The sequence below is a fragment of the Saccopteryx bilineata genome, chromosome 5 (assembly GCF_036850765.1).
Source record: "Saccopteryx bilineata isolate mSacBil1 chromosome 5, mSacBil1_pri_phased_curated, whole genome shotgun sequence".
In the NCBI taxonomy this organism is placed as follows: domain Eukaryota; kingdom Metazoa; phylum Chordata; class Mammalia; order Chiroptera; family Emballonuridae; genus Saccopteryx; species Saccopteryx bilineata.
In genome coordinates, this window is record NC_089494.1 from 139,661,218 (window position 1) to 139,805,396 (window position 144,179).

General features: G+C 40.2%; 1 protein-coding gene across 1 annotated transcript; it reads left to right on the forward strand.

The window, feature by feature from the left end:
* Positions 1-868: 868 nt before the first annotated feature.
* On the forward strand, positions 869-117,273 carry PRTFDC1 (phosphoribosyl transferase domain containing 1). Its single transcript, XM_066232410.1, has 9 exons — positions 869-1,266; positions 9,379-9,485; positions 14,895-15,078; positions 98,485-98,550; positions 109,323-109,340; positions 110,992-111,074; positions 111,544-111,590; positions 114,586-114,662; positions 116,023-117,273. Exons 1-9 carry the CDS (start codon positions 1,219-1,221, stop codon positions 116,068-116,070), a joined length of 678 nt encoding a protein of 225 aa, XP_066088507.1. The 5' UTR covers positions 869-1,218; the 3' UTR covers positions 116,071-117,273.
* The last annotated feature ends 26,906 nt before the right edge of the window (positions 117,274-144,179 follow it).

The window sequence follows — 144,179 nt, forward strand, 5'->3', positions numbered from 1 at the left end:
CTCAGCCCGACTTCTGAAGGGCCCCGGAGACCCCAATTTTATACTTTTTTTAATGACACCAAGTTTGGTTTCATATGTGCAATTTTAACATTAATAGTACATAATATTCTTTATATATTTAAAAACATGGTTAACACGTATTTTTATTTTTCCTGTCTCTTTTTTTTCTTAAGGGGCCCAATATTTTCTTCTGCGCCTGTGGGCCTGAGTCGGAGAGCTGTAGTCAGCTCCGGGCCTCAAACCCAGAGCAGGGCTCTGAAAGATGGGGCAGAAGAGCAGAGACTAGATCTGTATACGAACACAGATACAACAGGGAAAGCAGGGCCTTCCAGGTATGGACAAAGTCCCGGGACTTTCGGGGTCGGGAAGGCTGGAATTAGGTGTTGATTTAACAAGATTCATAAGTGGATATCTTAATTGAAGGGAGTGATTGCTTTAAACTGCAACCAGAACCAATCAAAATCTAACCGTATGTTCTTACAAAAAGTGCTAAAGCAGATAATTTGTAAAAATCTCTCCCTCTCCTTTTCAGCCTAGCTGAAGGATGTTTAGGAAAGACCTTATTTCGGAGTCCAGATCCTTCACCGCGATACGGTCCAGGGTTTTTCCAAGCAATCGTGTGGCTCTTCCAAACTCCTGGCTGAGCGGCTGGAAGATGTAAAACACTAATCGGGAGAGCCTGATACACGGCCCTACTTCGAAACGTCCCGGACCGCAAGCTCCTCAGCGCATTTGTTTGGTGTAAAGAGAGCAAATGAGCAAGGGCATTGTTAGCCCGAAGCTGGGACGACAGACTTAGGGGGGCAGCGGCAAGGGAACACTTTCCCTTCCTGTAAAAATCGAGCCGCAGGCAGCCTGGTCTCCTGAGTCTCCGAGGAGCGCGGACCAGGCGGGTCCCCGGCTCGCAGAAGCGAGGCGGCGGCGGCGGCGGCGAGGGACGCGCCCCAGGCCTGCGCTCAGGTGGAGCGGGCGCTGCTCCGCAGTCGCTCCCGGCGCTCCGGGTCCCGCGTCGCCCCCGCCCCCTGCGGCCCGGCCGGAGGTGGAGACGTGGGAGGGGGCGCGGTGGCAGAGACGCTGGAGCCCCGCCAGCGAGGGGTCCTGTGCGCGCCCCTTTCCGCCCGCTGGCCCGTGGAGGGGCGGAGCAGTGCAGCCCCCACCCCGTCCCCCTCCCGGATCCTTCCCGCGCCCTTCTTCCCGTCCCGCTTTCCCGGGAGAAACATGGCCGGGAGCAGTGAGGAGGCGCCAGGCTACGGGCGAGGCATAGTGGTAAATGCAACTCCCGATTGATTTCGGGGCTGCGTCGTACGCTCCCCGCGCCCTCCCCTCTCTCCCTTCCTGGCATTCTCCCTTTGGATTCAGTGCTTGAAGCGCCTGCGGGTGAGCGCGGGCCACTGCTTTGTTCTTCCCTCCTGGCGGGGACCCTTCCATCCTCAGACCCGGCGCTCCCAGCTCCCCGCGCTCCGCTCCCCGCTTGCAGTCTGACCAAACACTGAACCTCCCTTCGCCGGATGTTCTCAGTGTCTCCCCTCTATCCTTCTCCCCTCACTCCCGGCCCGGAACCGCTACTCCAGCATTAAGCCTGTATTGAGTCGGGTCCCCAACTCCTGGCAGCTGCCAGGATTCACCCTTGGGAGGGCGGTGGGTTGGTGAAGACTCCTTGGGCCACCCCTGGAGGCCTCCTTCCCTTTGTGCTTCCCCCTGAATTCTCCAGCACAGGGCTTCTCGTTGTTTTCCTAAAGGATAACAACGAGATTTTCTCGATTTTCTCGAGGGCACCTAGGAAATAAAGTAGCGCAAACGGATGGAGTTTGAGCTTTGATACCTGCGCTGGGAGCCTGGCTGCGGGGTCTCTGCCCAAGCTCTAGGTAAACTAGGGCCTCTGGGGCGTCAGTTTCGTTGTCTGCAAGAGGAACGGAGCGTGAGAAGCCGGTTGAGTGGTCTGGAAAATTTATAAGGAAACCCCCAAGGTGGGAAAGTGGAATGATGGGTTCCCAGACCAGACCCTCTGTGTCCCTGACAATCCCTCCATTAGTCAATGAGAAGGAGCCCCTCTTCCAGTGTTCTGGAATCAAGTTAGGCCTGTGACCACCAGTGTCTACCTGTGGCTCCCATCAAGAATGATTTCTGTGGAAGGTGGTAGTTATATTACTGTGTCAGGTTTAATGTAAAAGCGTGGTGAGCCTGACTGGGCCGTGGCGCAGTGGATAGAGCGTCAGACTAGGATGTGGAAGACCCAGGTTCGAGACCCTGAGGTGGCCAGCTTGAGCACGGGCTCATCTGGTTTGAGCAAAAAGCTCACCAGCATGAGCCCAAGGTCGCTGGCTCGAACAAGGGGTTACTCAGTTTGCTGAAGGCCCGCAATCAAGGCACATATGAGAAAGCAATCAATGAACAATTAAGGTGTTGCAATGCGCAACGAAAAACTAATGATTGATGCTTCTCATCTCTCTGTTCCTGTCTGTCTATCCCTCTCTCTGACTCTCTCTCTGTCTCTGTAAAAAAAACAAACAAAACAACAACAACAAAAAAAAAACAGTGGTGAGGCTGGCCAGTAGGGTTAATTTAATATATCTTTTTTCAGAGATCACCCTATAATTCACAGATAATCTGTGCTTATGAGTGGTCTGCATGATTAAGTGGGTTGGGGAAGGAAACACTTCACCTGGAACAGGACTGTTCTGGTTGATATATGATATATGTTGCTCAGTTCTTAATTTAACAGCAAAGCCTTTGTTCCTGAAGGAGTTGAAGTTCCCTTATTGATTCATTCCACACCTGCTGACTGTCCTGCTGGGCCCTCCACAGTGTTGTAGGATGAGGCTGCAGCAGAGAACAAGACACCGCCCTAGCTTCTTGGAGTTTACATTCTAGAGAAGAGTCTGAGCAGGCAGTGTGAAAGCAAACACATGGAGGAGGCAATTTCAATGGTGACATGTACAGTGAGGAGGAAAGAGAGTGGCTGGAAGAAGGCTTGGGAGCACTTCTGCTGAGGTGGTCAAGGCGGTCAGGATGGTGGCTTTTCCATGAGGTGTGAGCCACTATATGAAGGGTGAGCGGGAGTAGCCATGGGCAGACTCTGAAGTTGAGTGCTCAAGAGAGAACATACCGAGTACTAAGCAATCGTCACATCCTGAGAAGAAATGATTACTCCAAATTTATGCTTTTTAAAAAGTCACTTCATGGAAGGAGATTTCTTGGGGTGGTGTGAACACACAATGCAATATACAGTATACAGGTGATGTATTGTAGAATTGTGCACCTAACACCTGTATAATTTTATTAATAAATGTCACCCCAATAAATTCAATAAAAAAGTTAATTTTAAGAAAACATCACTCCAATTGCCTTGAAGAGGATGGTCATGCCTGGGGTTGGGATGCGAGGGATGAAAATATAAAAGGGAAGAAAGTTCAGCTCTGCACAGATCAAGTCTGTAGTGACCGTAGGGCCTACACATCAGGGTGCATTATGGGCAATTTGAAATTGAGGAGAGTGATTGACTATATTTGGAAATCATCAGCAAGTAGAAAACTATCTGATGCTTGGGAGTGGATAGGGATGCCCAATGAAAATGGAAAAAGATTAAAAACTGTTAGGAGTAGAAACCTGGAAGGTCCCAAATATAAGAGACTGAATGTCCAGGAGAAGCCAGGTAAAGTGACCAAGAATGAGGAGCAAGGAAGGGTGGTAAGTGTCCAGGGAACAGAATTTTGTGAAGGGGTAAAGGGGAAAGGAGGTCATGAAGAGTGCAGATGCTGCATAACGCTAGTAGGGACTAAATGGAAAAGTGGCCATTGTTTTCATAATCACAAAGCCACTAGTGGGGAAAAAAAAGCGTCCATCAGTAGAATGGTTAAAATATAGCACTGCTATTTGATAGGAGATACTCTTAAAAGGGAATGAGGTAAATCCGTATGACTAATAGGAAAGGTAGATTGTTAAACCTAAAAAAGCAAATAATGGAACCGTGTAAACAGCCTAATCTGTGTCAAAAGAAGCCGTCTGAAAAGTGAGGTGTGTTTGTGGAAGATGCAGGGAGGCAGAGAGAGAGCCCACCTTTTTTGGAAATGCCCAGTGCACGGTATAATAAAAAGAGTTTCTGCATTTATGTTACTTTTTTTCCAGTAGAATTTAGGATAATCAGATTAGCTTCAAGTTGGGTACAGGCAGGCAAGGCAAACCCAGAGTAAGTTCAAGGTGCTGAAGCTCATTTAGGAGTCTTGAAAACAGCTGAGAGCTGAGACTCCCTTCTTCTTTGACGGTGGAGGGGCAGCCCTGAACCTAGAGCTAGCAGTAGCCATGGTCATGCCTGAAGGAGAATGGGCCCAATGCAAGGGACTTCGCAGTGGAGAAGAGAAGAGATTTACTTTTTATATGTGTTTCCAAACTGTTTTTCTCCTTGGGAGAAACCACTTGGAAAATAGTGCAAGAAATAGTCTAAGCAAAAAAAATGTTTTAATGACTTAGGAAGAAGGTTTTCAATATATGTTCAAATGAGAAAAAGAGCGTTGGAATGAGTTCTGGGATTTGATGTTGTATAAAACGGCACAGCTGATGTGCTTGTCACTTCCTTAGCTTGGCCGCGTTTTGCACTTTGAACAGAGAAAGTATTGTTCTGAATAAACTTAGAGCATATTATCTGTGATACCGAAACTATTTTAAAGGCTTCTTGTTTTGGTTTTTTTAAAAGCAGAATAATAACATAATTATCTACAGTACACAGCAGTTTCCATTCCCTTAGGTTTGGGACTTATTTACCACACAATTTGCATCCAACCTTAAGGATAACAAAGTTTAAACCAAGTCGTTCCTTTATCTCTAGTTGTCTTTTAGCTCAACAACAAAATTTCACTATTCCAGACTCATTGGAAATAACGCCACTTTGGATGATAGAATAGTTTTTAGAGAAATACATTTTTCTGCTTTTACATTTACAACTTTAACTAAAGTAACGAGACTTGGGCAACTAAGTTTGAGGCATTTCTTTAAATTAATTAAAACATGTCATTTGTAAGTAAAGCACTGATGTTTTTGGCACATCTAAATGGTTAATACTTATTACATAAGTGCTGCAGACTAACTATGAATGAGTTTGTATCCATTACTTAGCCTGTTGACCCCTCCAGTGACCAAAGAAGACAGGCATGGCCTTCACTTTGTAGATGAATACACTGGGACGCAGAGCACTTAAAATGTTCAAGGTCTCATAGTTAGTAAACTTGCCTCCAGGTGTGTTGGACCTGTAAGTCTGTGCTTTTATCCATTACTCCTTTTGCTTCTGACCTGTAGATTACCATTATAGGTGTTTTAATTTGTTGTTTTCTTATTCTTTTTTGGGGAGAGGGGTCATCATTTCTAAGCACTTACTATAAATCAGGAAATTACAAAGAACTACATATATTATCTGTTCTATGCCTAATCCTCACAACTACCCTGTCTATAGACTGTATGTGTCTTATTTAAAGGAAGGGGAACTGATCCTCAGAGAAGGTAATTTTCCTAATGTCACAGCTTGTAAGTGTCAGAGCTAAGCTCAAGAACATGGATAGAGAGCTCTGAGGTTTAGCCAGAGCAGAGGACAGTAGAGAATTGGCATGGTAAGGGAATGGGTTCAGCTGCCCCTGCCTGGAAGGGCCCCGGAAGTAGAGTGGTCAGTGTGTGTGGTCTGGAAGAGGATCCACAAAGGGCTGTGCACTTGGAGGATCTCCCTGGCTTTGGTCAGGGTTCCTGGCTGGTCAGGATTCCTTACCTTGGCTTGCCAGTGGATCTCCTGGAAGCTGCTCATGTGCAGCTGATGGCCCAGACTCTGACCAGCCACTGTGGTATTGGTGATTACAGCAGGCCTAAGCAGTTCTCAGGGGTGAAAGCCAGAGCTTCTCCATGCAAACTCACCTGTTGCACCCAGCTAGTTTGCTGGTAGAGGCCACACGTATGTGATGTTCTTCAAATATGCAGATGACCATTTGCTATGAGTCTGAATATGGTAGATAGGAGTGATCCGAGTCTTGAACAGTGGTGCTCTTTATCACAGGGCAACACTGAGGGTTAGGCTGGAGTTCAGATAGCATTGGATAATCCATCAGTGGAGGCTGTGTCATTCACTTACTCCTTTAACATTTTTGAACACCTACCATATTCTAGGTCAATGTCCTGGGCATTGGGGATTCAATTATGAATAAGGGAAAGTCTTTGCCAGAAGGAGCTGATTTCCAGTGGGACGAGAGAAGACAAAATGGGTGCATGCACACATACAACATGTCACTGTGAGAATACATGCTATGAAGGAAAGTCAAGCCGGGTAGGAGGCAGACAAGGATGAGTGCTTAGGAGGTAGGTCCTCTTTCATAGGTGGTTAGGGAAGGCCTCTCTATGGAGGTGACATTTGAATGGAGTCTAGAAGGAAGTGAAGAGTAAGCCATGTGGATATCTTGGGGAAGAATATTGTAGGTAAAACAAAGGCAAGTGCAACACTCAAAGCGCAAGCATGTTTGACACATTCAAAGATCAGCAAGGCAGACAGTGGCTGAAGCAGAGTGAGTGGGGAGGAGAGGGCTTGCAGACAAGTCATAGAGGGAAGCTATGCTGAGGACTCGGGTGTACTCACAGTGAAATGGGAAGCCCTTGAAAAAATGTCAACAGAAGACTGCTACAATACAATGTACATTCTATTTATTTATTTATCTATTTATTTATTTATTTTTGGTGAGAGAGAGAGAAAGACAGATAGGGACAGACAGATAGGAAGGGAAAGAGATGAGAAGTATTAATTCTTTGTTGTGGCTCCTTAGTGTCCTTAGTTTCATTGATTGCTTTCTCATATGTGCCTTGACTGAGGGTTTACAGCTGTGCAAGTGACCCCTTGCTCAAGCCCGTGACCTTGGGCTTAAGCCAGTGACCATGGGGTCATGTCTGCGATCCCACGCTCAATCCAATGACCTTGTGTTCAAACTGTTAAGCCTACACTCAAGCTGGATGAGCCCACGCTCAAGCCAGCAACCTCAGGGTTTTGAACCTGGTCCTTTGTGTCCCAATCTGATGCTCTATCCACTGTGCCATCACCTGTTCAGGCACTATGTACATTTTTAAAGGAGCTCTTTTGCTGCCATGTAGGCGGGCGTTTGTGTGTCCAGGTGGAAGCAGAGAGGGGGTTTGGCAGCTAGGACAATAGTCCCAGGAGACATAATGGTAGCCCAGACAGGGGAGACAAATGGAGGTGCTGAGGGGTGGTCCAGGTTACGTTTTGAAGGAATTCATGATAGGGTTTGCTAATGGGTCCCGTGAAGGGGATGAAGGGATGGAATTGACAACTCTGAGATTTTGATATGAGCAACTGGAAAAATTAGTTGTCCTTTCTTGAGAGAGAAGGATAAAATTAGGGAGAACTATTACAAGTTTGGCTGGCATTCCTGAACCTAAGACGAACATGAGAGCAGATAGGGGCTGGGCAGTAAGTTGTCTTTCTAAAACCTGAGGTAAAGAGAACTGGTTTTAAGTCCTGAGTGAGGAGGAGAATGGAAGGCAGAATGGCCTAGTGTTAAATGAAGTTCAAATGAATTCTCAAACAACAAAAACCAAACCAGACAGAGTGAACCAGAGGCTGGAAGGGACAGGCATTTTCTCAAGGAGCCTGGATGGAAGCCTCTATGAGAACAGATAGCTGTGAGGTGCACTGAAGGTCAGAGGACAGAAGGAGGCAGCAAAGCCTCCAGAAAGAAGGGGAGGCTGACCTGAGCTTCCGCAGAAGGAGCTGAGCTAAGAACATAGCAACAGAAAGGTGTAGATGCAAGACAGGCAGATGAACAGGACACAGAGCTGGGAAGAAAAATTACTTGACTGAGGACCAATCTGAGGACAGCAAGGAGATAGTTTAGGAATTGGACTGTAAAATTAGGATAGGTCAACATTATGAAAGGTCTGGAAAGCTTAAAGCTGGACAGAGGCATCTAATGGCAGTGGGTAGGAGTGGTTAAAGAACCAGAACCAGCAATGCAGCCATTGTAGTGTTTGAGTGTGTTAAAACTTGACTGTTGCATCCTTTCTTGAAGATCCAAAAGTAAAAGTAACACTTTCACCTTCATTTTCTCTCTTACCTCTTTACTATTATAACCTTAAACTTGCACACCCCTTCTAAGCTAGAGGAATACTTGCTAGCAGGTTTCCCAGTACCTGAATAGGTCAGTTTTCTGGAGCAACAGTTTCCCAAATAGACTGACTTCACTTTCCACCATAATACAGCCTATAGAGATCTTTACTAGGCCTGGCCTTTGGTGGCACAGTGGATCAAGCATCGGTCTGGAATGCTGAGGTCACCAGTTCAAAACCCTGGGTTGTCTAGTCAAGGCACATATGGGAGTTGATGCTTCTTGCTCCCCTCTTCTCTCTCTCTTTTTCTCTATCTTCTCCAAAATGAATAAATAAATAAAAATAATTTTTAAAAAATTTTAAAGAAAAAAAATTTTTACTAGAAGGACTAGAGCCTGACCAGGCTGTGGCACAGTGGATAGAGTGTCAGACTGGGATGCAGAGGACCCCGGTATGAAACCCCGAGGTCGCCAGCTTGAGTGTGGGCTCACTGGCTTGAACGTGGAATCATAGACATAACCCCATGGTCACTGGCTTGAAGCCCAAGGTCGCTGGCTTGAGCAAGGGGTCACTCGCTCTGCTATAAGCCCCCAGTCAAAGCACATATGAGAAAGCAATCAATGAACAGCTAAGGGGCTACAACATAGAATTGATGCTTCTCATCTCTCTCCCTTCCTGTCTGTTTGTCCCTATATGCCTCTCTCTCTGACTCGCTGTCAAAAAAAAAGGAAAAAAAGAAAGAAAGAGAAGACTAGAAGTTTGGGTCTACACTAATCCCTGGAAACCTGTATTTTTTAATAGGTTATCTTTCCTAGGCAGATGAAGCATATCCAATGCATAGAAATGTAGTAATATATAAAAAATGTAGTAATCTGTGGTATAGTGTACATATTAATATGATTACAAATATAATGTTATATACTCATGTTATATTTATGGTAACATTTATAATTTATGTATAGATTGTATTTTTATACATATGTGCTTATTTTAAAGAATACTATCAGGCTAGTGCAAGACATTGAGTTTATACTTTTATTGTATGATGTCAAGGGTTAAAAATAGAGCATGTGCTCTGTTCATTTCAGTACGAGCGTCCTTTATCAGGCTGAATGAAGCATTACCTGTCCCACTGAACTTTTCATGGGTTGACAGAATGTAATTTAATGCCATATTGATCATAGGACCAACTCTCTGTTTTCAGTATTATTCTGTTTTCCAAAGAACATTTTTTTGTTTGTTTTAAAAACAAATTTCCAATGAAAAATACCATAACCAAAATAATGTGATTTGCAGATTACGGATGATTGGCCAGGGTATGACTTGAATTTATTCACATACCCACAGCACTATTATGGAGATTTGGAATGTGTCCTCATACCTCATGGCATCATTGTGGACAGGTAAGTGTTACTTCCTGTGTTGGGCTTGGCCCTGTGCTGGGCTGGCTGTCTCTTGTGTGAATCATGCAGTATACTTTAGAACCCTGTTCCTGGTTCATTTTTATGCAGTGGTGGACAACATTTTTTAGGACAGAGAATTTAAAATAAAAAGAATCTGTGCTTTAACTGAACTGTTTACCTGGACATTTGTTCAGGGGGAATAGTAAGAAGGTTATACATACATAGAGTGTTATATTAGAAATAGTAACCTCAAGATAACAAGGTTCTGGACAAACTATAAAATGGCAGATGGGAAAGCATTGCTTCTCATCCAAGGACCTTTGTCTCACCTTTGTTTTAGACTCTTGAGTTAAGCAAGAAGTGTTAAGAGGTGACCTTTGCCTTCATAGGACACACCCTAAAAGCCCAGGCTCTTTCTGCAACTTACATCATAGACTGGTGCATAATGTGCACTGGTCAGTGCACAATTTTATTTTCCAGACAGTGGTAAAGTTTTGGGAAAAATGGTATTTGCAGCTCAAAAAGATCTGCACTGAACTCTTTCTGGAATACTATTTCTAGTTCTTTCTGATCTGTCTACACAGGTACCCTCTGACTCCTTCATAGTTGATTAGCTTTCCTGAAGCCAATATTTGCTCTCCTATTTAATCCCTACATCATCCTTGATTGTCCCTGCTTTTCAGAGAGCTCCCTGCAGCTCAGCCCACAAGTGCTAGGATCTATAGGTCATACCCTTTCACAAAATAGTCTTCATGCTCAGACTAATGTTTCCGCATACCTTTAATTTCTGTACAAAGGTCAAATACTTAAACCTTCACATTATATAGAAAGCAAGGTTCATGGATTTCACAGTGCATTCCCAGGAATCATAGAGATTCTTCAGAGACCAAGAAAGCGAGGTGGGGGGACACTGGGGATGAGGAGCAAAGGGAGGGTTTGGGCTCCCACTCTACCCTTTCCTTAAACCATAAACATAAACTTCCGCTCCTACTGTTTTTTATCTATTAGCTTCTTCTGAGTTAAACTTTAACTTTATGAAATATGTCCTCAGCCAAAAGAAAGTTTGAAATAGACTAAGTGGTTATTATTCCCAAGATATTATCTTTCTATCAATTTCTTTGTGTAAGCAAAAGAAAACGTCATTCATTGACCCACCTTCTAAAATTTTCCATTGGATCAGATTTGAAAATTGTGTGTTCCCTCTCAAACTACAGTATGTTATTAACATGAAGTCTACTTTGGGTTTCCCATGGCCTAAGATGGCTTTCTATGGAATACAAGCTCTGATCTTCAGAGGGGAAAATAGGTTTCAAGATCAAATAAACTTGGAAAATTTTCTATCTCCCAAATCGCTAAATCTCCCTATTGACAATTGATATTTAAATATATGGGAATTATGCAAATAATGGGGGTGGGGAGAAGAAACCTGCTTGACTTTAACAATTAAACCAATTTTTGTTGTACTCAGTTCACCTCATAATAGCCCTCAGGAGTTTCCACCTTAATATCAGTTTGGAAATCCCATGGTTTAAACAAATTCCTACTTTTCTCACCTGAATTTTATGTCTTAACTTAATTGCATCCTGATCTAGTAGTGTATGATTGAGTCCTGAGAAGGTTATCTGAAGCCTGGTCCCTTACAGGACAATCACCTAGTGAGCTTGTTAAAATGCATATTCTTAAGCTTCATGTCCAGAAATTCTGATTTCCAAGGTTTGGGGTAGGGCTCAGGATTGTCATCCCACCTTTTAAATGAATTAATTAAGATATAATTTATATACTACAGAATTTGCCCACTGTAGGTAAATAATTTAATGATTTTTAAAGTAAGTTTTTATGGTAGGACAACCATCACTTCTATCATTTTGCAATATTTCTATCATTTCAGAAAGTTTGTTTCCTAAGTCTCTGTTCCTGCCTCAGCATTAGATGGTCGCTAATTTGATTTCTTTGTCTATAAATTTGTCCTTTGTGGAGATTTCTTATAAATTAAAGTATACAATATTTAATTATTGATTCACCAGTTGATAGACATTTGGATTCTGAGTTTTTGGCTATTGTGAATAATACTTCTGTGAATGTTCTTTGGTGGATATAGCTTTTCATTTCTCTTGGATGGATTTCCTGGAGTGGAATTCTGAGTTTTATGCTAAGTTTGAGAAACTGCCAATTACATTTTACATTTCCACCAGCAGTGTAAGAGGTTTCCATTTCTCCACACACTTGCCACCATTTAGTATTGTCAGTCTGTCTAATTACGGCCATTCTAGTGGGTCTATAAGGGTACCTCATTGTGGTTTTAATTTGCATTTTCATGGTGATTAATGTGCTTGTTAGCTATGATATGTCTTTTTTGGAGAGATGTCTGTTTAGGTCTTTTGCCATTTTTTAAATTGGGTTGTTTGTCATCTTATTGAGTTCTTTGTAAGAGTTCTTTATATTTTCTGGATGCAAGTCCTTTATCAGCTGTATGATTTGTAAGTATTTTCCCCCAGTTTGTGCTTTGTCTTTTCATTTTCTTGTTGAAATCTTTTGAGAAGAAAGTTAGATGAAATATTCTATAAATGTCAATTAGATCCAGTTGGTTTATGATATTGTTCAGTTCAACTCTTTCCTTACCGGTTTTCTGCCTGCTGGATTGTCTATTGCTGAGAGAGGGGTTTTGAAGTCTCAAACTGCAGTAGTGGGTTCATCTATTTCTCCTTGTAGTTCTGTCAGTGTTTTGACCCTCTGTTGGTAGGATTGTTATATCTTGTTGGAGAATTGATTTATGTATTATGCAATGCTCCTCTTTATTCCTGATAATTTCCTTGTTCTGAAGTCTGCTTTGTCTGCAAGTAATATAGCAACTCCAGTTTCCTTTTGGTTAACATTAGTGTGGCATGTCTTTCTCTATCCTTCGACTTTTAGTCCATATGTGTATTTATGTTTAAAGTGTGTTTCCTTTAGATGACATATACAGGGTGGGGCAAAAGTAGGTTTACAGTTGTGTATGTGAAAGTTTATTCTTGTATTATTATTTATTAATTATTGTATTATTTTTAACACGAACCACTGTAGACCTATTTTACTCTACCTAGTATTACTTTTTGTTTGTCTACTCTGACAGTCTCTGCCTGTTAATTGTTGTATTAGGATCATTCACATTTAAAGTGATTATTGTTCTAGTTGTTTTCATATCTACCCTATAGGTAACTATTTCCTATTCATTGCCCTTCTTTGTTTTTTGTTTTTGGGTTTTGTGGGGTTTTTTTGTCTTCTACTCTGTAAAATATCTTTCCCGCACAGTGTGTTGCTTTTGATGACGTGGAGTTTATTTTTCTTGTTTTTAATTTTAAGCCTCACTTACAATGGTTGACCCCTGTGTCTGAAGAGCCTGGTCTTCAGCCTTAGTATGGTTAGAAATTGTACTCAACACCTCGAACCAGGAAAGCTTCCACTCACTGCTGATGAGAGCGTTGGGAGAGTCAGCAGATACATTTTGATTACCAGCCTTTTTCAAGTCTTCCTTGGCTTTTACATTCCACTGGGCTTCCCTGGTCTCCTCTGCACACGCGTCCAGTCTCCATCGTCCCGGGATGTGTGGGTAGCTTAGGCCCACTCTGGACTCTGCTCTGCATACACATAGCTCGGTCAATCTGGGATATGCAAAGAGTTTATTGTGTAGACTGTACTATGACTCTAACCTCCTGGAATTCCCTATCAAATCCAGGACTGGTCTAACCAGTTAGTTGCTCAAACAGGGATGCAAATACTGGAAAATGAAGCCACTGCCCTCTCTGTTCACATGCTCCCAAAATAGCCATTTCAGGTGCTAATGTTCCCAGTTAGATGCGCCCTCTGGCACTGCCCGCCTGCTTGAACTGCCTGGTTGAACAACACAGTTGGTGGGGAGAGGGGGTTTGAGGGGTCTAATGGGGACATTCTTGGGTGAGCATCCATAGACTTGCTCTGTTTCTACCCAGTGTTCAATATTTTCATAAATAAATGATTCTCAGTTTGTTTTATGCCTTTGGTTGATTTCCAGTGAGCTGAAAAGGTTATTTTTGTTTTTGCCAGTTTTGTCCAGCTTTATAGTTGCTGTTTATGGAGAGGATGTGTTGACCTCTTCACTCCATCATGCTGAAACAAATGTCCATTTTTATAGAATATCTGGCATGCTGATATACATTTTTTGATGATTATATTTGAGCCTGAAACCATGGTTGCCATTTTATAAGTGTATGTGCATGTGTGTAGACATATACTTATATAAAACATCTATAATGGAGTAGAAAAGGTGAAGGGGTCGAGTAGTAAAAATTGCCAATTATAAAGACAGTCATGAGATGTAACATACAACTTGAGAATATAGTCAGTAGTATTATAATAACTATGTATGGTGTCAGATGGTACTAGTCTTATCAGGGTTATTACCTCATAAGGTTTATAAATGTCTAATCACTATGTTGTATAACTAAAACTAATATAATATTGTATGTAAACTATAATTGAAAAATATTTTTAATTTTTAATGTTTTTAAATAAAAGAGATAACAAAAATATATGTAAAATATATTATATAATTATCTTTATGTAGATTATATGTAATATAATGTTTTACATTATATATATATAAATATATTGAGATCATTCAGTTTATTTATTTTAAATTTGATTCTATTTGAGACACCAGTAGGAATTTTTTTTAAGTATGTGCCCTAGGTTCTGCCTTTATTCAAGGTTTTAATGTTATATGGATGCATGGGCAGTGGACTTCTAGACATGAAACAATTAGAAAAAAAATATGAGCGTTCTAAATTAGGTATTGGGTGCCAATGTAAGGTTGCATCATCATATAACTCCAGGAGGCATAATTCACATCGCACTCAACGGAAATGGTGCCACTGGGATTATACCCAGGGCATCTTTCACATAGGTAGTGTGCTGTCTTTGTGAAATGTAAGGCAAATGTTATTCTTTTCATAGTACTAAGCGCTTGACTTTTACTTCAGTCTCCTTTAATGTTGAAAGATGGTGAGTCATTCTCCATATCCCTTTTGTCTGCTATAAAGTGAGCAGACTATCAGCAAATACCATCATAGCATTAAGGTCAATAGCCAAGCTCTGTGGTGATAAAATAACAGTATTCATGATTTTTGACTTTATGTTTTACACCTCAATCATTTTTGTGACACAGAAGAGCAACAATGTGCTATTAATGATGTGACTATCAGAAATATGTTTTGAACACTCTCTCTTTGTCCAACATGAACAAAGCTTCTCTATCTGTAGGCTTTGTTCTTCCAAGCTCCTCTCCACAATCTTTTGCATAATCTAATATGTGTAGTACATCATGCATTTTTCTAAAAGGAACAAAAACACTCAGAAGTGGTATGTTTTAATACAACGTTTAATCCCTTCTTTCAGAATTGAGCGGCTGGCTAAGGATATTATGAAAGACATAGGATACTGTGACATTATGGTCCTGTGTGTGCTTAAAGGAGGTTACAAGTTCTGTGCTGATCTTGTAGAACACCTCAAGAACATCAGTCGAAATTCAGATAGATTTGTCTCTATGAAGGTTGATTTCATCAGACTAAAAAGTTATAGGGTAAGTCATTTGTTCCATTTTTATTTTATGACCTTTAGAATGAACAAGTTAATAGAATAAAATAACTAGTAATATTATCAAAATGAAGATTGTAATTTTTTAAAATTTGAAACATACTGCAGCCTGTAATTTAAATAGAATTCTTTGGGCTAGGATGGGCTGGGGGAGAGTACTACTATCTATATATTTACACATATATGGAAAGATGCTTCAGGAATAATTCATGCTTGCTTTTGTGGTTATTTCTTGGTGCCCAGCTTCACAAGTGAGTGTGTTAAGAATGAGTGTTAAGAAAGTTCAGTGAACATTGACATATCTCTGCTTGTTACTGTTGGCCTGGAGACCTGAGTGAGGATGCCCTACCCAGAAAGGAGAATGTTAATACCTGGGTGGCTGACTTCAGGTAGAGAAAGGAAGTCTGTGGGGACAGGAAGTTATCACACGCGATGAGACAAGACCAGGGAACCTCCAACAGCAGGCCCCGCCACCCGACTATGCCATGCTCCTCTTGGCCACTAGTGACCAGAATTGAGAGAGATTGTTCTCCAAACATTGCATCGCCTTAGCCTTCTCCTCCTCTCTCTATGTTACCTTTTGTGAGGCTTTTTGATTCAAGATATGGTAAGTCATTAAAACTGGCTTACTATTGGGTGGGAGCTTTTGGAGGTCAAAATCATGAAAATGTTCACATTGATTAAACTAAGTTGCACACTTTCATTCACTTTTTGAATTGGTTTTCCGCTGCAACATGACAAAATTACCATGAACGTAGTGACTTAAACCAACACACTTTTACCACTTTATAGTTTCTCTAGGTCAGAAGTCAGGGCATGGGTTGTCTGCTCAGTCTTCCCAGACTGAAATCAAGGTGTTAGCTGGGGCTGTGATCTCATGTGAGGTTTGGGGTCCTTTTCCAAGATCACTGGTTTTTAGCAGAATTCAGTTCCTGTTTCTCTGCTGACTCTAGGCTGAAGACTTCTCAGGTCTTTCCCTCATAGACTCCTTGATAGGCAGCTCAGAAAACTTTAGCAGACCCTCTTTTTAAAGGCTAATCTAATTAAAATAGGTTCACCTAAGATAAACTCCCTTTCGATGAACTCAGAGTCAATTGACTACTTGCCTAATCATGGGAGTGAATTCCCATGATACTTATAAGTCTCACCCAAATTCAAGTGGAGCAAATTATACAGGGCATGTATACCAGAGGATGGAAATGGGGAGGGGGCATTTTAGAACTCTGCCTGCCTCTCTCTGTGACTCAATTGCTTCAGCTATGGAGCAGTTGGAAAATTATTTCTATTTCTTGAGATACTCTGTCTTTTCCAGATACCTTAACCTAATTTATGAATATCATCATCTCTGAAAACATTTCCTCTCTTTCCTTTCCTTTCATCATGGATTAAGTAGCTGTGCTTTCTTCTCATAAGATATTTTTTTCTCATTTATCAATACTTGGCTCTGGTCCTTATTATATATGTTTTTCCATGCAAATAGCTTTCTGAATATCTTTAAAAATATTTTTAAAGTTGAAGTTGGGTTTACTGAGGTGTAATTTACATGCGGGAGAATTCATCTTTTAATTTATAGTTCTGAGTTTTGACAATAGCATGCTGTTCATGTAAATCACTACAATCAACATACAGAACAGTATCTTACCACGGAAAAACACCTTTGTGTTCTTCGAAGTCAACCCCTTCCCTAATTCTCAGGCCCTGGCAACCACTGATACATTTTCTGTCTTGAGTTTTGCTTTTTCCAGAATGTCATATAGTGTAATCATGTGCCATATAACCTTAGTAAGTCTAAATCTTAGCATAATTCATTTGAGATACATGTATTGTTAGGTGTACCAGTAGTTCATTTCTTCTTATTGTCAAGTAGGATTTCATTACATGGATATACCACAGTTTTTAAATCCATTCATCAGCTAAAAGATATTCAGTTTGTTTCCTTTTCAGGGTCATTATGAATAAAGCTGCTATATATATATCCGCACACAGGTTTTTGTGCATAATGATGTCTTAGATTCTCTTCAGATTGCTCAGTCATATGGTGACTGTATAAATTGCCTAACTCTTCTCCAGAGATTGAATAATTTTACATTCCTATCTACAGTATGAGATTTCCAGTTCTTCCACATTTTTAGCAGCACTTTGTATTGCCAATTTTTCTTTACTCTTTATTTTGCCCATTCCAATAGGTGATGGTATCTCATAGTGGTTTTAATTTTTATTTCCTCATTGAATAATGATATTGAGTACAATTTCATTTGCCTATTTGTTCCTTTGATGATGTGTTTATTTAAATATCTAGCTTATTTTTAAAATTGGATTGTTTGTCTTCTTATTGTTGAGTTTTGAGAATTCTTTATAGATTTTTTGCCACAGATTCTTTATTAGATAAAAGAATATATTTTTGGCCTTACCAGGCAGTGATGCAATAGATAGAGTGACAGCCTGGGACCCTGAGCACCCAGGTTCAAAAGCCCGAGATCACTGGCTTGAGTGTGGGCTCACAAGCTTGAGCAGGGTCGCCAGTTTGAGCATGGGATCATAGACATGACCCCATGGTCTCTGGCTTGAGCAAAAAGATTGTTGGCTTGAAGCCCAAGGTTGCTGCCTTGAACCCAAGGTCGCTGGCTTGAAGCCCAAGGTTGCTGGCTTAAGCCCAAGGTTTCTAACTTGAGCAAGGGGTCACTGGCTTGGCTTGAGCTCCCAATCAAGGCACATATAAGAAAACAATCAATAAACAACAAAGGTGCCGCAGCTATGAGTTAATGCTTCTCATCTCTCTCCTCTCTGTTTGTCTATCCCTGTCTGTCTTTTTCTCACTAAAAAATATCAATTAATTAATTAATTTTAAAAAATACATATTTTAATGCATTTTGAATACATTTCCAAGTAGTGGGTTGTTATGTTCCTATTTTGTAACAGTGACTCTTATTCAAAGAGCATGCTTTAAATTTTTTTTTTTTTGCATTTTTCTGAAGCTGGAAACAGGGAGAGACAGTCAGACAGACTCCCGCATGCGCCCGACCGAGATCCACCCGGCACGCCCACCAGGGGCGACGCTCTGCCCACCAGGGGGCGATGCTCTGCCCATCCTGGGCGTCGCCATGTTGTGACCAGAGCCACTCTAGCGCCTGAGGCAGAGGCCACAGAGCCATCCCCAGCGCCCGGGCCATCTTTGCTCCAATGGAGCCTTGGCTGCGGGAGGGGAAGAGAGAGACAGAGAGGAAAGCGCAGCGGAGGGGTGGAGAAGCAAATGGGCACTTCTCCTGTGTGCCCTGGCCGGGAATCGAACCCGGGTCCTCCGCACGCTAGGCTTTAAAATTTTTTATCAACTCCAGTTATCAATTTTTTCTTTTATGGATCATGCTTTTTGTGTATCTATCTAAGTAACCTTTGCCAAATTCAAGGTCACAAAAATCTGTTTTTTTGAGTTTTATCGTTTTAGATTTAAAACTAGGTCTATGGTCCACATTGTGTTAATTAGTACAGTACAGGTCAGGGTCTTTTTTTTTTTTTTGGCAAATGAATGTTCGATTATTCCAGAATCATTTGACAGTCAATTGACTATATCTGTGTGGATCTATTTCTGAACATCATATCCAGTTCTGTTCATGTATGTGCTTATCCTTTTGTCAATACCCCACTCTATAGATTACTGTAGCTATATAATACATCTGGAAATTAGGTAGTATATGTCCTTCCAACCTTGTTCTTTTTCATAAACTCTCTTAGTTATTCTACTTACTTGCTTTTCCATATAAACTTTAAAATCATGTTGTTGCCCTGGTTGGTTGATTCAGGGGTAGAGCACCGGCCCGGCGTGTGGAAGTCCCAGGTTTGATTCCTGGTCAGGGCACACAGGAGAAGCACCCATCTGCTTCTCCCCCCACTCCCCTCTCTTTGCCTCCCACAGCCATGGCTCAATTGTTTCAAGCACATCAGCCCAGGCACTGAGGATGACTCCATGGAGCCTCTGCCTCAGGTGCTAAAAATACTTCGATTGTGAGCATAGCCCACAGCATTGTCCCCAGACAAGGAATGACGGGGGAATCCTGGTTAGGGTGCATATGGAAATCTATCTTTCTATCTCCCCTCCTCTAATTTGAAAAAGAAGAAAAACAATTAAAATCACATTGTTGATTTCTACAAAATAACCTATTAAAATTTTTGTTGTTTTGAATCTGCAGATCAATTTAAAGAGAATTAAAATCTTAACACTGTTTAGTATTCAAATCCATGGACAGGGTATATTTTTCAACTTATTTAGGTCTTTTTTAATGTCAGCTCTTTTCAGGTTTGCCAGAGTCAGATCTTAGACATACTTCTTAGGGTTATACCCAAACATTTAATGTTTTTGGTCTTATTATATTGTAGTTGTAAATTTTCCTTTGAATTTTAATTTTCAATTGTTTATTACAAGTATATAGAAATACTGTTGATTTTGTATATTTAAAACTCTTATTAGTTCTTTGTAGACTTTTTTTGATTTTTTTATGAAGATAATTTCTTCTGTAAATAAAGGTGGTTTTACTTCTTCCTTTGTAGTTTATATAGTTTAAGTTTCTTTTTATTGCTTTATTGCACTGGCTAGTATTTCCTATACAATTAAGTTAATCTTGCTGAAACTAACAGCATTGTAATCCATATAAGCTTAACAATACTGCTGATGATGCAGGTGAAAATGGGCTCTTCCATGGAGTCATAAGGAAAGCATTTCAGAGACTCATGTAGGAGGGGATGAGGCTTTGTGGTCAGATTTATTCAAGGTTGAAATGGAAGGCTGTCCCCACATTGCCCATGTCTCATCATCCTCTCTTTCACCGTTGAAAAAGTCCAGCCTAGTCTTCCCTAGACCCAATACAAAAACCAGTGTCCAGATATTCTGTGCCACAGTTCAAATCATATCAAAGCTTAGTTCAGTCCAGTCTTTGTCTTTGTCCTTCAGCACAGTCTGTGTTCTTGGCTATGCTCTTGTTGGTGCTATGTCCAGGCCCTGTTTGGAGTCCATGCTGCTGTTGGCAGGCAGCCAGCCTGCGAGGTTCCTAGAGCCTCATGGCTGCTTGGAGAATGTGGATGACTAGAACAAGTGTGTTTCCCGTGAAAGAAAAGAAGAGAGAACTTCTGTGTTAGGCTTAGGTTATATTGCCTTGGACTTTGGGAAAGTCTAGGGCTTCTTTAAACTAATAAATCAACTTCCTAATCTTTGGTGTTCTTCTTATGGTTCTTTCCCCTAACCAATCTGATCCTTCTTCCAGGCTAGACTGACAAGTCTCTGTGGCCACCATATTGGCTTCTATTGCACATGCCTCAAAGTAGAAGCACCCACCCCCCTAGTCTGGGGATGGACATGTTGGGGGAGGAAGGAGTGTTAATTCCTTTCGTGGGACTAGACTGCAATGTACTGGTGTATCTCAAACTGTAATTTCCTAGTGAAGCAAGCAGGTTTTTTTCATTTCTGGTTCCCTTTTCTCTCTTCTCTTATTAATATCTAGCTACCTATACTGACTTTATCATCTTTCACTCTTCATTTCTCTAAATATCCTCTCTATTTTATCAGTGTTTTAACTAGAGGCACACATTGTAACACTTATTAACAGTCATTAACACTTATTAATTAGTATACATAACTCGTGTTTATGTGATACTAGTTCAGAACAAATAGTTGCATTCTAAAACTCCAGTAACATTGTAATCATTATTGCTGCATCTAGGCTGATATTTTCAAATAGACATATTTTTCCTGGGGGTAAGGGTGTAGGGGCCCCTACCCAGGGTTCTGATGAAGGAGGAAGGCAATTCTAGATTTTAAATCTTTCCCAGTTACATCCATTCTCCACACTGTATATTTTAGCTTTTGTCCTACCCTTAAGTCCTGTAGAACCCAAGCATGATGTGGTATCTCTTCTCTTCTAACTGAATGTTTTCCTCTTGTTTGTCTCCAAAGTGACACACATCAGTGGTGGATTCAAATAATTTAACAACCAGTTCTCTGCCCTAATGACCGTTTTAAATATAAAAAAAAAATACAAAAAGGGTAGTTTATTATATCATGCATTTAATACTTAAATAAGAACAATAGAAGAGGTACACAAAACTATATTATGAGAAAGTTTTAATATATTAATAGAAAATATTAAATAATACCTGACAAAAAAACAATAAAGCTGTTAAGATATTTCCATATTGCTTCTTGACTGGTGTCCTCACTTATAATTTTTTTCACCTGTGGACAGAATGAACATTACTATGGGTGCTCAGAATACTCTGTTGTGCAGATGAACATTAAAAAAGTGTAAGGAATATAAATTTGTGATTTCCACATTGGACAGCTGCCCAGGCACCCACCTTAGAGAGAACCCTAATTACAAGGGCCATTTTAACAACCAGATCACCAGACTCAACAAAAAATTAGGCATTGGTTCTGCCAAACCCATGCGAACCTGCTGAGTCCCGCCATTGACACACATCTTCTCCTAAGAAATTACCTGATGTAGAGGCCTACTTGCTACTCAGAGAAAGCTTTTCGGCTAATTAAATTTGCTGAGAAGCCATGGGAAACCATATTTATAGTCCAGGCACAATGAGAACAGCTTTCTGCTCACAGCACATAAACTGTCCTCATCCAGAGATGAATTAATTTCTCTGTCTGGTTAGGCTTGAGCTGACCTTCCTTTACATACTTGAGCCATTTCAACATTCCTGAGGGCAGAGAGACCTATTAAAAAACCAAGCTAATAAACATCACCAAATAAGGGGAACAGGACTAGGTCATTTTCCTCCGAGGGTGTCTGGTGCTCCTGTATGCCTCCAGACCTATTCATAGGGAGCAGACATCTCGAAAACATTTCAGCAGAAACAAGGGCCACTAGAGTGCTCTTTTTGTTCCTTTAGAAATTTCTGGAGGGGAATCAGGACTCTGTGTACTGTTACCAGGTTGAGATCAAAAGCACTGTGTAGTTTTACTCTCTCTTACTCTTCTACTCTGTGACTCATTCTAAATTCCTTGAGGAAAGAGGATGAAAGTTCAATGTACTGTAGTAACCATGAGCATTAGGAGCTCTTTTCCTGGAGGATCTCATTGTTTGATGCCCTTCATAGTTTACTCACGATTGGTGAGGGTGGGGGCTCCAAACATCTCCTCAGGGCTTTAGGTAATTATACTTGTCATTTTGTTAAAGGTACCATAAGACATGAAATAAATTTACATGAATGATAGCAATCTAGATAAAGATTATTTAGAAATTAGCATTAGGCTAATTCACTGGAGAACTGGCCAATTTACTCTTGTTCTTTAATGAAATGAGGGACAGTGGCAACCTGAATTCTTAACACTTCAAGTTTTTCTCTCCCTTCTTCCTTTTTCCTGCTATCTTTCCACTAATGTTTATTCGGCTCTTGCTAGATGAATTTCGTATCTCATTTAATCCTGACTGCAAACCTTGCCAAGGTATGTTTCATTCATTTCCTCTGTTATTGATGAAGGAAAGGAGACACAGAGGGATAGTTGGCTCCCCTAATGTCACACAGCAATGAGTAGTCCAGATGGCAATGGAACCACACCCATCCGTCTCTCAGCCCATAGCACTTTGTAGTACATCTACATTTCCAACACAATTTTCTAAGGTTTTCCACAAAACTTTACTACTCGTGTTTACCAACATTTATACAGGAACTGGTTATATTTGCTCCTAAAAATATATGTCAGAAAAATTTTAAGTACCTACATACAATTATTATTCTCATTTTGTCATACTTTTCCTTTATAAAACGGTGACCTTAGTGGAGAGAATCTGGTAGTTCTGTGAGAGAATTTATTACATGTATGACCTCTCATCCGCACACAAGAGGCTGCACTTTGCAGCTGGTCTCATAAGATCAACAAAATTTAGTGAAAGTATTCAGTGTTCATATTTTTTAATAAAAAAATTAAATATCATTTTTCATAAGAATGTATTCAGCTATGGGGCCTAATTTCTCAGCTGCTCTTATTCAAAGATACCCTGCATCGTATGGGCACCTTATTTTTTTTATATTTGTGTTATCACTACATTACACATTTAAAAAAATATTTTCTTTTTATCAAAGTAATATATTTATGCAGATTAACAGACAAAAAATGGAGTATTTGACTGTCAATGTTATGGAAGAGACAGCTTGAAAACGCTATTGCTACCAAAATGCCATGTGTAATATGATTTAAAAGTATTTTAAATGCTTTGTGGAGCTCACAAGAAGGTAGGAAATACCTATGAGCTGGTAGCTCCCAGGAGTAGGCTTAGAGAGAAAGAATGTCAGTCTCAGTAGTCTGGTTTTCACAAATGTGCAGAGACAGCTAACAGAGCCCTGGACACATATAAAATAGGAAGTTCATTGAGACCCTTGGGTAACACTCAGGCCTTCAAAGATGTATACGCTTGGTGAAGAAATTCATCCATTGGTAATGGGAGATCCAAAGAAACTAGCTTGTCTTTCTTGGTGTGGGCTGTACTGGGAAAGTAAAATATCCCTTATGAATTTTTAAGCACAAGACTATATCACATGTGAATTTGATGTTTTTAATTTACTGTACCTGCATAGTCTGGGAAACCCCAGCCAGAGAATTTAATATTAAAATTGTTCTTAGACTACAACACCCACATGTGATTGTTAGAAGCGAGTTGAAAACCTCTCTAGAGAGAGCACCTCAACTTAAGAGGGATTCCTACAGATAAGCTTCACTTATTCTGAACTCACAGACCCAAAGCAAAAAGGGCAAGTGGAAGCAACCCACACGGGCAAGATCAGCTGGCAGAAGCAGGTAAACAAACTGTCTGAAAGAGAATATAAACTAATTCTATTTAACATGACCAAAGATATAAATGTCAGTATTTTTTAAAAAAAGATAGAACATAAGAAGAAAAAAACAAAATAACTTTTAGGAGTGAAATAATAGAATGTCTAGCAGTGAAAAAGGTAGTAATTGAATGGTTAAGATAGTAACTCAAACAATAGGATATGCAGAAGATTGGATGTTATAAATATGAATTTTGAAATGGAAGATAAATCTGAAAAAGTTATTCAGATATAATAAAGAAAAAAATTATTCATGAATATAAGACAGAGAAGATAGGAGATATGAAAGATTGAATGAAAAGACCCAAAATATGTCACATAGGCATTCTATATGAAAATACTGGAGAACTGAAGAGAGACAATTTGTATAAGCTAAGACCTAATCATAGTCTAGAGTTGATGAAAGACATGACTACTCAGATTCAGGAAGTACAGTGAGACCACAACTAGGTGTGACATAGTCAAACTGAAAAACAAAACACCAGAGTTAATTGCCAAGGCAACTGGGGAGAAGGGAAAGGTTGCCTTTATAAGAATTTCCATTATCATATCAATGGTCTCCTCAAAGGCAATAACAGAAATCAGAAGACATGGAGTAGTATCATCAATATACTAAGAGAAAATAACTGCTAACACAAGTGTAAGCGCCAGCCAAAGACATCAGTAGTCTCATTCTGAAAGAGTTCCCTAATAACAGATGCTGGCTGAGAGTACCTCCTAGGAGTATATTTTAGTAAGAGGGAGATTGAATCCAAAAGAATAAATGTGATGCAAAGAAATAGAAAAACATGTAGGTAAACCAAAAAAGTTTCGATTGGTTTAAATCATAATTGATGAAAATAATACCAATTATGACACACTTTGGTGGTAAAACAAACAAGACAGAATTGAAATACCAAGTCACGCTCACTTGCCATGGTCAGAGCAAAAACATGCTACTGTCCTGTTACTGTTTAGGAGAAGCATAGAGATGTTGATGACTTTCAAACTTTAATTTAGGCATACCTTTAAAAATTTTAGGGTAACCAATGAAAGAATAGGAATATTGTATATGTTATGTTTAACTTCCAGGTACTATGTATAGAGAAACCTAAAACTTGATTGATTTTTTTTTTTTTAATGTGAGAGGCGGGGAGGCAGAGACAGACTCAGACATGTGCCCGAACTGGGGTCCACCAGGCAAGCCCGCTAGGTGGAGATGCTCTGCCCACCTGGGGCCGTTGCTCTGTTGCTCACAACGGAGCCATTTTAGTGCGTGAGGTGGAGGCCATGGAGCCATCCTCAGCACCCACGGCCATCTTGCTCAAGCTGCTTGAGCCATAGCTATGGGAGAAGAAGAGAGAGAGGGGAAAGGGGAGAACAGATGGTCACCTCCCTTGTGTACCCGAACCAGGAATTGAACCCAGGACTTTCACATACTGGGCCACTGCTCTACTGCTGAACCAACCAGCCAGGGCTTGATTTTTCCATAGTAGACAGAAGATGAGAAACAATTAGGTATTTTATTATACCCATTCTACAACTAAAGAAACTGAGACATGAATGTTAAGTAACATGTCCAAATCAAAAGGTTTATAAAAGGAGTATATAGTATCAAACCCAAGTTCAACTCCAGAGCCCAAGGCTGAGACCACTAAAACATTCTGTCTCTATAGAGAGGTGTTGTGTTGAGATGTATTAGACTAAAAGAATGAAAATTTCACCAAATGAATCAACATTAGTTTTTTCTTGAGCTTAATTTTGATATTTACTGAACTCATTTAAGACAGCTCCCATAATTTCTGGAAAAATGGCAATATCTGTAAATAGATAATTAACTGCTCATTTTTCTGAAATGTTTTATGTATTAGTAAACTATCAAGAATTACCTACCAAGAAAATAAATAATAAATAGTAATACTTGATGTTCTGGTAAGTTGTGGGAAACTAGTACTTGTCATCTTCCCCTCCCCGTAGAGGTCTGCCATGGTGTCTCTCTGGCTGCACTTCAAGCTGTGGCCCTTGGCAGCCACATCCGGCAGAACCACACAGGAGCCTGGAGATCAAGCTCCTCCCAGCTCCTGAAGGTCCAGAAACCTGAACCAGAGAGAAACAGCTTTAATTCAGCTGCTCCTTGAGCTACCCAGCTGAGTTTGTTCTGAGGAAGTTCTGTCAGAGAAGGGGTGGGAGGCCTCTTGAAATATTTATTCTAAGTGTCTCAGGAGTAGAAAGCTGTGAGGATTTGAAAAGCTGGTGGAGAGTAGGGCCCAGCAGGTGACTCCTCAGCCAACTTTTTGTATGTGGATGTATTATTTGCCAGCTTTCCCCTTTTATCCTTCTGAAACGTTACCTTGAATTAAAGGTTTATTACATACAATCCAACGTGAGGATAAAGTGCATTACTCAGATTTCGTCTTCCACCAGTTTTGCTGTGAGCAAAGTAAAATCTTCATCAAATTCTCGAGGCTTTAAAAACTGAAGAGAAATTTTATATTAAGTGGACTGTAGTTGCGCTAGATCCTCCCCCATGCTGTTTGAACATGCACTGCTTTGTACTAATTAATACTTCCTGTGTGTTGGCAGCAGCCAGAGAATGCTCTCTGGTGATAACATACAATCCAAAGCGTGGCTGCAGTAAGACTGAGATTTGCCATGCTGGGGACGTGGGCCCCTGAGGAAGCTGGCATCTTCATTAAAGCGGCTCATTAGAGCTAATGGTTGGCCACAAACCTAATCCCTTGAGGGAAGATAAAAGCTAAAAAACGTTTCTTCTTTCTCATTCCCACAGTAGAACAAAGGGTCCAAGTCAATCCTTGATGATCCACGCTAGTGAGGAGTGGGAACAGGATAGATAAGCTGGACCCAGCATCCTTTGCTGTAGTGAGTAGTTTTCACTTGGCCTCACAACAGGCTTGTCACTGAACCTCTTCCATGTAGTAAGGGGCCTTGAGTTGAACGCCCCCTATTCTTTTTGAGACAAGAAGTCCACCTGTCCCAGAGTCCCATCTTGGGCATAGGATGAAGATAAGGACTCTAATTTAATTCTTTGGAGATGGGCAGGTGGGAAAAAGAGGTCCCCATTCTTTGGGGTGCTGGATGGGTTCAAGATGGATGTATATTCATATCATTTGTATGTATTATGTGTGTGTAAGAGAGGAAGGAAAACTAAAGGCATAGGAAAAGGAAAATGAGAGACAAAAGAAATTCTAAAATTTGCCACATTTCATTAAATCTAATATGTCATAGATTTTTCAAGTATACCATTATTTTATGTACCACTAAAAAAGAAAAACTGCTATAAATTAAGCCATGATCTGACATGGATTATAAGATGCATTCTGATTTGGGATATATTAAAGTGTGAAAAAAAAATGTACCACTTGGATTGAATGGATTGGTAATTCCCTTTTTTTCTTTTTGTAATATCATTTGCAAGTGTTCAAATAGCTGAAATATAAAGAAAACATTGTCTTCAAATTTTAGTTATTCTTAAATCTTAGGTCCTGTAATATTATTCCAATGCCCTTTACAAATGGTGGGGTATTCCTTTGAGGCAGCAGATTTTTTCCCACTTAGTATCTGAAATATTTTTAACTTCTTTAAAATACTTTTGCAGATTTTGAAGGGAGAGTTATATACTAAAGAATAAATCAGAGAGAGGCCTGGGTGGTTTGAATCAACTCACATCCATCTTTAAAATTAATTAAAAGGCATTTATGAAACCAGAACATAATTTCTGTGTCACTTCTGGATAGATATATTAACTCATCTGTCATGTTCATATGTTTACTGAAAAAAGGAGTATTGATATTATCTGTTTTGTCTTTGACCTTTAGTTCTTAAGATATATTTACTATTAGCTTTCAGCATGACTGAATGAAAAAACTTGGCAGGAGGTAAATATTTATATCTTTTTGAACTTAAAAGAGATCACCTAGATTTTCCTAGCTTACTAGGAAAGTTTACTTTGAGATATATTTAATTCTAGCAAGTAAAAGATTTTATTTATTTATTTTTGTGTGGTGACACAGACAGAAAGAGAGACAGATATGGACAGACAGACAGGAAGGGAGAGAGATAAGAAGCATCAATTCTTCATTGAGGCTCCTTAGTTGTTCATTGATTGCTTTCTCATATGTGCCTTGACGGGGTTGGGGGTGGGGGCTACAGCACAGCAAGTGACCCCTTTCTCAAGCCAGAGACCTTGGACGTAAGCCAGTGACCTTGAGCTTCGAGCCAGTGACCATGGGCCACATCTATGATCCCACATTCAAGCCAGTGACCCCTCGCTCAAGCTGGTGACCCTGAGCTCAAGCTGGATGAGCCCGCACTCAAGCTGGCAACCTCAGGATTTTGAACCTGGGTCCTCCGCATCCCAGTCCCACTCTCTATCTACTGTGCCACCGCCTGGTCAGGCAAAGATTATTTTTAAAGTAAAACCAAAGCCTTTTTTTATATATTTATTTATTTATTATAAATTTATTTTTCAATTACAGTTTACATTCAACATTATTTCGTATTAGTTTAAGTTTACAGCATTGCAATCAGACAATCACATACCAAGCTTGTTTTTATAATAAAGTTAATGGTAGGGTTTATAAGCACATTTTAATTTATCGTTCCTAACAGTTTTTTATTTAGTAATATCTATGCATTTTATTAATGTACATTCTTCATAATAAAATTAAGTTAACTATAAAGATGCTCATTAAAATAAAGGATTGGTCTTTCTTTATAAAAAGCAAACACTGAGATGGCAAGTAAAGGAATAATGCAGAAATAATTATTAAATTATAGAGGCCAACAAAGTTTCAAAGACCACTGTGGAGCTAGGGCTGTGCTTAACTCAGTAACTCTCTCAGACTGGGGTTGAATCCTAGCTGAGGAACGTGACCCAGCCCAGAGTAGGACATTCTGGGGAATGCGCTCTGCTGCCAGTGCAAGTTGAAGTGCAGGGCGAAAGGTGTAACACATAGCTGAGAGATGGGGTAAGAGACCACAGCCTTTAGAGCTCCAGAAACGAGGCTGGAAGGATGAGCAAGCTTGTATTCTACTACTGGTTCAACTATTAACAAAATCTAATATTCACTGAGTACTTCTATATTATGGCCAGCTGATGGTTTAAGTGCTTTATATGTATTCATTCATTGTACCCTCACAAGCCCCTATGAAGCTGGTGTGACTAATACCTCTTTTCACAGGTGAGGACATAGAGACCACAGAGGTTAGTCAGAGCTCCAGGAATACATGCTGGGAAGTAGAGGTTGGTCAGATTCCCAGACTAAGGCCTTTAAGCACAACACCACAGCTGCTTGTGGGAGCTATGGGTGAGAAAAAGAACTCAACGCCTAGGAAGTAGACAAACAGGAGAACAGAGCTGCCTGATTCTTTAGGAATGCTGACTGAGTTTCCAGGAAAAGACCTGGGTGTAAAAGACAGGACAAGGCATGAACCCAGTACAAACAGAGGGCTCTGGGTCTTGGGAACAAGGCAGGGTGCCAAAACCAGCAGGAGAGACAAATACTGAGTCAAGGGGCATTAGGCTCCACTGCCTGCCCAACAGCTCCAGCGTTCCAATCTCACCTAACTTAGGGGTTTTTCATAGAAATTCGCCCAGGTTGAGCCAGTAGATGAGGTGGGGGCCAGGTTCAAGTGACTTTGTTATTAGGAGGGAAGGCTGCAGAACTATGCAAGACCTGGCCCACCGGACAGTGTGTGTAGGGGAGAACTGATTCCATCAAATGCCTCAGGGTTCTAACTATAGCTCATGTCTCTGAGTTGCCCTTTAATCTTTCCTGTGTATGTGCTGGACCTTGGAACTTAAGCATGCTGCATATGTATAGTAATAATGCTGTTATCATTTTCTTTTATTTGTGTCTCCTTTTCCAAAAAGGATACAATGTGGTGTTTTATTCATTGTGTCCATATAATTTCTAATTTTCAGCACAAAAATAATTGCAGGCAGCAAAATTCTTTGCCCTTTATGTTAGGATATTTTAATCAACATTTTGTAACTGATACAGAATATAAAGCCTAGTATCAAAAGTCTTTATGAAATTATAGATTCTATATGTATTTTATAAAACACATGGACTTGATATGCTAAGAGAGTTACCAGGAAATCATTTGGATTTGGAGGGAAAAAATAAATAGTTCATATGATCAAATGATTTGGGGAAAGTATTTGTGGAAATTAACATCTTTAAAATCTTTTATGCTGATCATTGTGCTATAGAACAGTTTGAACTTAATGTTTTTATTCTCATTTTAGATTATACTATGGGTTATTTTATGTCATGGGTTTTCCATTATTAAATATAATGCTAACAAATTAGGTGATGTAATAATATATATTAAAATGTTTGAGACTCATAGCTTTCAAGGACAAGAATTATTTAAATTTCTTTTTATTGATTGGCATTATATGGAGGAAGTTTAAAAAAAACTTTTTTAATTTGCCTGGCATTATTTTCTAATCAAGAACAGAAATGGTATCCAAACAGCCATTGAAAAATTAGAGAATAATACCATCAAAACAAGATGATTCTTGGTGAGAAAAATGACACAATAATACATTAAGGGCCCTAAAGCTCACACCGTGAGCGAAATGACCGAGCAGAAATGCATCAGGAAAAGGCTGAGCAGTCTTGGTAGACCAGTGGTCTGATGATCAGCAATGCCTTAGCTAAAAAGATTAATCTAATATAGTAGTGGGAAGCACTAGTAGGCACATGACATGTGGAAGCCTGTAATCACTTTTTCTTCCCTCCTAAGCCACTACTGAAAGAACTAATATGGACTTTGAAGTCCTACTAACCTCTGCATGTTGTTTTCATTGTAGACCATCTTCAAATTAGGAAAGGCGACAAAAGGGACACTCAGAGCTGCTCCAACTTGAATTCTGGTATGGGTGCACTTCTGAAGTCCATCATGCTTATAGTTAACAGATCTAAGAAGTGAAAAAGTGTAATGTTATCTCTCCTTCTCCTAGTAAGATAATTTCTTAAGACGGAAGACAATTTGACTTTGGGTGAGGGGTATACAACATAATCAAATGTCAAAATAATCTGGAGATGTTTTCTCTGAATATATGTACCCTGATTTATCAATGTCACCCCATTAAAATTAATTTTAAAAAAAGATTACAGAATTAAAAAAAAAAAGATGGAAATAGGGTTTTCCCTAATTCCACTGCTTTCTGAGCCCGAGTCACTCAGGAAGATACCAATTATGCCTCTGTTATTCAATTCTTTAAATTATTTTAACTGTTGTTGAATTGTAGGAAGGAAAATACTTCACTGTGAAAGAAACACATCCTAGATTTATTTCTTTATTTTAAGCAAAATCCACTCACTTTTAATGAAGATCAATTTGTACCAGTAATCAAGGATAAAATTTCAGATGTTTTTAGGCATTATTCTTGTAAGAATTAGAATTATCAGTGATTTTAGATGGTGAATGAGTATATTTTCATTTGAAAACCATTATGCAATTCAGTTTTTTTTTTTTGTTTTTTTTTCTGAAGCTGAAAACAGGGAAAGACAGTCAGACAGACTCCCGCGCCCGACCGGGATCCACCCGGCACGCCCACCAGGGGCGCCGCTCTGCCCACCAGGGGGCGATGCTCTGCCCCTCTGGGGCGTCGCTCTGCTGCGACCAGAGCCACTCTAGCGCCTGGGGCAGAGGCCAAAGAGCCATCCCCAGCGCCTGGGCCATCTTTGCTCCAATGGAGCCTTGGCTGCGGGAGGGGAAGAGAGAGACAGAGAGGAAGGAGGGGGGCAGGGTGGAGAAGCAAATGGGCGCTTCTCCTATGTGCCCTGGCCGGGAATCGAACCCAGGTCCCCCGCACTCCAGGCCGACGCTCTACCGCTGAGCCAACCGGCCAGGGCTATGCAATTCAGTTTTTTATTAGATAAATTTAAACACATTTCAAGTGGATTGATTCAGACTCTTCCAAAGATGATTTTTCTGTCAGCATCACTGTTAGACTAATATCTATGTACAGAACACATATACTAGAATAAATTATTCCTAATATTGCTTGTTCAAATTCTTAAATTAAGCTCTCTTTCTACTATAATAGTACTCTGCATGTTTTTTTAAGTTAAGTTAGATTTATTTATATAATATGATTGACATATCCAAGTAATATAATAATATTTATTCATCAACTACTGTGTGAAAATGCTTCTTAAATGCTGTGCAAATATTAATGTCAACCACAACCTGGTGAGTTAGGTAACAACTATTATTATTCCCATTTAACCTATGAAAATGTGAGACAGAGAGTTTTAAAAAACTGTTCAAAAATCACAGAACAGGTTGATACTGAGGCTGACTTGAGAGCATGAGGGCCAGACGATGTCTCCACAGTGCCTCCCAGAAGAAGGACCCTGTTAGTGCAGTTCATTTGGGCAAGGAACACATTTTTCTGGGCTTTCCTTTTTTCTTTTGTAAAATGATTAGGTTAGCCCTGGCTGGAGAGCTTAGTTGGTTGGAGCATTATCCCAGAGCACAGAAGTTGTACATATAGGAGCAGCCCAGTGTTCCTGACTATCTCTCAAAAAAAAAAAAAAAGGTCAGTTTTCAAAATCAGTAGTGTCCCTGACAGATTTGAATTTATATAACCTTTAAAATAATGGAGTATGTGTATAAAAATGACAGCTTGACCACACACATTTTGATTGCATTCTCCACTAAAATGACATTTAAATTTATATATATACATATATATATATAAATTGGAGGTTATATATATATATATATGCACATATATAATATTTCAATATATAAAACCTCAAATGACAAACTGAATAGAAGAGGAGATAACACTGCCAGAGATACAGGGACCCAATGGCATGGGGGTACATGGGGTCCGGTGCCCGTAGTGTGAGGGCGCCATAGAGCAAGTTGAGCAGGGCCTTGAGGGACTCAGCATGCCAGAGAGGTTGGGTAGAGCAGACAGCGGGCTGATGTCGGACAGACCACTTAAACTTCTGTTCCCCTACTCTACCTCCATTGTTTGCAATCAGGTGACTGCATTTCTCCCATTGCAACTAGCCCTCATTTGCTTCTTCCACTGTTGCAGGAAACTGAAGATTCATTTTTCAGAAAAATTGAACCAAAGAGGTGCCACATGTGTGGACACCAAATAACCAGAGGTCTGGGAGAACTGAGCTAAACTTTCTATAGAAGACTCTGAGAGCGTCTCCTCCTTCCTTAGCAGTACGCGTGTATGTCCACCCCCCACCCGTAAGGTTTGAGAATAAATGTCCTCAAAAAAAAGAATGACTTCAACACTTTGAGCCTAAGCAAAAGTAAGAACTGAGTTGGCGTTTTCTAAAATTAGAAAGAGTGCAAAAAGAGGAAGCTTGGAAAGGGAAACCAATGTGTATATTTAACTTTATAAGAAACTTTGTAAGTTTAGGTTTGCACTATCTTTCCTCTTGAAAATTTAAGATGGGCAAGCAGTGTGTGTACCAATCTGGAGTTCAGGGAAGAGGCTGAAAATGAAGATATTACAGCAGGTCCTCAAATAACATTATTTTATTATGAAGTTGATAAGAGAAAAAAGAATCTTTTCTAGCCAGGGTCACTGTCTATATGTAGTTTCTAAATTCTCCTCATGTCTGCATGAGTTTTCTGTGGGCTCTCGGTTTCCTTCCGCATCCTAGGGATGTGAATTTAGGTGAATCGTGGTATCTAAATTGTCCCAGTCCAAGTGAGCATGGATGTGTGTGAGTGTGCCCTGCGATGGAAGGGTGGGGGTCCCACCTTGCACCCTGAGCTACTGGGGTAGACTTAGCCACCCATGACCTGAACTGGGATAAAAGGATTGGAAAATAATTAGCTTGCTTTTTTTTGTTTTTGTTATAAGATTTTATTTATTGATTTTAGAGACAAGAGAGAGAGAGAGAAGGAGGGGAAAAGCAGGAAGAATCAGCTCATAGTTGCCTCTCATATGTGCCTTGACCAGGCAAGCTCGGGGTTTCAAACTAGCGACCTCACATTGCAAGTCATGCTTTACCCCCTGTGCCACCACAGGCCAGGCTTAGTTTACTTGTTTTTATTAATCTCTCTTATATATATTAGCACCCATATTTATTTCAATGTCTAATATTAAAAGTGTTTGGGATCTTTATTTAGAAGTTTGGTGATTTTTTTGTGACCAAAAAGATGCCATGGGAACTTAGCTCTAGGCTATGGTAAAACTAGTATACAGAGTTTTGCTTAAAGTCACAGTTTCTAAGAACTTATTGAGGATGTTAAGTGAGGACTTACTTCATTTGAAAGTGGTCAATATATAGAAGGGATTTAAATCCATGAAAAAGGATGAGATCATCCAGAAAGTACGAGTAAACAGAGCCAAGATCAAATGATGAGCCCTGGGGCATACCAATAGTTAAGAAATGGGAGGACAAGAAGAAACTAACAGAGGAGTCTGAAGAGGAGCAGCTAGGGCAGCAGTTGATAGATCCCATAAGAAGACTGAAACATTGACCACCAGGGTTAGCAAGGTGGAACTTGCTCATGGCCTTGACAAGGGCCCAGGTGTCTTTAGAAACAGAGAAGACAGCTTCAGCAAATGAGGATCTGTCAGCAATAGCAGCTAAGCTAGACAACCAGTCATGGGAGGTAGAGTGCAACACTGGAAATGACTCCTTGCCTGGGAAGTGTGTGCAGTTCTAACAGTGCCTACAAGGGTATGGAAGCCAAATTATGGGAAAGGGCCATTGTCTGAAAGAGAAGTAAGGAAACAATCCCCTTCACTATTACAAAAAATAATAATAATAAAGTGCCTAGGAGTAAATTTAACCTGGGAAGTAAAAGACTTGGACTTGGAAAACTTCAAGACATTGAAAAAAGAAATCAAGGAAGATACAAACAAATGGAAGCATATACCATGTTTATGGTTAGGAAGAACAAACATCATTAAAATCTCTATATTACCCAAATCAATCTATAAATTCAATGCAATTCCTAATAAAATACCAATAGCATACTTCAAAGATATAGAACAAATAGTCCAAAAATTTATATGGAACCAAAAAAGAACATGAATAGCCTCAGCAATCTTGAAAATGTAGAATAAAGTGGGATGTGTCACATTTCCTGATATCAAGTTATACTACAAGGCCATTGTATTCAAAACAGCCTGGTACTGGCATAAGAACAGGCATATAGATCAATGGAACAGAACAGAGAACCCAGAAATAAACTTGCACCTTTATGGACAATTGATATTTGACAAATGAGGTAAAAGCATACAATGGAGTGAAGGCAATCTGTTTATTAAATGGTGTTGGGAAAATTGGACAGGTACATGCAAAAAAATAAAAATAGCCCTCCAACTTACACCATTCACAAAAATAAACTCAAAATGGATAAAAGACTAATTTAAGTCACAAAACCATAAACATCTTGGAAGAAAACATAGGCAGTAAATTCTTCAATCTCTTTCATAGCAATATTTTTGCCAATTTATCTCCACGGGCAAGTAAAATAAAAGACAAGATAAACAAATATCAAACTAAAAAGCATTTGCACAGCAAAAGATGACACCATTAACAAAATAAGTAGACAACCCACATAATTGAAGAACATATTCACCAATACTTCTGATAAGGGGTTAATAACCAAAATTTATAAATAACCTCTAAAATTCAACACCAGGAAGCTAAACAATCCAATTAAAAAGTGGGCAAAAGAACTGAATAGACACTTTCCCAAAGAGGACATACAGATGGCCAATAGGCATATGGAAGAATGGTCGAGGTCAATAATCATCAGAGAAATGCAAATTAAAACCACAATGAGATACCACCTCACAGCAGTCAGAATGGCGCTCATCAACAAATCAACACACAATAAGTGCTGGTGAGGGTGTGGAGAAAAGGGAACCCTCCTGCACTGCTGGTGGGAATACAGACTGGTGCAGCCACTGTGGAAAATTGTATGGTGTTGCCTCAAAAAATTAAAAATGGAACTTTTTAATTTGGACCCAGCTATTCCACTTTTAGGAATATGTCCTAAGAATACCAAATCACTGATTCAGAAGAAGACATGTACCCCCACGTTTATGGCAGCATTGTTCACAATAGCCAAGATCTGGAAACAGCCCAAGTGTTCGTCAGTGGACAAGTGGATTAAAAAGCAGTGGTACATATATACAATGGAATATTACATGGCCATGAAAAAGAAGGAAATCTTACCTTTTGCAATGGCATGGATGGACCTGGAGATTATCACATGTGAAATAAGCCAGGCAGAGAAAGACAAATATCATATGATCCCACTTATATGAGGAATCTAATGAACAAAGTGAACTGAAGAACAGAATAGAGGCAAAGTAGGGGTCACAGGGAGCAGAGGGACAGCTGTAATAGGGAAGGGGGATGAGGGGATAGGATCAGAGAAGGTGAAAGGATTAGTGAAATTATATATACACTAGAAAGCCTGGCGGTCATACGAAATGACTGCTGTTCTAGATATTATAAATTGTAATTAAAATGATTTGTGCAAAGGTGTCTGCTAATTCAAACTAAATTACCCAGGGCAGGCGGCGAGGATGCCCCTTTGCTTAGTGCCCCACGGGGTTTCCCCTTTCTACTTGCTTAATTGCTTAAAGTAGAGTGCAATGAAGGAAACCACTGGCGGTACATTTCTTAAGAGCCACCGCTAGCTCAATAAATAAAGGTGATTTAAATAATAAAATGTTAATTCACATGTCAAAGATCTCTTTGTACACAACATTTCTTGTGTAGATCTTTCCATCATTTTTAAGCTCGCCTTGCAGAGGACCATCAATTATTTTTAATTTTACGTTCGTTCTTTCACGAACTCTTGAACAGGTAACATAAGTTTTTTTGCATTTCTCTCCTGCATTTGTTCAAGGGACTCATTTTGTCGAGACAGGCTTTTTTGTCTTGCATCTGAGGCAAGCCTTGTTTCTCTATGCTCATCAGTCTCATTTTGCCGAGAAAGACGCATTTGCTCTGCGACTGAAGCAAGCCTTGTCTTTCTGTGCTCAGTGGTTTCTTTTTGTCGAGAAAGCCGTTTTTGTGCAGCTTTAGCTCCTTTTCTCTCCTCTTCAGTGTTGTATTTTCTAGGAGGCATTCTTAAAAGAAATTACGTTAAGACGTAGTTTTTATGTAAAACAGATGATTTCCAATGCAAACAAATGTTCACCTTCCCCCTGACCCTCTCAATTTGCGTTCAGCCGTGGCAACTTCACCCCATTGGCTAGTACAGTTACGCAAGCAACCAATAAGCTATCGGCAACAAACAGACACTTAAGCCGCATATAATAAAGATAACACATAGATACAGATAACAGGACAGCAAATCCCAGAGGAAAGGGGGAGGGAGTTAGGGGGAAGGGGGCAAAAAGGGGGTGATGAGATACAAGGGGGTGGGGGTGAGGGTATTATATTGAGTAGGACACATAAATCTATGTTAACACAATAAATTAAAATTAATAAAAATTAAAGTGGGAAAGGGTCATTAAAAGGAAAATGAGAAGCTCTGATTTTAGCATTTAAGTGGAATAGGTATGCTCTTTGCAGCTCATATTTATTTGGAAACATGGTAAAGGAAGCTCTGTGACCCATTCACTCTTCAGATGTCAGAGGTCTTTGAAAAGACAAGCATAATAAAAAAGAATGGGAAAGCCATAAGCACAAAGTTTAGAATAAAAATATATCAGGTACAAATTCCAACATTGTATACTAGTTTTGATACCAAGTTAATGAACCATTCTGAATCTTGATGGTTCCTCTATCAAATAAGGCTTATCATGCCAATCTCATGAGAAGATTTTATGAGTAAAATCTTGTGGAAGGCCCCGAGTACAGAATCATGCAAATAGCTGATCAATAAATACACCTATTACTATTACCATTCTTATTAGATCCTTGTTAGGCCCGAGGTAGAGGCCACTCACTGTGCTGTGGGAAGGATGAAGTATTTGTTGGTGTGAACCATGTTGGAGAAGTGGGTGGCTGTGCCTGCGGTTTTAATAAAATTCTTTGAAAGGCATTTATTATGGCCTTGACCTTGTAAGAAGTAGAGCAGCGCTCGAGGCCATATTTTCTTGACATATTCCAACACAAATTTCCCTGACTTCTCTGAAACTATGTTTTTTAAACCAGATCTGAGTATGTGTAAACTTAAGATAATACCACACCCCTTTGAGACACTGAGGGCAGGGAACAGGGAACAGAATACCTAGCAGCCTACAAGCGCCGCCAGGCCAAGAAGCACATCGTTGTGAGGCAATAAATGGCCCTCCACTCACCTCCATCCTGTTTCTGTTCTAACCCTTACGTATTTTTTACTTCAGAACACTATGTACACAAGGGGTTGGTTTTGTTCTCAGTGCCTCACAAAATAGAAAGCAGATAGCAAATGGCTAAGAAATTATTTTGTGAAAGCACATCATGACTTTCTTTTTATTTTCACAGTAACTCAGACCAAATTGGAATATTTCTAATGGAAATAGTCACATTTTTTCACACTTGAATAAAATATTTGGAAATTTAGCAAATGGGTTCTATGTCCTAAAACAATGTTTACTTGAAGCTATTATTAACTTCATTTTCTTATTTAAATATGTAATTCTGAGTCCTGTGTCTGTGATTTATTTTTCCCAGCTGACCTGACTGTGAAACGTTATGTCATGAAGCACTTTAGTCAAGGGAATCAGAGGGCAATGTTTGTTTTGAATTTTGTTTTGTATTATAGTTTGTGGTCGATTTATTGGAAAAAAAATCCAACAAAATGGATATTCCCAGAAGTTAGGTAATTTCCCCAGAGAAAAAATAAAATTTTATTACTTCCCAAATTTAACAAAATCTCCTATCCCTATTTAAAAATAACCACAGAAATTCTCTTTCTTCATATGTGACTCAAAGAATGACTGCTTTGTGCATCTTGAATACACAGCCTCTGTGGTTTCTTGACCTTCACTTACATGCATTCTAATTCCTACTTTAGAGGTAAATAGGTTCTAAAAATTGCTTTAAATCATTGCCCTGCTGGCCTTGTCCTTATTAGTAGCTAAATGTAATCTGGATGAAAATCCATCCTAAGAGGGGCATTGAAAATCATTTAGGACCATTTCTGAAGGAAATGACAGTTCCTGAACCCTCAAATTAGATGCATTAGCCTATCTTAATTCTAACCTCTCTTTGTTGTAAAGATCGTGCCAGAATTTTACTTACCAAGCTCTCTGGGCATAAAGAATTGTCAGTTTGGGCCTGAAATATGTTGACGTATTTGAAGACATGGGCGCAAGCATGTCAATGATACCACCCAACAAAGAACTTTTTTAAAATTAAAAACTGCATTTTGAATCATCTCATAAACCTAACATGTACACATGAACATACTTAAAGGGTCAAGCTAAAAGAAACAGTAAAATTGCTTGACATTATACACACCCATCTCTTCGCTAACCTAACTTTGAACCAATAAAAGGAAGCCAATTACAATGACACCCTTTTTCAGCTGAGAATTTACTAGGTAGCTCTCCCATGGAAGCTGAGCAGCCCTAGAAAAGTTAGTGTTTCTCCATAAAGCAGCTGAAATTTCAATGGTAAATGGTCAATGGTGTTAGAACTTTTGAATGCCATACTTGAAATGTTTCATGTTTGATTTAGTAAAAATATTTCATTTACAGTATTATCAAATCTGAGTTCAAAAAATATAAATGGCATTTTCTTTGTTTTTATTGTAACTGTCTATAGTTCTTGATTTAGTAAAAGGAAGCCTTTGGGGGAGTGTAAGTGGAAAAGTGACACGATCCGGTTGTGGTTTGAGAGGCTCGCTCGGGGTGCTGTGTTTAGAAGGGAAGGAAGGGGCACGGGCAGAATCCAGGCGACAGTGCAGAGGTGACTGCAGCAGTCCAGGCGAGAGACGGTGGGGCACTGCAGCCACTGGGCAAGTTCTGGGTACATTTTAAAGTATGTACAATAGAACCAGGAGAACTGGATGCGAACAGAAACAGAATGAGAGTTGTCAAGGATGACTCAAAGATTTGGGACTTAGGCACCAATTGAAAGGAAATCTTTGTAAAACACATCGGCTAAAGGTCTTGTATTCAGACATAAGGAATTCTTACAACTCATTAATTAGTAAGAGGACAAATAAACCAATTTTTTTTAAAAAAGAGAATTTGAATAGGCATTCCACTAAATATATTAATGTGTATATATATATATAAGTTTATATTATATATATGTATTTATAAGGATATAAGTATATGAATGGCAAATGAGAACATAGGAAGATTCCCAGCATCATCAGTCATCAGGGTAATGCAAATCAAAACCCAAATGAGATACCACTTCACACCATTCAAATGCCTATAATCAAAAAGTCAGATAGTAGCAAGTGTTGGAAAGGACATCGAGAAATTGGAACCCTCATAAACTGCTGGTGGGAATGCAAAATGGTCTAGCCACTTTGAAAAACTCTGACAGTTTCTCATAATATTAAATATAAAGATGATCCAACAATCCTACTCCTAGGTATTTATCCAAGTGAAGTGAGAATATATTTTACACAAAGATTTATATCCAAATATTCATAAAAATTTTATGCATAATAACTCAAACTAGAAACAATCCAAATGTCTATGGACTGCTGAAAGGACAACTAAACTGTGTTCCATCCATGAATAGAAAAGTTCTCAGTAATAAAAAGGGATAAGTTACATCCAAGGAATAATATGACATGGGTGAATCTCAAATGCATTATGCTAAGTAAGAACTAGACTCAAAAAACTACATACTGTACAATTCCATGTAAATGAAATGCTAGAGGAAACAAAACTATCGCAACAGAAAGCAGATCGGTGTTTATTAGAGGCTACAGGTAGAGGGGAGGAGAGGGTGACAGAAGTATTTTATACCGTTAACTGTCGAGATGGAGACATACTATATGTTGGTCAAAACTCATAGAATTATCTGCTCAAAACATGTAGCTATAAATTAAACCTCAAAAGAGCTGATTTTTAAAAAAAGTAGTGCTAAAAATTACTGCATTTTTTGAGGTGACACATTTTAATTATTTGGGATTTAGTAAATAGATGCACAGCTGTCCAGTACATAAGAAATCTTGAAGAAAATTAACCTAGCCCTCTAGGGGTGTCTTGTCAGCTATAAATTGGAGACCATGGTTCTTCATTTAGCAACTTTTTAAATGGTCTAACAACTATTTTTATAAATTGTATTGAAGTTTAATTGCCTCAAGTTCAGTTTTTATTTAATGGAATCCAATGGTGATTCATACTCATGTTATAAAGTATAATTCTATAATGAAATAAATGGGATTAAATTATTTCATAGACTTGTATTATTGAATACAAATTTTTATTAAAGCTGAATTTATCTATAAGTACATATTCCTGAGGGGGGGAAAATGCTTGCTCTCATACTAACAACCAGAAATTTTAAGCTCTTATTTAATTCATATTCAACTAACATAGATTACGGTATTTACTATAATCATACATTTTATTTTTATATACATAATCTTAATCTTCCACAGCCTCTTGAAAAATAGGTGTCATTATCTCCATTATACACAGAATGAGATAAAAATCTTTGTGTTGTTGGATGACTTACTCATGGTCACATAGCTTGTACTGGTAAAACTAGAATTAAATCTTAGGTTCTCTGGCTTTCTGCTCTTTCCTCAACCAAAGCTCCCTGACTCCCCTGGTCCTTAAAATATATGTAAGTTGTAAAGATAATAGCTGTTTTTTTGTTCACTGAGTTCCCAGCCTCTACCACTGTTCAGCTCATCAGACAAATGTATGCATTTGATTGGTACATATCTGCATGGAAACCTAGCAATGTTAACAAGGTCTGGCTTTGGGCACTGGGAAAGGCCCTTGCACGGGCAAGTTAGCCTCCAACTCATCTTCCTGAAGTACTAAAGGCTTCCTGGACCTATAGTGGGAGGCAAGAGGAATCTAACGTAGTGCCAGGTAGAGACTATTCGTCTTTCACTATTGGAAAAAAGGGATTGTTTTCCTATACAAAGCTATAAAGGTTAAGAAGAAATATATGTAATATTTTAAACTTCATCTATTCAGTGGACACTTGCAAACAGCATGTGCATCAATGATTCTGCTGGCTCCTGTGAATTTGGGAAAGCATAGCCATATATACAATCCCTGTCCTTAAAGGGCCTGGAGCCGAGAAAGGGAAACAGTTGTGCTAATGAATGCTGAACAGCGAGATAATGGGTAGTGGATATTTTTATAATAAAAAGACAGCTTGCATCCCAGCTACTTATTAAAGGCCCTGCAATATTGCACTCTAATCCTTGAGATATTCTTTCTCCACTTAAAACATGAGATGACTGGCCCTGGCCAGATAGCTTAGTTGGTTAGAGCATCCTCTGGCAGCACAGAGGTGGCCAGTTTGAGCCCAGGTCAGGGCACATACAGGAGCAACTCGATATTCCTGTCTCTCTCTCCCTCTCTTCCTTCCTCTCTTTCAAATCAATATAATAAACATTAAACCATATATATCATATATATATGATTCTCAGGAAATTTAGATACCCTGTTCAAAGCTAATCATCCTAGGACAGGAGTTGATATTTAAAACAGGGGTCCTCTCTCCTGCAAACTTAGCCCAACCAAAGATCTTCTGTTTTTCTCAAAGTAGCTGGAATGAAAGGGGCTATAAGGAAGAGAGGTTCACTCTGAGTGCTCATCCCCACCTCCACACCCCACCTTGGCTACCAGGGCCAGTGTGGAATAGATCCCGCCTGGTACACGGCCGCACACGGACTGTTCTGGTGCTCAGCCCCTTTCCGGCCCCTTCGAGCCCTGGCTGTCCCACAGTCCTGGGGGAAACCAGATGCTTTATCACTTGACGCCTGATTCTTCCTGCCAGAGATTGTGAAAAACATCAAACTATGTAAAGAAATATTGCTTAGACATTAAAAATATTGCCTTGAAATACATCGTGGTGGTCTTCCAGCTCTTTATTCAGTAAACAGTAGAAGGCATATTCATTAAAAGCAATTCACCAAAAATGTATTGAGGGCATTCTGCACCATAGTGGAGGGGGAGGGGTGGTGGAATATAGCACTGGAAGAAACCTTGGTCCCGGGAGGACTTTATTGCAGATGGAGCAAGTCAGTAAAACTTCCTTCCTTGGATAGAATCCTAGAAAGCAGTGTTGCCTTCAAGTAAAATTTTCCCACATCAAAAATTTAAGACTCAGTCGCTAGAAAATTCTATAAAGAAATTTACTGAAAATCAAACTCTTAGGGTGAAGGTTATGGCATTTTGTTGCCTGGTTCTGAAATAAAATAGTCTTTTATTTGTGTTCTCTATTTATGCTGGGTTAGAATACTTTACTTTGAAATGTATTTGTTTGTGGTTTTGAAGTGAAAAAGAACAGAAAGAAAACAGTCAGTCCAAAGATTTTTTTTTTCTTATTGTTCAACATTGCATTGGAAACAATTTAATATCTTCAGTGGTGTTGATGAAAGCTGCCCACGATTTTCAGAACCTAAGTGAAACGATGTAATAACTCTCAAAATGACCCTGTTGCTATTTTCATAAAAATGATCCTTTTTCTTTGAAGAGTTTGTCTTGAGAGGCTGCTAGTCAAATACTTTTACCCTGTGGAAATTGTAACTCATACAACTTTTTCTCCCTCGGTCTCCATTTCCTGCGTAACTTTCCATTTTTACACTTATCTACAGTATCCTGTTTTATGGAATGTGTTCATGTGACATTTTTACTCAAGAACATAAGACACAAGCTGCTTTATATCCAAAATGGATATAACCATAACATAACTATATGCTTATATTCCAAAGAAATCCATTTAAGGAAAGATAAACGAGGAGCAACACCAGGAAAAGTGACAGGATTTCCTGACATCTCCCCGCTTCTTGCACCTTTGACTCCACGCCTCTCGGAAGGAGTGCCCACGATGACCCACTGGGAGCAGGCAGCTAGGAGCTCTCTAGAGCGCTAAAAACTGCTCATATGTGAGCATCCTGACCACAGTGGCTCCTGTGAAATGAAGTTTTGTAGCAATCTCACTTTCACTTTCATTTCCTTGATAAATAAAAATGTTCCAGTTCACTGGTTTCTTAGCAGAAATGCCAAAGATATCAAACAACAAAGGGCAGCCTTTTGTGTTCCTTCTCTGTGGTCTGTATTCTGTCCATTTACCAAGTGAGATATGATTTTCTTTGTTCCACATGGTGAGTTCATTCATTTATACAAATCATTTTTGTCTAGGAGTGTGTGTGTATGTATTGTATTTAAGCATTTAAATTATAATACATTTTGTGATCTTGTATTTCTTCACTGTATCAGGATCATCATAAGCTGGGTGGCCCCAGGCCACTCTTGACTTCACAGAGGACCTGGCAATCTCAGTGCAGAGAGAACTGTAATGAGGCATATGCACCAAGCGTGGGAGCAGAGAGGGGTCAGAGAGGCTTCCTCAGCTCAGTCATGAATGTGGAGAAGGACTCTCCTTGGATACAAGAGGAGATGGGGAGTTTGAGGCCTAGAAAGCAGCATTTACAACTGCAAGGAACAGGAGGAAGCCTGGTTAGGAATGGATGGACACCATGGGCGTGGGATGTGCTGGGAAGCAGATCTGCAGAGATGAGCCTGCTCTGCCTCTGAGGAGGCTGCTCGGACACTCTGGGTCTGGAAGATGGGAAACTATGGAAGGATTGTAAGCAGAGAATTGATATAATCAGCTGTGCCATAGAAAGTCATTCTGAGGGTGCTGTAGATGATTGCAGGCTGTAGATTGATCCTAGGGATGAGGAAGTCAGTTAGGAGACTTGTAATAACCCAAGCAGGACATGAAGAGAGTCTTGAACTAAAGCAAAGATGGAGGGGAAGCTTCAGATACAACAAGCCTATCCTGAGTCTTTGTGGAAATACTTTGAAGCCAGTTGGGCAAATAATTGAATCTTTATGAGCCTTAGGTGTCTAATCTCTGTAAAGTAGGTATAATAACTCTTACTCTGAAGAATTATAATCTAAATGACATGTGACAATGACTACCCCCAGTGAGCCCTCCCTACCACCATTACTCATGCAAGTCATACTGGTCTCCTTGAATTTCCTTAAATACCACAGCCATGGCTCAGTTGGTTCCAGGGCATTGGCCCCAGGATGCTGAGGATGGCTCCATGGAGCCTCCACCTCAGGTGCTAAAAATAACTTGGTTGCCAGTATGGCCCCAGATAGGCAGAGCATCAGTCCCAGATGGGGGTTGCCGGGTCAATCCCAGTCAGGGCATGTGGGAGTCTGTCATCTCCTCTCACTTGGAAAAGAAAAATAAATAAATAAAAAAAATTAAAAACAAGTAAAAATTGAAATGTAAGTACATAACAGAAAATAATCAAATTATAAGTGCACAGTTCAATGAATTTTTCACCAAGTTAATATGAATATATTTGTGTAATTATTACCAGTTAACAACAAGTAGAACATTACCAACTATGTGCTTTATTAATATTGAACTTACGGGGGCACCTAATAACAATTTACTTAGTCTATTAAGATGATTTAATCATCTTTTCTCACAACACTCTCTATACCAGGGGTCAGGAAACTTTTTGACTGAGAGAGCCATGAATGCTACATATTTTAAAATGAAATTCCGTGAGAGCCATACAACGACGACCCATGTACCTTACGCATTAGCCAATAAAAATTTGGTGTTGTCCTGGAGGACAGCTGTGATCGGCTCCAGCCACCCGCAACCATGAACATGAGCGGTAGGAAATGAATGGATGTTTCATATTTTTAACGTTATTATTTTTTTATTAAAGATTTATTTGCAATACAGATGCAGCCATCAAACGAGCCACATCTGGCTGGCGAGCCATAGGTTCCAGACCCCTGCTCTGTACCTTGTTATTCCATTCATAGTGGAGAATTTTTGCCAAATAATCTCTTATGAACTATTATAATCTTTTAAGGTCTTATGAAATCAGCAGATATTTGTTGAAAGAATAGATGAATGACTACTTAAGTCAGAAATTGTGGCTGAGTACCAAAACAGTGAGGAAGAAAGAAATGTAATTTGCTAGACTCCATTTTACTGACTTTCGCTCCCAATTCCTAATTCCTATTAACATGTGACTATGTGGTGAGTGGAGGAAGCTCTCTCAGTTCTAGTGTCACTCTCTCTGGTCCAAAGTGTGAAGAAAAATGTAAAAGTCAGATTCCCCTGAAGCCTCTAAGAAGATCCTTTCCTAAGAGAGGCAATTTGCATGGGACTGGTTTATGAGATTCTATCCCTGGTTCTGATGTGACCTCTTGAATGACCAGGTCTTGGACACAAGTTGACTGGATCTGACATCTGCAAAAAGACAGAAGCAAACCATTGCTAGAATTCATTTCTTCTCCGGGATTCCAACAACACACACTTTTCCACAATGACTGGTTGTAGCTAAAGGTGCCTTCTGTGGACACAGAGCAGATAAAAGTGGGCTGTGACTCTGCAGCGATGAGCCCTTTGTCCTGGCTCCACAGCTCTGTGAGTTGGCCAAACAAACCAGGCAGAGATTAATGCCTAACCAGAATCTGAACTGTTGCTTTGAAAAGAGCAATGTAAATGTTAAGGGGGAAAACAATTCCCAGGCAATCTTATTGCTCTACCTCCCAGCACCCAGGCAGCTTCCACCTGGTACTCCAAGCCATCACTCTCTTCTTTTGCCATCCTTTGCTGTGGCAGAGTTTTTACACTGCCAAAAGCCACTCCAGCTGTGTAGTCTCACCTGCCTAACAGCCACCTCCCACTCCTTCTAGAAAGGGTATTGGAATTGAGTGATATTCCTGGAGGAGAATCCGGGCTGTGGCCCTTGTGGCTGAACACCCGTGACAGGTCATCACACCTCTGGGCCACCTCTGTAGTGGGAGTGGGATATTTACAGATTTTCAGGGGCGGAATTCATGGCACCTGCAGAGTGATTCAATACAGCAACAAGGCATTGTAGGTGTGACTAGTTCAATCTGGGAAAGATGAGATGTTCTGTTTCAGCCTTTTAAACACATATTCTAGAGTGTATTAGTGAGGTTCGGCCATGGAAGCCATTTCCCTGAAAAAGCACTTTCCATCTAAAGCTTCTATTTTTATCTTACAGTTCCAGCACGGACATTCTCTCACCCGGTACCCCTGCTCTTCTAATTGCTAACATGGATTCGATGCCAAAAAAGAAGCCCGCTTAGTTGCTTCCCTGCAGTTGCAGGTTCCTTTTCTCTTACTGTTTGAATGTTAGCCTGGTTGACCGACCATTCAAGAAACAAGAGCCTGACCATAAAGAGATTTTATTTTATTTTTTATTAAATTAAATTTATTGGGGTGACAAGTTGAAGGATTTTAATCATGGCCTTATGATCAACAACACATATATTGGATCAAGGAACCAATATAGAGTTTTCTATTACATCGTGTGATGATGTCTGGGGCATGTGGTTCTGAAGTATTTTAGAAGACTAGACATATTTCCAATGCTAAAATATGATTTCCAGGTTAGAACTCCTTGTACTTTGATAATTTGAGGTTCAACCTTCAGACCAGAAATTTTGAATACTATTAGTGACAGGTGGCCATAAAATAATTTTCTTCCTCAGGGACATGCACAGGAAGCAGAGTTCTTCCTTTTTAAAAATGGTCTTTATGCATAAATTTTATTTACATAAAATGTTTATCTCATGCCTTTGTAAAAAGCACTCACACTAGTTACTGGATTTTGGGGGAGGAGGGTCGTTTGTTTTTTTTAGGTGAGAGGAGGGGAGATAGTGAGGCAGACTCCCACATGCACCCAAACCAGCATCCACTCAGCAGCCCCATCTGGGGCCGATGCTTAAAGACCAAGCTATTTTTAGAGCCTGAGGCTGACATGCTCCAACCAACTGAGCTATCCTCAGCATCTGGGGCTGAGGCTTGAATTAATCAAGCCACTGGTTGCAGGAAGGAAGAGGTAGAGAGAATGGTGGAAGGGAGGGGAGAGAAGCAGATGGTTGCTTCTCCTATGTGTCCTGACCGGGAATAGAACCTGGGATATTCATACACCGGGCTGACACTCTATCTACTGAGCCACCAGCCAGGGTAGTTATTGGTTTATTTTTTAATTCTAAAAGTAAACATGTACAAAATTTAGCAAATAAAATCTAAACTCACTGGGCTTGCAAGTAATACTGCATATATTTGCTGATTTGGTTTGTAGGAGAAACAATTGTTTATTTTTTTTATCCAGTGAATGGATTTGAAGAGAATATTCAAAAGAATAAAGAGATATGTATCCCAAAGAGCATATTTTTCTTCTTTAGGTTACCGTACCACAAATTGGTCACCACAGTCTTCTCTCTCTGTCTTCAGTCAGGATTCTAGAAAGGTTTGAGGTATTGGCTCTCTGTTACTTGACCAGGGTAAGAGAGCAACCTCTCTGGAGCTGCAGAACTTGTTGAGGGAAGATGCAGTTGCAAAAATACCAAATTACTAAGGTTCTGTAAAAAGTCAGCCACAAAGCTGTGATTTAGAGTTTCTAGCTCTTCGGTTTCTACCCCTTTTTGAACCTAGACATGAAATGGTGTGTGTACTACACACCCAGAGCTTGAGGGGGCTCTGGGTCAAGACCACTGCCATATTCTGTTTCTTACATTTTCTCAATATTGGTCTAGGTTGTCATAGCATTTATATTGAAGAAGAAACTCTGAAGAGGCAAATATCTAAGTTCTCTCAACTTAGTAATATGAAACAAGATGTAAAATAAGTGGTGTGGTTTTCAAAAGGGAGAATTAGGTTGCATCAGTAAATTAGGTAAGATGTGGAATTCTGCTTGTTGATGGGCAGTGATAATCCACGATACCCTTGTCTGTATAATACAGAAACTCCATAAAGGCAACGTTATTGTTTAATTAAGAATACTTCCTGCAATATTGTTGGCTTTTCTCTGACAAAACTAGAGCATTTCATTGTGGTAATATATTTTAAATGACTATCATTTGTCATAGACATCTGTCTCTATTGTCTTGAGATCTGGGTTTATTAAAGACCCATGTTGTATTTCTCTCTCTCTGTAAAGTATATGGTTCAAAAATGGCATCTCTAATGATAGCATGATAAATTCACTTTCTGGTTAGTTAGGAATTGGTATGCTTTAGAAATGCTCTGCTAGATTTCTACATAACAGAAAATTATTGTTTCCTATCATCAGTTCTCACCCGCAAAGTTTTGTGTAGGACACGAAGTCTTCTGTTAGTGGCGGCAGCCCATCCGCCTGATGCCACTCGGTGTGGCTGGGGCGTCATGGGCAGCCCCAACAGTGCCACTCCTTCCACTGCCCTTGACTCCAGAGCACTTCTCAACCACACAGTCACAGAGGAATCCCTTTTCTTGAAATAAAGTAAGACAAAGTTACTCTTGAACCTCACAAGAAGACTAGGTCCAACTCTGGTGGTGAGAAAGCACTGATAGATGATGGGGTTGACTGAAGTTGTGGGAGACAGATTGAAGTCGCTCCCTGGGCCCCAGCAACTGCCTCAGCGACCCTGACTGTGTTAGTCCACCCATTCCACTCTGATCCTCTCACAGGGGGACCAAGTTACCCCCTCAACCACAGCAGTCAATCTAAGGGGAGGTATCTGACAAAAGGCAGGCTAGTCCTTAGACCTCAAGTATACCTGGCCACAGCCATTAGGCCACAGGGTGCACATGTGATCCAAGCCCAAGTAGTGAGGTCTTCCTAGGAAATTTTCACATTGGACTTTGCAGGAAAAAATCCCTTCCTCTTGCATGACGATATTGTTAGGATTGTGAGCCTGTAAATAAAGTGGGAGCAGAGACAAAGGAGAGTCCTGAGGCCATCCGAGTCCTCTAGTTCGCTGTCCCTCAAACTGCCCTGTATCCTACCTTCCTAAGCTTGGTTGTTCAGCTTTTCTTTTCTGTCAATCATCTTTCTGTTTAAATTCACTCAAATGAGAGTCCCATCACTTGTACTCCAGAAAGTCTTAAGTTGGACCATATTGAAAAGAGTTGTTCACAATATCCCTCTTAGTGGCTGGTAAGCATCCTGCAATATGCATATATTTACAGGTTTTTCAAATAATGTTTTATAATTATGTATTTAAATTGCTTAAAGTCTTCTTGCATTATGAATGATGTTGCAATAAACATGGTTTTGCATAAAATATTTATATCGTTGATTATTTCATTACACTGCCTCCAGAACATGTGTGTACTTTGAAAGCTTCTGATATGTTATTGCCAGACTTTCTGCCCCACAATTGTAGTTAATGTGTGTTCCCAACAGCAGTTCACGAACTTGGATTTTTCTCATTGTCACTGCCTCAGGATAGGATCAGTCCCTTTCTGTCACATATTTCTCAAGTTTACAGGCAAAAAGCGCTACCTCATTGTTGCTTTGTTTTTTTTAGTTTGCACTTCTTGGGAAAAATAGGTCATTATTCCTGAGAAGTCCTTGATGGCCCTCATGCTCTAGAGCATTGTGCTTACAGCTCCTATCACCCCAGCAGCCTCCACTGCTGACTGATTCACTGTATCAAAGTGCTCTCAGAACTTCCTTCCTTTGGAGGGTTTTGTCAAAACATCATGTTGCCTTGCTTTGATCCAAAATACCAACAATCTTCTTCATTCTGGGAGGAGGGAGAGATAAATCGTCAAGTAAACATCCTAAGAGATGATAGAAGGGAGCAGGAGGATTTTCACTTTATTTTGTTTGCTTTCCTTAAGTTTAGACTTAAAGTGACTGAAGGGGAGTGGCAAGTCCTTTGGCCAGGATACCGATGCTAAAGAGACTTTCTTTTGACTCAGATTGCTGTCAATTGTTTTTATTGATTTAAATTTACTGTGTTTACATAGATTCATATGTCTCACCAAATACATCCCCCTGGCCCCCTCCACCCAGTGCCCACCCCCTTTCCTCCAGGATTTGCTGTCCTGCTCTCTATAACACTGTGTTATGTGTATATAATTTCACCAATCTCTTTCCCTTCTCTGATCCCATCCTCTCATCCCCTTTCCCTCTGACCACTTTCCCTCTGGTCCCTTTGATCCCATCTCTACCTCTATTCCGTTCCTCAGTTCACATTGTTCATTGGGTTCTTCAAATGAGTGAAGTCATATGATATTTTTCTTTCTCTGCCTGGCTTATTTCATTTAAAATAATAGTTTCCAGGTTCATCCATGTTGTCGCAAAAGGTAAGATTTCCTTCTTTCATGGACCCATAGTATTCCATTGTGTATATATACCACCGCTTTTTAATCCACTCATCCACTGACGGACACTTGGGCTGTTTCCAGATCTTTGCTATTGTATACATTGCTGCAGTAAACATAGGGGTGCATTTCTTCTTTTGAATCAGTAATTTGGTGTTCTTAGGATATATTCCTAAAAGTGGGATGGCTGGATCAAAAGGCAGTTTCATTTTTAATTTTTTGAGGAATCTCCATACTGTTTTCCACAGTGGCTGCACCAGTCTGCATTCCCCCCAGCAGTGCAGGAGGGTTCCCTTTTCTCCACATCCTCACCAGCACTTATTATGTATTTTGTTGATAAGCGCCATTCTGACTGGTGTGAGGTGGAATCTCATTGTGGTTTTAATTTGCATTTCTCTAGTGATTAATGATGTTGAACATTTTTTCATCTGCTTATTGCCCATCTGTATGTCCTCTTTGGAGAAGTGTCTATTGATTTCTTTTGCCCATTTTTTGATTGGATTGTTTATCTTCCTGGTGTTGAGTTTTACAAGTTCTTTATAAACTTTGGTTATTAACCACTTATCAGATGTATTGTCGAATATGTTCTCCCACTATGTGGGTTGTATTTTTATTTGGTCATATTGTCTTTAGCTGTGCAAAAGCTTTTGAGTTTAATATAGTCCCATTTGTTTATCCTGTCCTTTATTTCACTTGCCGGTGGAGGTAAATCAGCAAATATATTGCTGCAAAAGATGTCAGAGAGCTTACTGCCTGTGTTTTCTTCCAAGATGTATGGTTTCATGACTACATTTAAGTCTTTTATCCATTTTGAGATTATTTTTGTGAATGGTGTAAGTTGGTGGTCTAGTTTCATTTTTTGGCAGTTAGCTGTCCAACTTCCTAACACCATTTGTTAAAGAAACTGTCTTTACTCCATTGTATGCTCTTACCTCCTTTGTCAAATATCAATTATCCATACAGGTGTGGGTTTATTTCTGGGTTCTCTGTTCTGTTCCATTGATCAATATGCCTATTCTTATGCCAGTAACAAGCTGTTTTGAGTACAATGGCCTTGTAGTATAAGTTGATATCAGGAAGTGTGATACCACCCACTTTATTCTTTTTTTTCAAGATTGCTGAGGCTATTCGTGTTTGTTTTTGGATCCATATAAAGTTTTGGAATATTTTTTCTATATCTTTGAAGTGTGTCATTGGTATTTTAATTGGAATTGCATTCAATTTATAAATTGCTTTGAGTAATATAGACATTTTAATGATGTTTATTCTTCCTAACCATGAACACGGTATATGCTTCCACTTATTTGTATCTTCTTTGATTTCTTCATCAATGTTTAATTATTTTCCAAGTACAAGTCTTTAACCTCCTTGGTTAAATTTAATCCTAGGTACTTTATTTTTTTTGTTGCAATAGTGAAGGGATTGTTTTCTTAATTTCTCTTTCAGATAGTTCATTGTTGGTATACAAAAATGACTCTGGTTTCTGATTATTAATTTTATATCCTGCAACCTTGCTGAATTCATTTATCAAGTCCAGTAGTTTTTTGACTGAGACTTTAGGGTTTTCTATGTACAATATCATATCAGCAAATAATGATAGTTTTACTTCTTCTTTTCCAATTTGGATGCCTTTTATTTCTTCTCCTTGTCTGATTGCAGTAGCTAGGACTTCCAGAACTACGTTGAATAAGAGTGGTGAAAGGAGGCACCCCTGCCTTGTTCCTGATCTTAAAAGGACTGCTTTTAATTTTTCCCATTGAGTATGATTTAGGCTGTGGGTTTGTCATAGATGGCCTTTATCATGTTGAGGTATGTTCCCTGTATTCCCACTTTGCTGAGAGTTTTGATCATGAATGGGTGCTGGATTTTATCAAATGCTTTTTCTGCATCTATTGAAATTATCATGTGGTTTTTCTCCTTCCTTTTGTTTATGTGATGAATCACATTGATTCATTTGCGAATATTGTACCAGCTTTGCCTCCCCAGAATAAATCTCACTTGATCATGATGTATGATCATGTATTGCTGAATCTGATTTGCTAATTTTTTGTTGGGAATTTTAGCATCTAAATTCATCAGGGATATTGGCCTATACTTTCTTTCTTTGTATTGTTTTTGCCTGGTTTTGGAATAAGAATTATGCTCACCTTGTAAAAGGAGTTTGGAAGTCCTCCCTCCTCTTGAATTTTTTTGAAATAGCTTGAGAAAGATAGTTAATTATTCTTTGAATATTTGGTAGAATTTGCCTGTGAAGCCAGCTGGCCCAGGGCTTTTGTTTGTTGGGAGTTTTTTGATAACTGTTTAGATCTCATTTATTGTAGTTGGTCTTAGGTTTTCTGATTCTTCCAGATTGATTTTTGAAAGATTATATGTTTTAAGAAATTTATCCATTTCACCTAGTTTGTCTAATTTTTTGGCATACAGTTCTTCATAGTATTTTCTTATAATCCTTTGTATTCTGCTGTGTCAGTTCTTACTTCTCCACTCTCATTTCTAATTTTATTTGAGTCCTCTCTCCTTTTTTCTTGGTGAGTCTGGTTAAAGGTTCATCAATCTTGTTTACCTTTTCAGAAAACCAGCTCTTGATTTCATTGATCCTCTATATTTTTTTTTAGCCTCTATGTCATTTATTTCCAGTCTGATCTTATTATTTCCTTCCTTCTACTTCCTCTGGGCTTTACTTGCTGTTCTTTTTCTAGTTCTTTTAGATGCAGGGTTAAATTGTTTATTTGAGCTTTTTCTAGCTTCTTAAGATATGCCTGTAATGCTATGAACTTCCCTCTCAGGACTGCTTTGCTGTGTCCCATAAATTTTGAGTTGTGTGTTCATTTTTATTTGTTTGAAGGAAATTTTTTATTTCTTCCTTGATTTCAGTGTTAACCCATTTGTTATTTAATAACATGCCATTTAGTTTTCAAGTGTTTGAATGTTTTTCAGTTTTTCTGTTGTGGTTGATTTCCAATTTCATGCCATTGTGATCAGAGAAAATGCTTGATATGATTTCAATCTTTTTAAATTTGTTGAGACCATTTTTGTGCTCTAACATGTGATCTATCCTAGAGAATGTACCATGAGCATTTGAAAAGAATGTATATTCTGCTGCTTTAGGGTGAAAGGTTCTGAAGATACCTACTAAATTAAGTTGATCTAGTGTGTCCTTTAAATCTGCTGTTTCTTTGTTAAATTTTTTTCTTGAGGATCTATCCAGTACTGTTACTGGGGTATTGAAATCCCCTACTATTATAGTATTGCTGTTGATTTTGCCCTTTATGTCCATCAAAATCTGCTTTATAAATTTAGGTGCTCCTATATTAGGCACGTAGACATTTATAATGGTTATATCTTCCTGTTGGATTGCTCCCTTTATCATTATGTAGTGACCTTTTTTTTTTTTTTTTTTTTTTTGCATTTTTCTAAAGCTGGAAACAGGGAGAGACAGTCAGACAGACTCCCGCATGCGCCCGACCGGGATCCACCCGGCACGCCCACCAGGGGCGACGCTCTGCCTACCAGGGGGCGATGCTCTGCCCATCCTGGGGGTCGCCATGTTGTGACCAGAGCCACTCTAGCACCTGAGGCAGAGGCCACAGAGCCATCCCCAGCACCCGGGCCATCTTTGCTCCAATGGAGCCTTGGCTGCAGGAGGGGAAGAGAAAGACAGAGAGGAAGGCGCGGCGGAGGGGTGGAGAAGCAAATGGGTGCTTCTCCTGTGTGCCCTGGCCGGGAATCGAACCCGCGTCCTCCGCACGCTAGGCCGACGCTCTACCGCTGAGCCAACCGGCCAGGGCCTGTAGTGACCTTTTTTATCCCTTACTATAGCCTTTGTTTTAAAGTCTATTTTGACAGATATAAGTACAGTGGTACCTTGTGATACGAGTTTAATTCGTTCTGTAACCGAGCTCATAAGTCAGTCAATTCATGTATCAAACAGATTTCTCCCATTTAAAATAACTGAAATAGATTTAATCTGTTCCAGCCCTGTGAAACATCCTGAAACCATCCTAAATTATTAAAAAAAGACATTTTTAATTAAGAAACACACATGTATACGTTACCAATGCATAAAAAAATATATGAAATAAGAAAAAGTGTTATTTAGTACTGTATTCTTACCTTGGAGACAAACGAGTGTGGCTAACGGAGGTGAATGGCAGAGGAGGAGGGAGGGAGGAAGGGTTGCAGGCACTGTAAACACGTAAACTAAAACTGCACTTTCTTAACACTAAATGTAAACTAAAACTGCATTTTTTTAAACAAAACTAAAACTGCACTTTCTTTACTTAAAATGAAACCACAAAAACTTAATTGTAAAGAAATGCACTTTCTTAACTTTAAACTTAACCTAAGCTTAACGTTACATATTTTTCATTTAATCATCACCTGTTTATGCCTTTTTGGCTGCACTTTCAGCACTTTCACTTGCAGGACTTTTGAATAAAAATCTATCCAAAGAGGTTTGCTTTTGCCTGCCTTTTAAAATGTTACAGAAATGTGACAAACAAGTGCCATTAAAAAGTGCTGAAGCACAACCAGTTGAAACTTTTTCTGGGTTTTTCTTTTTTTGTTTTTTGTTTTTCTTTTTCTTTGTGCCCCTCCCCTCCCCCAACGCCTGTCTCCTTCTTAACCCCCTCCCCCCTACCCCTACCCCTCACCCCTGTTGCCATCACATTCTTGTTCATGTCTCTGAGTCTCATTTTTATGTCCCTTCTATGTATGGATTCATATAGTTCTTAGTTTTTTTTCTGATTTACTTATTTCACTCCGTATAATGTTATCAAGGTCCATCCATGTTATTGTAAATGATCCGATGTCATCATTTCTTATGGCTGAGTAGTATTCCATAGTATATATGTACCAAAGCTTTTTAATCCACTCGTCCTCTGACGGACACTAGGGCTGTTTCCAGATCTTTGCTATTGTGAACAATGCTGCCACAAACATGGGGGTGCATTTCTCCTTTTGGAGCCGTTCTATGGTGTCCTTGGGGTATATTCCTAAAAGTGGGATAGCTGGGTCAAAAGGCAGTTCGATTTTCAATTTTTTGAGGAATCTCCATACTGTTTTCCACAGTGGCTGCACCAGTCTGCATTCCCACCAGCAGTGCAGAAGGGTTCCCTTTTCTCCACATCCTCGCCAGCACTTATTCTGTGTTGTTTTGTTGATAAGCGCTATTCTGACTGGTGTGAGGTGATATCTCATTGTGGTTTTAATTTGCATTTCTCTAATGATTAGTGATGTTGAGCATTTTTTCATATGCCTATTGGCCATCTGTATGTCCTCTTTGAAGAAGTGTCTATTCATCTCTTTTGCCCATTTTTGGATTGGGTTGTTTGTCTTCCTGGTGTTGAGTTTTACAAGTTCTTTATAAATTTTGGTTATTAACCCCTTATCAGACATATTGTCAAATATGTTCTCCCATTGTGTAGTTTGTCTTTTTATTCTGTTCTTGTTGTCTTTAGCTGTGCAAAAGCTTTTTAGTTTGATATAGTCCCATTTGTTTATCCTGTCTTTTATTTCACTTCCCCATGGAGATAAATCAGCAAATATATTGCTCCGAGAGATGTTCGAGAGCTTACTGCCTAAGTTTTCTTCTAAGATGCTTATGGTTTCACGGCCTACATCTAAGTCTTTTATCCATTTTGAGTTTATTTTTGTGACTGGTGTAAGCTGGTGATCTAGTTTCATTTTTTTGCAGGTAGCTGTCCAATTTTCCTAACACCATTTGTTAAAGAGGCTGTCTTTACTCCATTGTATTTCCTTACCTCCTTTGTCAAATATCAGTTGTCCATAGAGCTGTGGGTTTATTTCTGGGTTCTCTGTTCTGTTCCATTGATCTATATGCCTGTTCTTATGCCAGTACCAGGCTGTTTTGAGTACAACGGCCTTGTAGTATAACTTGATATTAGGAAGTGTGATACCTCCTACTTTATTCTTCTTTTTTAAGATTGCTGAGGCTATTCGTGTTCTCTTTTGGTTCCATATAAATTTTTGGAATATGTAGTCTATGTCTTTGAAGTATGTCATTGGTATTTTAATTGGAATTGCATTGAATTTATAGATTGCTTTGGGTAATATAGACATTTTAATGATGTTTATTCTTCCTAACCATGAGCACGGTATATGCTTCCACTTGTTTGTATCTTCCTTGATTTCTTTTATCAATGCTTTGTAATTTTCCGAGTCTTTAGTCTCCTTGGTTAAGTTTATTCCTAGGTACTTTATTTTTTTGGTTGTAATAGTGAAGGAGATTGTTTCCTTAATTTCTCTTTCTGACAGTTCATTGTTGGTGTATAAAAATGCCTCTGATTTCTGAGTATTGATTTTATATCCTGCCACTTTGCTGAATTCATTTATCAGGTCCAGTAGCTTTTTGACTGAGACTTTAGGGTTTTCTATATACAATATCATATCATCTGCAAATAATGATAGTTTTACTTCTTCTTTTCCAACTTGAAACTTTTTATTTCCTCTTCTTGTCTGATTGCTGTGGCCAGGACTTCCAGGACCATGTTAAATAAGAGTGGTGAAAGGGGGCACCCCTGCCTTGTTCCTGATTTTAAAAGGACTGCTTTTAATTTTTTCCCATTGAGTATGATGTTGACTGTGGGTTTCTCATAGATGGTTTTTATCATGTTGAGGTATGTTCCCTGTATTCCCACTTTGCTGAGAGTTTTGATCATGAATGGGTGCTGGATTTTATCAAATGCTTTTTCTGCATCTATTGAAATTATCACATGGTTTTTCTCCTTCTTTTTGTTTATGTGATGAATCACATTGATAGATTTACGAATATTGTACCAACCTTGCCTCCCCAGAATAAATCCCACTTGATCATGGTGTATGATTTTTTCCATATATTGTTGGATCCGGTTTGCTAATATTTTGTTGAGGATTTTAGCATCTATATTCATCAGAGATATTGGCCTATAATTTTCTTTCTTTGTGTTGTCTTTGCCTGGTTTTGGAATCAGAATTATGCTCGCCTCATAAAAGGAGCTTGGAAGTCTTCCTTCCTCTTGAATTTTTTGAAATAGTTTGAAAAGGATAAGAGTTAGTTCTTCTTTGAATATTTGGTAGAATTTCGTTGTGAAGCCATCGGGCCCCGGACTTTTCTTTGTTGGGAGTTTTTTGATAACTGTTTTGATCTCATTTGTTATAATCGGTCTGTTTAGGTTTTCTGATTCTTCCATATTGATTTTTGGAAGATTGTATGCTTCAAGGAATTTGTCCATTTCATCTAGGTTGTCTAGTTTTTTGGCATGCAGTTCTTCATAGTATTTTCTTATAATATTTTGTATTTCTGTTGTGTCAGTTGTTATTTCTCCTCTCTCATTTCTAATTTTATTTATTTGAGTCCTCTCTTTTTCTTGGTGAGTCTACTTAAAGGTTCATCAATCTTGTTTTCCTTTTCAAAGAACCAGCTCCTAGTTTCATTGATCCTCTGTATTGTTTCTTTAGCCTCTATGTCATTTATTTCTGCTCTGATCTTTATTATTTCCTTCCTTCTACTACATTTGGGCTTTACTTGCTGTTCTTTTTCTAATTCTTTTAGATGCAGGGTTAAATTGTTTATTTGAGCTTTTTCTAGCTTCTGAAATTGTCCCTGTATTGCTATAAACTTCCCTCACAGCACTGCTTTTGCTGTGTCCCATAAATTTTGAGTTGTTGTATGCTCATTGTCATTCGTTTCTAGGAATTTTTTTTATTTCTTCTTTGATCTCATTCTTAATCCATTCATTATTTAACAACCTGCTATTTAGTTTCCATGTGTTTGAGAATGTTTGAGCTTTTCTGTTGTGATTCATTTCTAGTTTCATGCCATTGTGATCGGAGAAAGTGCTTGATATGATTTCAGTCTTTTTAAATTTGTTGAAACCACTTTTGTGCCCTAACATGTGGTCTATCCTAGAGAATGTACCATGAGCACTTGAAAAGAATGTATATTCTGCTGCTTTAGGGTGAAAGGTTCTGAAGATATCTATTAAATCGAGTTGATCTAGTGTTTCCAATAAGTCTGCTGTTTCTTTGTTAATTTTCTTTCTTGAGGATCTATCTAGTGATGTTAGTGGGGTATTGAAATCCCCTACTATTATAGTATTGCTGTTCATATCGCCCTTTAAATCCATCAAAGTCTGCTTTATATATTTGGGTGCTCCTATATTAGGTGCATAAATATTTATAATAGTTATATCTTCCTGTTGGATTACTCCCTTTATCATTATGTAGTGGCCTTCTTTATCTCTTACTATATCCTTTGTTTTAAAGTCCAATTTGTCTGATATAAGTATTGCTACCCCAGTTTTTTTTTCATTTCCGTTTGCATGAAATGTTTTTTTCCATCCTTTTACCTTCAATCTATGTGTGTCTTTTGTTCTAAGGTGTGTCTCTTGTAGACAACATATGTATGGGTTTCTTATCCATGCAGCTACCCTATGTCTTTTGATTGGAGCATTTAATCCATTTACATTTAAGGTTATTATTGATATGTAGTTGTTTATTGCCATTTTCTTCTTTAAAGGTGTATTCCTTTTTTGCTATATTCTTTTCCCACTTTGATCTGTTTACAACAGGCCCCTTAACATTTCCTGCAGCATTGGTTTGGTTGTAATGAATTCCTTGAGTTGTTTTTTGTCTGGGAAGCTTTTTATTTCTCCTTTGATTTTAAATGATAGCCTTGCTGGATAAAGTAGTCTTGGTTGTAGGTTCTTGTTCTGCATTACTTTGAATATTTCTTGCCATTCCCTTCTGGCCTCAAGTGTTTCTGTTGAGAAGTCAGATGTCATCCTTATGGGGGCTCCTTTGTAGGTGATAACTTTTTTTTCTCTTGCAGCTTTTAATATTTTCTCTTTATCACTTAGCTTTGGTATTTTAATTATGATGTGTCTTGGTGTAGGTTTCTTTGGGTTTCTCTTTAATGGAGTCCTCTGTGCTTCTTGGACTTGTGAGAGTTTCTCTTGCATTAATTTAGGGAAGTTTTCAGCTATGATATGATTGAACAACATCTCTATCCCTTGTTCTTTTTCTTCTTCTTCAGGAACCCTTATGATGCGGATGTTATTTCTCTTCATGTTGTCACAGAGCTCTCTAAGAGTTTCCTCAGACTTTTTGAGTCTCTTTTCTCTTTTCTTCTCTGCTTTCATGCCTTCATTCCAGTTGTCCTCTAATTCGCTGATTCGATCCTCTGCTCTTGTATCTATCCTGTTTTTAATTCCTTCCATTGTGGTCTTTATTTCTGATATTGTATTTGTCATCTCCAACTGATTCTTTTTTATACTTGCTATTTCTTTATTTAGGTGTTCATAGTGACCATTCATTGTTGTTCTAAGATCCCTTAGCATCCTTACAATCATTATTTTGAACTCCGCAATCTGGAAATTTGATTATTTCCATATCACTCAGTTCATCTCCTGAAAGTGTCACTTGTGGTTTCATTTGGATTGCACTTTTTTGTCTTCTTATGGTGTTTTATTTGTAGAGTTGGTTGAGTCTAGGCTTGGTGTTGTCTGCCTCCAGTTTTCAGTTGTGTTATTTCTAGGTCTTCTTGGGTTGGTATCAGCTGTTATCTGTAATCCACTTTCGGATTTGGGCAGCTTTGAAGTCTTGATTTGTTTGTTTTCATAACAGGTGATAGTCTTGTTTACTGATCTCAGCAGGGGGCTTCCTTGAAACTGTATCCAGGACCGTGATGGGTGTAACCTGAGACTCTGAAGGCCTCTTTAGCCCGTGGGTGTTTCTTTTCAATGAAACTTGAAAGCTTCTCCCATATTGCCAGCATGTCTTTAATTTCACTTGTAGAAATCACTTCCTCTGACTCTACCTCCTTCTCACTGCTAATCTCTTGGAGAAGCTCCGGATGTTGCAACATCTGTAGCTCCTTCAACTCCTCAGTTGAGAATTCCTCCTCATGTTCTTTGACGAGCTCGTTTATGTCACCCTCATCTACCTCCAGACCCATCGACTTTCCAAGGGACACAATCTCCTCCAACGCTTCTACTTCAGTCTCAGACTCTGGTTCAAATCGTTCGAAGTCCCTGTTTGCAACAACATCAGGCCATAAATTTTTCCATGCCGAGTTCAAGGTTCTTCTTGTAACCTCTTGCCATGCCAAGTCAATAATGTGTAAACATATCATGATGTTGTAGTGATCTTTCCAAAACTCTCGAATGGTTAGATTTGTATTCTCAGTCACCTCAAAGCAGCGGCGGAACAAGTGCATTGTATAAAGCTTTTTAAAGTTGGAAATGACCTGCTGATCCATAGGTTGCAAGATTGAAGTCGTGTTGGGTGGGAGGTAGAGGACTTTCACGAATTTGAACTTATCGAGAATGTCATCTTCAAGACCAGGTGGGTGGGCTGGAGCATTTTCAAGGATGAGTAATGCTTTCATTGGGAGTTTATTTTCCTGAAGCTATTTCTTCACTGCAGGACCAAGGACGAGATTTACCCATCAATAAAAAACTGCTGCATAACCCATGCCCTAGCATTGGCGCCACATAACCTGCAGTTTTTCTTTAAGAATCTTGTGAGTCTTAATGGCTCAAGGATTTTTGGAATGATACACTAGCAGCGGCTTTACAGTCACCGCTAGCATTTGCACACAGTGCAAGGGTCAGATGATCCTTCATGGGTTTATGGCCTGGCAGCTTCTTCTCCTCTGCAGTGATGAAAGTCCTCTGGGGAATTTTTTCCCAAAACAATCCTGTTTCATCACAGCTGAAAACTTGTTGGGGGATGTAGCCTTCCTTTGTGATAAGTGCAGCAAAACGTGCTATGTACTCCTCAGCTGCCTTAATGTCAGCACTCGCAGCTTCACCATACATCACCACTGAGTGGATGCCAGATCTCTTCCTGAAATTTTCAAATCAGCTGTGACTTGCCTTAAATGTATCTTCTGCTGCCTTTATTGAGGTTGATGGTTCTTTCTTCTTCAAGTCGCTGTAAATAATATGTGCCTTTTCGCATATTACAGTCTCTGTCACTGTATCTCCTGCCAGCTCTTTCTCTTTCACTCACACCAGCAGAAGCTTCTCCATTTCTTCATGGATATTTGTCCTTAATTGGGACAGAATTGTAGTTCCTTTCGCTGGATTTGCGCATTTGATGGCACCCTTTTGTTTAAGGATGGTACAAATTGTAGATTTATTGCAGTCGTACAGCCTTGCCAGTTCAATCACTCGTACACCACGCTCATGTTTTTCTATTATTTCGTGCTTTACTTCTATCAACATTATTCTCTTCTTCTTCTCACCACTGTCCTTTACACTCACGTTCTTCAGCCTCATGATAGCACACAAAAAAAGTTAGTAAAAAATGCAAAAATGATACAAGAACAAGTACAGTGCATGAGATTCAACTTGATTCTGTGGGTAACACATGAGAAAGAATGAGATGCTGGTGTTGTGCTGCTGGTATTGGACCTGTGCACCAATGCGCCAACTAGTGGCAGCTCCCCGAATCATGACTTGTATCTTAGAATTTTGCTCGGATCTCGAACAAAAATAAGGAGCGAGTCGCAGCTCGTATATTAAAAAAAACGTATGATGATCTGCTCGTATCTCAAGGTACCACTGTATTGCTACCCCAGTTTTTTTTTCATTCCATTTGCATGAAATATTGTTTACCATTCCTTTTAGTCTGTGTGTCTCTTTTGTTTTGAGGTGAGTCTCTTATAGACAGCATATGTACAAGTTTTGTTTTCTTATCCACTCAGCTACCCTATGTCTTTTGATTGGAGCATTTAATCCATTTACATTTAAGGTTATTTTTGATATATAGTTGTTTATTGCCATTTTATCTTTAAATCTACATTTCTCTTTTTTTAGATTTTTTTCCCCCTTTGTTCTATTTACAACAGGCCCCTTAACATTTCATGTAGCATTGGTTTGGTTATAATGAATTCCTTGAGTTTTTTGTTTGTTTGTTTTTTGTCTGGGAAGCTTTTTATTGCTCCTTCAATTTTAAATAATAGCCTTGCTGGATAGAGAAGTCTTGGTTGTAGGTTCTTGTTTTGCATTACTTTGAATATTTCTTGCCATTCCCTTCTGCCCTCTAAAGTGTTGAGAAGTCAGAATCCATCCTTCTGGGGGCTCCTCTGTAGGTAATTGACTGCTTTTCTCTTGCAGCTCTTAGTATTCTTTCTTTATCCCTTAATTTTGGTATTCTAATTATGATGTGTCTTGGGGTAAGCCTCTTTGGGTTCATCCTTAATGGGACTCTTTGTGCTTCTTGAACTTCTGTGACTTTTTGCCTCATTATTTTGGGAAGTTTTCAGCTATGATTTCTTCAATCAGGTTCTCTATCCCTGTTCTTTCTCTTCTCCTTCAGGAATCCCTATAATGCGGATGTTATTTCTCTTCATGTTGTCACAGAGCTCTGTTAGAGTTTCCTCAGTCTTTTTGAGCTTCTTTTCTTTTTGCTGCTCTGCCTCCATGCTTTTATTTATCTTGTCATGTAGACCACTGATTCGATCCTCAGCTTCATCCATCCAGCTTTTAATTCCTTCTAGTATGGTCTTCATTTCTGATATTGTATTTGTCATTGCTGACTGGTTCTTTTTTATGATTTCAGTGTCCATTTTGATGCTTGTCTATCTCTTTATTTAGGTGCTCATTATGTCCATCCATTGTTGCTTTAAGATCTTTGAGCATTCTAACAATCATATTTTAAACTCTTCATCTGGTAATTTGGTTATTTCCATCTCATTCCGATCTTTTTCTGGGGATTTCTCTTGTTAATTCATTTGGGTTGCCTTTTTCTGCCTTCCCATTTTGTCTGTGTATAGACTCCTCCTTTAGATGTGTTGTTTGTATAGCTGAGTCTAGGGTTGGTATTGTCTGCCTCTAGTTTCCAGTTGTGTTGTTTCTAGAAGTTCTTGCGTTGGCTTCAGCTGCTGTTTGTAAACTACTGTGGGCTATTTGTCTGGTCACTGCTATTTTTGCTATTTGTATCAACGTTTTCTATATCTTAACTGGGTCAGGTGTGAGGAGCCCTTCCTTAAGATATCACTCTAACAAGGGTTGTTAGGTCCTGAACTGATGTTCTCTGTATTTGGCTTCTGGATGTACCCTCCCTGGGCCTTCTTGGCCAGAGTGTGGCACAGACCAGTGAGGGTCAGTGCCTATGACTGGCCCTTACCTACCTCTTTGGAGCAACAGGCGATCCAGATCCTGTGGCTGCCTCTGCTGAGCCCAGGTGCCATTGTTAATATCAACTGCACTCTTAGGCTGGCTTTTATCTACTTTTGGCCTGGTGGATGTTTGTTTAAGTGTTCAGATTCCCCTGAGATCCGCTTTCTGCCATCTCTTATTGGTGGCTACCTGTTGGACTCCGTAGTATAAATCAGGGGTTAGGTAAGGTATTGGATGTGGCTTGCCCTTTAGCCTCAGATGTTGTTCTATCCAGACTTCTTTTTTATTTTATTTTATTTTATTTATTTTATTTTTCTTTCTCAGCCCTCAGAAGGTTGTGACCACAGGAGTCCAATGGGTGTGGCCTCTGTGTTCCCAAGGTGTGGTCTGTCTGCAGGCCCACCACCACTGCTGCCTCTGCCTCAGGCATTCAGGCATGGACATTGCCAGCACCGGCCTGCTGCTGCAGTTGCTATGGCTTCCACCTCGCCTCCATGGATGGGGCTGCATTCGGGCACCAGGCCACAAGCCTCTGCCAGTTCCCTGGCTTCTGCCCCACCCCCGCAGGTGGACTGTTCATTTGCCCAGGCTGCAAGCTTTGGTTGGCCCCCAGCCTCCACCCCACCCCCCCAGATGGGACCGCGCTCTCGCATCCTGCCACCGCCTGCCCTCCACAAGCACTCATCAATGTGGGGGTGGTGTTGTAGCTCAGAGCTCAGCATTCAATACTGTATTCCTGATGGGCTTCCTGCTTCTATGTGACTCTGCTCTGACTGTAGCAGGAGAGCTTCTGTTTGGCTGGTGACCTGCTTCCCTTTGCTGGTATTGCTGGTTCCAGGAAAAATACTCACTTTAGATTTGGAGAGTGACTCGTCCCAGGGGTTAGGGTGGCTGTCCCTCAAAGTGTTTCTCCCTGTGCCTCCTAGATTATACTCTCTTCATGCTGATCTGGTCCTCTCCTCACTCTCCATCCCCCAGAGCCCCAGGTGGGTGGTTGTGAAAGAGGTTTTCTGCGTGGACCCTTTACGATGAATCCAGGGTCTGAGAAATCTGTCTCTTTCTCGCAAACAGTATCCTGGCCTGTTTCGCAGCTAAATACTGTCCATATACTGTCCATTTGCCTCTTCTAGGCTCTGGAGCTACAGGCTGGGGCTACAGGCTGGGGCTCTGGTCCTGGGGCCCAGGACCCTCCCCTCTCTAGGAAACTCACCCCGCCACACGAGTCCCTCTGGGCTGCCACTCGCTCCCGGGAGCTGGGCAGCCCTCTCTGCGTTTTTGCTTTTCCTACCAGTCTCAGGGTGGCTTCTTCGGTGATCTTTGGTTATAGATTCCTCTTGGTTTAGCCCAGTTGTTTTTTCCAGATGATTGTTCTTAAAATTAAGTTGTAATCCACTTTGGTTCTGGTGGAAGATGGAACATCTTCCATGTACTCCATGGCCATCTTGCTGCCCCTCGCCCTATGGGATTTTTTTAATTAAAAACAAACAAACAACTTGCTGTCAATTTTTTTAATGCCCTCACAATGGTTTGTCTTTTGGGATGCCATTGGGATGACCTTGAATTTCACAGAGGAGCTTTTCAGAACTCTTCCACGTCACCTTCTTCCAAAGCATTTGCTATACACGACCACTCAGGGCTCCTGACAACAGACTGAATGACACACATTCCACCCTTCCTCTGTAGTGGTTCCAAATAGGGTGTGTTTGCTCTCATCTTTTTCTCCCCTTCCATTAGGACAAACTAAAACTAACATTACGTTGTCAGAATTTGAATTTAGTGAACTCTGGTATTTTCTTCAAGAGGCTCCAAGTGAAAACAGGTCACATCTCATAATTAAAGGCTTGAAGAAGCAACTGTTAGAGCACATACTACTGACTCCTGTTGTCCAGGACCAAAAGCCCTTCTGTCACATGTGGTGTGGGTGTGTTGTGGCCAAAGAGTTAGCTGACACTTGAGATTTTTTACCAGTTCAGTACAGTGAAAGGAGGAAGGGTAGGCACTATTTTTATTCTATTTTTAGATTTAAGTAGAGTTGACCTAGTTTTCAGTGGTATGAAAATTATGATATGTAAACTTTTTGAATATAATAAGGTTTGTATGAATATATCATTATTATTGACATAGTAAGTTAAAAAAGATTGTATTAAGGGGAATTGATTTTCATTTTTATCAGTGTTTTAGACATATATGTATATATAGTATATATATACACATTATCAGAATTTGTGTATATATATTATATATACATTGTCAGAATTTAAATTTATATATACTTTTTTTGCCAGGTTCAACTCTAACTCTCCTAGATTTTAAAGTCTTCTTTCACTGGCATTCAGTCCTGTATCTTTTCCCTCTGCTTATATGAGCCCCACTCCCCGTCTACACCATGTATATAGAAAACTACTTTATTTATTTGAATAAGAAAGTTTAGAAATACCCAGAAGGAAGAAAAAGAACTACATGGATATAAAAATAAAATGGTTTCTGATTTAACCTTGGTACAAGTCACAGCTTCCTTAGACCTTAATTTTTAAATTTATAACAGGAGAAGTCCAGTTTTATAATCGGAAGATAAAATACAGATAATCTCTTCATTTTACTTTAGACCAGTCTGGGGAACCAAGCTCCCAAGTCTTTCTTTCACAGACCAATGAGTATTTGTCTTCTCTTTCTGGATTTAAACCACCCACCCTTAGTTCCTCACTCACGACAGTAGTGTTATAATAACTGACATTTTCAGTGCCAATGCTGAGCCAGAACATAAATGCGAGGTCGAAAGGGTGGACTGATGTGCTGTGAAGCACAAGTTAGGAGTGGTTGAGCCTAGACTTGAACCCAGTTTATCAGGCTCCAAAGCTATGATCTTCACCACTGTGCCTTGCTGTCTCCCAGTAGGCATGTGGTTTTCCAACATTTTAAGTGATATCTTCCATAAAACCTCAGGCAGAGAGCTGCTCTGAGTAAAGCAGAATGGGAACATGGGAGTCAGCCACTTTGTCTCATCTCTGAGCCTATGTTGGCCCATAGTGTTTTCAGTGAGCTACGTGAAGTGGAAAAAAGAACCACTACACTCTCTTCGATTCCACTCAACTGTGACAGAGCAAAGCCTACTTTGCCTCCTCTCCAGAGTCTAGGGGTGAAGAGCAACCTGTCACTATGCACAGAGCCGAGGCCCAAGAGCATGACTCAAAGCTTCAGCAGCAGTTACAACAGCCAGCGTGACAGCAGAGCTGCCCTATTTTAACACTTCCTTTGAGGGCCATGGTCACATTATCAGGAGACAAGCAGTTTTTGCACTTCCTCTGTCCTGACCCCATCACATTTTCTTTCTTTTCTTTTTTTTTTTTGCATTTTTTCTGAAGCTGGAAACAGGGAGAGATAGTCAGACTCCCGCATGCGCCCGACCGGGATCCACCCGGCACGCCCACCATGGGGCGATGCTCTGCCCACCAGGGGGCGATGCTCTGCCCATCCTGGGCGTCGCCATGTTGCGACCAGAGCCACTCTAGCGCCTGAGGCAGAGGCCACAGAGCCATCCCCAGCGCCCGGGCCATCTTTGCTCCAATGGAGCCTTGGCTGCGGGAGGGGAAGAGAGAGACAGAGAGGAAGGCGCGGCGGAGGGGTGGAGAAGCAAATGGGCGCTTCTTCTGTGTGCCCTGGCCGGGAATCGAACCCGGGTCCTCCGCACGCTAGGCCGACACACTACCGCTGAGCCAACCGGCCAGGGCCACATTTTCAATAGACATGATAAGGTGGGAGTCTGCAGGCCTTCATATTTGAGCACTATTGCCAAGTTGATTACTATTTATTCATATCATTTTCCTGAAACTTATCATCATGGTTGAGAGAGGAGTTTGCTATGGGTAGGCCTGACTTTCCATTCTGGCCCTGCCAATTACTCAGTGGGCTTGGACTATCTCTTTAATTAAGTTCCCATTTTTTTCATCTAGGAAATAGGGTATATAAAACAGCACAGTATCTATCACAATAAAGGTTAGCTATTAATATTAATATTGTGAGTTAATAAAACATTCTTCTAGTTATAAGAAAATAAGAAGAATCAGTATTTTATTTTTTAATTGAATTTATTAGGGTGACACTAGCAAACATAATTCAGGTACCCAATTCTACAATATATCTCTGTATATTGTATTGTGTGTTCACCCCCAAGTCAAGTCTCCATCCATCGCCATTTATGCCCCTCTACCCTTCTTCACCTCCCCCAACTGCACGATCACGACACTATTATCTATGTCCATGGGATTTTTGTTTTTGTTTTTGTTTTTGTTTTGGCCTTTTTTCTCTATCCCTCTACCTCTCTCGCTGAGTCTCCCACCCCCAGAAGAATCAGTGATTTCAAAAACTTTATTAGTATATATGGTTACCTTATTAAAAGAATTATTAAGAGATGGATCTGTGAAACTTACTTTTTTTAGTTTTAGTTTCCTTCCAAATTTCACTTGAATTTTTTTATGATCATCATAATGTCTAGTGAACATCTAACACCACACATAGTTACAAATGTTTTTCTTATTATGAGAACTTTTAAGATCTATTCTCTTACCATGATATAACACACAATATGGTGACTATAGTTAATAATAACACTGTACCATATATTTAAAAGTTGTATTTGAATTTTAAGTGAGTTATTTCTCAAGTATGTAATATTGCTCCATTTTCCTTTCAATCAGATATACATTACAATGACAGATGTTAGATGATCAGGGTTTAGATGGATGTTATTACCTGCTCACAGCTAAATCCCAGGATTTCAAAGAACTTGTAAACTCCTTCTTCTCACCCTTATAAGCCAAATAAAACCAGAGTTATGGAAATCAGTGTTCTATTTGACAGGTTTGGGAATCATTAATGCATCCTAAATATGCAACCGTATCTGCCAGCAGTAGCAAAATGTGTTGTTAGGTCTTCCATGCTCCAGAGTTAACTAGTGCTAGACTAGAATCTGAAATATCAGTTTTCTCGTGAAGAATATTGCTTTCACTGCCACCTGCCTCCTGAAATATCTCAGCCCTTCACACTTGTGACCCAGTGTGTTTATAGTACCCACAGTTTGTCACTGAATTTCAGTTGTTGAGTTAGGTGTGCATGAATGGCATGTGAGCACAGAATCCTGGCTGTGTCGCCTAACTGGCCCCAGGAGCACGTATCTTAAGTTGGATGGGAGAAGAGGACTGCTTTGGACTATAGGAGTGAACCAATATGCACAACCAATCTGAGCAGATGAGAAGCAGGGAGAACATGCAGAAGAAACAGATGGTGATGTATAAAGAGAAGTAGGCAAGAAGTTTTACGTAAGAAGCAACTTAATCAGAACACTGGTGACTTGAATCAGTTTAAAATGCCCATCTGAAAGAGGTTTGACTTGTGGAAATGGGATTGAGGATTTGGAGCATGTTCTGAGAACTTTCGGCTAAAGTGTAAATTATTTAACATAATCAAATATGTTTATTGATTTTTGAAAAACTGAACTTTAAACAAAAAAAGCATTTTCTTTCTTTTTTTTTAAGTGAAAGGAGGGAAAAAAGAGAGAGTCCCTCATGTGCCCCAACCAGGATCCACCGAGCAACCTCCATCCAAGGCCAATGCTCGAATCAACTGAGCTATATAGCCTCAGCACCCAGGGCCAGTGCTCGGACCAGCTGTCCTCAGTGTCTGAGGCAGACACTCAAACCAATTGAGCCACTGGCTACAGGAAGGGAAGAGGGAGACAAGGGAGGGGGGAGGAGAAGAGATGGTTGCTTCTCATGTGTGCCCTGACTGGAGATCAAACCTAGGACATCCCTATACCAGGATGCTCTATTCACTGAGCCAACTGGCCAGGGCCTAAGAAGCATTTTCAAATTCTTAAATCTCGTGTGAAATACTCCTTGAAAATGGCCAATCAGCAAGCCAGTGTGAAGCTCCTCCATTTTTAACTGTCAGCTCCTCTTCTGAGCCCACCTAGTTGGCACCTGTTGATGGACATGTGAGTAGCTTCCAGTTTTTGAGCTATTACAAATAAAGCTTCTATAAATATTCATAACAGGTTTTTGTAAGGGCATATGCTTTCTTTTGTCTTGGGTACATTCTTAGGAATGAGTGGCCAGACTTCATAGTAGATGCATATTTAACTTTCGAAGAAACTGTTCAACTGTTTTATAAAGTGACTTCCTTTTAAGCCCCACCAGCAGTATGTGAGTTCCAGTTCCTCTCCATCCTCACCAGCACTTGGGATGGCTTTTAAATGTAGCCATTCAAAGAAATAGAGTTATCTTATTGGGGTGTTAGTCTTTCCTTAATGATTAGGGTGCTTGTTCACTATTCATGTGTCTTCTTTAGAGAGGTATCGATTTACATCTTTTGCCAGTTTTTGCTTTAGACCTTTCCCCCTCCCAGAATCTTACAGGCGCTGATGAAAGCAGTTCAAGCCTCTCACACCAGAGCTCAAATGTAATCAAATGAACCATCTAGAGAGCAGTGTTGTATCAGCCTCCATCTTCTCTCTTTCCTGCTGCCTCTGACCCAATCAATCTTCTCCTGCCCACCTCCAACTCCTACAAACCAAAGGCCCTCATACTCATCAGCCAATGACAACAAATATTTGACAGGGACAAAGAGGAGAATAGGTATTCTATGCATTAGCAATATCTAGATGCAAAAAAACTTACAGCCTGCATGCCCTGTTCCACAGCTGCTGAGCCTTGTTAGGCCAGGTCCTATGGACATTCTGACATTCAGAGCACAGAGGTTGATGGTCTTGAAGCCTCAGTTGAATCTCTCACTGAGTTGTTCTTAGATTATTCAGCAAAAAGTGGGAGTGAAAGCCACCCTCCCTGGACAGTTTGTCACTCCTCATCGGCAGTCTAGAATAAGGTACACTACAGTAGCCTTTTGCATTGAGCCCTACATTTCCCATGTTTAAGAAGGTATGACTGCTCTAAGTCAGGCACAGCTGCTGAGGACTTCCAGCTCCCACGCCTCCTCCAGGTTTCCACCACAAATTGCTACAGCAGAGTCTCATTTCCATTGGTGTCCTGAACCTTCCTTTTGACTGTGATTATAAAAACATTTATTAGAGAATAATTTATTCCACAGGCACATTAATGGAGTCCAGATTCTGTTTGTATAATATGGACAGACAGATGTGCAGTGTTTTGTGTTACTTTTAGATGAGCAATGCTGTTTACACAGAATCTTCCTGAGACCACCCAACTCCATTCACATGTCCTCTTCAGCTACTTCCAAGCCCTGGCCTCCAGAGGAAAAGAAAAAATGTAATAACTCAGAGCCCCACCCAGTTTTGAAGACATGACTTAATACTGAAGGAATTTGCAAGTGTGCACTGCCAATCAACATGCCTACATCAAATAAACCATCTTTTCTTATTCTGAAAAATAGAACGTGGTTCAAGAAGCATTCTACTCTGTGACCTCCTTACATATTACTCATGTCTCATTAGATACCTGGAAAAGGCTGAGAGCGGACTAAATCTAAAACATAATAATAGATGAAACATTGGATGTTTGGCACTCTTCATGTCTTCTACTTTCTGTATATTTTGCATAAAATGACCCTAGCTCTGCATTATGCTTAAAGATATTGCTAATAATTTTTTCGCACATAAAAGGTTTGCTATATTTTTCATAGTATTTGCATATATTGGCAGTTTGTTTGCTCTTCACGTGAGCTCTGAAAAGAAAGTTAGGCAGTTAGTAGTGTATCCATTCCAGATGAAGTCAATGACAAATCAGGTGAGTTTGCCAAGGTGTCTCAATGAGTAATTGGTTAAGGCAGCTATTATGGCCAATCATAATCATTTCTTCTTGTATCACATTTTATCTGCTCACTACTACCTATTTTTATATTTGGCTAATATGAGTTACATAGGCATACCACTACAGATATGTATAATAAATACCTTATATTGTTACTTTGCGTTACCAAGGTTTCAGGATACATCAATGCCTGTTATTTCTAAGCCCTATTTGAATTTTAGTCAATGATTTGCATAGAAAATGTGAACCATGAGATAATACTCTAGGGTTTTTTCCTGTAAATATTGATCAATTTTAGTTACATCAATGACCAAGAATTTCTCACATAAACAAAATAAAGTGAGGGACAACTTGATAGAGTGGAAAATCATTGGAATGAAAGTTAAGACACCCAGTGCTATGCCTGGCTCTCATTAACTTACTCCCACGTTCATCCCCTCCCCTTATAAGGATAGTAAAAAAGGAAAATAGAACTCAGTAGATATTTATCAGGGGCTTACTGTGGGTGAAGCAGTTTATAGGTGACATTTAATTTAAACTTCACAACAATTCTAACAGGTAGGTGTTATTGTCTCCATCTTATAGATGAGGGACCATTCTCAGGGAGCTTAAAAAAGGGACAAGGCAGGGTCTGAGCCCCTTTCTTTAACACACCCTGTTCCTTTCTGCAAACAAAGCCCCGCTCAGTGTTGGGGAACCTAAAAAGATGCATGACATAGAGTCCCTGTCCTCAAGTTGACTTTGAATAGCAGAAGTAAACAGAGTCAGAGAGAATGAGTGAGGAATAGCCAGTATAACAAGAAAGAAACAGATGCCACATGAGCTGGTGCTAACTGCAAAGGAAGCACACTGGTGGAAGAGGTCAGTGCTGGCTACCGGTGGTGGTGGGGTGAGCATCAAGTGATGCTTGATAAGGGAAGTCTACCCTCATTTGTATATCTGAAGAAGATGATCGTTTTCAGAGGCAGAGATGTGGCAGAAAGACATTTTGGGTAGAGGGAACATTGGAAGATACAAAGGTGATAAAATGCAGGGTGTGCCCTGGACTTAGTCAGGAGGTTGGCATGGGTGGAACATAGACCCTGGCAACTCTGAGTGTGGCCTGTGTGACCTGCCTAATCACCATCACCTGGGAGCTTGTTAGAAATGCAGGCTCTTGGGCCCCACCCAGACTGGATCATCGTCTGCACAGGTGAAGCACAGGGGCAAGAAGGACTATAGTAGCAAGTCACACGAAAGATAGATTCTGATCAGACCCAAGAGAGAAGCTGTTGAATGTATGGGTAGGTGGGGGCTTTGGAGCGAGACAGAGGGTTTATCTCTGCTCAGCCTCAGCTCTGTCAGTTTCTAACGGTGGAGTCTTAAGCAAAGTTACTTAACAAAGTTACTTAAGTCGAAGTGGTACCAGTATTGTTACTTCATAGAATTTTTTTGATGGGTTTTATTCTTTTAGAGAAGTTTTGAGTTCACAGCAAAATTGTCCCCACACACTCACTACCTCCCCCACTGTCAACATCCTGTGTTAGACTGGTACATGTGTTATAATTGATGAACCTACCTTAACAAATTGTAATCATCCAAAGTCTGTTTGGTCGACAGTAGGGTTTGTTCTTGGTGTTGCACATTCTTTAGGTTTGGACAGATGTGTAATGACATGTGTAATGCTGGTGGCTGTGGTCAGGCGGGTTCACATTGGATTCGGGCAAATGGTAGAGAAACTAACTGCACAGCCGGAAAGCGTTGGGCCATTCCCGTTCAATAGATTCTCACAATGGTGGGCAAGCACCCTGCTTCTCACGGCAGCCGGCGAACAAACCGCAGAGCAGCCCCTCACAGTGGAGGGCAGCCGGTTGCCCTGAGGGCAAGCCCCTGTAGCCTTACACAGGCTAAGCACACGTGGCTCTGCCGTGTGCTCATGCACTAATTATGTAAAACGTCAAGCGAGCAGGCCTGACACAGCTGCTTTCCCTACAATGTGTATTCATCATTACGACCTAATGGAGTATTCTTACTGCCCTGAAAATCATCTGTGCTGCACTTACTCATTCTTCTCTTCTCCAGTCCTGGACGACCACTGATCTTTTCTACTGTCTCCACAGTTTTGCCTTTTCCAGAGCGTCATTAGTTGGTACCATACAGTATGACAACTTTTCAGGTTGACTTTTTCCACTTGCCAGTATGCAATTAAGTTTTCTTCATGTCCTTCCCAGGCCTGACAACTCATTTCTTTTTAACACTGAATAATATCCCACTGTCTGGATGTGTCACAGTTTACTTACCCATTCAGCTGCTGAAGGACATCTTGGTTTCTTGCAAATTTTTGGCAATTATGAATGAAACTGCTATAAACCATGTGCTAGTTTTTGTGTGGACATAAGTTTTCAACCCCTTGGGGAAATGCCAAGGGGCATGATTTCTGGGTTGTATCTCATTGAATTTTGTTAGGATTCATGTAAGTATTGTGCTCAGCATTGTACCTGGCACTTGGTGAATGCTCAGTAAGTGGTTTTCAAAGTCAGGCTCGCCCCTAATATCTGAGAGGCTCAGGGTAAGAGTACAAATGCAGGTCTACATATCATATGACTAGGTAGTTAACTTTAAACTTTAAATATTTAACATTAAAACTTTGTAGCTTTGTCCATGGCAGCTCATGTTTCTACCCAGGTCGCCAGGCCTGGGGACTGAAGGGGCCCTGCTCGCTCTGCAGACTGCAAGCCCGAGCGAGGCTGAGTCTGCTGGGCAAGGCAGGGCAGTGCGGGCCAGAGCCGCGCCCGGTGCTGACGCCCACCTGAGCCCCGCACAGGGCCAGCCCAGGCGAGCTCTTCAGGGGCCTGGGGCGGGCAGGTTATGTTTGCACACCTTTCCAACCCAGAGGCCCCTCCAACACAGACTGTATCTCCTGAGCAGAGACACAGGAGTGACAGCTGGGGAGTCCGAACTCTTATCCACCTGCTGGGATGTTTAGGGTGCCGACTTGAGAAACAGCAGGCACCCTTTGGTATCCCAGGGTAAATCTGCTGTTCTCCACCACCACTTCCCTGCCACAAACTCAGCCCTACAAAGTGGGGGAGGGGTGCAAAGCCCAGTTCAGCACACATGTGCTTGTTGTGACTCAAACTGTTACAGAACTTTCTAGAAAAATTTTTCATAAAACGAAAAAGAAGAAAGACAATGTCTTTGTGTTTCAGTATTTTTGACATTCAGGGCCCCTCTTCCCTGACTGACAGGGTGGTCCTGCCTATTGGGATGGCATAATAGAACTTTATTTTGAGGGCATGGGCATCTCCCAAAATATCTTGAGCTGAGAAGTGGCACGAGACAACAGAACTCTCTGGACCCAGAGCACAGTCGTGGGAATGAAGACAGACCCGGTGTGATGCCGAAAAGCAGTGTGTGTTCTAGACTCTAGAATCTAGACTCTAGAGGGCTCCCCAGCACGGAGTCTGCCGCCTGCTCCCTCCTTGGCTCTCCCTTGGCTGTTCCCCGAAAAGCAGTGTGTGCTCTAGAGGGCTCCCCAGCACGGAGTCTGCCGCCTGCTCCCTCCTTGGCTATTCCCCGAAAAGCAGTGTGTGCTCTAGAGGGCTCCCCAGCACGGAGTCTGCCGCCTGCTCCCTCCTTGGCTGTTCCCCGAAAAGCAGTGTGTGTTCTAGAGGGTTCCCCAGCACGGAGTCTGCCGCCTGCTCCCTCCTTGGCTCTCCCTTGGCTGTTCCCCATCCCATCCCCCAGTTTCCTTAAGAAAGGGTCAGGAGAGCTGGTTTATGATAGCATAATTGTTTAACAACAATTTTTATTTGGTTATTTTTTAAAGTTATTAACCTTTCCTGGGGCTTTCAGGGGGGAAATGTGTGGTCTATCACTGTGACCAGGCAGTGAATAGAGCATTGGCCTGGGATGCTGAAGACCCAGGTTCAAGACCCCAAGGTCACTGGCTTGATCACAGGGTTGCTGGCTCGAGTGTGGGACCAGAGACATGACTGCGTGGTCGCTGGCTTGAGCCCAAAAGTCACTGGATTAAACCCAAGGTCGCTGCCTTGAGCAAGGGGTTGGCTGAAGCCCCCTGGTCAAGGCACATATGAGAAAGCAATCAATGAACAACTAAGGTGCCGCAACTATGAGTTGATGCTTCACATCTCTTTCCTTTCCTGTCTGTCCCTGTCTGTCTGTCCCTCTCTCTCTCACTAAAAAAAAAAAAAAGGAAGAAAAGAAAAAGACACCGCGGATATGGTGGTGGTGGTACACATTTTAAAACATTGATGGAACTGGAGTCTTCTGGGGCCATTCAAATGTGTCAAGAGGCTTAGCTTGTTTGTCCCTCAGATCCACAATATAAAAACATAATTTAAACCCAAACAAGTCCATACCAATGTTCAAAACAGAAGGATATCCTGCTTCAACGTTGCAAACAGAGATCATATAAAGCAAGTCACTGAATCTGTTTTTAAACTGAGTTTCCTCTTTCCTGGAGTCTGTTATAACTAAGTTGAAATAAAAGTCTATTTCACTTTGCCCCCTCCCCTGCCTCTTTATTTTTGTGACCCTGTTTGTTCCTTCCAGCATGTAGTTTCTTCATGTGCTCGTGGTCCGTTATTCTGACCCCACATCCCTCTAGTTCTCAGAAGAAAAGTGCCTTTCTCTGCTGGGCGGGGATTACGTGCAGCTGACCGGTCCTTTCTCGGAGCCTGGGTGGAGTAGAATACCAATCACAATAGGTAATAAATCATTGTCAATAAACAGAAAGCCATGTTGTCTTTGAGTAAAGTCACCTCATGTTTGAAAAATTAGAACCACCAAATTCTAAAAATGCAAAATGTATGTGTACTTTCAAATTAGCTAAATTGTACATACTAACATATATTTTTTCTGGATTAAAATGCTAGTTTGGCTTTAAAATGTATCCTTTACTAATCATGAAATAAATTACTGATATTAAAATATCTTAATAATGCAAATTTTCGTATCTTTAGTGTCCAGAATTCATGTGGATTTTTGCATTTAAGTGTTTAAAAATATTAAGGAGTCTGTTTGGGAACTGAGATAATAAAATAATAGTCATAAGAGTAAAAATATATCATTTGAATGGGAATCATTCAGACATAACCGAGAAAGGTTAGTATTTTTTTAGTCTCCCCATCTTCCAAGTTATTCATGTCAGCTTCATTATGTCCCTCTCACTTGAGTTTCACGATATTTTTTCATATGTGTTTATCATTTTTATTTTCTGTCTACCATTGGGCAATAAGCCCCTTCAGGCCTCTGGACAGCCAAAGAAAGAACTTAAAGCAAGAGAAGCTAAGTGCTGCCTGAACACTTCATGTCTAAAGTAGGTAGGAGAAGTATTAAAAATATAGCTAACACGTGTACTCAGATGATTTAACATCTGACATCTCAGCAAATGTGTGCCAGCCACTGGGAGTACAGTTAGAATGAAAATAGGGGCTTTTTAGTCCGTTGGCAATTGCTACCTACATTCACAGAAAATTCCAGGTGGACATGATCTGTTACCATGCAGATATGCCTAGAGTGTTACTGGGATACAGATAAAGTCCCAGGATTCCAGGAATGCTTTTTGAAAGAGATGATGGCTGCAATGTGTCTTTTTTTTTTTTTTTTTTTTTTTTTTTTTTTAATGAGAGAGGAAAGGAGAGAGATGAAAAGCATCAATTCCTAGTTGCGGCTCCTTAGCTGTTCTTTGATTGCTTTCTCATATGTGCCCTGACTGGGGGGCTCCAGCCAAGCCAGTGACCCCTTGCTCAAGCCAGTTACCTTGGGCTCAAGCCAGTGACCCCACACTCAAGCTGGTTGCCTCGGGTTTTGAATCTGGGACCTCAGCATCCCAGGCCAACACTTTCTCCACTGCACCACCACCAGTCAGGCTGAACTGAGTCCTGAAGAAAGAGTAAGAATTACTCTTGTGACAACAGGTGGAGAGGTGTGGCATGAGCCATCAAGAGCTAAGACAGAGAGGACAGAACAGTGCGTTGTGTGCCAGGAGCTCCTAGGGTCTCAGTGCAGCACAGTGGTGTTCAGGGGCAGTGGTGAGGTGTAACCTAAGTAATTTTTCATTAATAATATTCATCAAAATATGCAAATATTAACTTTTCTGTAAATTAGCATGATATCTTAGTCAAGGATTTTTTGTGTACAGGTATTATAAATTTATTTTAAATTACTGTAAGCTGAAATGGTGGACTTATAGGAAAGAATTGGGGTATCTCATGATCCCCAAGGTAAGAATGCAGCCAGGCCTGGAAAAGTGTCAGGATTCCAGCCACTGCTCCTCGTGTTCTAGCACAGGCCACCTGCCGCCGTCTTGTAAAGTAGTTTCAAGGTTAACTCCTTGCTCTAGTGACTATTAGTGGCTCCACAGAATAACCAACAAGGATCTGACAGAAAATAATAAGTTCAAAAGTATGTCAGAGCATGGTCTTCTGGTGGCTCTGTCTATTGAGGAAAAGGATGGAAACAGCAAATTGGAATGATGCAAATTATGCCCACCAAATGGCCCACTTTAAAGCTTTAGATGCCACAGCAGAGCAGCTGGGGAACCTCCCCAAAACACACAAATGAGGTCATTTTTTCAGCAAGGCTCTCACCATAATACAGAGGGGCAATGGCAGGACATGAGTCCTGTCCTTCTTAACCACAAGCCTCATGGGTTGCGATCTGCCTCAGTAAACCCAAGCATGGAGCACATGGCATAAGCGTATTAGTAGGTGCTGAGAGCTGAACAAGCAATCTGTCCCAAGCCAGTGCTAGAAAACTCAGGTGTGCAAGTTTAAGATTAAAGGTAGATGGCGAGAACACAGGGCCTGCTTTATGTTCTGTTGATTATTACAGGCGGCACTTTTCTCAGTGCATAGTGCATATTTTTTTTGTTCTCCCAATAATCCTATAAATTGGAACTATTAATAAACTCTCTATAAATAATGAAACTAAAGCACTGAGAGGTGCAGTGACTTCCTTAATGTCCTACAACTGATGGCAGGTGGAGCTGTGACTGGAACTCTGGTCCCTGAGTGCAGGGGACACCAGCAGCCTGTGTACTCCATCTCAGTGTTCTCCTTTCTCACAGCTCACCCCACATATGTTATAATGATGAGTTCTAAACATAAACAGTCTCAGAGGCCAATGGATAATTAAATGAACAAGAAACCCACAAGAAAGTCAGTCAATTTGAAAAGAAGAAAGCATTAACATGATAGGTTTCAACCTTGTTCTGCTTCCACCATCTCACTTTTAATCTAATCAGTACCACAGAAATAGGGCGTTGGTCTGGTTGAAGCACAAGAGCTACACCAGCTCTGACTGCACTGTGCCTTCCTCTTGGGCCCTGGCTGCTTCAAGGACTCGCGGATTCAGTGAAGACTCATGTCCACCATCCACATTACTGGTTGAAAAAAACTGGGGATAATGGAATTAATTCACCTGTCCTCATTACCGGGCTTGGCACCTAATGTTAGACTTAAAAATTTGTTTCAGAATTTGCAACATTTTAATTAGAAGCTCTCCCATGTGATCGTTACAATTTGTTATAATGAACCGCTCTTTGGTTTTGTTTTGCATTCCTATCCATTTTCTATAGTGTTTATCTTATTAAGTATAGTGGAATAGCTGAGAGGAAGGATTAGGCTGAAAAGGTCAGGGCAGCCAAATTAAGGCATCTGTAGAGGATGAGAATGTTGAGAAAGCTTTTGCACGTATAGTTTTAAAGCAAGTTGGCACTGACTTTGAAAATGAATAGCTGAGAGACTGGTTCTTTTTGTTTTCTTGACTTTTCCCTTTCTGGTTCCTCAAAAGGACAGGAATTCAGGATATTTATTCTTTGTTGTGGACAGAATAAATGGCAGAGAGCCATTGTGGATTCGAGACTTAGCAAAAGGCTGGGTTCTCTTCCCTCCACCTCCATATTGGCTATGATGCTGAGTATTCGCACCCACTTCACTTGCTTCCTTAAGTTGCTGGAGGCAATTTACATGCCCTTACTCTTGCTCTTTGTTTGTTCAGATGTTGGTTGATTTTGCTTATGCATGGTGGGAGGATTCCTGTTTGTGCCTTGGGAGAGTTCCTGTTTTGGCCTCGGATGTGTGGCTTTGCGTCCAGGACTTCCTTGATTTGCATATGGCTATATAATGAAGCAGGCTGGGGCTACGGGGCACTCGGATATTGCCATCAGCTTTGAAGAGTCCTCCCGGTCCCTCCCTTTTTTCTTAAGTCTGTTTTCTTAATTCTGCACCATTCTCACTCAAAACCCAGAATTAGGAGCTGCGCTGGTCTGCGGCAATTCTTCTTCACTTATGCTTTCTCTAAGCATTACCTAGCAGTCCAAAGGCTCTGCATGAGGCATCACCACATTTGTTGGGCTATTTGGTGTGCTTGTTTTGTACCTGGAGATCAGGTCACCTAAGCTCATAAATTTCCAAAGTATTTCCTTTCAAGGATGTCCAGACTCAGTGTGAGAGGTCTCCATTGCTACGTAAACAAATCCATACCACCTCTACCAGCGCTTTTACCACAATGTTGATTTCTCCTAGCCATTTCAACTCTTGTATTTACTTCATTAGTACAAATACGACCCACTTCTTCTCTGTGTTCCTCTCAGATGTACAACATGCTTCTTTATTCTAGGAATATTGGGGAGGGAGGTCAGCAAAATTATGTACAGACAGGCAATTCTAAGATTAAACTAGATACCTTCACTTTCTAGCTGCACCTCTTTGGTCAAGTTACTTAACCTCTCCTTGCCTCAAATTCCTCATTTGTAAATGGTGAATTAAATAACACCTATCCTTAGCTCAACTGGACCTTAGCAAAACAGAATCATATTGTGGTTCACTGTTCATGATCTCACTGTATCGCAGATTTTAAAATTGTATATATCTAATTTTGTATCGCAGATATTTTGCTATATCAAGGGATTTTGCGATATATAGGTATTTTTATATATTTATTGTTTTAATTCTTTTTGTGGTAAAATAAGCATTTTATAGCCTAAAAAACTGAAAACAATATAAAAAATATTAAAAGAATATTAAACCGAAATAAAATAGTGTAGAATTTTATATGTTGTTAAAATTGTGTGGGTTTAAGAGTGTAGAAAGTATTTAGGGCATAGGAAGTATTTATAAGAGTGTGGGAAAGGTTAATAACACTGTGGGAAAGGTTTATAAGAGTGTAGGGAGGGTTTATAAAGCCTTAAAATATATATAAATAATAAAATAAATATAAGATTGCTACTTAGTAGATTTTCGCCTTTGCAGGGGGTTCTAGAACCTAACCCCCTGCACAGACGAGGGACCACTATAAATCCATTCATACACAAAGTTGTTTAGACCATAGAAAAAAGATAAAGAGGAAGTTCCAAGATGGTGGAATAGGTGGAAGCTGCACTCACCTCTTCCCATGACTACATCAAAATTTTAACTAAATTATAGAACAGTCAACCTGGAAACCATCTGAATAGGAGCTAAACAGAAGTCCTGTAACTAAGGGTATAAAGAAGCCATACTGAGACTTGTAGGAGGGGTGGAGATGTGAAACAGGCTGGCCATGTACCCACATACAGCTGTTGAGAATATGGAGGGATATCTCAGCTGTAAAGTTCCCCCTGAAGGAATTAGTGGTCTCAGCCCCAGTCTGGCTCCCAGCCCAGAGTACCAGTGCTGAGAAAATGAGCCTACATAATATTTGGCTATGGAAATAAGTGAGGATCCCATTTCCCCCCAAAACAACAAAGGCTGCTAGAAACCAAAGTGTCCTTTTAAAGGGCCAACACACAAGTCTCACAGGCACTCACCCTGGGCTCCAGTGGAGAGACAGCAGCTCAGGGGGGTGCCAGAGTCATAGAAGGAGAAACTGAATTGTGTGGTTCACAGGTTAGAATGGAAGGACAGCCTCCAATGTCCCTGTGTTAAGTCCTCCTATCACACAGCCCACAGGTACCATCTTTCCTGAGTTAATCACTCCCCCAATAAGCAGTAGTCTGACACTAGTTCCACCCTGATGCCTGTTGCTAACCAGCTTGCACATGGCTAGACACTGGGGCATCTTCCCCCTATGCCTACAGGCATCACCCATTCCTGTGTGGAGCCCTTCCCCCATAGGACATTAGCCTGGTTAGCTACACTAGCTCCATCATGATGACTCCCTGAGGTCCTACCTGACCAGCTCACACAGGGTCAGAGGCGCTGTCAGTGGTGGCTACTAGTCTCAGCCTGTGTTGCATTCCTTCTTTAAAAACTATCCAGAATTTCTGGTTGAGCTCTAGAGTGCCACAGACACAGAGAGAAACTGAGTTGTCTGGCTTCAAGGCACACAATCTATTTTCCCACAGGGCCACCTTTCTTTTCTTAAGGCTTCACTACACACAACCAAATCTGAGTCTGCTTTAGCTTGGGAACTCTACTAGCTCCATCCTCAAGACTCCTTGAGGCCCTACCCCCACCACAATGGTCCACATGGTTACTGGTTGGCCTTGGTGTACCCTCACACTTGCTGAATGGTCTCAGACCCAGCACAGCTACCAAGTTTGAAAACGTATTAACCTGGTAAACACCACTCACCGTTACCTGGTGACTGCCTGAGAACCTGCCACGTGAAACTAACTTAACTGCCCAAGGCTCTTACAGTGGTTCAGTCTATGCTTCAGGTGGCAGCAGGTCTCAGGTGCCTTGGGCCTTTTGCTGACCTGCCCCAGGACTAGTACTGATGGTAGATGAGATCAGTTTGCAGTTTTGTCCCTCCCACATGCACCCAGGTCCAGCAGATGAAGCTACAAACCATGGATCACTTTTTAGCTCCTAACAGGTAGCTCAGGGCTGGTCACTGGCAAGGACTGACCTGCACAAAAATCCTGCCCAGGAGGCCTCAGAACCAACACTACTGGGGGCTGGTTTGAGAATACATCAGAGCACCACCCAATTAGCTCCACAAGTGGCATACACAAAGAGAGGTCTTGGTAGGCACCAGAGTATGCTGGGGAAAATTCCACTTCATGGAGTCAATCCCCACATGGAAAATCATACAGTGTGATCATGGCCAATTCTCACAGTCAGCCAGCCTGAAGGTCAACCCTACCCATAGATTTATATACCAAGAGCAGTCAAGACTCAACTGCAACAGGAGGGCACACATAAAACACAAAAAAGACATTCCTGGAGCACCCAGCCAAGGTGATCAGGTGGACCGAATGACTGTGCCCCACTGGACATCTACTACATAAGGCCACCCTACCAAGACTGGGAGACTAAGCAGCTCTACCTAATACACAGAAGCAAACACAGAGAGGCAGCCTAAATGAAAAGAGAAAGGAGCATGCCTCCAATGAAAGAACAGTTGAAATCTTTAGTTCTTTCATTTCTCATTTCTTATAAAATGGAGGCATCTACTTGATACAGAGTTCAAGTATGCCCAAGGAACTGATGAGAACTTCAACAGCGTAACAAAGGAGATAGAAACCATAAAAAAGAATCAGTCAGAAATGAAAACTGCAATAACTGAAATGAAAAATACACTCGAAGGAATCAACAGCATAATAGATGAAGCAGAGGATCAAATCAATGATTTGGTAGCAGAAACCACCCAATCAGAGTAACAGAGAAAAAAGAACTTTTTAAAATGAGGAAGTGGCCTCTGGGACAACGACAAGCATAACAACATTGACATCATAGGAGTACCAGAAGGAAAAAAGAAAGAGCAAGGGACTGAGAACTTATTTGAATAAATAATGACTGAAAACTTTCCAAACCTAGTGAAGGAAAAAAACACACAAGTCTAGGAAGCACAAAGAATCCCAAACAAGATGAACCCAAAGTAGCTCACACCAAGACACATCATAATTAAAATGGCAAAGGTTAAAGACAAAGAAAGAATTGTAAAAACAGCAAGAGAAAGACAGTCACCTATAAGAGAGTTCTCATAAGACTGTCAACTGATTTCTCAACAGAAATTTTGAAGGCTAGAGGGAGTGTCAAGAAATATTCAAAGTGATGAAAAGCAAGGAACTAAAACCAAGACTGCTCTACTCAGCAAAGTTATTAAAATTGGAGGAGTGATTAAAGAGCTTCTCAGACAAGAAAAAGCTAAAGGATTTCATCACCACCAAACCAGTATTACCAAAAATGTTAAAGGGACTTCTTTAAGAAAAAGAAGGGAAAAAATAAAAATGAATATTAATAATAAAATGACAATAATGACATACCTATCAATAATCACCTTAAATGTAAATGGATTAAATGCTGCAATTATAAAGCACAGAGTATCTGAATGAATAAGAAAACAAGACACCTTGACCAGGCAGTGGAACTGGATAGAGCATCAGACTGGGATGTGGAGGACCCAGGTTCGAAGCTCCAAGGTCACCGGCTTGAAAGCAGGCTCATCTGGCCTGACTGGGGGCTCACCAGCTTGAGCTTGGGGTCGCTCACTTGAGCGTGGGGTCACAGACATGACCTTATGTTTGCTGGCTTGATCCTAAGGTTGCCGGCTTGAGCAAGGGGTCACTCGCTCTGCTGTAGCCACCCCCCCCCCCCCAGCAAGGCACATATGAAAAAGCAATCAATGAACAACTAAGGAAACTAAGGAGCCACAACAAAGAATTGATGTGTCTCATCTCTCTCCCTTCCTGCCTGTCTGCCCTATCTATCCTTCTCTCTGTCTCTGTCACACATACAAAAAAAAAAGAAAGAAAAAAAAAAGAAAACAAGACCCATATATATGCTATCTATAACAGATCCACTTCAGGTCAAAAGATACACACAGACCTAAAGTAAAGGAATAAAAAAAATATTTCATACAAATGGAAACAACTAAAAATAAAGCTGGGGTAGCAATATTTATATCAGACAAACTAGACTAAGACAAAGGCTATAATAAGAGACAAAAAGGACATTAAATAATGATAAAGAGATCAATCCAACAAGAGAATATAACTCTTGTAAACAACAATATGCCCAACATAGGAGCATCTAAATATATAAAGGAAATATTGATAGACATAAAGGAAGAGACTAATAGTAATACTGCCACAGTAGAGAACTTTAAGATCCCTGTTGATGTCACTGAATAGATCTTCCAGGCAGAAAATCAACAAGGGAACAGTGACCTCAAATGACACATTAGACCAGCTGGGTTAAATCAATATTTTTGAGCATTTTATCCCAAAGCAGTGGAATATACATTTTTTTCTAGTGTACATGTAACATTTTTAGGATAGATTGCATGTTAGGCCACAAATGAAGTCTCAATAAATCTGAGGAAACTGAAATCGTGTCAGGCATCTTGTCTAACCACAGTGGTATGAAACTAGAAATCAATTCCAAGAAAAAAAACTAAAAAAACCCCACACGAACATATAGATGCTAAATAACATCTTACTAAATAATGAATGTGGCCTTGGCTGGTTGGCTCAGCGGTAGAGCGTCGGCCTGGCGTGCAGGGGACCCGGGTTCGATTCCCGGCCAGGGCACATAGGAGAAGCGCCCATTTGCTTCTCCACCCCCCCTCCTTCCTCTCTGTCTCTCTCCTCCGCTCCTGCAGCCGAGGCTCCATTGGAGCAAAAAGATGGCCCGGGCACTGGGGATGGCTCCTTGGCCTCTGCCCCAGGCACTAGAGTGGCTCTGGTCGCCGCAGAGCGATGCTCTGGAGGGGCAGAGCATCGCCCCCTGGTGGGCAGAGCGTCGCCCCTGGTGGGCGTGCCGGGTGGATCCCGGTCGGGCGCATGCGAGAGTCTGTCTGACTGTCTCTCCCCGTTTCCAGCTTCAGAAAAATACAAAAAAATAATAATAATAATAATAATGAATGTGTTAACAATGAGATCAAGGGAAAAATCAGATGATACCTGAGACAAAAGGAAAATGAAAACACAACAACCCAAAATCTATGAGACACAACAAAAATAGTCTTAAGAGGGCAATTTATAGCAATACAGGCATACCTCACAAAACAAGAAAAATCTCAAATAAACAATCTAACCTTATACATAAAGGAGCTGGCGGGGGGGGGGGGGAATGCAGCAAACAAAGCCCAAAGTGAGTATAAGGAAGAAAATAATAAAGATCAAATCAGAAATAAGTGAAATAGAGACTAAAAACAAATACAAAGATCAATAAAACCAAGAGCTCATTCTTTGAAAAGATAAACAAGATTGATAAATCTTTGCCCAGACTCATCTAGAAAAAGAGAGAGAGGACTCAAATAAATAAAATCAGAAGTGAAAGAGAAATAATGACTGACACCACAGAAATACAAAGGTTTATAAGAAAATACTACAAACAATTATATGCCACAAGATAAATTCCTAAATATATACAATCTTCCAAGACTGAGTCCAGAAGAAACAGAGAATTTAAACAGACCAATTACAACCAACAAAATCAATTCAATGAACAAAAAATACCCAGCAAACGTCCTGGAATGGGTGGCTTAACAGGTGAATTTTACCAAACATTCAAAGAAGAATTAGCTCCTATTCTCAAACTATTCCAAAAACTTCAAGAAGAAAGAAGTCTCCCAGATTCATTTATGAAGCCAATATTATAATGATTCCAAAACCTGGCAAAGACATTACAAAAAAGAAAATTATAGACCAATATTTTTATCAATATAGATGCAAAAACTCTCAACAAAATATTAGCAAACCAAAAGCAGTCATACATTAAAAAATCATACACCATGGTCAAGTTAGATTTATTCTTGAGATGCAAGTTTGGTTCAATATCGAAAATAAATGAATGTGATACACCACATAAACAAAGGATAAAAATCATTTAATCATTTCAATAAAAACAAAAGGCATTTGACAAAATCAATCACCCATTTATTATAAAAACTCTCAGCAAAGTGGCAGTGGAGGGAACATATCTCAAAAGGCCATATATGACAAAACAACAGCTAACATCATACTCAACAGGGAGGAAAAGCTAAAAATGTTTTTCTTAAGATCAGGAAAAAGATTGAGATGTCCACTTTCACCACTCATTTAAAATAACATTGAAAGTTCTAGCCACAGTAATCAGAAAAATCGAGAGCTTATATATACAGCCATGACTTTATGGTCGATTAATATATGACAAAGGAGGCAAGAATATACAACAGGGTAAAGAAAGTCTATTCAATAAGTGGTATTGGCAAAATTGGACAGATACATGCAAAAAAAATTGAAACTGGACCATCTTCTTACATCATATATAAGAATAAACTCAAAATAAATTAAAGACTAAAATAAAAGACTTGAAACCATAAAACTTCTAGAAGAAAACATAGGCAGTATACTCTGACATTTCTGCAATATTTTTTCATATATATATCTCCACAGACAAGGGAAAGAAAACAAAAAATAAACAAATGGGACTACATCAAACTAAATAGTTTTTGCACAACAAAGGTACCCATCAACAAAATGAAAAGACAATCTACTAAATGGAAAATATTGACCAATGATTCATCTGCTGAGGGGTTCATATCCAAAATTTATAAAGAAGTCATTCAACTTAATATCCAAAAAACAAACAACCCAATTAAAACTGGGCAGAGGATTTGTGTACACACTACTCTATAGAAGACATACAGTTCTCCAATAGATATATAAAAAGATGCTCAGTGTCATTAATAATCAGAGAGTTGCAAATTAAAACTATAATGAGATATCACCTTACACCTGACAGAATGGCTATCATCAATAACCAACAAATAACACGTGTTAGTGAGGATGTGGAGAAAAGGGAACCCTCCTGCACTGTTGGTGGGAATGCAGACTGGTACAGCCACTGTGGAAAACAGTATGAAGATTCCTCAGAAAATTAAAAATGGAACTGCCTTATGATCCAACAATTCCACTTTTGGGTATATATAAAACAAAAACCCAAATCACTAATTTGAAAGAATATACACATTCCCATGTTCATTGCAGCATTATTTGCAATAGCCAAGATATGGAAGCAACTCCAGTGCCCATCAATAGACAAGTGGATAAAAAAGTGGTGGTATATATACACAATAGAAAATTACTGGAGATGACGTCAGAGTAATGGTGGGGTAGGAAACGATATCGATAAATCTCCCCCAAAACTCAACAAGATCTTCAACCAGAAACAGAAAAACCTATACTTGGAGCCTCCAGATGCTTCGTAATACACCCGAAGGTATGGTCGAGTGAAAAATTGGCTAAATATATAACCAAACCCCGAAGGAAATAGGGAGTAAGAAATGCTCCGCCTTCCTCACTAACCTAAACAGGGAGGCTTTCTCTGGTAACTGTGAATATAGAAACTGAGGCGGGCAAAGGGGGTGAATAGATCCAGGCCGCGGCACAAATGGCCGAACCAGGCTGTGGCACGGAGATCCAAGCCGAGGAAAAACTGATCCTGTGGCAACCCGGGCAATACAAGCTAACACTCGCGCCAAACCCAAACAAAGAAAGACAAGCGGGGCAGCCATTTTACCCAATCTCCTGGTCGGTGCGCAGTTAGTGGGCAAGAGATTTCTTCCTAAGCCCCGGGAGTGGGTGCCCGTGTTACCCCACAGAGAGGCAGAGTAAGAGGCCTTTCTGTGGGCCGAAAGCAGAATCTCTGGGCAGCCCCAGGGCCCAGGGAAAGCCGCGCACGGGAGGGAGCGAGAACTAATTCCAACGGTGGAAATTTTCCGTGCTGGTGGGGGTTTCACTCAGAGGGAAACGCGGCCGGCCTCATATCCTGGTCTGTGCGCAAATAGGGAGTGAGAGATTCCTCCGAGTGACTCGGCAGTGCGCGCCCGTGTTATCGCACAAAGGGGCAGAGTCAGGGGTCTTTGTGTGGGCCAAAGCAGAATCTCGGGCTGCCCCAGCACCTTGCAAAAGCCGCGCACGGGGACGAAGCGAGAACCAATTCCAACGCTGCAACTTTTCCATGCGGTTGGGGGTTTCACTCAGAGCATGAGACTGCTGGCCGGATATCCTGGTCACAGACAGTGAGTGAGAGTTTCCTCCAAGTGCCCCGGAAGTGGGCGCCCACCTGTGTTACTGGACAGAGTGGCAGAGCCAGAGGTCTTTGAGTGAGCGGAAACCCCGCCTGATTATGCTAGCAGCTCTGACTGACTGAGCCTTACCCAGAGCCCTGTGCTGAGTGGAAATAGAGTGGGGAGTTGCCAGCTCTTTGAGCCTCTTACTATCCAGGCAGAGGCAGCAGCAACCCCATAGCTGGATTATCAGGCTACTAATTGAGGAAGGAAAGACTAGGAGAAAGGCTCCAGGAACACGGACTCTCTCACTGTCGGAGCCTATAAATGCTAATGTGCCTCGACTGCCAACGAGACTAAAGCACAATACATGACATTGCCATAGAGACCTATCAACTGCAAACCTCTACCTGAGCGTGCCAAAGGGGCAGAACCCGGGGTACAGAGTCAAAGGAAAAGCAAGAAGATAACCTCTCAAAATCAAGAATAATCCGCAGACTTTATAACCTATCCCATTTTATTATATTTGTTCGTTTGTTTCTCTTATCTTCATCCTTGAGATTTTTTTTTTTCCTCCTCCAATTTAGTCGTTTAACTCTCTACCGGTCTTACACTCTCCTCTCCTTGAACTACACTACCCATAAGTGTTACATCTCCCATTATCTTTTCTCTCCTCTTCCTTTCTCTCTATGAGGGTTGCACTCCAAAACCCTTAACTCTCTCTCTCTCTCCCCTTTCATTTTTCTTCTTTTAGTGGTTCCTTCTTTTTTTCTCTCTCTTTCTTTTCTCCCTCTATATAAGTTTCTTCCTTTCTCCTATACATTTCCTCTCATTCAAACCTCAATAACAAACAAACTATCTTATCTGGGACTCAAACTTATGTTTGTGGCATTTTGGGGGTTTTTACTTCACCTTTTTAACTCACTACCAGTGCTCCCATCCCTGGCTCTCCATTTTATCTAGTTCTTGTTCCACTAAATAGAATAGTAATTTTTTAATTTGTCCCCCCATTTTTCTGTTTTCCTCTTATTCCTCTCATCATAACTCTTAGACAACCAACACCTAAAAGCAAATCATTTTATTCTTGACCCAAATTTTTTCCTTATTTGCTTTTTGTGGGTCCATACCCCCTTCTTTTTTTCTTTTTTCTTTTTCTTTCTTTTTTCTTTTTTTCTTCTTTTTTTTTTGCCCCTTTATTACTTTTCCCCAATTCAGGCCCTCCATCACAGACATTGTTTGTTATAATTCACAGTTCACCACAAGATTTTCTCAAGAAAAAGGGGAGAGGAGAGGAGAGGAAAAAAAGAGGGGGGGGAATTTCCTTTTTTTAAAATTTTTATTTTATTTTATTTTTCTTCATTTCATTATTAATTTTTTTTAAAAAAAATACTGTTTTCGATTTTTTATTTTTTTAAACTTTTTATTCTTTATTAAATCTCATTAATACTATCAACAAAACCACCCTCAGATGCCATTAAGGAAGAGAAAATGAAATATCATGGATACAAAAGAAAGAGAGGTAACACAGCTAGATGAGGAAAAATCTATGGAGAAAAAATTTAATATATTGGAAACCTTGGAGTTAAATGACAGAGAATTCAAGATAGAAATCCTAAAAATCCTTCGAGATATACAAGAAAACACAGAAAGGCAATTTAGGGAGCTCAGAAAACAACTCAATGAACACAAAGAATATATGTCCAAGGAAATTGAAACTATAAAAACAAATCAAACAGAGATGAAAAACTCAATTCACGAGCTGAAAAACGAAGTAACAAGCTTAGCTAATAGAACAGGTCAGATAGAAGAGAGGATTAGTGAAATAGAAGACAAGCAACTTGAGGCACAACAGAGAGAAGAAGAAAGAGACTCAAAAATTAAAAAAAAAATGAGATAGCCCTACAAGAATTATCTGACTCCATCAAAAAGAATAACATAAGAATAATAGGTATATCAGAGGGAGAAGAGAGAGAAAATGGAATGGAGAACATACTCAAACAAATAATAGATGAGAACTTCCCAAGCCTGTGGAAGGAACTAAAGCCTCAAGTTCAAGAAGCAAACAGAACTCCGAGTTTTCTTAACCCCAACAAACCTACTCCAAGGCATATCATAATGAAATTGACACAAACCAACAGCAAAGAAAAAATTCTCAAGGCAGCCAGGGAAAAGAAGATTACAACATATAAAGGAAGGCCCATTAGATTATCATCAGATTTCTCAGCAGAAACTCTACAAGCTAGAAGAGAGTGGACCCCAATATTTAAAGTCCTGAAAGAGAGGAACTTTCAGCCATGAATACTATACCCATCAAAGCTATCCTTCAAATATGAAGGAGAAATAAAAACATTCACAGATACAGAAAAGATGAGGGAATTTATCATCAGAAAACCCCCACTCCAGGAATTACTAAAGGGGGTTCTCCAATCAGATACAAAGAACAAAAAAAAACAGAGCCACAAGTAAAAGCTCCAAGAAGAACACAATAAAACCAAATTTAAACTGTGACAACAACAAAAAGAAAGGGGAGGAGAAGATGGAGATTAACAGTAGCAAAGGACGATGGAGTGCAAAAGTACTCACAAAATAGTGTGCTACAATGAACAGGGTAGGGACCCTTTTCATTACTCAAAGGTGCCACCATTGAAAAAACCACCACAGAAGCACATGAGATAAAAGAGATAGCAACAGAGGAAAGATGTATGGAATACAACCAAATAAAAACAAAAGATAGAAAAACGAAAGAGAAGGATCAAACAAGACACAAAACTAACAGAAAAAATATATAAAATGGCAATAGGGAACTCACAAGTGTCAATAATTACACTAAATGTAAACGGATTAAACTCACCAATAAAAAGGCACAGAGTAGCAGAATGGATTAAAAAAGAAAATCCAACTGTATGCTACCTACAGGAAACTCATCTAAGTAACAAGGATAAAAACAAATTCAAAGTGAAAGGCTGGAAAACAATACTCCAAGCAAATAACATCCAAAAAAAAGCAGGTGTAGCAATACTCATATCGGATAATGCTGACTACAAGACAGTAAAAGTACTCAGAGACAAAAATGGCCATTTCATAATGGCTAAGGGGACGCTGAATCAAGAAGACATAACAATTCTTAATATATATGCACCAAACCAAGGAGCACCAAAATATATAAGACAGCTACTTATTGATCTTAAAACAAAAACTGACAAAAATACAATCATACTTGGAGACCTCAATACACCGCTGACGGCTCTAGATCGGTCATCCAAACAGAGAATCAACAAAGACATAGTGGCCTTAAACAAAACACTAGAGCACCTGGATATGATAGACATCTACAGGACATTTCATCCCAAAGTGACTGAGTATACATTTTTCTCCAGTGTACATGGATCATTCTCAAGAATTGACTATATGTTGGGCCACAAAAACAACATCAGCAAATTCAGAAAAATTGAAGTTGTGCCAAGCATATTTTCTGATCATAAAGCCTTGAAACTAGAATTCAACTGCAAAAAAGAGGAAAAAAATCCCACAAAAATGTGGAAACTAAACAACATACTTTTAAAAAATGAATGGGTCAAAGAAGAAATAAGTGCAGAGATCAAAAGATATATACAGACTAATAAATGACAATACGACATATCAGAATCTATGGGATGCAGCAAAAGCAGTGATAAGAGGGAAGTTCATATCACTTCAGGCATATATGAACAAACAAGAGAGAGCCCAAGTGAACCACTTAACTTCCCACCTTAAGGAACTAGAAAAAGAAGAACAAAGAAAACCTAAAACCAGCCGAAGAAAGGAGATAATAAAAATCAGAGCAGAAATAAATGAAGTAGAGAACAGAAAAACTATAGAAAAAATTAATAGAACAAGGAGCTGGTTCTTTGAAAAGATCAACAAAATTGACAAACCCTTGGCAAGACTTACCAAGGAAAAAAGAGAAAGAACTCATATAAACAAAATCCAAAATGAAAGAGGAGAAATCACCATGGACACCGTAGATATACAAAGAATTATTGTAGAAAACTATGAAAAACTTTATGCCACTAAATTCAACAATCTAGAAGAAATGGATAAATTCCTAGAACAATACAACCTTCCTAGACTGAGTCAAGAAGAAGCAGAAAGCCTAAACAGACCTATCAGTAGAGAAGAAGTAGAAAAAAACATTCAAAACCTCCCCAAAAATAAAAGTCCAGGCCCTGACGGCTATACCAGCAAATTTTATCAAACATTCAAAGAAGACTTCCTATTCTACTCAAAGTCTTCCACAAAATTGAAGAAGAAGCAATACTTCCGAACACATTTTATGAGGCCAACATAACCCTCATACCAAAACCCGGCAAGGATGGCACAAAAAAAAGAAAACTACAGAGCAATATCTCTAATGAATACAGATGCTAAAATACTAAAGAAAATACTAGCAAATCGAATACAACAACATATTAAAAAAATAATACATCATGATCAAGTGGGATTCATCCCAGAATCTCAAGGATGGTTCAACATACATAAAACAGTTAACGTAATGCACCATATCAACACAACAAAGAACAAAAACCACATGATCTTATCAATAGACGCAGAAAAGGCTTTTGATAAAATACAACACAATTTTATGTTTAAGACTCTCAACAAAATGGGTATAGAAGGAAAAGATGTCAACATGATAAAGGCCATATATGATAAACCATCAGCTAACATCATATTAAATGGCACTAAACTGAAGGCTTTCCCCCTTAAATTCGGAACAAGACAGGTTGTCCACTCTCTCCACTCTTATTTAATGTGGTACTAGAGGTTCTAGCCAGAGCAATCAGACAAGACAAAGAACTAAAAGGCATCCATATCGGAAAACAAGAAGTAAAGGTATCACTTTTTGCAGATGATATGATTCTATACATCAAAAACCCCAAAGAATCCACAAAAAGACTACTAGAAACAATAAGCCAATACAGTAAGGTCGCAGGATACAAAATTAACATACAGAAGTCAATAGCCTTTCTATATGCCAACAATGAAACAATTGAGAACGAACTCAAAAGAATAATCCCCTTCACGATTGCAACAAAAAAAATAAAATACTTAGGAATAAACATAACAAAGAATGTAAAGGACTTATATAATGAAAACTATAAACCATTGTTAAGGGAAATCGAAAAAGATATTATGAGATGGAAGAATATACCTTGTTCTTGGCTAGGAAGAATAAATATAATCAAGATGGCTATATTACCCAAAGCAATATACAAATTTAATGCAATTCCCATCAAACTTCCAATGACTTTTTTAAAGAAATAGAGCAAAAAATCATCAGATTTTTATGGAACTATAAAAAACCCCGAATAGCCAAAGCAATCCTAAAGAAAAAGAATGAAGCTGGGGGCATTACAATACCTGACTTCAAACTCTATTATAGGGCCACGACAATCAAAACAGCATGGTATTGGCAGAAAAATAGACACTCAGACCAATGGAACAGAATAGAAAGTCCAGAAATAAAACCACATATATATAATCAAATAATTTTTGATAAAGGGCCGAACAACACACAATGGAGAAAAGAAAGCCTCTTCAATAAATGGTGCTGGGAAAACTGGAAAGCCACATGCAAAAGAATGAAACTGGACTACAGTCTCTCCCCCTGTACAAAAATTAACTCAAAATGGATCAAAGATCTAAACATAAGACCTGAAACAATTAAGTACATAGAAGAAGACATAGGTACTCAACTCATGGACCTGGGTTTTAAAGAGCATTTTATGAATTTGACTCCACAGGCAAGAGAAGTGAAGGCAAAAATTAATGAATGGGACTACATCAGACTAAGAAGTTTTTGCTCAGCAAGAGAAACTGATAGCAAAATAAACAGAAAGCCAACTAAATGGGAAATGATATTTTCAAACAACAGCTCAGATAAGGGTCTAATATCCAAAATATACAAAGAACTCATAAAACTCAACAACAAACAAACAATCCAATAAAAAAATGGAAAGAGGATATGAACAGACACTTCTCCCAGGAAGAAATACAAATGGCCAACAGATATATGAAAAGATGCTCATCTTCTTTAGCTATTAGAGAAATGCAAATCAAAACTGCAATGAGATACCACCTCACACCTGTTAGATTAGCTATTATTAGCAAGACAGGTAATAATAGCAAATGTTGGAGAAGCTGTGGAGAAAAAGGAACCCTCATACACTGTTGGTGGGAATGTAAAGTAGTACAACCATTATGGAAGAAAGTATGGTGGTTCCTCAAAAAACTGAAAATAGAACTACCTTATGACCCAGCAATCTCTCTACTGGGTATATACCCCAAAAACTCAGAAACATTGATACGTAAAGACACATGCAGCCCCATGTTTATTGCAGCATTTTTCACAGTGGCCAGGACATGGAAACAACCAAAAAGCCCGTCAATAGATGACTGGATAAAGAAGATGTGGCACATATACACTATGGAATACTACTCAGCCATAAGAAATGATGACATCGGAACATTTACAGCAAAATGGTGGGATCTTGATAACATGATACGAAGGGAAATAAGTAAATCAGAAAAAAACAGGAACTGCATTATTCCATACGTAGGTGGGACATAAAAGTGAAACTAAGAGACATTGATAAGAGTGTGGTGGTTACGGGGGGGAGGGGGGAATGGGAGAGGGAAAGGGGGAGGGAGAAGGGCACAAAGAAAACAAGATAGAAGGTGACAGAAGACAATCTGACTTTGGGTGATGGGTATGCAACATAATTGAACGACAAGATAACCTGGACTTGTTATCTTTGAATATATGTATCCTGATTTATTGATATCACTCCATTAAAAAAATAAAATTAAAAAAAAAAAAGAAATACAGAAAAAAAAAAAGAAAATTGCTCAACCATAAAAAATAATGAAATCTAATTATTTGTGACAGCATGGATAGACCTAGAAGGTATTATGCTAAGTGAAATAAGTCAGACAGAGAAAGACAAATCATATGATCTCACTTATGTGTGGAACCTAAAGAATAAAATAAGTGAACAAACAAAATAATAGTTGAAGGGATTAAGAAGTACATATTATAGTTACAAAGTTGTCATGAGGATGTAAAGTTCAGCATGCAGAATATAGTCAGTAATATTGCCATAACTATGTAAGGTGCCAGGTGGGTACCTGAATTATCAGGGGGATCACTTTGAAAATTAATTTAAAAAAATACTGAATGTTAACTGTGATTAAAAAATAAAATTTATAAAACAGAAAAAATATACCAGTATAAAGAACCACCCTACTCTTAGTAGGAGGCCAGTATCACTTTGCGTTAAAACTAGAGGACAGTCTTACTTATGAATACAACATGAAAAAAATCCCAAATAAAATATCATCAAATCAAAACCAGTGACATTACAAACCAGTAGGGGAAGAAATAAACAATTCAATAAATGGTATTTGGACAATTGACTATATATTAATACATACTTGGAAGATAGAAGTTCCAGATGAATTAAGAACAAATCTAATATTAAAAACATGTTATGAACTTGGACTAAGTAAGACCTGAAATAAGACTCGCTTGGCAACACAACTACGTTGTTACTCAGATCATATTATTTAGCTTTCTGAGATATTGTCTTTTGTTTTTAATCAATAGAATGGAGATGATAATAGAAGAATTGCAAAATATATTCTGATCTGGCAAAGTATAAATCTCATTTGTTACATTAAACTTTGTGGTTTAATAGTTGTATCTGATTCTGCATACTTCAGTCCTCTGGAGGTACTGAGATTTTATTTTTCCTGCTGCTATTAGGAACATATTTGAGTTGACTATGCAGAAATTCTCCTTCTATTAACTCATACATTAATTCCTATTGCTTAGTGCCTCTAGACATAACAAGAACATGTTCTCCTTTGACATTTTGGACAAGTTTCTTAGCCTACTGACATGATTGCTTGCTGAAACATGATTATGTATGCCAGCACAAAACAGTAAAAGATCTGGGAATTCTGGATAGTCTTTGATTTTCTCTTTCTGAGATCCATTCCCCTAGGAAGGAAATTATTGGTTTTATCAACTTAGTAGGTCACTTTCAAGCACTCTCACCACTTCTCTGCAGTGAGGATTGAATGCTTTACCAAGCAGAAGTAAACACATTTTAAGGTTATTTATTTTCTCTCTTGAGCAAAAAAGTAAAAAGACAAATGTGTTTCATTGGTAAAACTGTTATATTGGTGGTTCAGCTGTTTTTTCCTTCCCCTGATGACCAGTTCTATGACTCAGTGACTATGTCTTGATCAAGACTCGGTTTTCAAGAGACAGAATCCGATTCAAAGCAACCCAAGATAATTTCTAAGGAAATAAATTGGCTTCCATAGGTGGAATGTTCCAGGCTGGGTATAGCTTCCTGCATAGCTAGTTGGTTTGCATGGTTAAGGCCTAGCCCCACCTGATGCATATGGAATAAACTCCTCTCAGAAAGAGGCGGGGCCTTATTGGTGGAAAGAAGGGGGACAGCACTGAACTGGCAAAAGCAGTAGCTGACCACAGCAGTATGGAAGATGTGTCTTGGTTCCACACATTGTATACCCGGTGCCTGCATCTCTCCCTTAGGATAGTTTGCATGGAGGGGTTGCAACATTACAGCAGTCTTTCTCGGTCACGGAGCTGATTGCCTCTAGGATATCTGCTTCAGGTTCGTGAATCGTCTCCATCCTGAGGCTAGAAAACAACTTGCCTGCACTGCTTCCCATTTTGCCCCCAAGTTATTTTGTTGTGATATTCACTAAGTAACAATTTCACACGTTGTGTGAGGTTTAATTGGGACAGGATGATGTACCATCCATGACCATTGGGAAAGCAAATGCTCATAACTTCTTTCAGGATTTGTGTAAAAATGTCTTCTATGGAGGGTTATGGGTCTCATTTTCCTGGAACTGCAGCAAATTCCTGAGGCTTTGTCATCCTTGTCTGAAGGCCTGAGGGCAGTAGTTCTTGATCCGCAGCCTGTTAAAATTGTCCTTGACCTCAGCTGAGGGAAAGGACCTGCGACCTGCACCTCTAATTGCTTTGGGAACCACAATCTAATTGTTCCCCACTGCAGAGCAATGACTGGAGCAGGACAGCACGGATGGCAAATACTGCGCAGACTACTGGGATTCCCGCAGCCTGCCGCACCCCAGGGAAGTCCAGGGGCATGACTGTCTTTCATTCCATGGGCCTCTCTCCGGAGAGGCTGAGGCACCTTCCAGTTTTTTGTTCCAAAATTAGGTTTGTTTGTCCTCGCTCCACTCTTTCCATCCTCTCTCTCCACAGACTCTTAGCCATTAGAGTGCTTTGTCTCAAGTACAGGAGCAGCCAGCGGCTATTGGTAACCATAGGCAACCATGAACCTGTACTAGCTATTTGTGCTATATTTGTAAGGCGCAACCTAGCCACTGGCTGAGTGGATGGGAAAATGTGCTCTGTGGATGTCTTTGTACAGTAAAATATTGGCTTCTCTTTTTTTAGAACGACCAGTTCATGGGCGAGATGCAGATAATTGGAGGCTATGATCTTTCAACACTGGCTGGAAAGGTTTGTTAATGTAACGGCTCAGCCCGCACTGCTGTCTGATGTTGTGGGGAATTGGTGACCTTCATTTCAAGTCAGCACTTGCAATACATTTCACACACTCTCCAGGGTTTGCTAATTAATGCAAATGTCTGTGTGAATTCTTTTAATGATTTCTTCTTTATAAAACACTCCTTTTATAATGCTTCCAGGACATGAGGCAGACCAAATCTTTCGTCTGCGTCTGCGAGCTTCCTTCAAATCTTGTTTCAGACATCCTTGTATTAGCAGACGCCTTGGCCCTCCTTGTTTTTTCCTTTCCGTTCATCCTTTCAGGTACATCCTGAATGGGAAGCTTTCCCCTTTATTTTTCGGCTTTGTGTCTCTGGTCCCGCCTCAGCACCCGGAGACTTCAGGAGGACAGCTAATCAACAGGTTTGTTGAAATGTACAAAATTGGGTGAGAGAAGAAAAAAGACTTTTGTGACAGCACAGTTTTCAGCCCTTTGTCCTTTCTCTGTTATTAAAAAGATTTAACTCATTAGATCATGGAGGAAACACCTTTAGTTTTAACATGGAATTCCAAAACTTGCCAATGCTTAGTAATCCAGTGGGGGGGGGGGGGGGGGAGATGTTTGGCTTCTGGTAGGAATGCCTACATCAGAAGGAAGAGTGGCTTCGTAAAGCAGATACTCTTTGCTACGATGTGACTGGAAATGAAAGTTTTGCTGTGAATAAAAGCAACACAATTTGTTTTTTGCTCTGCTCTACTGATATGTCTTGTATTCATTATATCTAAACAACTTCGGCTTTCTAAGTAACATGGTTCGGTCTGTTACACAAGCTTAATCTCTCATATGGATTGTTGCTATTGTTATGCAGTGCCCACATGGTGAAAAGGAATGCCAGTCACATTTAATAAAAAGATAAATAATAACATAAGGGACACTCCAACGCACAAGGATTCTCACTACAAAGCTGCTTACTTCCCTCTGCACTGGAGGCAACATAGCAGCATCCAAGTGTTAGTGCTAAATTACTATCTAGCAGTAAGTTATGTTCATAGCAATTGGAACTAACTTGATGTTAATGTATCTATCACCAGGCCACCATTTGATGTTACTACTTCAGTGCATAAAACAACATCCTGGAAAGCTAAAATACTCAAAGCAATGTCCAGAAATTTATCATTTTTAACACCTCTGGAGTGGTCTATAAATGATGCCATTTTATATTCTTTTTTATCTTTTAACTTTATTTTATCTTTATGACATGTAGCTTTTTATCAATATTTGGAAATTTGCACATTGTCAGTTCAGAATCTCTATATCATATGTATCAATGTATGTATGTGTACATCTATAGTAATATGTTTAATTTCTGTGTGTGATAGCAGATCACCTCACTTAAACATTACATTTTGGTCAAATGGGAAGTAAACATCAGAGGTAAAGCTAAGTTGCAGGCTGTAATTTTGTGGAAATATATCATCATTATTCCTGAAGGTCAAAAGCTGGAAAGTGGTATTGAAAACAGCTCAATATTGAACTACATCTTTTTTATATAGTTTTCATATGCAAATGTTAGTTCAATTTGAAGAATTGCTTTCATGTAGGAAAAGATCAGCCAAACATAATTTAAGTCATTATACCAAGCTCATATTATTACTGTACTTTTTTCTTCTAAGATCTGAGATGAAAACTCAGCTTATAAGGTTTGTAAATAGCAACTGTATTCTAAGTAAATGCATGTTTTAAGAATTGAGATGCAACCGACATACAACATTGTATTAGTTAATCATTATACAGCATAATGATTAAATATTTGTATATATTATGAAATGATTACCACAATAAGTCTAGTTAATATCTAGTTAATGTAAGACATTTTAGGACTTTGCTATATGATGCTGCCTTAAAGGTTTATTACACAAAAGAAATATACTTTGTGCTTTTGCCATGAGGTCTGTCAAAGTAGCAACTCTAAGAATCTTAAATGAATCTCTTCATGAAAAATACTACACATAGAATTGTGGTCCTTCTGTCCTTCCTTCAAAAATCATCTTCTATTTTTTTTAGAGTGATTTACTTCTCTCTTAGGTAAGCCCTGGATAGTTCCTTCCTTTAAGAGAGAGAAAGGAAGTTGACTTTCTTACTGGAAGTTGAGTGAGCAGAAGGCGTGACATTGCTATTCCTCAGTATCCCCTCCTATAGTTGCTACAAAGACCCCCCCAATGAGAAAGTAGAGATCATGTAAGTCAGGGGTCCCCAAACTTTTTACACAGGGGGCCAGTTCCCTGTTCCTCAGACCGTTGGAGGGCCGGACTATAAAAAAAAAAACTATGAACAAATCCCTATGCATACTGCACATATCTTATTTTAAAGTAAAAAAACAAAACAGGAACAAATACAATATTTAAAATAAAGAACAAGTAAATTTAAATCAACAAGCTGACCAGTATTTCAATGGGAACTATGGGCCTGCTTTTGGCTAATGAGATGGTCAATGTGCTCCTCTCACTGACCACCAATGAAAGAGGTGCCCCTTCCAGAAATGCAGCGGGGGCCAGATAAATGGCCTCAGGGGGCCACATGCGGCCTGCGGGCCGTAGTTTGGGGACCCCTGATGTAAGTGTTCCAGTAGGAGAGGTGGAAAATGAGCTAGCAGTAAGAATGACAAGAGTTGGCTTCAACCTTTGCCAACATGACAAATCATTCTTTCAGGTGACACAGTGCCAATTTATGGTATTTTTACACTCTCCTTGTGTACAGAGATGCATTTCTATATGTTTCAACATGTGCCAAGTAAAACCGCTTGGACTTAGAATAATACACTTGGTTACTATTTCTAAGATGAGTGAACATCAGTTAACCAGGTTCTCAACTGTCACAACAGCTTAAGGTTAAAGACCCTGCCGTTGATGTGCCCAGGCTCACATCAGAAGGGAATGCCAAACACGCCAGTGCAGACCTCGCTGGGTGCCTTCAAATGATCTTGAATTTGCCCACGTCTCTCCATCTCCTTAGTAACCTCCCAAGTCTAGACCTGTGCTACTTAATGTGTGATCTAGGGCAGAGCTCAGCAAACTTCAGGTAAGGGCCTGAGAGTAAGTCTTTTAGGTTTTTGTAGGGCATATAGTCATAGCATGAAAGCAGCCATAGATAACATGAAAACAAGTGGCTATTTTCAATAAAGTTTTAAATAGTCAGCAGGCCAGATTTAGCTGGCAGGCCCTCGTTTGCCAACCTTTGGTCTAGAAACCAGCAAGGTCAGCCAGAGGGATCATCTTAAATTACAAATTGGATCAAAATACTTGCCTACCAAAAACCTTTCAGCAACTTCTCAGTTAAGGTTATCAGATTTAGCAAAAACAATGAAAAACAGGTTCAATTTGAATTTCAAATAAACAATGAACAGACTTTTTTAGTATAAGTATGGCCCATGTAATATTTAGAACACACTTAAACTAAAAAAGTTATCTGTTACTTATGCGAAGTTCAAATTTAAGTGGGAGTTCTGTATTGTATGTGGCAGGCCCACACCCAGTGCTCGAGATTCTACTCCAGACTCCTTAGTCCAGTTGGTAAAACCTGTGTGATCTGGCCTTGTCTCCTTCCCAGCATCCTCACACCCCGTCCTACCCTCCTCACGGTGCTGCAACCACACTTGCTAAGCTCCTGCCAGGATCTTGGACAAGCTGCAGCCTCCACCTGGAATCCACTTTCAGCCTGGAGTCTGTGTAAGGGAATCCTTCCCTGACTAAGGGAGCACAAACTCTCTAACAAGACTCTTTTCTGGAGTTTAAAGAATTCCAAAGAAGGAATGATTCGTTGGGACTGAAATTGCCTTAGTGAAAAGCATATGAGCTTTTCTTTCTACCTTTTTCTTTTTATTTAAAGATTTTATTTTATTGATTTTTTTTAAGAGAGAGGAGAGAGAAAGAGGAAGATGGGGGATAAGTGAGAAGCAGCAGCACATAGTAGTTGCCTCTCATATGCGCCTTGACCAGGCAAGCCCAGGGTTTCAAAGCATCGACCTCAGCGTTCCAGGTCAATGCTTTATCCACTGCGCCACCACAGGCCAGGCCAAATGAGCTATTCTTTGGGACCAGGATGTTGGGAATCACACAGACCAGGGAGGCAGAGCAGCCTGGAACAAAGGGAGGGGATAGGAGAGCCAGAGGACAGCCATGGACCAGTGGAACTGAAGGAAATTAGTCAGAAACAGGGAAGTAATAATTTTAAAAAACCAAGCATGTACATCAGACATGGTGTATAGTATACATTGAATTTCTCAACAAAGAGTTTGATTTGCTCAGAAAAAGCAAAGAGGGGCCCCAAATGTTGTTGAGCAGAAGTGACATCAGGAAGATGTGTTTGGGGAAAATGAACCTGGCCAGGAGGGTGGTACTGACGGAATGAAGAGAGGGGCTACAGGCAGAGAGCCCACAGGAGGCGCGGTGTGGAGCCGCCTGCATGTTAGTGGAGCTACACAGCAAAGGAGGAGTGGGAGAGGAGGAACAGTGCTCTCAGGAGCAGCGGCAGCTAAATGATTCAGTGAAGGAAGGCTCTAGATCAGTGGTCCCCAACCCCCGGGCCATGGACCAGTACCGGTCTGTGGCCATTTGGTACCAGTCCGCAGAGAAAGAATAAATAACTTACATTATTTCTGTTTTATTTATATTTAAGTCTGAATGATGTTTTATTTTTAAAAAATGACCAGATTCCCTCTGTTACATCCGTCTAAGACTCACTCTTGACGCTTGTCTCGGTCACATGATACATTTATCCGTCCCACCCTAAAGGCTGGTCCGTGAAAATATTTTCTGAAATTAAACTGGTCCATGGCCCAAAAAAGATGGGGACCACTGCCCTAGACCAGCCTCCATGCACCTTCCTCTTTCTTTCTTTTTCCCATCCTTGCTTCCTTCCTTCCTTCTTTCTTTCTCTTTCTCTTTCTTTTTTCTCTCTTTCTCTTTTTCTTTTTTTCCCATTTCTTTCTCTTTTTTTGAAGCAGAGAGAGAGAAGCTCACAAGGAAGGCTGGCTGAGTCATGGTTCTAAATAGGTCATGGCTGTTGAGTAAAAGGAACCCTCAATGATGAAGTTAAATGGCTTCTTCACTCAACGTTAAAAGCATCTTACTCGGCAAGTTTAAGCTGTCTGTGCACCGTGCTTTGGCTGAATTTTTTTCAAAGTTGATTTAATCCTGGCACTTCATAAAATGTGTATAAAGCAAGAAGATTTTATTCCTGCTCAAGAGAAATCTCTGAAAGGGTGGAAGAAACCGAACGCATGGGAACAAGCTCAGCTCTGGCAGCTGGGAGACACAGATGTGCAGGTCAAGTCAAGATGCGAGCGCCCCACCCCCACCCCTCAGGAAGAGTCTGTGCCAGAATGAAACATCGGAACCTGCCAAGGTTTCCTGCTTGGCTGCTTTAACTCTTGAAATTATTCCTTTTTATTGCCTCTGATGAGGCTAAGGACAATATTGGAAATGTCCACCAACTGATGATTCTGGCAGTTTTGTGAATTATCACACAAAATGAAATGGCTGAACTACATTCCCGTCGCCATGGAGTTTATATTCACACTTCTACTCCGGCTAGGCATCCACAGTCAGCTCATCACCCTACTGCCGTCCCTTCTGTGGTGTGGCCACAGCCGCAAAACTGTGCTGCTGAGGATTAGACTGTGATGTGCTCATCATTTTGCATTTTAAAAGACTAGAAGTAGGAATAACCTATTTAAGAGAAACCACTTATACTTGTATAATTCATTCCTTCTCTTTGTTTTTCTTTAGTATGCTCGATGTGATTAGCTTTGATTAAGATCGTGCACTAGCAGAGAGAGAACACACATCAGAGATTCCCCACAGAATTTTGCCCGTGGCCCCCAGGCTGCAGGTTTTCCTGGCTTTCTGGGAGGAGATGAGCTAGGTGTGATGAGACGACTAAGGCAGAAACTGGCGGACAGCTCAGAGTCAGTGATCAAAGTTATCAGACTGCAAGTGTTTAGGAGGCACAGTGTGTTCTGAAGAGGTTTCCAAGGATGCCCACTCAAAAATAAACTGGGGGGGGGGGTAAATTTTAGAGGATTTCTTAGTGCCCGATTAAAAGCAGTAGACATTAAGTATAGCTCAATTAAAGAGGAATTGTACATCGTTAAGGAAAAAAATGAAAGGATGTATCAAAAAGATAATGAACTAGAGAAAGTGAAAGAAATGAGGTCAGAATTGTCATGTTCCACAGGCATTTCTTGAGCAACTACTGTATATCTGTCTCCACGTTATATATTAATAGTATAAAAATGAGCTAGCCTTTGTCCCTTATCTCATGGAGTTAATCTTGATACATGAAAATGTAAAGAGATTAGTTCTTATAGACGTTCATAAAATGCCTCAAAGTTGGGGTAGTTGCTTTCTCTCTTCTCTTGGGCTACTACTTCTTGTTTCACATGGCAGAATCAACCTTCCAAAGGGCGAAGGGCATTGCTTTGGTTAGAGGTAAGCTGTTCACATAACATGAGTGCCACTGAAAAAATCCAGACAGAGGCATAGATTGCTAATGAAAGAATTTGAAAACATAGTGTGATGTTCTGTAAAAGAGAATAAATATATATATATATATATATATATATATATATATATATATATATATATATGTAATGACCGCTCTATATAACTCACTAAATAGCTCTGGATATCTGCTTAGTCCCCTCTTACTAGCAGCTGGTTTGTCCATAGCAGCATTCCCTGCCCATCATTCATGAACCCACTAAATAACAGAGAGGACTTTGTATTGTTACAGATATTATCAATCCATTCCTTAATCCTCCAGAATCCTCTCAGAAATATTTATAGTTAGACCATAGCTAACCAATGTTTTCCTCATAATAATCCTTCTAAAAAAGAAGAGCTTGTTTGCCCTGGCCAAATAGCAGCATCGATCTGACATGCCAAAGTTGCAGGTTCAGTCTCCAGTCAGGGCACAGCCAAGAATCAACCAATGAATGCATAAAATAAGTGGAACAACAAATGAATGTTTCTCTCTCTCTCTCTCTCTCTCTCTCTCTCTCTCTCTCCTCCTCCTCCTCCTCCTCCTCCTCCTCCTCCTCCTCCTCCTTCTCCTCCTCCTTCTCCTCCTCCTCCGCCCTCCCTTTTCTCTCTAAAACCAATTTTAAAAATTTAAAAGAAAAGCTTGCTTAAAAAATATGGAAGATTGTTTCAGTATAAGTCACAAGAAGATGATAGAAAAACCAATTAAGAATTCTAAGAAAAGAATAAGCAAACCCTAAAAAGAACTATAATTATAGTACAGCACTTCAGTCCTGATTCGGAAAAATGTAACACCAAAAGATAGAAAGTCACAACAAAGTAACTGCATTGGGAATAGGGAAAGGAAGTGAGTAAGTCTGCAAGAACTAAATTCTCATCTATTATATAATATAGTAAATACATGATGTCTAAAATTATTAAATTGAGAAAAGAAGTAGAGAAAAAGAGACTATTCTAAATTAAATGAGAATTAAAAATCCAATGCATAGTCTTAGATTGACAAACCAGCTACAAAGGCTATTTTAAGGACAACTGGGGAAATTTAAATATGTACTAAGTTTTATATGATATTAAGAAATTATTTTGTTTAATAATATTTAGCCATGCATAATAAAGAATATCATGATAACTTTAATCTATTTTAAAGTACATAGCATTTTAGAATACTTTAAACAGGCACACATCAATACTTAGAAAACAGACATTTTTATTTGATTTTGAACATGTGTGTATGCATGACCTTGACTTTAACACATTTTAAAACGTGTTTAAGTGATTTTGACAATATATCTCTAGATTAGTACACATCTAAGTTCCTTCCAGGAGCCACGATGTCTTACAGTTGAAGCTTATCTCTTCAAAGATGACTCTTGCTTTGCAAGTCTCTAAACTTTCAAAACACAGATTAACTACATTCAGTACACTTTACTTAATTAAGCAAGATTGCAGACTGAGTGTAGGAAGGTTTTTCATTATCAGATTAAGACAAAAAGTGACTGTGACCTAGGAACCAAGTATTTATTCTTCAAGTATTCTGTTTGGTTAATAGGCATAGTAAGTAAGTCTCAATCAAACGAAAAAATGCACATCCTAACTAACTGTTATGGGTTGATGGTTAAGATCAGAGCAAATGTGTTTAAAATACCCAGGGGACTCCTGTGTGGTTCTCAGGGTAGAGAGAATACTGGGAACGTGACATCCTTTAAAAATTGACAAAATAATCTTACATTTTAATGATAAAATTTTTTAATGGATTTGATGAATAAAATACCATACTTGAGAGAAAAACACTTCTAGAGAGAATTTCACTTCTAAATGTATTTGACACATAAAGTAGTGTGCAAATTCAACCAGGTTTTAGTTGCTTGGTTAACATTTTCCTCACTTAAGTCTCCTCTGTATTCACCATAAGTAAGATATCTAAGGTGTAAGGCTTGATCCAATTTTTAAACTATTATATGAATCATTGGGATAAATGAAAGTTCATCAAAAGAAAGAAAACATTACATTGAGGGAATATCCATACCATTTAGTTAATTGGAATGGCATATTAGCACAGTCATTTTAATTTGGTGGGACAGTATTGACATGTAACTACTAATCCATTTAATTGGTTGATTTAAACTCACAAATAAGAGTAATTAGTTATTATTCCTTCATTCAACAAATAATAACTTAGCATCTATATACAGATATATCTGCTGGGGACTGAGAATACAGTAATAAGCAAAATAAATATGATTTACATCCTCATAGACTTATACTCTAGTGGGGAAAACAGGTATCAAACATGAAATTTAAATGAAACGTAACCAGTGTTCTTAGGGGAGAAGTCGATGAATGTCTTAGGAGCACCTGGCAAGGAACCTAACCATGTCATTGAAAATATAAACCAGGCACCTGCCAGTTCTTTATCTCACTCACCCCCTTCCTCGTTGCCCCAGTAGAGCCCAAGCTCTACATTGACCAGGCATTTCTGATTCAACTTCCCTGTGCAGTGGGACACTCCTGCTTATCAGTAGAGCTGACAGCCTCTTCGAGACTACTCTTGAGGCGGCTATGAGGATGCTACTGATAAGTACCGACACTAACAGCCACTGGAGGAAAAACACGACCAACACAAGTTAGTTGCAAGAATCACACAGGCAGTTTATTACTCACAAATCCTTTTGGCGTGCCTGGGTACAGCTTAAGGGGACCCCGTTGGCGTGCTCCTCTTGGCTGTCTTTGGTCAGAGCTCAGAGTGGTGTGGAGACAGTCCATGTTCACGCTGGAGTCTGGGTGACTACCTGAGCAGGGGGCCCCTCAGCTTTAGTACCTTTTCTGCCCAACGCCTTCTAACAGGTGTCAATCTACAGGATTATCACCTCAAACTACCTTCTTGGGAGTTCCTTGCAGGGAGCCCCTTTTATGTTAATCTACTGAAATGTTACATCAAGCCACTTTTTAAGATGTTCCTAGGGAAGCTTCTTGTTTATGTTAACTTACAAAGTTATGAGATCAGGCCCTGACCAGTTTGCTCAGTGGTAGAGCGTCGGCCTGGCGTGCAGGAGTCCCGGGTTTGATTTCCGGCCAGGGCACACAGGAGAAGCGCCCATCTGCTTCTCCACCCCTCCCCCTCTCCTTCCTCTCTGTCTCTCTCTTTCCCTCCCGCAGCCGAGGCTCCATTGGAGCAAAGATGGCCCCGGGCGCTGAGGATGGTTCTGTGACCTCTGCCTCAGGCACTAGAATGGCTCTGGTTGCATCAGAGCAACGCCCCAGATGGGCAGAGCATCGCCCCCTGCTGGGCATGCCAGGTGGATTCCGGTCGGGCTCATGCAAGAGTCTGTCTGACTGCCTCCCTGTTTCCAACTTCAGAAAAATATTAAAAAAAAACACACACAAAAAAAAACAAAGTTATGAGATCAGGCCACTTCTTATCTATGTATAACTTCACACACACACTAACTGGGCCTTGTTCAAAAGTCAGAGTCTGTTTATCACATTACAGAGTTATGACATCAAGCCACTTCTTATCTATGTATAACTTCATACACACACACTAACCGGGCCTTGCTGGAAAGTCAGAGTCTATCACATCTGCACACACTATCTTAATTCTTATCCAGATAGCATAACTTTATTTAATTTTCTTAATTAATTTTAACATTATATCTTAATTACTTTTAAAAATCTTCCATATTTTTTATATTTCTATATATTTAATTATTTTAACATTATATTACTACAACTCTCAAGGATGAAAACTTGAGAGTAAATACAGAATCCCCAGTGATGTTGGAGGCAGTGTGGGAATAGGGCTGTCCCAGTTGAATATGTGACCCCTCTGCAGGGCGTTGTCTCTATTAGCAATGCAGTTTGTGTTGGCTTTGTTTTCCTGGAAAATGCTTAGTAAGCTTTGTGTCCCAAAGAATGCTGGGCGGGGCACTTGCCAGAATTATGAAAGTGGGTTGACTATGGATAGCTCTTCAGACAGGTAACAGGATTTAAAATAAGACTGCTCCTTACCTGAATACAGATAATTAATAAATAATGCAGAACCAACCAATTCTAGAGAGACTGTTAAAATGAGTCTGGGACACCTGGGTTATCTCCAAGGATTTGGGTAAGATGGATGGGGGAGGACCAAATAAGCCAATTGTAAAGTTCCAACTGTAAGCAAAATGTGTGTTTATTTTGTGAGCCTGATTTGTATTAGAATCTAACTAACCGGGTGGTGTTTGTTTGTTTTCTTTCTTCTTCAGAATGTCCTCATTGTTGAGGTAAGCTGATATTTTTATCCTTACTTAGAAATTGAAATGGTGAACAGTGAGTTTTAAAACACAGTGGTCCCTCATCTATCCTGGGGGTTAAATTCCAGAACCCCCGCAAAAGGCGAAAATCCACAAAGTAGCAACCTTTTATTTACTTTATTATTTATATATATTTTAAGGCTTTTAAAACCCTCTCCACACTCTTATAAACACTTAACTATGCTTTTAAACACTTTCTATACTCTTAAACCTATGTAAAATCCCATGATATAGTGAAAATTTTGCAATACAAAATTAGATATATACAATTTTAAAATCCGTGATATAGTGAGATCGCGAAAAGTGAACAGCGATATGGCGAGGGATGACTGTATAGAACTTGTTATTAAATTGGCCAAGGATGTAGTGAATTCTCTTTGTGGGCATCGCTCTCTAAATTTACTGACTAGGAGCCAATCAGAATCAACTTGAAATCACAAAAAAAGTATTTTTTAAATTTAATTTCATACATGTTTAAATTGGTTATTTTACCTATTTGTGAATCAGACATTTTTACAGAAGAGAAAACTGACCTACAAAACAAATTTATTTAATAATTAAGTGAAGGTTAGCGCACTCTTCACCCTTAACTCAGTGTTCTTGCTAACGACCTCTCCTGACTTTGAGCAATTTTACCTTCAGCATCCAAATCATAAATATAATCAATTCTAAAATGGAAGTCTAAAGGGAAGCTGTGAATTAATTTAATTAGTTCTGTTTAAAAAGGAAGGAAGAGAAGAAGGGAGGGAGGGAGGGAGAAACCAAGCCCTGTGGCAGCCGTGCACTAATAGAGCAAATGTCTGTGTTTCCTTGAAGAGCACACCTGTCTCATCAGCTGGCAGAAAATTCAGGGGGGCTTATTTCAAGGTTTTGTTTCACAATTGCCTGTGTGCCATATGTATATGCAGTTCTGGCTCCAACATAACCCGTGAAGTCGACCCTCTAGTCAAAAGAATTGCCCAACTCAGGCTAAATTCAGACCTCTTATTTTGACAATCAGTGCCTGACAGCTGATTTCTGTCCCAAGGACAATAAATTTCTGCTGCCCATTCTACTCTATAATTGCACAGCAGCAGCTCATCAGCGGAGATGAGCCTCAGCACACTGTGGCCTCGCACCCCTCAGAATTCAAGGACTGTCACCAGCTGCTGTCCAGACACATCTCACTTCCCAGTCCTAGAGTCCCTTATTGAGTGGGGAGAGCAAGGGGGAGGTTATTATCTATTCAGTGTATTCAGATGTACATCCCATATCCATGAAAATTCATGCGTCCTTTATTGTGTTACATAACCTCGGGGCCAAGTGCAACCCTTGAATGTGCATGAGCGAGTCCAAATACACTCAGTGAGGGTTCCACATCCTCTCCAAGGCTGAATTTAGCCTTTCAAGCCAGCTCAAGGATTCAAGGGAATACTCACCAATGTATTTCCCCAAACCCAGCTTCCAGAAAGAAGCACCTATCTAAAAAAAGAGAACCAATTCTGCCTCCTACTTTGATTCCAATTTGATCGCAGTTCTAATGATGCATTATTAATAAGGGATATAATTATCTGTCTGAATGAAAAAATCTATTACAGTGCCTAAATGTATTTGGTTGAATTTGACTGTTCTCTTTGCAAAGGATGTTGTTGGAACAGGAAGGACCATGAAATCCCTGCTCAGCAGTATAGAAAAATACAAGCCCAACATGGTTAAGGTGGCCAGGTGAGTAGAGCACACATCACTGTTGTTTCTGTCTTTCCAAGCCAGCCCAAGTGGGATTCTAACACAGGATGTTGTTTTCAGAGAGCGCAGTCTGTTCCAAGCATGTGACCTCTTGCTCTGGGGTGTTTTGGTTTGACCACACTATACACGCATCCCAGTTAACTGCTGGCATGAGAGAAAGGAAAGGGAAGAGGACGCACTTTGTTGTGGCTGAGCCCTTCTTTACTGTGCTTCTAGCTGTTTGCAGGGGCAGCTGGCTGAACTGAGGGAGCCAGTGCCCCCTTCTTTCCCTTTATCCCGAATCACTGAGGTGGTGCCTCCGGAGCAGGAGCAGGAGTTAGAGGGTTGTGATGATGCCCCATATGCTCATGGGAAAAAACACATATTTTAATGATGTTTAATTCTATTTTCAATTCACAGAGATTTTATTTGAATCACTACAGCCTTTTTTTTTTTTTTTTTATGATAGTTTGTTGGTGAAGAGAACATCTAGAAGAGATGGCTTTAGACCTGACTGTAAGTTTGTTTTTGGGTTTTGTTTGTTATTGGGTTGATTGGGAGTGGTGGTGTGTGTTTAAGAAACTCCTATTTGATGGCATTCTGTGTGAACTGGAAGCCATATAGGTTTGATAGACCCACTGATTCCCCCAGTCTCACAAGCCTTGCAGGCAAGTCTAGAGCTCTTTACAACAAGCAGCTTAAATTTTCTAATCTGCATCTGTCACAGGAGCTAAATTGTGTGCATGACTACTTTGGTTTTCCATAGTACCTTATCTCCAAAGAACTCAGATAATAGGGTTTAGGTGGTGGAGGGAGACTTGATCCCTCTCGACTGACTCAGATACAGAGGATTCCTTGCCTCATCTACTGTCCCCACCAGTCAGACATGGAGAGGCACTTGTCACAGTTTAGAGGCATTTTCATACCATCTCCAATACAATGCTGACCTTCAGCAAGCCTGAATTTTAACTCATGGAAGGAAATCCAAAGACATTGCCCCACCACCTCCAAACAAAAGTTCAACAACACAGAATGAAATGTACAACGTAGGGAATACAGTCAATAATAGTGTAATAACTTTGAATGATAACAGATAGTAACTACACCTATTGTGATGATCATTTTATAATGTATAAAGACATCAAATCATTATGTTGTACACCTGAAATTAGTATAATATTGTATGTCAACTACAATCAATTGAAAAATTAAGAAATAAATATAGCTTCAAAGAAATGAAACAATAACAGAGCATTAGCAGAACAAATATCTATAGATGCTATCTTCACACTTGCCTTCAGACGTGTTCTAGAAGACTCCTCATCCAAGGCAGAAGGGTAAACAAGCAGCTTGATTATTTATTATTCTAACACTGAATGATTTTTTTTTCACTTGCATAGATAGACTTCAGCTTGATTTTTATTAACTTACATTTGCTCTCAAGCCTCTGGGGTAATTTGGCTGCCGTTCTCATCAGCAAGCTGAACAAACAGTACATCAAGAGAAGCATGCTATGGATGGGTAATGTGCCAGTGGTACTTAGCCAGTGACGCATCATTCTGAAAAACAAGTTGCATTCCTATATGAGATGTATTAAATCCAGGCAATGTCAGTTCTGGGCAGATAGACCCAACAGTGTGTTCCTGGCCAGTTATTGGCATGGGGACTATAATCTGGCTATAGTAAAAGTTGGACAAGTTTAGTAAACAGAAATCCTCTAAGGAAATAATAATGTAAGACATTGTACATAAAAGGTTTTAAATGAAATTGAAAGCCATTCACTACAGGCATCCAGTTATTTACAAATTTCTTGTGTCACTTATAGCAACAACATTAATAAAATAATAACAGCCAACACCAGTAAGAAGTTATGATGTGCCCAACACTGTTCTAAGAGCTACATAGAGATGAACACATTTAATCCTCAAGGAAGATGCTATTGTTATGCCCACTTTACAGATGAGGAAATTGAACATAGCAAGGTTAAATAGCTTGCCAACATCACATAGCTGTAAGTATAGAGTCAGTATTGAACCCATACAGCTTATGCTTGCAATATACCTAAAAGTAACATCTGCAATTGCAAACATAGAGGAGGAATTGAACCCATTTACCAGCTAGAGACAGGTCAGTCTGGTTCCTGTCCTACTCATCCAAGTCTTTCTTTTATTCCATGACATCTCTGAAGGTCTGGCTTTCCCAACTAGCTTTTCCCAGTCTGAGGTGTCCCATCGATTCTAGGGTTTGCATTGCTTGCTGTGAAGTCATTATTATTGCTACAACCAGGGTTTCCTGGGCTTTACTAATATTCTTTTAACTCGCTCCGAATCTCTGTTGCTTTTTCTTCCTAGATTTCTGAGGCTTTGTACTTTTTGTTTCTTTCTCCTAATTAACTCTTTTCCTCTATGATCAATGAGATCTTTTCTTCTGCTCTGATAACTTTTCTCAAGAACCTACAGTTTGGAAGGTCAAATGGGCTTCCTAACAGCGATGAATAATGCAGTCTCCCAGAAAATACGTTCCTCGCCTCTAGCATGTTCTGCGAACAGGAACCAATTATTGATAGGTTCTTCTCCACATGAAAGCATCTTTGGTCATACAGGTCAAAGTGATGGTGGCAGTCCCATGGAGGCAACTTCCTCTGTGCTATACATTCATTGGCTGCACCAAAGTATAGTTTCATAAAAGTAAGCAAATACATATATCATCTGCAATACTGTATTAAACAAACATGATTCCAAAAACTGGAAGGAGTTCGAAAAATCATTGGACCATAAGCACATTTGTTTTAAGCCCTCTGATAAAAGGAGAGTTATGCTGTTCCTTAAGATCCTTTTCAAGAAAAGTTATCTTTCTTTCTATAAATTCTTTTCCTTAACTTATCTCCTACTGCATTTAAATCCATTTACTCTCCCTCTGCCCTTAATAGAGATAAAGAGCTAATTATCGTCACCTGCACTGTGGATTCCATACATTTGCTTCATCAAGCTGAACAATCCCATTTCCTCTCAGATTGTCTCCCACATTTGCCTCCCAACCCTTTAGTCTGCCAAGGACACTGAGTGCAGTGGGAGGATCGCCTCTTAGTTGCAACAGCCTGCACACCTAGTCACAGTGTTGCAGTATCTTAATACCTTCTGTGTGACCTGCCCTTTGTGCTCGTCAGAGTGTTTCCTTTGGCATCATACCATTGGATACCTCTTTGGAACAACCAGGATACATGACTAACACATGCATATATACATCTTATCCACTGGGCTGCCTGAGCCCTTTCTCAGCTCTGGATACGAGCAAGCGGTACAGTCATTGTTTATTGTTTGTTGGCTTATTTGACTTGCCCCCCTTAGTCCCAGGTCCCTGTTGGACCTATCCTATACATTGCTTATCACTTTTCCTACTTGCTTCTGCCTAAATGAAAACCCTCACTGTTGAAGTGTCACTAATAGCATATGGTGGCTTTATACTTATGTTATGTAAATTTTGTTTCCTTTTTCCTTCTCTTTCTGCTCAGATGCTGGATTTGAGATTCCAAACTTATTTGTGGTGGGTTATGCCTTAGATTACAATGAATACTTCAGAGATCTGAATGTAAGTCTTGCATGCAAATCCCTACTCCCACTTTCACAGGAACTTAACAGTTCCATCAATTTAACAAATTATTGAAATAGTAGTCATGATGACTGCCATTTATTGAGTAACTTCTGCGGCAGGAATACGCTGAGTACTTTGCATGCATAATCTCAATTCATTCTCCCTACTACCTTGCAAGGTAGAAATTAGGGTGATAGAAGCAATTTTGATTATTTTACTTCTTTTTTAAAATTATTTTATTTTTTCTTTTTGATTGTCTCTGTTTTATACTAAAAAAAACAGGAAGCTAAAAGCAGAACTATGGCTTGATATTGCTCTTTCTCCAAGTCATTGACTATGCCCATCCACCCATAGAAATAGTCAATATTCTACAAACTGTTTTGTATCAATGTTTGAAATCTAACAGGTGCCAAGTGAAGTGGCATGCAGCTAGTTCAGAACTATTCCCAAATTGGGAGAAGTGGTTTTAACATATAGACATGGACCCCCAGCTGTGTGACCTTGACCATTACTGAGTGATCTAGAAGTAGACATTTTACCCAAAGTGGACCAACCAGTCTCTCTCCCCTAAGAATTAGAAACTTAAACCAAAATCACAGAGACCAAGGGGCATGGACCTTAAGCAATGGGCTGAGGTACGGAACTACCGCTGTTCCTGCCTTCCGTTCTCCGTTGCTCAGCCCTTTCTTTGCTTCTGTGAGCTAGCCTGGTATCTTACCAATAAATCTTCCTCTTTTGCCTATGTTAGCCTGACTCCATTTCTGTTGCTTGCAATCAAAATATTTCTGACACATTTCTTGCTACCCAAAAGTGTCAAATAGGAGTCAATATTATATTTTTATGGCTATTTCTCCACTCACCCTAGACTAAGAGGTTGTACTTTTACCAGTAGGAGACCGCTATCTCCACTGCCGCTAACGGTGCTGCTCCCTCAGCGTTTCTGGTTATTGTAGTCCTAAGGAGCCAAATTCAGAAAAAGGCTCAAAACTGAAACAATGAAGAAATTTTTGTCAAGCGTTTGAATGGGTCACTTTACATTTTACATATGCACACACAGAGACATAAATACACTTCTGTTTAAATAAACAGTAACTGGTGCAGTGGGATAAAGTGTCAACCTGGAACGCTGAGGTCGCTGGTTCAAAACCTTGGGCTTGCCGGTCAAGGCACATATGGGAGTTGATGCTTCCTGCTCCTCCCCCTTCTCTCTCTCTCTCTGTTCTCTCTAAAATGAATTTTAAAAATCTTAAATAAACAGTAACCACTTACAAGATGATAGTCTGTAATTATTGCATAACATTTTATGCACCTCATATTTTCTTAAGAAACTAATACATTATTAAATTTTTTGTTTCAGCACATATGTGTGATCAATGAACACGGCAAAGAAAAGTATCGAGTTTAAAGAAGTAAATTCTCACCATCAAATGCCCAGACAACATCATACTTACAACTACATTCAGGAAGCCATCGTGTGGAGCTTGTCTCCCTAGGCGTCTTCACTCAGCAGGGTAGAAAAGAAAAAAATGTTTTATTGAGAGAGCTTTCTTTTCTGATATTATAACATAAAGAGTATCAGAAGTTCTTAAGGAAAAGAAAGCAATGTTTTTATTTGATTTGTTCCAAATTAAACACTCTGCTGTGTGACTCCTGAGCTGTCTCCACCTTCACACTCCTGAGCCACACCTCCTTTTGTTCTGACACAGTCCTTGTGCTCAAATACTCCCCCCCCCAGTTACTCAAATACTTCTCACTCAGCTTTTTTAAAATTTTTAAAATATACTCTACCGTGGTAATATTTTGCAGTCTTAAGAAACTGGAAGCCCTTTGAGTTAAGGTCTAAGCCCATATACTGGAAATGCGAGTAGATTCCAATACTAAAAAAGGAGGAACAGGACTATTTACTATAAATTTCTGTTTGCGCTTTTCTGACAGGCTGTCATTACTGCTTTGACAAAGCCTCTCTGAACTTTGAATGTTAATGATGTTATGAAATGGGCCTTGCTCAGTGCTCTTGATTGAAGCTTCCAGTATGTGATAACGGTATGTCATGGATGCATGGATGAACTCAACTGTGCTTAATACTCTGAATTCTAATTAGGAGAAGTACAATGGCTGCAAGGCCCCTGTTTCTGAGTGGCATCCTTTTATTCACATGGACATGAGCAAATGGCAGGCTTTGGGAGAGGGGCAAGTGTTTTCAGTGCTCAAAACTAAGCAAAAATAAAAGTTTCCTCTTATATGCACTGGAAGAAAAACATTATTATGTATTTTCCTAAACAGGAACACCGAGTTTGAATTATTTTTTTAAGTGGCCTCATAGGACTGATCACACAATGCAAGACACTATTGGGAAAAAGCATACTTAAAAAAGGTCTCTCTGAATAATATCTTTCCCATTTTTTCTGCTTTATGAAATGCTTTGTAATTTATGTGGATTTTAATTGAAAATAAACCTGAGTGCCTATAAAACTGTTTCTTTCTCACTTCCTAAAAGGAGCAAATGCAAAATAAATAAGCAGCCTTTGCTTGGTTCTGAACTGTATGCAGCATATTATTACCAGGTTCTAGCTTCCCTTAAACTAATAAAGAATAAGAAACCATGTTATGTTTCATAACTGCTTACTGTTTTTCTTCTGCCTTCATATTTTTATATACTTTCAGCCATCAAAATGTGTGTGAGCTGGTAGCTTAAACATACTACTGCATGTATCTTCCTGTGGCTTTATTTTTGTTAACTTGGAAAAAAATCCAATATGTGCACCAGTATAAGCAAACGATTAAGCCACACTTGATGTGCTGGGGGGTTTTTCTTCTTACGTTTGTTGGTAAGAACAAGAATTTTAGTTGTAGATTTTCCTACATATTTTTGTTCCAGCCAGAGAGAAAATAAACCACACCCAGATATCCCAAGGGGGAAAGAGCAGAGGGAATTCCTTCTAGCTTTATTCCATAGGAGAACCAGGATCCAAATTAGAGAGTGATAATTCTGTCTAACGGGCCTACTTCTTGATCTATCAATTAATTTTCTAAGCACAATTTTTTATTATGCCACATTTATATCAGAAGACCTAAAATAATACAGATACATTTGATTTAACTATAAAATTATCCATAAAGTATGATTTATGAAAATATTTTCTTTAAAATTTTGAATTTTAGTATCAGTATCATTTTTTAGTGCTTTATGTTTATTCAAATTAAGAAGGAAAATACACTTCACGAAACGTTGAGGACTTGTGCTTACTTGAAGTTAATGCTGAAAAAAGAAAAATTCCCTCACTACACAAGAAGTTTAATCATTCTTATGATATTTTTCTATCAGATAATATTTTGACAGTGATATCCAAGAATGTCATCTTGGGAAAAATGGTATTTCCTTTTCTCTTGCAAAACTCTAGTCTATTTAATACCACTGAGTTTATTCAACCTAGACCAAAAAAAAAAAAAAAAAAAAGTAAAAGCTTATTACCTAAGTAATAATCAGTGAATTTAGTAAGTTAGTGTTCCAAAACATGAGTAGGGTGAAAAGGTGTATGGTATGTTTTATTGGAAAAATTTGGATTTAGTTACAATAACTCAATATACTTTTACTGTAGTCATACAATAGCATAATTAGTAATATTTAGGAATCTCCCAAACAAATTAGGACCCATCATTACATATTTTAACATTTTTTAATTTATTGATTTTAGAAAGAAAGGAAGGGAAAGGGAAAGACAGAGAGACAGAAAGGAACATTAATGTCTTCCTGTATGTGCCCTGACCAGGGATTGAACTGGCAACCTTTGTGCTCGGCTGGCATTCTACCAACTTAGCTATCTGGCCAGGGCAGAGAAAACCATCATTACAAACTGGACCTTTCTTCCGAGACTGACGGTATCACACACTGGACCATGTGCCTAGCCCCAGTGTGAGCTGAAAATACAGTTGACTCTGAACCCTTTGAACAGTACAAACGTTCATGTACATCCTCGTGCTTCCTGACCATCCAGATAACAAAAATTTTTATTTTAAAAATGTGTAAGCAACATTTTTTAAAAAGGCAAATGTATGTTCTTCTTGTTTCCATAAATTTGTTATCAAACAAACATAATTTTAAGTTAATAAAACTGTAAATGGAACTAATTTTTTGAAAAAAAATTCACTCCCAGGGGTCAGTAAGCATGAAAAAAACTTACTACTCCAAGGGTTAATCAATAAAGGTTAAAACTGCTCAAGTCCATTTATATGATAAATATATTGGAAAACATTTTTGGAGATTTGCAACAATTTAAAAAATGCTCTCAGACAGACATTATGCTTTTCTCAATAACATTTTCTCTAGACACAGAGCTGCTGCGTGTGGCTACACGGCGGGGCTGCTGGCGCCCTGTATGAGGACACCGGAGGCAGGGGAGCGCAGTGGGGCGTTGAGCCCAGCCCACGCGCACCCAGCTCACACTCCACTTGCCAGGCCATGGACCCTGCTTTACTGCAACAATACAGTATATAATTACTATACAACATAAAAAAATATGTGTTCATCAACTGTTTATGTTATTGGTAAGGCTTTCAGTCAAAAGTAGCCTATAAATATAGTAGTTAAGTTTTGGAGGAGTCAGAAGTTATACATGGATTTTCGACTGTAGGGAGTTGGTGCCCCTAACCCCTGCAATGTTCAAGGGTCTACTACAGGGGTAGTCAACCTTTTTATACCTACCGCCCACTTTTGTATCTCTGTTAGTAGTAAAATTTTCTAACCGCCCACCGGTTCCACAGTAATGGTGATTTATAAAGTAGGGAAGTTACTTTATAAAATTTATAAAGCAGAGTTACAACAAGTTAAAGCATATAATAATAATTACTTACCAAGTAAATTATGTCAGATTTTTTGCTATGTTTGGCAGAATAAATCTTTATAAAACAACTTACTATAGTTAAATCTATCTTTTTGTTTATACTTTGGTTGCTCCACTACAGCCCACCATGAAGCTGGAACACCCACTAGTGGGCGGTAGGGACCAGGTTGACCACCACTGGTCTACTATAATCAATTCCTGATGTACCTCATTTAACTTTTGAATCTCTGAATATAACATTTGCCATGTTTCAGGCCTTCTGAGACTGTGACAATAGCCCTTTACAAGCAAGCATGTATTCAGCTTTGCGTGGGGTGAACTTGTATTTCCCCGATGGAGCGAGAAGGTAACCTATCCCACTTCTGGAGACTGGGGCCATGGAAATATTTCCTCACTTTTGCAATAAAGGTAATGCGTCCTAAGAAATCAAAATCTTAGAACACATTCTCCACTCAGATGTCTGGAAATTTGGACAAAAGTACCACTTGGGAGTTTTACTTACTTTGCTATCATTAAGTTTCTCTGGGATTCCGCAGGTGACACTGGAGAAATTGGGGCAGGCTAAATTCAAGAAGGGCAAAGGGCGATCGTGAAAGGGAGATTTGCGCACCAATGCTGGGAGTTGTGTGCAGACAGAAGAAGGGTGAACGTAGAGAGGGCTGCATTGTTTCTTGGCCCTGATCACATCCTATGGTTGATCCTGAACCCTGTGAAGAGAAGTAGACAAGGATGCCAACCAAAAGAGCTGTTTTCATGGTAGCCTTTGTGCCACATGGTGGGACAACAGGTCATTCTCATGTTCCAGTGAGGATCCTGGCACAGCTTTGGTGCAGGGAGAAGTGGAAAAACAGCTTGTTTTAGGATCCCAATGACTCTGCAGTTAGGGGAGCACTCTCGGCTAGAAAGGTTGTCCACATTTAAGGTGCTTCATGAGATGCTACCCGCCAGAGGTTTCATGGGCCAGAGGCATCCACAAGGAGACTAGAGCAGCTCCTGAGAGGCATGTTGATGGACAGGTGAGAAAGCTCTGCGATCCCAGACACACAGCTGCTGCGCGTGGCTGCACAGCCGGGCTGCTGGCGCCCTGTATGAGGACACCGGAGGAAGGGGAGCATGGTGGGGCGTTGAACCCAGCCCACGCGCACCCAGCTCACACTCCACTTGCCAGGCCATGGACCCTGACTGAGGACTGCATCCACCTTCCGGAAGAAGTGTCTTTTTCTAAAAGTGTATCTTTTTCTAGTCTGCTCAGAAAATATGAGTTTTTTGTTTTGTTTTGCTTGTGATTTAGCCAGGAGGAGGGTGGCTTTTTGTGGAGAAGTGGACTCTGGTCAGAAATAAGTAGGGGAGAGCGTGAAGTCAGGGTCGGTGCTGAGGTCTGCACTTCCAGGGGGGAGAAATAAGCCTGAGCTGACTTCACTGTGACTCATTTGTTTCCAGAGCCCAGTGGATATCGATAGTGAAGAAGTTGTAAGTAAAGGTGGTAAGTGCAGACAACTCACTTAAAAAATTGGAGGTAAAAAGAGGAGACACATTAACTATAGCTAGAGGGCTTTTAAAAGTTGGAAGAGATTTGTTAAGGTGACCAATTCTCCTCCTTAGGGAGGAAAGTCCTTTTGTAAGTTTTGTCCTCCCTTGAAAAGTGTCCTCCTACATGTCCTCCTTTTTGATAATTAGAAGACTAATCTATAAATGTCTGTATTCGATCAATGCAGAGTCGATGCATTGTGTGTGATGTGATGTATTTGTGTTTGACATGACGATTCGTCAAGGATCAGTACAGTGTGGCAAGATGTGATTATGAGACACATGCGCTCTGCACGGGAGACCTTGAGAGAGAGCTCGATATACCAAGCATGCAAATGGCTTTGTGCACTTCTTACTGAAACACGACATGGCACATATGACATTGTAGACTCACAGTTATTTCTTTATCTGTGAATATTCAATCATAGATCTGTGAATATTCAATCATAGACAGGTAAGCACAATTCACGTAAAATTCAATATGAAGGATATTTCTTGTTCAGATATTTTCAATATATTATTACAAAATGATACATTGACAAAAAAGATTCATTCAATAATATTATCTAAATGAGTACTTTTTTCTTACAATTTTTAAAAATTAATAGGCATGTAAGCATAATTAAAATATAAAATATTACAAATATTTTTATTATGCATTTATCATATTATCATGTATTATTGTTGCAATGAATAACATGTTTCTTTTATTTACAATATTGTTTTTTTCAATTTATTTTTGTCCTCCTTTTCATTGTATTTTTAGATTCATGCATTTTTATTTGCTAAAGAGAACAAAAAAACAAACATAAGGGGGGAAACTCTAGAAAATGTACTTGTTATCCAGTTCCATGTCAAAAATCACTCCAAAACTGAGTAGTAGCTTAAGCCAACAGTATTTTATTTACATCTGCCATGATTTACAAGAGCTTGGAGTACAGAGAGGGCAGGGGAAGGGTGGCTTGTTACTGCCCTGTAATGTCTGTTGCTTCAGCTGGAGGACTCAAAGGCTCTGAAGCTAAACTATCCAATGTGGCAGCCATTAGCCAGATGTACTTTTTAAATTTAAATTATCAAAAGTTAAATGAAATGAAAAATTTACTCCCTCATTCATACTTACTATGTTGCAATTGCTCAATAGACTCCTGTGTGGTAAGTTATCATACTAAACAGCACACCAGGAAATTTTCATAATCACAGAAGGTCCTACGGTAGTTCTGCTCTGAAAGTTCATCTCATGGCTGATGTTGGCTGGTAGCTGGAATCTTAGCTCAGGCTGTCAGCTGGAATTTTTATTCGTGTTCCTTTCATGTTTAGGCTTCCTCACAACATGGTAGCTGGGTTCCAAAGCAGGTGCAGAGAAAAGCAGAGACAGAAAGAAGCAGGTGAAAGCCATATTACCTTTTATATGACAGGTTCACTTCCACCACAGTCTGTGAGTCAAGGTAGTTACAAAGATTTATTCGAGTTCAAGTGGAGGAATCATAGACTGCCACCACTCAATAGAAGAATAGCAGCATCATATCATAAAATCAAGTGGAAAGTGATATATACTTCTGCTGCCAATTCAGAAAACTGGAGATGAAATATTCAGCAGAAAGGTTATTTGCCTTTGTATATTTTCTACTAAGATTAGTGGAAGAGGTGAGTATTCAGAAGTCATCTTATCTTTATTTTAACAAGGCTTTTGGTTTCTGCTGTGTGGAAGTGACTTGCACTACATAGCTACTGAGGGACTGCACAAATGCTTAGAGTTGTATTGAAAAGAAACCTATCGTGGACATAACATAGTATATATCTAGAAAAAGAGCACATGAATGTTTGTAACAGCTTTATTTATAAGAGCCAAAACTGGAGATACCACAAATGTCCATCAATAAATAAGTACAATAGAATACCACTCAGCAATAAAAAAATAAACAATTGATACATGTTAAATACAGATGAATATCAAAATAATTATGCTAAGTGAAAAAAGCTAGACAGAAAAAAGAACCTATTGTATGATTCTATTTACATAAAATTCTAGGACGTGTAAGCCAATAAATAGTGACAGAAAGCCGATCAGTGGTTGCTTGGAGGCAGGAAACGGGAAAACAACGGCAAGGAAGTGTGGGCAGAGAGGACGAGAAGGGGCAGGAAGAAATCTTCTCAGTGTTAAATTACTTTGACTCTGGTTGATGGTTTCATGGGTACACACATATGTTAAAACTGTTCAAATTGTATACTTCAAATATGAGCAGTGTATCTCATAACAAATAGATCTCAATAAAGCTTTCTGAGAAAATAAACTTAGATGATGCAACCCAAATCAATGTATTCAAAAACATACTATATGCTGCATGCACATTGTATTGCCAATTCTTGTTCAACATTATGGGCTTTGGCTATTTTAAATATTATACCTGACTGGTGACATCTGACATGTAGGCTAAGTGAGGGTTTCCACAGCAATCCATATGTTAAGTGCTAGTAAAACTTAATTTCTTCATTTTCGACTTAAAGAGCACTAACAGAAGTTTTAGTATTTCCTGCCCACCCTCATGAGTCACACATATCTATCTTGAGATATGAACACCCAGCTTTGGGGACACCTGCATAAGTGATAGAGCAGAAAATGCCTCATTTCCTCTTTCTCACTGGTGCCTACTCAATGGTGCACGACAGGAATTGGCAAAATCAGATTTATAGCTATGAGTACACAAAACAGAATTTATTAATTATTATATTTTCATTTGTCTTACAATTGTAAGCACACTTTTACCCACCCCTGTATTTGTCAATTGTGTGGCATGGTGCTAATAAAACTATTTTGTTCTATAGACCTGAAAACTAATACTTTTTTTGGAGTACCAGTACTAGTTCTGGGAATGACGAGTTTTAAAGAGCAATATAGAGAACAGGAGGGATCAGAAAATTGTGTAGAAGATAAGTGATGTTAGGTCTCTAAAGACTGAGCAAAGGAGTTTAGAAAGAAATCTAGGGATAAGGTAGCAATTTGTGTGGTTAGGGCTTTTTTTTTTAAGTTTATTTTATTGATATTAGAGAGAAGAAGAGAGGGAGAGAGAGAGAGAGAGAGAGAGAGAGAGAGAGAGAGAGAGGTACATTGATCTGTTCCTGTATATACCCTAATCAAGGATCGAACCAGCTGTACTTTAAAACAATGCTCTAACCAACAAGCTATCCAGCCAGGGTGGGTGATTAGGGCTAATTCAAATGTGTGGAAAGTGAAGGGCTGAACCCACTGTACTTGAAAATCAAGTCCAAGGGTTCCCAAACTGCACTGGACTGAAAGAGAAGGGATAGCCCAGTATGGCACCTGTATATATTTTGATATAAAGAGGACATTTTCTCAATTCTCTCTCTGGGCTGGCACTGTAATACTAAACTTTGACATGGAAAAACATTTCTTCAAAATGGTGTATTTGAGGTACAGAAGGAAATAGAAGGTCATAGAACTGATGGTCTAAACCTCTCAAAGTCAACTATGGGGAGCTATTAGAAGATTTTTCTAAATAAGCAGGAGTAAAAGCCATTTTTGTCTCATGTTTAAAATACACATGCTGATGAATTTCTCTATGTTGGTATAGCACCTTTCACATATGCAATACAGTATTGTTAACTGTAGTCACCACGCGGTGTGTCACAGCCCCAGGACTGACTTATTTTATAACTGGCAATTTGTACCTCCTAACCCCCTTCATCCATAGCACAACTCTGAACCAACACCCACCTCATGGCAATAACCAGTATGTTCTCCGTATCAGTTTTATTTTGTTTTGTTTGTTCATTTATCTTGTTTGTTTGTTTTTTAGATTCCACATATAGTGAAATCATATGGTATTTGTCTTTCTCTATCTGTATTATTTCATTTAGAATAATACTCACTTGTCACAAATGGCAAGATCTCACTCTTTTTCATGGCTGAGTAGTATTCCATTATATATACAGTGTGTCCGTAAAGTCATGGTGCACTTTTGACCGGTCACAGGAAAGCAACAAAAGACGATAGAAATGTGAAGTCTGCACCAAATAAAAGGAAAATCCTCCCAGTATCTGTAGGATGATGTGGCAGCATGTGCGCATGCGCATATGATGATGTAACACCGTGTATACAGCGGAGCAGCCCACAGCCATGCCAGTCAAGATGTGGACGGTACAGAGGAAAGTTCAGTGTGTTCTGTGGCTCATTAAATTCGAATCCGTGACCAAAGTGCAACGTGAATATTGGCGCATTTATAATGAAGCGCCGCCGCATAGGAATAACATTACTCGGTGGGATAAGCAGTTGAAGGAAACCAGCAGTTTGGTGGAGAAACCCCATTCTGGTAGACCATCAGTCAGTGACGAGTCTGTAGAGGCTATACGGGATAGCTAGCTAAGGAGCTCTAAAAAATCTGTGCATGAGCCCACATCGAACTGCACTGAATAGGTATGAAACTGGGAGAGTTTTCCTTTTATTTGGTGCAGATTTCACATTTCTATCTTCTTTTGTTGCTTTCCTGTGACCGGTCAAAAGTGCACCATGACTTCACAGACACACTGTATGTACCACAGCTATTTTTATCCATGCATCCACCAATGGGCACTTAGGTTGTTTCCATGTCTTGGCTATTGTAAGTAATGTTGCAATGAACATAGGGGTGCAAATACCTTTTTGAATTAGTGTTTTTATTTTCTTGATCTAAATTCCCAGAAATGGAATTGTTGGGTCATGTGGTAGTTCTATTACTAGTTTTTTGAGGACCCTCCATACTGTTTTCTCTAATCACACACTATGTATTTAACCACTTTTCACATGAATGGCATCTATGTTCAATATAATTCTAATGGCATAATTTTTAATATCATTATGACTTAAATAGTATCTTAGACACAGAAATTTAAATTTTCATTTGGTACAGAATCTACATTTTCTTACGTTTTAACGTAATTTATTACATATACCACAACATGCTTTAATTAAGAGAGCTGCTAAACTTTGCTTAACTGGTTGCACCTTATGACTCATCAGCTTTTAATTTTTTTTTTCTATTTTAAATTGAGTTCAACAACATCTGGTAGCTTATATAAAGAGAGAGGATGTTCTTTACAATCTGATTTTTCTGGACAACATGTTTCTGCAATTGGCGGACTTCCATTTTCTCTGAGTTGCTCTCTTCATGTAGTCTAACACAGGCATCTGAATATTTTCTCTAAATATTAACACGTGCTGGAATTTGGTCTATCTTGCATAGTAAATTTTATAATGATTGATGCCTAAATCTCTTTTATTAGTATGTTCTGAGTTGGTCCAACCTTGAGAAAGGAAAACAGAAATAATTGTAAATTTACTAGAAGCAAGCAAAAATACCAGTCATATACACTTCACATTCAGAGTGGCCCTTCTTTTAGGGAATTTTCATTATGAAATCTTTTTAATGTCTTTGATAACCATTACAAAGAAGATAAGGATCAGATGTTGCAAAATATATCTCTAGATAACACTATTGTTTTTTACCCAGATGTTTTTCACATCCTTTCTGACTCACAGTCCTTCAGACAGAGATAAACTGTTCATGATATTCACACCACCAAAACTTCTGGAAATATGTTCCTAAATTTTTACATATTCCTGCTTTTGTCTGGTCTCTCTTTTTTTTTTTCCACCTTAGAAATGGGAGTAAGGAAAAGAGGCTTGTCTGCAACAGGAATTACGGTCACTTAAATAAAATCCTTTTACAATTTTCTATTAGTGTTTCTTCAGGCAGAAAAAGAACAATGTTAACCCCAGTTATTTTCTCTCCATCTGTTTGCATTTTCATTTCACTGAGGAAAAAAATATTACAGGAGTTTAAAAATGCCCTGTGATCAAACTGTATAGACAAGATATAATCAATACCAGATACTTAAGAGTATCAAATGACCTAGAAAAAAGATGTTGACATCCAATATAGATTAATATTGAGTATAGATAAGATGCTGCTCAAAAAAGCTATTTTACACTTTTGTCTGATCTAGCTTCCAAATAAATGGATGTTTCATTTGAATATTTGGTGGTTTGCAGGGCTTTAATGAATAATGATATTTCTACTTCTTTCAATTCTTACTCCTGAATATTTCATTAAGACTAAAGCTGCTGGCCCTGGCTGGTTGGCTCAGTGGTAGAGTGTCGGCCTGGCATGCAGGAGTCCCGGGTTTGATTCCCAGCCAGGGCACACAGGAGAAGCACCCATCTGCTTCTCCACCCCTCCCCCTCTCCTTCCTCTCTGTCTCTCTCTCTTCCCCTCCTGCAGCCAAGGCTCCATTGGAGCAAAAAGTTGGCCTGGGCGCTGAGGATGGCTCTGTGGCCTCTGCCTCAGGCACTAGAATGGCTCTGATTGCGGCAGAGCAACGCCCCAAGATGGGCAGAGCATCGCCCCCTGGTGGGCATGCCGGGTGGATCCCGGGCGGGTGCATGTGGGAATCTGTCTGACTGCCTCCCCGTTTCCAACTTCGGAAAAATACAAAAAAAAGAAAATTGGTTTAAAATTTTTGTTTTGAAGAGAAACAAGTACATACACTTGGAGATAAAGCAGAATTGTTTGATATCTTGGCATAGTTTCAAATATTGGTAATGTTTCAAAAGGTCACCAGTATCTCCATTCCATTTCCACTCTCAGTGTGACCTTGAATTCATTCATTCTTCTCTGGGCAACACTGTACCTGCCCCAGGTTAATAAATGGCTGGTCCCTTGCACATCTATGTTTGTAGCAGCACTATTCTTATTAGCCAAGAGCAGAGGTGGATTAATGTTGGTTGAGGCCCTGGGCGCAGAAGAAAATATTGGGCCCCTTAAAAAAAAAGAGAGAGAGAGACAGGGAAAATAAAAATACATGTTAACCGTATTTTTAAATAAATAAAAAATATTATATACTATTAATGTTAAAATTGCACATATGAAACCAAACTTGGTATCATTAGAAAAATCTGTAAAGTTGAGATTTTTCAGGGCCCTTCAGAAGTCAAGGCCCAGGACGCTTGCCTGGTGCGCCCACTGTTAAATCCACCTCTGTCAAGGGGTGGAAGCAACCCAAGTGTCCACTGGTGAATGAATAGATAAGCAATATGTGGTACATACATACAATAAAATAATATTAGTCAGCCTTAAAAAAGAAGAAAATTCTGTCACATGCTACAATATGAGTCTTGAGAACAATATGGTAAGGGAAATAAACCAGTCACCAAAAAGCAAACATTGTGCAATTCCATTTACCATATTTTTCACTCCATTAGACGCACCTGACCATAAGATGCACCTAGGGTTTTAAGGAGAAAAACAAGAAAAAAATATTCTGAACCAAATGGTGTGTTAAAATATTTAATAAAATATACCACAATAATATTTCAACAATGTAAACTCAACAGCAGTATTAACAGCCATTAGCACTGTTATTAACAAATGAGAAGAGACTTTAATGTTCAAATACTCTTCTAGTTGTCCTGGAACCCGCAGCAGCTAAAAAAAAAAAAGAGCATTCGCTCCATAAGACGCATGGGCATTTCCCCCTCCACTTTTGGGGGAAAAAAAGTGCTTCTAATGGAGTGAAAAATACAGTATATCCTAGAGTACTTGAATGTATTGAAACAGAAAGTGGAGCCATGGTTGCCAGGGCGGGGAGAGGGGACAGTGGGGAGTATCTAATGCAGGGGTCCCCAAACTATGGCCCACGGGCAACATGTGGCCCCTGAGGCCATTTATCCGGCCCCCACCACACCTCCGGAAGGGGCACCTCTTTCATTGGTGGTCAGTGAGAGGAGCATAGTTCTCATTGAAATACTGGTAAGTTTGTTGATTTAAATTTACTTGCTCTTTATTTTAAATATTGTATTTGTTCCTGTTTTTTGTTTTTTTTTTACTTTAAAATAAGATATGTGTAGTGTGCATAGGGATTTGTTCATAGTTTTTTTTTTATAGTCCGGCCCTCCAACGGTCTGAGGGACAGTGAACTGGCCCTCTGTGTAGAAAATTTGGGGACCCCTGGTTTAATGGGTACAGAACGTCAGCTTTGCAACATGAAACGCATTCTAGAGACCAATGGTGTTGACAGTTGTACAACAATGTGAATGTACTCAATGCCACTGAACCGTACACTTAAAAATAGTTAAGATGGTAAATTTTATGCTATGTGTTTCTTACCACAATTATTAATAAACAAACAATTATTATTATTTTCTCAGAAAGGTTTTTAATTCCCAAAGTTGATTATACTTTAACACTTCCCATTGTGGGGAGAGAGGAATGGAAAACTTCTGTTGTCTCCAAGTGTCCTAAAATTCACAGATGTCTTTATTTCTTATGTGCTTGGTTTGAAGATGTTACCTAATTTTTCCTGTCAAAGCCTTATTGTTTTTTAGAAGTTCCCAGATGTCAGGCAGAGGATTTTTAGAATTGAAATTTGAAAGAAATTGTGCACTCTGTTTCTTTAAAAGGTTTGGAGCCCTGGCCAGTTGGCTCAGTGGTAGAGTATCGGCCTGGTGTGCAGGAGTCCCGGGTTCGATTCCCGGCCAGGGCACACAGGAGAAGCACCCATCTGCTTCTCCACCCCTCCCCCTCTCCTTCCTCTCTGTCTCTCTCTTCCCCTCCCACAGCCAAGGCTCCATTGGAGCAAAAAGTTGGCCCGGGCACTGAGGATGGCTCCATGGCCTCTGCCTCTGGTTGCAACAGAGCAACACCCCAGATGGGCAGAGTGTCGCCCCCTGGTGGACATGCTGGGTGGATCCCGGTTGGGCGCATGTGAGAGTCTGTCTGACTGCCTCTCTGTTTCCAGCTTCAGAAAAATACTAAAAAAAAAAGGGTCTGGAGACTTGCTCCTACCCTCATTCACCTAGAGAAATGTAAACCCTCATGGAATGGGATGAACAATTTGTTTTTATGTAAAGAGAAAAGGACATGGAAAGAAGGGAATGATGTGCAGTCCAAACACCAGAGCATCTTGCAGTATTCTAGCCTCTCTGCCTGCCTCTCATGCCCCGCCAGTGCCCTGTCCTGTGGGCAGAGTCAAAGTGACTAAAATCTCTATTTCAGATACTCCCACATGAGACATTTAATAATCTGACATTTAGCTCACTTCCGAACCTGCAGCTTGGTATGTACAGACCTTAGGCAACTGAGGAAATCTGTTTCTGTACAGCAGTCTGTAAGCAGAGAAGAGCTGTAAAGGTTGACAGTGACCTTCATCTAAGCGTTTCTACCCCCACTCCACTCACTACCCTCTTCCAGGGTCTGTTTTCGGTCTAAATTTAATTTTTCTGTGGGAAGGTAGATGGTTGCTCCACTTTCCAAGTGTACTGAGTGTTTCACTCCTGGATTAGTTCCTAGTTCTGGGGGGTTTGTAAAGATCTCCCAGTAGAGTTCCAAATAGCCTACACCTTCTCTTCGAGTCAATGCAGGCTCATTCATTCATTTAACAAATATTTATCATTTTATATATACTAGGTATTGGCCTTTAACAATGCATTTCTCTTTATTTTTTTATTTACTTATTTGTGTGTGTGTGTGTGTGTGTGTGTGTGTGTGTGTGTGTGTGTGTGGCAGAGTCAGAGAGAAGGACAGATAGGGACAGACAGGAAGGGAGAGAGATGAGAAACATCAATTCTTTGTTGTGGCTCCTTAGTTATTCATTGATTGATTTCTCATATGGGCCTTGACTGGGGGCTACAGCAGACTGAGTGACCCCTTGCTCGAGCCAGCAACTTTGGGTTCAAGCTGGTGAGCCTTGCTTAAACCAGATGAGCCCACGCTCAAGCTGGCAACCTCAGGGTCTCAAACCTGGGTCCTCCACATCCCAGTCCGACACTCTATCCACTGTGCCACCGCCTGGTCAGCAATGCATGGCCTTTTACTATCCTAGATATTGGCCTTTTATAAATCAAGAAAGTATCTCCAGAATGCTTCTCTATATTTCAACCAAACAATGACCTTGACTACCAACTCAATGCTAGATATATAATGGGGCATATTTTTTAAAAAAATTATACAGATTCTTGACTCATTTCTGGGAATACAGAAACCAGCTATCTTTCAAGTATGAATCTTCCCAAAATACATGTGGAGGAGCTGGTACAAGCTTGTCCACAGGAATCTACCCTGGCCTTGAACGCTGACACCTGTGACCAGCTTTAGCGCAGGGCTTGCATGCACAGGCCCCGACAGGAGCAACATGCAGATCCTCGACTGGGCCTGTGGGTTCTGGTGCCGCAGGGGTGAGGTCAGTCCTGACTGATGGGCTGGTTTCTGGCCACCTGGCCTTGGCTTGCAGAGAGCCTACCTATCTGCTTGCCTGCCTTCTCACCTGCCTGCTTTCCCGAGCTCCCCCGCAGGGCAGGCCCCTGGGATTCTTGGTCTTCCCAGCCTTCTGGCTGTGTGCCCTGCCTCCACAAGTCACTGTTGCTCAATGCCAAGCTTGACAGTTGTGACTAATAGGGGGCAGGTCATCCTTTCAGCTCCAAGACAATCTCCCATCTACCTCATTGCAGCCTGTCTTACTCAAACAAAGGCATTTTCTTCCCAGACCCAGCAACCCAGAGCTTTCCTGGACTGAGAGCTTGCTGCCCACTTCCTAAAATCTAAGAGCTAAGAGAGAAAGATGTTTCCTTCATTGTCTTTTCTTTTTTTTTTTTTTTTATTCATTTTAGAGAGGAGAGAGAGAGAGACAGAGAGGAGAGAGAGACAGGGGGGAGGAGCTGGAAGCATCAACTCCCATATGTGCCTTGACCAGGCAAGCCCAGGGTTTCGAACCGGCGACCTCAGCATTTCCAGCCTTCATTGTCTTTAGAAGTAAATGGTAACGAATTTACTAGAAATGAGTGTCCAGTTTTAATCACCACTCTCTCTGTGTGAGCGCCACACCATTTAACCTCTCTGGAGCTCGTGGGAGGAGCTGAACTGGTGCAGTCCCTCCATCTCAGAGGGAAACGCTTGAGCGGCAGGTAGAGGCCCAGGCCTGGGAGGGAAGCAGGCCTGAGTTTCAGTCCAGAGTTCCCATTTACTAACTGCGAACATGGACAATGGCTTAACCTCTCAGTTAGAGAAATACCTACCATCTCGTATTGTGATGATTAAATGAATTGATATATGTAGCATTCTTAGAACTTGGTATTAATCAACACAGTTATAGATAATATACAAATGCAGAGTCTTATGGTAACACTTAATGCCGACAATTTTCTTGTAATTCAATTCTGAGCATTCCCTTCAGCTAGCTCCATCTCGGTCTTTGCATCTACAGCATATTTAAAATAATTACTAAATATTTCTATTGCCAAGTAATATTTGCCTAAACCTTAATTTTGTGATGAGGGCACAAAAATCTTAGTTGTTGAACATACCCTAATCAAAACTGAGTTAAAATAAGCTGTTCTAACTTGAACGGATAGCTCTTTTCTTTTTAAGCTCAAATTATTTTGGTGGCACAAAGCCACCATCTTTGAACTGGCTATAGATAAAACTTTTAGAAGACGTTCCAGTTTTTTATCGGGAAGCCAAACCAAGCTGGCAGATCATTTCCACATGGGAAAGGAACCTCCAGAGAGGTGCTGTGTCCCTGCTAGCTCAGTGTTGAGAGCTCACGGACATTCTTTTCACAGCAGCCTCCAAGAAGGTGTGCCAACAGCAAGGGGAACAAAGAGAAGTCTCATTTCTCCTAAGCTATAACGTCAACAATAAAGACGTAATAGGTTCTGCTCTTCCAGTCAGAGGCAGAGAAGTGAAACACTGAGGCCAAAATGCAGAACACAAGGAATGCTGTCCTCCACAACACAAAGCGGCAATTCTGGGCCCTGGGGGTCCTCTCTGGGTCCTGCTTTACTAGTCTAGAAGCCTGAGAGAGCCAGCAGGCCTCTTCACAGTGTAGCTGCAAGGACGAATTAGTTAATGAGAGAAAGGTAACTCCATTGGCAACAGCAAACATCAGATGTTATAATTCACTTGGGAAGAATGATAGGTTAAGAGGTCTACCTTCACCAGGAGCAACCCTGCTCTCTGGGGCAAGGCTGCTAAACTGCTAACATTTGGAAATATGAAACAACCTTGAATTTACAGGAGGTCCAGGGCACAGTTGTTCAGTATGAGACAGATTGGGCAAGGCCATGTGGTGAAGAGAGGCTCTCGAAGTAAGTCAGTGGCCCTCCCAAATATCCATGCTCTAATCCTCAAAGTGTGTGAATATGTTGCCATGCATGTAAAGGGACTTTGCTGTTGTGAGTAAATTAAGGCTCTTGAGATGGGGAGATGATCCTGGATTGTCCAGGTGAACGCAGTGTAATCATGAAGGTCCTTACACGAGAAGGGCAGGAGGGTCAGGCTCAGAGGAGAAGATGGATGACAGAGGTAGGTGCTCAGAGTCAGAGAAGCTTGAAGGTGCAACACTGCTGGCTCTGAGGATGGAGAAGAGGGCATCAGCCACAGAAGCAGGAGGCCTCCAGAAACTGGAAAAGGCGAACTGGATTCTTCCTGGAAAGGAATGTGGCTCTACCAACACCTTGATGTCAACCTAGTGAAAGCTGTTTTGGACTTCTGGCTTCCAAAACTGAAATGTAATAAATGTGTAGTGCTTTAAGTCACTAAATTAGTGGTAAGTTGTTACAGCCATCAAACAAAACAAAGTGCCAGAGATTCAAAGATGAAAAGACACATTTTCCCTTTGGTATTTGTTCAACAAATATCTATTGATTGCTCAAAATTACACAATGCCCAATGTTTATTAATACCCAGTATGTGTCAGAAAGGATGCTAAGTGCTTTGCATGCATTATTCTAATATTGATACTTACCACCCAGCCTTTTATATCCATTGCTAATATTTATTGAACACCATGTGCTAGTTACTGTCTTAAACAGTTAATATGAATTATTATATTTACTACTTAAACTCTTTGATAGAGATAATAATTCTCTGCTGTTTTACACAGGAGGAAGCTGAGATTTAGGAAGGTTGAAAGTGGTTTCTCGGGGTCAAACTGCTAGAAAGCGATAAGAATTTAAACCAATCTGCTTCCAGAGCCTGCTCTAAATTTTCCCCATTGTCCAGGTGAGTAAACTGAGGCACAGAAAAGTTAAATTATTTACCAAAGCCAGATAGCTGATAAACAGCAAGACCAAAATGGATGCATCATCCACTGACTAGTACGGACTTTTCTCTGAGCACCTTCCCCACATGCCCAGAGCCTTCTAATTCTAGTCTGAAGCTTATTCAGAAAACCTCACACAATGTAGTAGCTAGGCCCCTCCCAGCCTGATACTCAGTTGACCAGCTCTTGGGGAAGAGATTTGGGGGTAGGGTATGCGAGGGTAGATGGCCCGCGTTCCCCTTGCTGTCTTCAGCTCCTTTTAAGCTGGGACTAATTGATTTGCCCTAACAACACTTTCTTCCATTGGAGGAGAAGACATTACTCTCATAAGTTCCCTTTTACTCTTTTCCTTCCACTCCTTCCATAATTCCTTTAGGACCAAGGGTTCTCCATACAGAAGTCTCCATGCAGGTCCTAGAAAGCAGTGGTTTTCAGAACTGGGAGGGCCCAGATTATCACAGCCCCCAACTGTGAGTCTGCAGACCACAAGAATTGAGGAGAGAGGAGGAAGGAGGCTCAGCCACTCCACTGCCCCTGATACCCTCACTTCCACAGTATCCTCAGGGGTCCCTCTGTGCATTTTTGCTGCTGGCCACAAGGCTGGGCACACGGCAGGCCACATGACAGCCCATGGAACTTGTCCTTCCACCTGAGATCCTGGGTTTTCCGTGGGAAAAAACAGGGTTAATGAATAACCGAAGAAAGACTATAAAGAATAAAAGGACTAAGTGCATATCAGCTTCTAAATATATCAGTGTCTAAGCTTCAAGTGGCTGGTGATAGTAAGAAATGCATTTTTGGAGAAGAAAAGCATACAGGTGTTCCAGACTTATTACAAATGGTTCAGACACAAGCCAAGTACCCAAGAAATATTTATTGAATTGAATTGGTTTGGTTGAAATAAACTAATTTGATGGTCTGGCCTACTGTAATCGAAACACACCCTTTTCCCCACCAGCTCCCTCCCTCTCAACAGGTGGGAGTTCTGTCTCCTCTGTCCTTCACCAAAGGCAAGATATTTTCCTTATGAAAAGTCAAACTCTTTCCTTGTTCAAAGCCGCACACACACACACCAGCCCTGCCCGCCAGCTACCTCACTCCTGCCTGTTGGTTCTGGTTTAGAGCTGGAGGGGAATGCTGGTCCCTGACGGTTCACAAGGAGAAGGCAGATAAGGAAGATGAACTGTCCTCATGCGGTTCTGCTTCGGGAGCTCTTTGCTGTGACTTCTTCAGGTGACTTCCAGCTGAAGTTTGCCCCCCGACGTGCTCTAATAAAGGAGTAACCAGGAACATCTGCAATAAGAACAGTCCAAAAATCAAAGAATAACTTTGAGGGCTCACCTAGAAATGGGGTGAGGCACAGGAAGGCAGTCCTAATTCCAGCTGAGCAGGACAAGTCATCCACCCAGTCTGTTTCTCTGCTGAGTCAGTGGCAGGGAAGAATAAACCCAGTGGCTCCCTTCACTCTTTTAAATGTCTACGGAATGTATTGATTATTTGCTCCTTTTGAGAATTTCCAGGCCTCCTTACTTTTGAATGACATACAGAGTGCTGATTCTCCTGGGGCTGTTATGACAGACACACCTGTGGAACACACAGCCCGGGCTGCAGTCTATCTTGTTCACGACACCCTGTGCCCAGCAGACTGCTAGAACCCAGTGAGCCCCTGTCCCCAGTCTCTACTGACATGTAGCTCCATAACAACATTGTGATCACTGAGTGGCCATTAATGTGAGCTGGGAAACAGCAGCAGGTAATTTCATTGTTTTACCTACAACTGGTTTCGTTCCTTAGTGATCAAACCTGGGCAGATTCTTCAGATTCTCAACTGTCAGCCAGCCAGCTGCCTCAAGGTATGACAGGAATGTTTTTAAGGTTGGTTTCTCTTGATGACATCATTTCTCTTTACTTGCTGATACGTTCCCTCCTGACCAGCCAAGCAAACCTGTTTGCTGCCTATGTTCATGGCTCATGGCTCTTCTCTCTGCCTCTTTGTCCTTCGACACAGTGCTATTTATTTCTATGTTGAATGCTTTTACGTTCTCTTTATGTACTCACATGCCTCTCGGCTGCATTGATGCAGAACAGGACGCACTTCTAGAGACCCTTCTTGGGCCACCCCCACCACCCACCCCGATGATCCCTGGTCATGTCTCCTCTGTTCTTCCACAGGTGTTGGGTTCTGAGGCCAGTGGCCTCATTAGTCCCCTGGCGCTTGGATTTATGTGTCACCTGTATTCCCAGGGAAACTGTAAGCCTTGAGAGGGAAGGAGCCATGTCTTCTGTTCCTTTTCTGTCACATGCCTGCCAAGATACTCCTTAGTACAGCCTTCAGTTTTCGGTATGTTCTTAACAAGTGGTTCTGACGGGGTGCGCTCTTCCATCCAGGCAGAGAGAGCAGACCTGGGTTTCCGCCTGCCTCTGTCTTGAACCACCTGAGTGGTGTTAGCTGGGGCACTTCACCCACCTGCTGCTCCAGGATGAAACAAGGAGGCAGCTGAATGATCTCTAAGGTCTCTTTCAGTTCCAAAAGTCTACATATGCACTTCTGTCTTGGTGATGTTCCCCCCAGCCTGCCTTGTCCTTCCCATTGCCACTATTTGACCCCTCTGAGACTTTTCCACCATCTTGAACCATCACAAGGCATATTTGATGCTCAGCGACAGCCCAGCCAGCCTGAACCATTGGGGCACTCAGGGGGCAGGGCCTGGTTTTCTGAGCAGACCCTTGGAGAGTCTCTTTGTGTCTGATTGTCAGCCATGGAAAGAAGCATCTTGTTAGGGCTACAACTCCGAAAGCTTTCTCTTCTCAGACTCACACAAAAGAACACTGGATCCCTCCACAAAAACCCACATAGGCTTCCTTCCCATATCTCTCTTGTATCTTCTCAAGACACTTCCTATGCTGGAGGCCATCCAATGTGCGCTGAGATACACTTGTCTCATGCAAGAGCTACTGAGGCCACTTCATCCCGAGCATGGGAGTGAGACGATTACCTGCATGGATGGTGGGATGCCACCCAGCACGTGGGTTCACGAGGGGCCCTGGAATGCACTTGAAAAAACTTAACAAGTTATGAGCTCGGGTAAGTATATTGTTTAACCTCTGCCTCAGTTTCCACATCTGTAAAATGGCACTAATAATAATATGCTTTTCATAGGGTTCTTATGAGGATTCAAGCATTTATTTTTTTTTAAGTTTTTTGTTTTTTTATTTTTTTTCTTTATTTATTCATTTTAGAGAGGAGAGAGAGAGAGAGAGAGAGAGAGAGAGAGAGAGAGAGGAGAGACAGAGAAGGGGGGAGGAGCTGGAAGCATCAACTCCCATATGTGCCTTGACCAGGCAAACCCAGGGTTTCAAACCGGCGACCTCAGCATTTCCAGGTCGACGCTTTATCCACTGTGCCACCACAGGTCAGGCGATTCAAGCATTTAGAACTGGGCCTGTTACATAGTAAGTGTTCATTAGATGTTAGCTCTCATCATCATTATCATTATTTGGGTGTTACCTTAGACCAAATCCCACCAGGACTATTACCTGCATGAGGATGGAGGCTCCAACAGGGCACAGAGGTGAGCTCCTATTGGACCCAGCTGGCTTGCTGGGAAGCAGAAAAGCACCGGGCACTTCACATAGTATTTTTTAGCAGTGATAGTGAATCATGAGCGTTTAATGTCAGAAAGGCTTAAAACTGAAGTAGCTCCTAGCACCTCTCCATTATTTCTACCACACTGTTTTATTTGGGCATAACAAAAAGTAATTTTAATTATATCTTGCTCTGCAAGAAAAGGAAAAAACCCACATGCTTGCCATCTCTCTTCATTTTATGTGTGCCTTTCATTCTTAACCAGCAGCAGCCTCTAGAATGGTGGCAGGGAGTAGAGTGTCTCTTGGTCAGGTGGAATCCGCCCACGAGGCCTGGTTTAGCCCAACGTTACTACAGGAAATAAATGCATTGTACTGAAGCTGTTTGTCAGCCCGCTGTTTCCCAGGCCCAGCCTCCGTGGGACTGTTTGTACTCCGGCACACACAGCAGCCATTATGTCCCCCGCAACCTCCTTCATGCAGCTGTGAGCACTTGTGCCCAAGCCAGTTTATCTGCAGTGGAATTCACTCCAAAAGGGACTGTGAACAACACACCAAGTCAGGGCCCGACTTTGCGATGGGAATGTCCTGGGATCTCCAACATTCCTCTTCCCACTTGGCCAAGAAAAACAAGCAACCAGAGACCCGTTTTGATGTGTGCATCTCTGGGCTCGTGGGGTAACAATTTCCAATCTCCACATGGAATCTCCATTCACAACTTTCTGACCCAGAGCAGGAAACAGTGAAGCCCCTTGCGGGAGATGGTGGCAACAGACTTCATAACTACACAGTCTTCTGTCCCCACTGTCAGCAAAGTCCAGGAGTGTCCAGCCTGGTCATTTAATAGTGTGATAGGATAACTTGTGATGTGATGTCATGAAACTCTGTGGTTCTCTCAGCTTTCCTGCAGCCCATGTACCAGAGGACACATATTTAAATCAGCAGATGAGAAATATTGGCTCCCAGGCTAGAAATGATTGTCAATGAAGACTGAGGCGGTGAGTTCAAAGACAGCCATTTATGTCAGGGCTCAACACTTGCACTGACCTCCTCTTAGGGTTTAGAAGTGACAGCATTTTGCCCTCACCTTGAGGCTTGGGTTGGTAAGGCAGCCTAGAAACTGATCATTTCCTCTTAGGCACAGCGCCTATAGTTTTAGTTGATAAACAGTGGTGTTTGAAGGCTTGGTTATATAAAGCAAACCAGCCATCTGGGGTTCTCCTGGGGCTGGTGACAGGACATTTAGCACAAGGAGCTGCCATAAGTTAAGCATTTCCCATAAAACGTATATGTGTACAGATATGTATGTGTATAGAAATATAAAGCTGTTGATAGACTTATTAGTATAAATATCTAACAAACACAATTTATCAACATTGGCCAACACAATTCAAAGTGGGTGTCATTTGAACATGACATGTAAATACAAACACCTGGATGTAAGTTAGATTGCTCATTGGCTCAATGTCTCGTTTCCACTGCTAAGTGTGAATCTGGCATTTATTACCAGGATGAGAGGAAACAAACTGAACTTGCTCCCAACTTTTTTCAGAGTCTGGAGTGTTCTCGGCTTATGCTTAGCCTCTGTGCAGCAGTTATGGTACAAAAAGCTCAAAGGGAACCAAAGTTTTGCCACCATGAAACTGTGTTTTTGGATATTGATGTTAAGCTATTTATTAAGAAACAAGACTCAAAAAGAAACTTTGATCTTCCCCACTTTTCTACTCAGGTACCAAGGAGATTCAGACAGAGAAGCAAGCAATCACTGGATCGGCTTGAGCCCCCGGGTGAAGGCACATATGAAAAGCAGTCAAAGCACAATTAAAGTAAAAAGCAACAATGAGTTGATGCACCTCATCCCCTTCTTCTCTCTCTCCTTATCTCTCTCTCTCAAAATAAAATAAAATACATGTGTCTTAAAAATTGTGAATATACCCTGGCCGGTTGGCTCAGTGGTAGAGCATCGACCTGGTGTGCAGAAGTCCCAGGTTCGATTCCCGGCCAGGGCACACAAGAGAAGCGCCCATCTGCTTCTCCACCCCTCCCCCTCTCCTTCCTCTCTGTTTCTCTCTTCCCCTCCCGCAGCCGAGGCTCCATTGGAGCAAAGATGGCCCCAGGCGCTGGGGATGGCTTCTTGGCCTCTGCCCCAGGCACTAGAGTGGCTCTGGTCGTGACAGAGCAATGCCCCGGAGGGGCAGAGCATCGCCCCCTGGTGGGCAGAGCGTCGCCCCTGGGGGGCGTGCCAGGTGGATCCCGTCGGGCGCATGCGGGAGTCTGTCTGACTGTCTCTCCCCATTTCCAGCTTCAGAAAAATACAAAAAAAAAAAAATTGTGAATATATTTGCCAATAGAAGGGCCTATGCTTCTAAAGATGATGTCACGTATTCATAAATTTGCCAACCTGAAGTACATTGATTACTTACTTTTTGGTTGTTACTAGATATTATGATTTCTAAGAGTTAAGTATTCTAGTTAACATGGAAAGCATGTATGTTTTTGGTAATAGAAGGTATGAGGTATGGAAATACACTTTTAAGGAGTTAAAAAAATAGTTTGTACTAAAATTGGTTATTTCTTAATGAGTTCATTTTATTTTTTTGTCTGAAGCTGGAAAAGGGAAGGCATCAGACAGATTCCCACATGCGCCCGACCAGGATCCACCCGGCATGCCCACCAGGGGGCGATGCTCTGCCCATCTAGGGTGTCGCTCTGTTGTGAACAGAGCCATTCTAGCACCTGAGGCAGGGGCCATGGAGCCATCCTCAGCGCCCGGGCCATCTTTGCTCCAATGGAGCCTCAGCTGCGGGAGGGGAAGAGAGAGACAGAGAGGAAGGAGAGGGGGAGGGGTGGAGAAGCAGATGGGCGCCTCTCCTGTGTGCCCTGGCCGGGAATCAAACCTGGGACTCCCGCACGCCAGGCCGATGCTCTACCACTGAGCCAACCGGCAGGGCTGAATGAGTTTAGAAGAGGCAAAGTAAAAGGGCTGTGGAAAGTTGTGAAAGGTTTGTGAACAGAAATCTTGAGAGGAAATTTTATATATGGTTAAGCTAAATGAGATTGGAATAAATATAATTAAGTAAATGAATATAAATATCAAGAGTAAGCTAATACAGAATCAGTTTGGTTCATTTTTTGTTAAAGAAATAAAGTTGGAGGGTTTTTGTATTATTTTTCTTCTCCAGATATTATGAAAATTTTTCTACATAGAAAACAAAGATTTTATGTTTCATTGAAAGTTTTCTGTATGTCTTAAGCAGATTCTTCATTACTTAAGGAAACAATTTTCTCAATCCTAGAATGAAAGTTTTTGCTAACTTGTGTTTATGTTTGAAATCTTCTATTGGCACTTTGGGTAAATAAATAATTTAATATTGATCCTAATGATATATATATAATTTCTTTGGTAAAGTATGTTTGGCGATGTTTCCAGGAATCAAATTTTAGAAGACTTTTTTTTAACCTGGAAATGACTTTGGGTTACTTTGATGAGCTCCTAGAATACCTCAAAGATTCCCCCCCCCCCCTTTCTTTATGAAAACAAGGAATTTTAAATGAATTAGGTCTATTTGGCATGCTAAAATTCCATGGGAAGATTTGTCAAATAAATAATAATATTATTATAAAAAATATATTAAACTAATTTTCAAAGCTACAAAGTTCTTATATATTTTCATTTGTAGTTCTAATTGGTATCTTAAAATATTGTTACAGAAAAGCACATGTGGAGAGATGACGTCAGAGTAATGGCGGGGTAGGAAGCGATACCGATAAATCTCCCCCAAACCTCAACAAGATCTTCAACCAGAAACAGAAAAACCTATCCTTGGAGCCTCCAGATGTTTCGCAATACACCCAAAGGTAGGATCGAGCGAAAAATTGGCTAAATATATAACCAAACCCTGAAGGAAATAGGGAGTAAGAAATGCTCCGCCTTCCTCAATAACCTAAACAGGGCGGTTTTCACTGGAAACTGAGAATATAAAAACTAAGGCGGGCAAAGAAGGTGAATAGATCCAGGCTGCGGCACAAACGGCCGAACCAGGCTGTGGCATGGAGATCCAAGCTGAGGAAAAGCTGTTCCTGTGACAACCCGGGCAATACAGCTAACACTCGCACCAAACCCAGACAAAGAAAGACAAGCAGGGCAGCCATTTTACCCGATCTCGTGGTCGGCGAGCGCAGATAGTGGACGAGAGATTCCTTCCAAAGCCCCGGGAGGGTGCACCCGTGTTACTCCACAAAGAGGCAGAGTCAGAGGCCTTTGTGTGGGCCGAAAGCCTCCGGGCACTCCAGTGCCCTGGGAGAGCCGCACACGGGGAGGGAGCGAGAGCTAATTCCAACACTGGAACTTTTCAGTGCGGGCGAGAGGTTTCACTCAGAGGGCAAGACTCCGGCCTCACATCCTGGTCTGCGTACACGGAGAGTGGGCAGGAGACTCCTCCCAGCACCTCGGGAGTGGGAGCCCGTGTTGTCCCACGAGGGGCAGAGTCGGGGGCCTTTGTGTGGGCCGAGGGCGGAGTCTCAGGCCACCCCAGGGCCTTGAAAAAGCCGCACACGGGAACAGAGCGAGAGCCAATTCCAACGCTGGAACTTTTCAGTGCGGGCGGGGGGTTTCACTCAGAGGGCGAGACTTCCGGTCTAACATCCTGGTCTGCGCACACAGATAGTGAACGAGAGTTTCCTCCAAGCGCCCCGGGAGTGGGTGCCCGCCCGTGTTACCGGACAGAGTGGCAGAGCCAGAGGTCTTTGAGTGGGCGGAAGCCCCGGCTGATTATGCTAGCGGCTCTGAATGACTGAGCCTTACCCAGGGCCCTGTGCTGAGTGGGAATAGAGTGGGGAGTTGCCAGCTCTTTGAGCCTCTTACTATCCAGGCAGAGGCAGCAGCAACCCCATAGCTGGATTATCAGGCTACTAAATGAGGAAGGAAACACTAGGAGAAAGGCTCCAGGAACACGGACTCTCTCACTATAAATGCTAATGAGCCTCGACAGCCAACGAGACTGAAGCACAATACATGACATCGCCATAGAGACTTATCAACTGCAATCCTCTACCTGAGCGTGCCAAAGGGGCAGAACCCGGGGTACAGTCACCGACCAGGAAGAGGGAGAGAAAAGAAAAAGTAAGAAGATAACCTCTCAAAATCAAGAATAATCCGCAGACTTTATAACCTATCCCATTTTATTATATTTGTTCGTTTGTTTCTCTTATCTTCATCCATGAGATTTTTTTTTATTCCTCCTCCAATTTAGTCGTTTAACTCTCTACCGGTCTTACTCTCTCCTCTCCTTGAACTACACTACCCATAAGTGTTACATCTCCCATTATCTTTTCTTTCCTCTTCCTTTCTCTCTATGAGGGTTGCACTCCAAAACCCTTAACTCTCTCTCTCTCTCTCTCTCTCTCTCTTCTTTTTTTTCCTTCTTTTAGTGGTTCCCTCTTTTTTTCTCTCTCTCTCTCTTTCTTTTCTCCCTCTATATTAGTTTCTTCCTTTCTCCTTTATGTCTCCTCTCATTCAAACCTCAATAATGAACAAATTATTTTATCTGGGACTCAAACTTATGTTTGTGGCATTTGGGGGGGTTTTACTTCACCTTTTTAACTCATTAGCAGTGCTCCCATCCCTGGCTCTCCATTTTATCAAGCTCTTGTTCCACTAAATACAATAGTAATTTTTTAATTTGTCCCCCCATTTTCCTGTTTCCCTCATACTCCTCTCATCATAATTCTTTAGTCAAACAACACCTAAACGCAAATCATTTTATTCTTGATCCAAATTTTTTCATTATTTGCTTTTTGTGAGTCCATACCCCCCCTTTTTTATTTTTTATTTTCTTTTTTTTATTTTTTTTTTCTTGTCCCTTTACTACTTTTCCCCAATTCAGGCCCTCCATTACAGGCATTGTTTGTTCTATTAAATACAATATAATTCACAGTTCACCACAAGATTTTCTCAAGAAAGAGGGGAGAGAAGAGGCAAGGAAAAAAGGAGGGAGGGAATAATTTCCTTTTTTTAATTTTTATTTTATTTTATTTTTCTTTATTTCATTATTAATTAAAAAACAATTTTTTTGATTTTCTATTCTTTTAACTTTTTATTTTTTATTAAATTTCATTAATACTATCAACAAAACCATCCTCAGATGCTATTAAGGAAGAGAAAATCGAATATCATGGATACAAAAGAAAGAGAGGTAACACAGAGAGATGAGAAAAAATCTATGGAGAAAAAATTTAATATATTGGAAACCTTGGAGATAAATGACAGAGAATTCAAGATAGAAATCCTAAAAATACTCAGAGATATACAAGAAACCACAGAAAGGCAATTTAGGGAGCTCAGAAAACAACTCAATGAACACAAAGAATATATGTCCAAGGAAATTGAAACTATAAAAACAAATCAAACAGAGATGAAAAACTCAATTTACAAGCTGAAAAATGAGGTAACAAGCTTGGCTAATAGAACAGG

What these genes read in the sequence shown, in the direction of transcription:
- PRTFDC1 (XM_066232410.1), top strand. Translation starts at nt 1,219, where the DNA reads ATGGCCGGGAGCAGTGAGGAGGCGCCAGGCTACGGGCGAGGCATAGTG. An exon ending in CATGGCATCATTGTGGACAG is followed by an intron (nt 9,486 to 14,894) that starts GTAAGTGTTACT and finishes CCCTTCTTTCAG; the next exon opens with AATTGAGCGGCTGGCTAAGG. An exon ending in TCAGACTAAAAAGTTATAGG is followed by an intron (nt 15,079 to 98,484) that starts GTAAGTCATTTG and finishes CTCTTTTTTTAG; the next exon opens with AACGACCAGTTCATGGGCGA.